At 34.8% G+C, this 144,179-nt stretch overlaps 2 protein-coding genes across 7 annotated transcripts; one reads left to right on the forward strand and one right to left on the reverse strand.

The window, feature by feature from the left end:
• Positions 1-1,578: 1,578 nt before the first annotated feature.
• LOC143222912 (galectin-8-like) lies at positions 1,579-57,548 on the reverse strand. 2 transcript variants are annotated; one of them, XM_076450080.1, is made up of 9 exons: positions 57,382-57,548; positions 29,573-29,664; positions 14,925-15,129; positions 14,147-14,275; positions 13,091-13,179; positions 8,217-8,538; positions 7,557-7,634; positions 7,121-7,209; positions 1,579-2,713 (listed from the first exon to the last, which is right to left on the reverse strand). In XM_076450080.1, exons 1-9 carry the CDS (start codon positions 57,448-57,450, stop codon positions 2,386-2,388), a joined length of 1,401 nt encoding a protein of 466 aa, XP_076306195.1. In that variant the 5' UTR covers positions 57,451-57,548; the 3' UTR covers positions 1,579-2,385. The 2 variants fall into 2 exon arrangements, with proteins under 2 accessions (XP_076306195.1, XP_076306196.1); XM_076450081.1 differs by lacking the exon at positions 57,382-57,548 and adding an exon at positions 30,355-30,805.
• A 13,070-nt stretch (positions 57,549-70,618) lies between these two features.
• On the forward strand, positions 70,619-108,929 carry LOC143222913 (3'(2'),5'-bisphosphate nucleotidase 1). 5 transcript variants are annotated; one of them, XM_076450084.1, is made up of 9 exons: positions 70,621-70,715; positions 71,393-71,584; positions 78,988-79,089; positions 79,486-79,596; positions 86,188-86,236; positions 91,234-91,325; positions 95,558-95,578; positions 102,165-102,365; positions 106,601-108,929. In XM_076450084.1, the coding sequence occupies exons 2-9, from the start codon at positions 71,456-71,458 to the stop codon at positions 106,859-106,861; spliced, it is 966 nt and encodes a 321-aa protein (XP_076306199.1). In that variant the 5' UTR covers positions 70,621-70,715; positions 71,393-71,455; the 3' UTR covers positions 106,862-108,929. The 5 variants fall into 5 exon arrangements, with proteins under 5 accessions (XP_076306202.1, XP_076306198.1, XP_076306201.1 ...); XM_076450085.1 differs by having other exon boundaries at positions 70,639-70,714; positions 71,408-71,584; XM_076450087.1 differs by lacking the exon at positions 95,558-95,578 and having other exon boundaries at positions 70,619-70,715.
• Positions 108,930-144,179: the final 35,250 nt, after the last annotated feature.

Here is a 144,179-nt window from a genome sequence, read left to right on the forward strand (position 1 = left end):
GACTGAATTTCGCGCCTTTTTGCCAGAATTTTATGGGAAATCTTTTCATTTCTGCTTTTTAATCGATCCTTGTCTGTTGTATTTCGCGTAAAAATGAGCAAAATGTGCAAAAAAAAGTAAAGAAAAGAAAACGAAAACTGTAGTTAAACGTGAGCTATAGTTGGTAGAGTTTTCACAGTGACAGAAACATCGAAACTTAAAGTAGTCACAGCTTTGGCTGTTAGTAAGTTCAAGGGCAGGATCGGCAGCGTGTATCGCGAGAGCACGAGATATATAATTTAAAATATTTTGAAACGGATATCTAGCTTATAATCTCAAACATTCAGAATAGTTTTAGGTAATATATATATGTATTTATTTGTACAAAATGCAAAATACCTAAATTAAAACCACACACATCTACTTACATACAACATAACTGCAAAAAACCAAGCCTTAATAGTTGTCCTCCAAAACGAATATCACTTTATAGTAAAAATGAAATCTATATTCTTAGAGAAATTCGCCTAAATTAAACTGTTATTCACAATAAAAAATGTACTTTATTCTGCTTTATTAAGCACAAAGCTGAATCGTGGGCTTACAGTGAAGTGCCCATAGTAAGAAACGAATAAAAATTTTTAGAGTTAGAAGCCTTCAAACTTACTGCTGCGATATTGTGGCCTGGTTTATTTTGGTAGTATCATGCTGTTGTTAAGTTAGTTTTCAACAGTATTGAATTTCTGTCTGAGAATTATACTTTTAGTACTAGTAAGCGTGACGTTTTTATAATAAACGTTGGTAACGAGATTAACTGGGTCCGTGGGTAAGAATTTCTTTGTTTAAAGTTAACCACAAAGCCACATAATCGGCTATCTGTGATCATTCCATCACACGCATAGAAATCTAGTTTCTAGCGTTGTGAGTATTCAAACGCACTACTGTGCTACTAGGTGACACTTGTGGCTAAGAAGGAAAGATTAAATTAAACCACTTTTGTTAACTAACATTTTAACAGAGCTTAATAGCAATTAAATCCTTATAGGTATTTTTAGGCATTTTATTTAAAGATAAATAATTCGTAATAGTAGCTGTTAAAAGATCCAGAATACCATCAGTGATTTATGTGGACTTACCAACTTCCTGAAGTACAATTCCGGGACTTACCTTTCGTCGACAGTAAAATGTGACCCGGGTAAGTATTATATTTCTTGTTTTGCATGTGTATTCTTTATTTATGATTATAAAAGCAACTAAATTCTAAAAATTAGAAGCTTATTAAGTTAGATTACGAAAATAATAGAAAATAGTAATGATAATAAAAAACGTCTTCAAATTGTATGCTTGCAAGCAGTTTGTGTGTTGCGTGATCCGATACAGTAACGTGTGCTACATGTTCGTCGAGTGCTTTTGATTTGTAAGCAGTAAAAATTTGAAGAAGTTTTGTTCTGTGTTTATTTATTAATTTCTTTGAGAGACTGGGAGATTTATCAAGCATTTCGGGAATTGGGAAAACATACGCGATTCGGAGAGACTCACCGTGAATTTGGGAGTGTTGACAAACGTAGGTTTTTGTTAAATTAATTCAACAATCGAAGGTTGGAGTGAGAAGCAAAACTTTATTAACCATTTCCATGTACAGATTAGATTAAGTATAAGTATCTTCATATCACACAGAAACCTAACTTTTTGTTTCAATTACGACTACATACGGAAGAATCATTCTTTAGTTCAGAGAGACTTGGGTATTGGAAAATTTAAATTGTTAAATGCTAATATCTTGAACCTCGTCACAACAACAAAATTAAAATCAAAACGCACCGCAACCTCTAATTGCATAAGCCATTCTAGGGTATTTTATGCTACCATTCTTAACTGACTAAATACAACAGATCAGAATATGATGTTTTACTATTTGAATTACATTGGTACTAAACACTCACAAAAAAAAACGTGAAGCACACTTCGTGATTTTATCTTGTTTACATTTTGATATATTAAGCACCAATTCAAGTAAGTTACAAAATATCATATTAATGATTAAATACTGTTATAATCTGAAACCCATGCATGTAATTTATAAACCATAAAGACTAGCGCCACCTTAGAAACGTTTTGGTAATGTTACCGAAAATTAAAGACATTTTAATAAACATGTTACACATACTTCTAAAATACAGCCAGTTCTAAGCGAGCTATTTAAAAGCATTTTTACTTCACCAATTTGAAGCTGCATTTTAGAATACCTGTGATACCTGCGAAAAAAATGAAGTTACGCAAAGAAAGAAAAAAAAAAAGGAAGGAAAATTAATTTTGATGGTTTGCTTTACACTTCAAATTTGAAAGCCATAGTATAAATAAAAATAATTAAAGGATGGCTGTAATTCCAATGATATCATAATATTTTTATAGCACTAGTATACGATAAATGGAAATGTCGCCATTCACCAAAATGTGGTCCACACGAGACAGCCCGAGACGGTATGGAAAATCAGCTTGGGATACTCCATTTACAGCTACACGGTACTTGTCAGCCTGGCAGAGAATTTGGATGTCAAAATGACTATTTCGGAAAAAAGGAAACTTCTCTATAATTCGAACCTCCTCTCCCCAGGATCCTTCGTCTCTAGAGTTCTGTACAACAACTTCTCCCTCAGGATCATCCCAGCGAGGATTGTAGTGAAACATGATATCAGCTTCATCGCAGTTGTCACATTGCAAATTTATGTAAAATCTGAAGGTAAAAAACATACAAAAACAGCAACATAAAACGAACTTCTTGTTCTATATTAAAACACATTTTCCACTTTTTCGTAAACGTTTTAATACAAAAGATATTCTGAGAAGCACTCAACTGAGCTAAGGCTACTCCAATGAACCCTACAACATACAATATTTTAAATTTTCAGAACAAGGTGAAGGTGTAAGTATAGGTGCTAACTTGTTGAAATAAGATATTTTAATATTGTTACAAGGTTTCAGATCAGTTTTAAATCATCAACTGAAAGTGTGATAGATCATTTGTTTAGAGATTTAAATGTAAAATCAGAAGCTGAAGTTCATTATTAATTCTGATCGTGTTGCAAATTCTTATATAGATTAATTTTCAAACAAATATTTTGTTAATTCTGTTGTATTGGCTTGTTTTGAATTTCGCGCAAAGCTACACGAGGGGTATCTGCGCTAGCCGTCCCTAATTTAGCAGTGTAAAACTAGAGGGAAGGCAGCTAGTTATCACCATCCACCGCCAACTCTTGAGCTATTCTTTTACCAACGAATAGTGGGATTGACTGTAACGAGTCGAGTGCCTTAACCACTTGGCCATGCCGGGCCAAAATTCTGCTCTAAATGTTGAAGATATGATTCTACCTATTATATATTCGAAAATGTAAACTTTGTTTTTAAAAAACACGAATGTAAATTAAATAATGTAACAAGTAAGCTCAGAAGCGAAAGTCGTTCCAAAAACTTTCTCAAGTTACATTACGACTGATGATTTAAAACAGTTTGTGAAATAACAGAGGTGCAAGTCATAATAATAATAATAGCTATTTCTAGGCATTGGAAACGTTTCTTAAAAATTGGCATATCACTATCTGAAAAATTATGAAAGTCATTGAATATGATATTGTTTTGATAGTCTTTCATTCTTCTTTGAAAATACTGCATCCTCAGTTGCCAATGCTCAACGATGCTGTTAAAATATGCGGGTAAAATATTCACAAAAAGCTCTAGTTTCTTCATCAAAATGCACACATCAGTTTAATAAATTACTGTTACAATAAAAACTTGCAAGCTGTTTTAGAGCTTAATAGGCTATAATTTTTAAATTATATTGAAATACATATCTTCATGAGTCGTTTTGAATTTGAACTTGTTAATGATAGGCTTTAATAATTTAAAGGAAAACGTGTAAATTTTTAATGTATAATGACAGTTCTAACACGTGAAACGTTTTGAGTCATTAAGTTTTTGAAGGGTAACTACCATGTATAACATCTGTTTCCTTGTTACCTCGCTGTTAATACATTAACCAGGATATCATCACACTTCATTCAAGTACAAAAATGTTTCCATATATTAAGAGGAAAAAAAAAGATTTAGACCTTAAAAATATACAGGCATAGCTCTCTCTTCGTAAGAATCTATAAAAAATATTCTAAAAATTTAAATAGCACCGAGATGTTCTCTGCATATTGTTTTTTACTTTGCTGTTTGACTAACTAAGGATTAAGGTAATTAATTTTTTTCCCCATACTTCAAATTAAATGTATCCAGATTTAAAAACCTTCAAATCTGTTCATGCAATTAATTAGTACCGTCTAGAACAGGCTATTCAGAAGCAAAACTCCGCACATAGATGTCGGTGTTGTCATGAAATGAATTCTTAGGTTTTTGATGCAATATATACCTACTGTATATAAATATTAAAAACACGGTAATATAAAAACATTTAATTGTGGACGTTTCGAAAATTCTTCTAATTCCATCAGAACAATGTGCATACGGATTTTGAAAAATGAATTTTTTCTCCAGCTAGTATTTTCTACAATTTGTTTATTTCATGATTATATTCATATAACGTCCGATAGCGACGATCTCCCAAGCGCGCCCTTCGTACTTTTGTTTAGTGATAACATGTGTTCACATGCATGAATAGTAACTTGAATTATTCAGTGGCACATTCTCTCTCTCTCTCTCTCATAGGTATTTGGGTATTGATGTTTACATACCCAAGAGGGTCAGGTTTCGTCGACCTCTTCCTCCTTCCTTTGTATTTGTTTCTGCATCTTTCAAGTGTATTTATACATTGTACACGAGGACCAGAGTAATCCGCACTTACTCGGGCCCCTTTTAGGCCCGGTACATGGTTTAATTGTTTGTTTTGAATTTCGCGTAAAGCTACTCAAGGGCTATCTGGGCTGGCCATCCTTAATTTAAAAGTATAAGACTAGAGGGAAGGCAGATAGTTATCACCATCCACCGTCAACTTTTGGGTTGCTCTTTTATCAACGCCCCAAAGCTGAAAGGGCGAACATGTTTAGTGTGACAGGGATTCGAACCCACGACCCTCAGAGATTACGAGTCGAACGCCTTAACCCACCTGGCCATGTTGGGCCACATGGTTTAATGATCTGCAATCCTAGTTTAGTCACAGAGACAGCAAGACATATCTGACACAATGTTCCCCTGTTGTAATCCCAGATGGTTTACTTCTTGATTTCTTGCTGATTCAATTCATCGATAGATTTAAACACAGGATTTAATTGACCCGACCAAGACAAAGATTTTACGACGGGGCGGAAATTTTCTCCAAATTGCATCCCTCTACTATTTCAGCTTTATCTTCCACCCGTGGAATTCCGTTCCAAATGTCACATGTTCTGCCCCAAGAAGAAAATCCAACATTTTTTTCCCGTGTTACTAAGTGGCGTCCACCCGATAATAACTAAAACAAAGTTAATCATCAAAACAAGAACTCCACACTAAGTTTCATGCAATCCACAAAATCCACTCCAAGCTTACTGGAAAGACGACCCAATTTATCAAAATCGTAACCGTGTCTAAAGAAACCGCAGACAATATGCCTGCAGATTTTTATTTTACCCATTTCATTACAAAGCCGAGAAACCATGTTGCAGAAGTATCCGACGTCCCATATCGCCAAGATCCCTTACCTTCCAACCAGTCATCAGCAACCTAACACAACTACTTCACAGCTTTTCACCAGCCGTTCCAAACCCAAGGATAAAACACAACTATACATCAAGCTATTCAGGCAGATATTCTACAAACACATAACTCAGCTATCATGTCAGCCAGCCAGCCAACTGAGATCTAGCTTTATAAAAGGAGAAAATCTACCCAGTCTTAGTCGCCTCTTAAGCCCACCAATGACCCCGTCCTTTCCTGCTATTCCTCCAACCATTTTTCATTTAACTCACCAAATGCCCTGCAGACCGACACCTTCGTCGATTATTCGCCGATGTTTAACAAAGTAATAGACGATCCCTGTGACAATTTATCCTTCCATCTGCTAATGAGGATAAAGACTCACACTAAGACAGACTATCCATGAGCTAACCCTTCTGTTGTTTCCTCACGAAAAAAAAATCCCGTTGCGCCAGTTTACTACCACGCCAACTATTACTTATTCTTTTACCAGCTTGCCTTATTAACATCTAGGTTTGACATCACTGGTCACGTAGTTTATTTGGCGCCTGAAAGTGAGTTTTCTTGGGGTACCCCTGTTTCCCTCCACACCACTGATGGTCCATAAGTCGGATAATGGCCGTTGGATAGCAGAAAAGTGATGCAAATAAAAGCTTCGAGCATATCACGAGCAGGCAATGAGAAACTGTTTTTCTGAGTGCCCTGGTAGCCTTTCGAGGTTTACCCTGGGAGATATTAAACCGAAACTACCATGTTAATTAAATAAGAAATACGAATAGATTGAATGGGGCCATCATTATTCAAGCAGTTAAGTAATCGCGAGTTATCAATCTTTTCCATCATTACTTTTGTTTTGTGGTATTGGTAAGAACGTGTAAATGCGTAAAATATTCCGGGCAAATGTATATTTAACAATGTTTGGCTTTTGAAGAACGAGTACAAACGGTATTATGTATTTACCTACTTGCAGAAGAGAGTTACTTTTCTACTATATGTTATTCCTGAGAATTTCAAACCGTCACAAATATACGATTTCATAACACAATTTATTTAAATGAACATAACTTCGAACTGAAAATCTCACGCAATCAATGGTCCTATAATTCAAATATTTCTGTATTTGGGGAACACACCGAGTTGATTTACATCATGTATTTCATTCAATACATATAACAACTTTCAAACCTATCTAGATAATTTAAAATTTCAAAGCAAAAACAAACGGAAATAAAAACTACTGCTAAACTTATTATTGTTTTTGAATAATTTTAGTCTCTTTTCAGCTGGTTTACACATGCATCTTGTGATATTTGATTAGTAAAATTAATACACCATTTAAACCATAACGAAGGGTCGGACATGCAGAAACACTTATTTTTGCAATAATAAATAGTGGTTTTAATTACGTATTTTATTAATCCCACTTTACGTAAAAAAAATCACGTGATAAAAGGAAACCAATAGTTACCGAGAAGGGTCTTTGTCACAAACTCCAGAAATAACCACGACTGAGCCAGGAATAAGTCCATAAGGGATGCGGGAAGCAACAGGACCAGTCTAAACAAGTAGTTTTGCATTAAAGACTACTAAACAAAGCAAATTATACCAAATTATAGATTGTATAAAATAAAATGTTAATTCCTTACTAACAAACTTGGTACGATTTACTTTATTAAAACAATTCTATTTCCAGTTTTATTTTTAACTTCCACTACTAGGGAGCGATATAAATTATCTGGTTTTCATTCGAATTTATTAATGTACATTATTTTTTGATATTTTTGCCAGTTTAAAAATTTTATTTGTCGGTTTCTGTGTTTTCTTAATATTTAAATAAACTTTACTCTGTTCAAAATTTTTGGAAATCTTATTCACGTGTGACTTCATATATCAGAAGAACGTACCGGAAGAACAAATCGCTGGAAAGTGCTAGTTTGAAGATCACGTGGTGTATCGTCACCAAAATCAGGAGGTAGATGGATCTAAGAAAATAAGTTATTTTAAGAGCAATTTTTGGGAGAATACATCGGTAATTTCTAGTAGGTTTGTATTACAGTGTGATTATTCAAATATAGCATACTTGCGATCATTTTTTTTTATTTCAACTTGAGGTTTTATGTTAGAATAAGACTTGTTTTTAACACAAGCATGACGTTTCAACTATTAGCGCGATCATTCTGAAGTACGTACTGTTAGGAGTTTAAATAATGATGACGTCAACTACTTACTGTTAACACATTTTGCACTGATGTATTTTTATTAAAAACAAACAAACACTAAACTACTTATAAAGACGAGTTAAAATGAACTAACATTAAAAAATTAAAATACTTTTACTGAAAAGTTCGTTCAATTGTAATATCTTGATTTTTTTTATAGTAATCCAACTATTAATAACTAAGGAACTTCAGTAACTCAAGTAAGGTTTCTACATATTGGAGGTTACATTCTTATACATTTAATTTTAAATAAAACAACACCAGGTGTAACGAAATAGGAACTTATTTAATTTTGAATCTAACATCGAAACATTTTTAACGTTTTATTATGATTAATATTCTTACGGGTGCGCTGTTAATCCACACATCTTTCACGTTGACATCTCCTTCAATGCTTAACGTACATGCTTTTTTCATATCCAGTCGGTGATCAAATTTCGAAAGATGCTTCCCGTTCACCCAAGAATGAAACCCTTCTTTATCCACACAAATGAATAATGCAAAATCCTTTTTTGCGATAAAGGGCATTTTTTCTTCGCGCTGTTCGTCTGCCCACGTTTCGTCACATAAAGTATTACAAACTACCAAACCTTCTGAAAGTCGCGGATTAAAGTGGAAAACAATGTCGTCGGCCTTTCTGGATCCACATTGAATATTAACAGTAAACCTGCCACAAGATCAAGCATTTTTCTTAAATAAATGTTACAATATCATAATATCTGTAACTGAGTGTAAACTCTACTTTAAAAATATGTAAAACACATGCATATTGGATACATCAAGTGGGGTACTGATGCAAGTTTTGAGATGGTTATTGTTCACTCAATTTCCACATTTGCGCCGCCTCTGGACGAAACACAAACTTACTAACAAAAACAAAATGTCGAGGAAAATGACAATAAACAACTGATCTTTTACTGTTGAAACAGTAAAGTGGAATTTAATGTGCAAAGTGGAATTTTATTCTAATTGAGAACTGATATTAGTTAAAATAAAAATAACAATTTAGAATATTAATTCGGCTTTAGTGAAGTTATAAAAACTTTTGAACAGTGGTATATTGAACAAAATATGTTACAATTACTACGACTTAAGATTTGTTTTACTAAATTGGACTCGCATCGTTAGCACTAATGCTATACACTTGTTAACCAACGAAATTAATGGTATTCTTTGTTTAAATTTTTATCATCGCCCTATAATGGTTTTAAAGGTTTGTCAGTACTTTCTTTATAGTGTTAAATGTATTGTTATGTATCTGTTATACTTACACTCTAAAAATTATTCTTTATAACAAAATTTTAGAAGCAATTGTGACACTGTTAAGCTAATATTTAATTTACGAATAATATTGTGGGTTGGTTTGAATTTCGCGCAAAGCTACACGAAAGCTATCTGCGCTAGCCGTCCCTAATTCAGCAGTCTAAGACTAGAGAGAAGACAGCTAGTCATCACCACCCACTGCCAACTCTTGAGCTATTCTTTTATCAACGAATAGTTGAATTGACTGTCACGTTATAACGCCCCCACAGTTGAAAAGGCGAACATGTTTGGTGTGACGGGGATTTGAACCAGCAATTCTGGGATTACGAATCGAGTGCCTTAACCAACTGGCCATGCCGGGCCCATAATAATGCGTATCCACACATTTCTATTTGGTGCACAATATTTCCTTACTATCCGCACTCCTCAAGATATCAAAAAGTTTTGAAGTAACATTTGTATTATAATTCTGTAAATAGCAAGCGAAAGACAGACAATTAATTTTATTCTATGTTTTGCGCACGCTACTTAACACGTGAGGTGAGACAACTTACTGAAGAGCTAACATAGCCAAGGTTACGCCGTGGGCGTCTAAGTTTATGTATGACCTAAGAGCTATGCGCTATAGAAATCATGTCTATATATATATATATAAAATAATTACTTAAATGAAACATTGGTTTAACGACAATTCTAAACATAATATATGAGTAAATTTTATTAATTAGAAAATATTTAATTTTCTTCCTTAATTATCTACAATTATTACCAATAAATGATAGAATGCAATAAACTATTTCTTTGGAGTGTATAAAGCTTTAAAATAATTCCTAATAACACATTCAATTTTTATGATGGAATGAGGGAAAAAAGAACTAACTATTTGTATGATCGAGGAATTGAATTTTTTTAAAATTCAAAAGTTAAAATATCTAATTAAATATACTGTTCTGTAAAAGATTACTTATGTTAGCACTTGGTTTATTTGTTTTTGAATTTCACACAAAGCTACTCGAGGGCTATTTGTGCTAGCCGTCCCTAATTTAGCAGTGTAAGACTAGAGGGAAGGCAGCTAGTCATCACCACCCACCGCCAACTCTTGGGCTACTCTTTTACCAACGAATAGTGGGATTGACCGTCACATTATACACCCCCACGGCTGGGAGGGCGAGCATGTTTAGCGCGACGCGGGCGCGAACCCGCGACCCTCGGATTACGAGTCGCACGTCTTACGCGCTTGGCCATGCCAGGCCTTGTTTGGTGCGACCGGGATTCGAGCCTGCGACCCTCGGATTACAAGTCGAGTGCCTTAATTACCTGGTTATGCCGGGCCGATAGCACCTGCTGTTAAAACTTCTACCTATATCAGCAGTTTTGGTATATAAGAAAAGTAAGCTGTTAGCTGAGTGTTTTTCAACTGTAAATCTAATATTGTTATGTTGCTTGTTAAGATAATTTTGAAATGATTGAATATCATATTTATTTTTAAAAACTACAAAAGTATCCTCAACATATCTTCATTATGTTTAAAATTATTCTGAACAATTTTTATCCACTTTTCTCCGTTATAACTTAAAAACAAATTAGCCAAAGATGGTGCAACACTCGAACCCATAGACACCTCATCAAGCTATCATAATGACAATTATTTAAAAAATAGACTCTTTGGTGACAAATTCTAATAATTTTATAAATACAAGTTTTGTTATACCTCTATAAACATAAAAAATTTGAAAAATTAAATTCCTACTTAACTCTGTTACTTCATTTAACGGTAATTTGTACACAAAACTGGCAGTATAGACAGGTTCGTAAAAAAACTACTTTAAAAAACATCACTAGAAAATTTAAAACTATTTTTATCGTAAATCTATTTGTTACACGAGATTAAAAAAACTCCTCAAAAACCTGCAAACTTATAAATGAAGGTACCTATACTTGACACTGTTGGTCTGATGGAACAATTTATGTAAACCATAAAATATTCCATATTAGAACCAACTGGTATAATTTCATTATAGATGACATCTGATAACAAACCTTCTTTCAAAATTAAAATATAATTATATAGGCGCCTTTCTTTTGCTACTGTAGGATCTGATTCTAATCTCATAATTTAGTGCTATCATTGTATTCGACCATTCACTGTTGATCATTCTATATAATTAAGGAAATAAAATGAAATCTATTCTGAATAATATAATTTATTTATATAATATATATCATTGTCTTTAAACCGATGTTTTAATTAAATAATTATTTTAAATATTAAAACAATAACCCCATAACACATCGTTCTTACGTCATATATAAGGGTATATTGGGAGACAAACTTCTCAGGGAAATACTCAAACATCAAGATGATATATGTTGAGATATGTGTAAAGTTGGTTATTCAGTAGCACTGCGGCAGTAAAACTTGGTTATCACCTCACTGGCCCAGGGATTATCGGCCCGCCGGGATTTTGCTCAGTGTCCCGGCTGTCCAATTTGCCCCCGATCATATATACACCTACATGTTTAAGGTGTAGCTTTGACGATGTGGGCTCTACAATACGTTATCTGAGCTTACTTAAGAGTATATGCAAAACACAGGATATAAACAGTTGTCCATTCTTCACTACTCTTTACAGGGCTTTGTGACACAAATATCATTTCAAAATATTTTAACATTTTGGGAGTGCTAACACAAAAGAAATGTTCTGCACTAAAAACATTTTTGGATACACAAAATATGTTCTTACATAAATGTAAATCAAACATAGTGAAGACATATATGTATTAAAACTTGTAATATTTGAGCTGAAATCATGAACTACCACACCCTTTAACAACCTTTGGTAGGAAGGCCATCTCATGGGTGGTTCAGCTGGGTTATTTTTATACGTTGTCTGCACAAAAGCGTGGATGATACTAGTTTTGAAGGATTTGTTTGTTTATTTTGAATTTCGCACAAAGGTACTCGAGGGCTATCTGTGCTAGCCGTCCCTAATTTAGCAGTGTAAGACTAGAGGGAAGGCAGCTAGTCATCACCACCCACCGCCAACTCTTGGGCTACTCTTTTACCAACGAATAGTGGGATTGACGGTAACATTATAGCGCCCCCACGGCTGGGAAGGCGAGCATGTTTGGTGCGACGGGGATGCGAATCCGAGACCCTCAGATTACGAGTCGCACGCTTTAACACACATGGTCATGCCGGGCCCGTTTTGAAGGAAGACTCTCGTGTATTTTAAGCTCTATAGAATGCATAATAATGCTAATATCAGAATGTCCAGAATCTTATTGGTGATTATTTTGGATAATTTCATCTGATCAGAAAGGATGAATAACGTTCGGTGAATTTCTCTGACACTTTTAGCCATTTAGTGTACATTACATGTACCTGTAACTTTCTTTGAAGTTAATACATTTTAAACGTTACTCTATCTTTTCTATTGTCTTAAGATTTAACCGAATGATTCATCTTAGTTTCAAATCACTGGAATTTGTCTTACTTTTGAAACACTAATATATCAATTTGTCTCTTGTCCTCTGTCTCAGTTTTGCGTGCTCTAACTAAATAATTGGACTTAAATTCCTGGACGTTTTGAATTTCGCGCAAAGCTACACGGGGGCTATCGACGCTACTCGTCCTTAATTTAGCAGTGTAAGACTAGAGGGAAGGCAGCTATTCATCACCACCCACCTCCAACTCTTGGGCTACTCTTACTAACGAATAGTGGGATTGACCGTTACATTATAACGCCCCCACAGCTGAAAGGGCGAGCATGTTTGGTGCGACGGGGATTCGAACCCGCGACCCTCAGATTACGAGTCGAACGCCTTAACCTACCTGGCTATGCCATGCTGTAATTCAAGCAAAAGATTTAAACTTAACACCCAAAATTCTTTTCTTCTAATAAACGCATGTGTTCAGTTATATATTTTTGTTTTGTTTTAACTGGGTTACTTACCTTTCTCCATTACTTGGAATATTTCCACGGATGAAAAATATATCCCCTATCTTCGTCTTTCCAGGTATGGAGCAACGGAGGTGCTTCGGCTATTGATAAATAGATGCAAGAATAAATGTCAAATTCACAAAACTCTCTTCACGTTAAACATTTGGAGAAGCACCAACACTTTGTGGTTAAAAAAAAGAAAGAAAAAATAACATCCAACAATTTCACAGTTTACGTCAAAGAAAACATTACCTGTTTTTTTCATGGGATTTATTTGTTGTTGAGAAAAAAGCTACATAATGGGCTCTTTGTGTTCTGCCCCAACAGGTATCGAAAACCGATTTTTGTGTTATAAGACCCGACGTACCGCTGAGCCACCGGGAGAGGGGAAGCAACAGGCGATTTACGCTCTGTCCAAGGAATTATAAGGATTTCGTTTCAATAAAAATAAAGCAATAAATTATAAAAATCGTAGAAGACGAAAAATATAATTCAGGCTGAACTCTTAATATAATAAACGATAATACAAACACCATCAATTCGGTGGTGTAATATTAATTATAATAATATTATTATGTACAAACTGTCAATAATGTGATAAGGCAAAATACATTTTTGAAACAGAAAGAAGAGCAAACATAAAACCGTATACATATTATAGATCTAGGCTTCTTTTTATATTTATTTGCCAATTTTTTCGTGTTCTATATGAATTAATAAAATAATACACTCTATAGAAGTTTTCATGTCATACATGTTAAATTACATAAGCCTTAATTGTTTGTTTTTTAATTTCGCGCATAGCTACACGAGGGCTATCTGCGCTATCCGTCCCTAATTTAGCAGTGTAAGACTTGAGGGAAGGTAGCTACTTATTATCACCCACAGCCAACTCTTGGGCTACTCTTTTACCATACATTATAACGCTCCCACGGCTGAAAGGGCGAGCATATTTGGTGTGACGGGGATTCGAACCCGTGACCCTAGGATTATGAAGGGAGTGTCTTAACCACCTGGCCTTGGCGGGCCATAAGCCTTTAACACAGCTCTGATTTAAAAAGTCCTTACTAGCGTTTCCACGGGGATTTGAATATTGTATATGATGACGTCACCGGTGAATGATAGGTGAGTGACGTTGGTGAGAGGAAGTCCGTCCCGATGGTTGAAATCAATGAACTTGTTACCGTCAACTTCAACCTAGAATTACAACAGGAGAATCAGTGGTATACGTTAATTATTATAATTAAATACACTACTTCAAAACTATTTTTAGATTAATGGGTGCTTCAACTGAAACTAATTCGTACAGATATAATAATACGCTTCGACAAAAGCCAGTAACTCTTCTATTCAAAGCTATTAATGTGAACAAGGTAATTTCTAGTATTAGGTGCGAGTCAAAACCTTCTTATTACATAGCACGTTAGTTGAAGATCGTTTCTGATTAAGGTACGAGTTGACAACCGAATATTTCGGTTATTTAAGAGAAGGAAACAAAATTAAAACATTTAAATACATTTTGTTTTACTATAATACAGAAAATACTCTTTATTCGGTAGTGTGTGTTAATTTTGTAAAACTCACTTACCGTCAAAAATTGGCATGGAAAAAATAGTTCAATTCTGTATATGTTAAAGGCAAAGTAAATAATAAGCTATTAGCCTAAATAATTCATTTCTGAGTTTTTCGAATAAATTTATGGTTTTGTTAGTGAAATATACATACTATTAGGCTCAAGAAAGTTCAGATAATTGAACAGTCTTCAAGGTAGAATTTGTTCCTAAAGAATCTTTTCAATTTTGAGATATGACATGTGCAAGTTTTATTAAGCTGAAAAATTTCTTACTTCGTATCCATCTGACTGGGCACTGATGACCACCAAGAAAGGCGTTGCGGGATGGAAAGGGGAGTCCCCAAATGTCTCCTCTTTACCCCACTCTCCAGCACGGGAGTTTCGTACCACTCTAAAGGTTTCCTGAAATCTCGGATTGAAGTGAAAGTAGATGTCCGAATATTCGGGATCATTTCCCCGCTGTAAGTTGATTGCAAACCTAGAAAACGAAGCTGGGTTAGTTTGTCTGTCAAATCTTGCAGGAGGAAGTAATTTGTTGTTTTATAACGCAAAGCCACAAATTGGACTTTCTTTTCTCTACTCACCCCGAGGTATGACATTCTGGCTCTTAGCGTTGCAAGTCCAAAATTTACAACTGAATCACCAGGTGGACTAAGGGAAAAATTACGCGGCAGAGTCAACTGTTTTTGGCTCCAATATCTAATGAACTCTATAAAGTACTGAAAAAGGAAATAGTAAGTGGCGATTTTGGTAATCCCAGTATCGCCTTTCCTTCCAGCAAATTAATATGAAAATTTGTATAATGTATTAATAGAAATAAAATGCATATTATGTATATTTTATCGATTTCTACTGAAACATCAATCACTTACGTTCAAACAGACTTGACATTAACATCAAACAGCTACATGTACCACCATATTTGTTACAACTGATACTTTAATATTTCATTATTCCATCATTTTCATGGATATCACTTAGGTTATGCTTTCTTACAGGCATTATGAGTTAGACCAATATTTGAAAAATGTTTACATGGTCAGAGAAATTTATGTAGACATTGATATTTAACAGAAACACACGTAAAGTAAACAATAAAGTAATTGTATTTATAATAGAGTACAGAGTATGATACAACTATGAGCAGTCAGTTTATGACAGTTTTATGAGTCGAAAAAAACAACTGAGATAAAACAAAGAATAACACTTATAGTAAAGAAAAACAACTAAAAGATGTTTATAAAGTCTATGAAACGAATCGAAACTAATTTTTTGCAAAATAAAGTAAATGTTCTAGTGAAGGCAAACTAAGCTGATTTTCAGAAACGTTTGGTTGTGGTTTGAACAAAGTGCACATGCGTGTTTCAAATCTTAAAAAAAAAGTGGAGAGAACCATAAGAAATTGTGTTTGGTATAATTTTCTTTTTTTTCTGTTTCGAGGATAACGTACACGGGTTAAGTGTTGTTTATGTGAAATATTTTGCTTATAAAAACTAAAGTTAAAATCGAAACCAGTCGTCATTGTGCCATCGTGTATCACATTCATTACATTGAAAATTTTGACTGAGCCAAAAACAGGGAATGTGATTATGAATTCAAAAGTCAATGTGCTAATTGGACTTCTAGAAGAAAAGTCATTCTAATGATATGAGATTTGTAACGTTTCATTGAGAAATTTACAAGAAATGGTTTGGACAGACAAATACAACCGCATTATTTAAATATATATAAAATGAACGCTCGGACTTTCATAACAATGTGCTATTTAACACTCAGTCTTTGTTTTTCAAGATTGACCAGTAGACATGTCTAAATAATGAAAGTATGACATCAGTCCACTGACACTCAAAGTTCTAAACATTTTCGGAGTCACATCTCTGACGTAGCAAGGTGGAACAGTAGTTTTGATAACACTGATGATTACATATCTTGCGATAGCATAACAAACATTGTGGATTTGAACATGTTCCGTCTCTACATACTCTGTTACGTATTATAATTTATTTCGGACGAGTCTCCTATTTATTATGTTACGTACGATATGTATTACTATTTCAAATAACCGGAAATTTCAAATTTCAGTTTAGAAGTTACCAAATGTTAACCATGCTACAATCAAGGGTTCGATTCCCATCGGTGGGTTCAGCAGATAACCCAATGTGGCTTTGCTATAAAAACACACATACACACACCAAATGTTAATATGTATTAAATTTAGGATATTTGTCAACAATATTCACATACACAATTTTATATCTTAACACAAATATATTTTATACAGTTTATAATAACGGTTATTACTAAAAGTTATTACAAATGAAGGTTTACATCGATTTTGTTTACGAACTTATAAACAATACTGAGGCTTATAATCGGGTCTGGAACTAAATATTTTATCCACAATCCAAGAGTAAATTAATTCTGAAATGATATTGTCACATCTTGCTTAAGATAGCTAGTTCGGTTGGCCTAACGCTGCTTATGAGCTGATTTTTACCAACGAAGGTATCCAATGTCCTCGTACAAATATTAACATCCAAAGTTAATTAAATGAAGTTAAACGGGTTTTAATGGTCAATATCTATAAAGGTTCCTGATCAAATTCTGTAATTTTCCGATTAATGGACGTTAATCAATTATAACGTACTGTGCTAGTTGGCGGTGGGTGGTGATGACTAGCTGCCTTCCCTCTAGTCTTACACTGCTAAATTAGGGACGGCTAGCACAGATTGCCCTCGAGTAGCTTTGTGCGAAATTCCAAAACAAACAAGCCATTGAATTATTTTCACCTAATAACTCAAAAAGATCTGTCACTGAAACAACGTTACTATAGTATACAGTTTTTCGGAATGTGTCCTATACTTATTGACACCACATTCTTATTCACAAAGCAAAGTACCCGTAAAAAAAACAACAAACTTTATGATTTCATTCCTGTAACGTAACACTGACCATAAGTACATTATCAAGTGAAAAAGGAAAACCTTCTGCAATATAGTAATACAACATATTGTCACTTAGTTAATTTTACATACCGCTGAGTTAACTTAGTGCTTATATATATAAAAAGGAAAACTTTCACGGAACCAACTAAATCTGTTTCGATAAATTGTATAAATTTCGGAAGATTTCCAAAATTTATTATTATTATTTTAATTTTCAAACATGAAACTGTGTGCACTTGATAGCAAAGTCACTGTTAACTAGGTTAATTTCGTTAAATAAATGGGAAATGTTAACTTTCCGAACTACGTAAATAGTCTTAGCAAATAAATGGAGATATTCGCAGATAAACACAGTGGTTCCAGCAGGACAGGTTATTATTCCTCATAGCCAGAGAAACAAAGTTCGTGCACTACTCTCGGACCCACTGATTTCTCTGAAGGATAAAATCCGCACTCATAATATTATTCGACGATAGTTTGTTGTAAATTATTCTTGCGCTAGTTGTACATTATCGTATTTTAACCCTTTACAGGAATGCAGATTACTTTCCCATGAAGTGTTGTAGCAGAATTGTATAGTTTGTATTAGTGCATCCTACAGTGCTGAAAGTAACACAACAGGCTCAGGGATACCTGGAGGTTGTACCCTTTGTTTTTGCTTATAGAATGATTAAGTACATCTTGGGAGAGTTGTTTCCGATGTAAAATAGATTTATGTATGAAGTGGTTGGTTCTTTCAGTCTACAAGAAAAAAATGTCAGATTTTTAAAGATGTACTTTAGCCTTTCTCCAGATTTCCTGCTATCTAAGATGGCAATGTCCTGGGCCTCAGTTCCTAGTGCACTTGTCACGTACACCGACATGTACTTTGCTGTTAAGTTGTTTTTTTTTTAAACTAAATTAAAATTCAGATTAAATCTTCTACAGCACATTTTCTACAGTATTTCCACTTATGCCGTATCTCTCTCTTCTATGAAAAATCAGCACACCTGAGAATAGTGCACTTTAACAACAGCTAGATTGGAATATTTGAACTCACTGCCCGAGAAAACTCGTAAATTTGTTCTGTAACATATTTACTGTTACACATTTATTTTAGTGCCTACACTTGTTTCTGTACAATTTTCTTTTGCATGTGACGTATTTTCTTGACTGTGTATTGCGTAAGTCCTGCCTGTTCTTGAAACTTGTAGAGAATTCTTGAAAGTAAAAAGCAACGCGCTAGAATATTGTTGCAAATGAACTTTGGTAAAGGTTTTAGCGATTCGCGTGATTTGTATAAAAGTAATGCGCAGAAAAGATAATATTAATCGACAGCCACAGTCACTATCTATAGGCCTTGGAAGCTAAAACTGTAATTAACGTCTATTAATCGGAAAATTACATAATTCGATTTGGGGTTTTGTAGCGTAATTTGACCAGAAACGTTATAAATTTCACGTCAGTGAATTACTTTGGACGTTAGAATTTCTACGAGAACATTAAATATATTCATCGGTAAGTGTTCGAGTTTCACCGTGTGGGTATTTGGGTATCGATGTTAAATACCCAGGAGGGTCAGGTACATCAGACCTTTTCCTCCCTCCCGAACGTTGATAGCGTCTGACGTAAGGATTTTTTTTTTTAAGCTTAGGACCTGAGCAAAAGTATAATATCGTACTCAGGCCCATTTCAGGGCACAGTCCATACATGGACGCACAAGTTTTGGTTTTTTTTGCATTTTTTTCTCCTTGTTGTTTTTCTCCATAGAGAAATGCTCTACTACTTGTAGTAACAATAATGGTAATAATAATAAAAAAAAATAAATTGTCTAGTGCAAGGTGGCCAGCTTGAATAACATTTCTTAAATACATGTTAAAAGGGGAGAGGTATTTAGGATTATTTACATCATGTACGTGGTATCTGTCGAGATCACACATTAAGTTATTCTTATGCCAATTCTTATTGAAATATTTTAGAGAATTATGCAAGAGTCTTTCAGATATTGTGTCTATGTTTGCATATTTGTGCATAAATGTGGATGAAGTGCTTTGTGGTACTTTATATGCCGAAGTTAGAACTGAATTTTGTATTCGTTGAAGATTCTGTAAATGTGTGGGCGCTATGTTAATTCAGGCAGGTGATGCATATTCTATTACGGGTCTAATGTACGTTTTGTAGATTTTGAGTATATTACCTGGAGATGTTCCTTGGTTTTTTACCTGAAAGACTTCTTGCATAGTTTGCTCTTTTCCAGATTCGTTTCATTATATTTTTAGTGTGCGGTAACCACGTTAATTTTGAGTCGTATGTTAGACCTAGAAATTTAGCAGATGTGACAGTCAGTAAAAGTGATCCATTCATGTAGAGCTTTGGTGGATCTTTTTTCAGCTTGTTCAGTCTGCTGAATAATATCACTTGGGTTTTCGGGATATTGATTTTGATTCTGTATTTCTGGCAGTATTCTTCGATGTTACTTAGAACTGGTTGTAGGTTCGTTGCTGCTATTGACGGAGTGGGGGCACTTTTCCAGACTGCCACATCGTCAGCGAACTGTAATGCAAAACCTAAATTTAGGTCCGACAGAGGCATATTACTCACATACATGATAAATAAAATAGGGCTAACAACCCCTCCCTGCGGGACTCCTGCTTCGGGTGAAAAGGGCCCTGAGTGGGCCCCATTCACATTTACTTTGCACATTGTTTTCCAGGACGTTGGACAGCCAGCAAATCGTTTCCTGGGGTAATGCCATTTCATGTAATCTGTGACGTAAACCATTATGCCACACTGTGTCAAAAGCTTTCTCAATGTCGAGAAAGCAAGCTACAGTACATTCGTTTTTGTTGAAGCTGTCGGTAATTGATTCTGCAAGTCGAATCAAGTGGTCTGTAGTTTGGCGGTTTTTTTCGAAATCCGTTTTGAATTTCTGGTAATTTTGAATTTTCTTCTGAGTATACTGACAGACGATTACTAATTATCCTTTCTAATACTTTGCCAATGCAACTGGTTAGGCTAATCGGGCGGTAGTTGTTTGGTTTATTCGCTGGCTTTCCTTCTTTCTGGAACATTAAAATTATTGCTTCCTTCCAAGAAAAGGGGATATATCCTGCTGATAGCGATAGATTAAATAAAGCTGTTAGGTGTTCATATAATCTCCGAGTGCCGTGTTTTAGGAGGATAGCTTAAATACCATCTTCACCAGGGGCTTTGTTTTTTGTGTTGTTAATAGCAGTTACGACTTCTGTTACAGTGATATGTTTAATCAGTTGATGAGTGCTCCAATCTTTTGTTTTTTCTTGGTGTATAATAGTGTTGACTGGAAATTTAGGTGTAAAAATGCTTCTGTTGTGATCAATAAAGCTGTTAACTGTATTAAAGAAGTATCTGTTCATGTCTGGTTCATGATGTGTCTTGAACGTGTTTTCTAGGTGTTTTTTAAATATCTCGGCTTTTTCTGTATTAGTGTATGCTGTTTCTCCATCCAGCTCAAGTGGTGGATATACTGTGTTTGTCGTTCCTGTATTTGTAAATCTTTTCAAGTGTGTCCAGAATTGTTTAGGATTAGTTTTGTGATTTAGATCGGAACAGAAGGTGTCCCAGTTTTCTTGTTTTTGTTGTCAAATTAAATGTCGTATTTTGTTCCTAATTGTGTTTATCTGTGTTTTAAGTGTAGGGTTGCGATTTTGAATGTACTGTCTGCGGAGTATACGTCTGTCTTTTATTAAGTGTATTATGTCTTTATGTGGTTGCCATGAATGGGTTGTTGTGAAGTGTTTTTGTTTCGGTATAGAACTGTTGGCTGCATGTTTTAGACACTCAGAGATGATATGATAGTATGCATCTATATCTGATGCGTCCGCGGCAATGTGTAGTACTTCGGGAGGTAAGGTTTCATTTAATATAGTTTGGAAAACTGGCCAATTAGCTTTGTTGTAGTTCAGTTGGTCTTTAACTATGATTTTATTTAAGTGGGGGGTGAGATTGAAAATACACCAAACTGGGAGGTGGTCACTATCCAAATCGTGATCAACATGAAAGTTTACGAATTTACGACTCATATTTGACGAACACAATTCATCGGTAAGTAGTTTTGGTTTGGTTTGGTTTGTTTTCTTCAAAACAAAACAAAAACCTTTTACACGTAGTTTGGATCATGTCTAGCCCCTTAGCATTTTAAAACTACATACTTGTACGAACTGGTTTGTATCCATTTGCTCAGGCTATGAAACAAATTACTTTTACACGTAGTTTGAATCATGTCTTACCTATTAGTGTTGGAAAAAAAAAACTACATACTTGTGCGTATTGTATTATATCCATGGGCTTAGGCTATGAAACTGTTACAATTTTTTTATAGTAGCTGACTCGCAGCTTATGATGACCTAGTGCTAGGAACAAAATAAAACTGAATGTGATATATTATTTTGTTAATGTTGTAAAAAGAAAGCTATTGAAAGTCGCACGCAGTTTACTGCATTGCACAATATACTTGTAAAACAACAATAAAATAAAAGTAGGAGACCAAGATGGCTTATCGTTGTTAATCCCCCTTGGATATGTGCCAAGCATGCGCTTTCTCATGTTACTGCAGCGTCCCGTGATCAAGGTCAAGGTGTAAGTGGTTCTGTGGCTGTAAGCCTGAAATTCAGAATGTTCTTCCCAAGCACCGTTTCTCTCTCAAAGGAATTTCACACTTAGCTGTTAATTAATGTTGCATGCACTTGAAAATCACCATAACACATACGAATATGAACGGATTTCGTTTGCCATTTGTTACTAACAATAGCCTAGCTCTTCTTATCGTTCCTCAAATTGCTACCGTTTTCACGTGTGTTTTATCACTGCGAGTTCCATGAGATTTCAAAATGTTTAGAATAACTTGCACTGCGTTACGTTAATAACAAAATTAACACCAGTTACTTAAGATATCTAAAACAATTTTAGTAGTTTCTAAAATTGTGCTACCTTGTTAAATTCTTTATTCTTTACAGATATCATTCCTAATACAAGAGCCTAATTATTTACATAAGTCACCCTTTCCCACTGTCTGAAGACTCACCGCTAAACACAGGTTTCGATATTCATGATGGGCACAGCGCACAACAGATACCTGTGTGAATTTTTTGCTTAGAAAATAGTTTACATAAAAATATTAAGCAAAAAAATCTTGATCTTAAACTAGTAAATTGAAGTATTTTGCTTGTACAGTATAATGTAACTTCCAATATTTGGAAATATACTAACAACTATATTGAGGAGCAATTACATAGGCAAACTCTTCGAAACAAAATTCGCTTAATCTCATAATTAAACTTTTCACCATTGAGGGTGCTGCTTTATAGTACACGAAATGACGTAATGAGTCCGGTATTTATAAACAGTAATTCTTCCCAATTGAATGATACCAACCTCATTCCTTAATCACCCCCCCCCCCAAAAAAAAAAGTCAAAATAAAAGAAAAACAAAAACCCCCTGCTAATTTCAATAATCTTTCACGAAAGGGAACGAAGAGGAACCACAACATTCCTGATCACCCCAGTTGGAGAGAATTCTTCAGATTTCTCTCTCTAAACTAAACCCCTGCCACCTTAGTTTGCATTTGTGTAATTGAATGATTGTCCTGTGTTGACTTTCATAAATAAAATTAGGCTTGGATAACAGGTTCTTATAAAACTATTTTCTTTATGTTGAACAATGACGATATGAAATAAATACATTACAGTTTATTTGTTTTTAATTATATTACGAAATTATTTTTTTATGGAAAAATAAAACAAAACGTAATACATAATCAAAATAGTTTGTTATTTTAATAAATGTGTTGCAGCACACGGATACACACAAGTTGTTTTGTTTTTGAATTTCGCACAAAGCTACTCGAGGGCTATCTGTGCTGGCCGTCCCTAATTTAATCAGTGATGACGAGAAACCCACTTGTTGAGAAAATTTATATGCAAAAACGGCTCGTTTGGGCTGAGAAAACACTTTTACATAGAAAAGCGAACAACGTTTCGACCTTCTTCGGTCATCGTCAGGTTCACAAAAAAAGAGGTAACTGACCGGTCAGTTGTAACAGTTGAACTTGGCGTTCCTGTTTTATTTTGATTCTCTCTTTGAGATCTTGTGAAAAATTTCTGCAGTAAGTTGTATTGCTTCATGACTGGGTGTTTGTGGAAATAGTTTTATGACATCAAAGCTAGACATAATGACATTACTGTCTAAACTATGGCCACACTATATATATATAAAACCTTTATTTTAGTCGCATACATTGCCATATTCATTTACTGGACATAACTTATTTTAGCCCCGTATTACCATTTGACAACTTGAACTTTTGTCACACCCTTCAAACTTTTAAAGGTATGCCAATTTCAAACTTCAGATAAGCAGTTAAATAGTAAAACATGCATGTTTTATTCTTTGATGCATATCAAACAAAAAACTTGCCGCTCGGAAAGTTTTCCATCTGTAGGCAGTGGAAGAGTTAATCAAGCAGAATAGTGTAATCTTCTACAGTTGTGTTTTAATAATATAATGGTTTAATTTTCTGAAAATCAGTATTTCCTCTGAAAATCATATATTCAAAACTAAAAACTATCATTACAAATCCATTAGTTCAGATGCCTCTTCCAATTGACTCTCCTGAAACACATCTAAACCATTACCGAGTTTTGCATTCTTTTGTCTCACGTATGTGAAAGGATACTGAAAACTGAAAATAAAGAAATTCAGCTAATGATCAATTTGTAAGCACATAACAAATGGAACTTTCATATATGTAATGAAACAAGTATTAAGTCACCCAGTGGCACACAAGTAAGTCGTGGACTTGTAATGCTAAAAACCGTGGGCTCTTGTGACTTCAGTGTCACAAAGGCCATACATTGGTGGATCAATTCCAGATAAAAGAAGGCGATAAGTTAAAAACTGTGACAAATTTGTAGCTTGGATAGGATAACATCTCCTTCAGATCCTTGGAGAAACAAGACGACCAAAGAACAAGAGAAGATTTGATATGGAAAAGCTTGTTACGATGTTATTCACTTCAAGTTGACTGCCAACTGCCGCGAAGTCGAGTCTTCAATACAGGACTATAGTCCATACACGAGGAGCATGCCCATTATGACACTAGAGTAGGCAGACTTAGTTGATTGTTAGCAAGCTTGTTACCGCGAATATCGACGTTACCAGGTACCAAGAAAAATTGATATAAACGGAAGACAAAGAGAAAATGGGCAAGCCATTTTAGAATATCGAAGAAAACAGGGTGAGAAGTAATGCTAAGCGGTTATAGGGCAAGATGAGAGCTAAGAGAATCAATGTGAATATTACTGGTGTACTGCATAGGTCCTATTGATCTAGGGCAAGAGAAATGGCATACAAATCGGCAATAAACAGAAATTGTAGAGGAGGTCCTTTGAGTACAAACAAATTATGACAGAGCTCATAGAGTCACCTGATTTCGAATCATCTGTATAAATAGAAAAGGAAGAATTGTTCAAAAGATGTTCGGCAAAGAGAAGATGGTACTTCCAATTGGGAGTATCCACCTTCCTCAAAGAAAAGTCACATGTGGAGATGATAATAAGCCATGTGGGATGGGCCAATCAGTGGAGGTAGCAACACACCCTACTTAGCCAGCTGCACCTGGATACAAAGGCCAAAGGGAAGAATGGCACACCATCTATTCCGAAAAAGAAGAGTTCAATGAGGAAGGAAGACACAACCACAGGGCGGATGCTGTGATAAGGATTGAAGTTTAATAGCTTACTGCAAAGAGAGTTAAAAATGTCAGAGGTGAAGAGGTTTGTAGGATTCAGTTACAAACTCTGAACTGGAGAAGTGTGTAAAGCTCCTGTGCAGAACCAAAGCCCCAGATGCCAAATGGAGCCTAGCATCCTCAAGACCTAGGTTTTGAGAGTACCAGAGATCAGAGACCCATAGTCAAATTTATAAAATGGAAGAGAGGACGCACAGGATGCCCAATGCCCTCTTACACTTAACACGTAGTTGTCTGATGTGAGGAATGAAAGTTAGTTTAGATCAAAGATAAGCCCCATGTCATTTGCTTTAGACACAACGGGAAGAAATATATCTCTAAAATAGCTTGAGATCAGGACATATACTCCATTGGTGGCAAAAGTGCATGGGAATGTTTTTTGAGAAAAAAACCGTTCACTGTGGTCTACTTCAACAAGCAATTGAGAATAGTCTCAAGCCGCCACTCAATAAACCTCAAGTTTGACGACTGACACGAGATGTGGAAGTCGTCAACATAGAGCCTGTTTGCAACAGAAGGAGGAAGTTGTGAATTGATGGCATTAATCTTGATACTGAAAAGTATGAGATTCAATACACAGCTCTGAGAGACTCCACGTTTTTGTGGAAAAGGATGGAAAAGTATCATACCCACACAGACTTGAAATTGCCTGTCCAGTAAAAACGTTCTGGATAAAAGTAGGTAAATGGCCATGCAACCCAAAGGAATGGAGGTCCCGCGAAATGCTGTTTCTTCATGTTGTGTCGTAAGCCTTTTCAAGGTTAAAGAACACGGAAACACGTTGTTCTCTCTTTAGGAAAGCTTCACTGACTGACTTTTCACGTTTAATCAGGTGTTCCACAATGGAGCACTGTCGACAGAACCCAAACTGGGTGGGTAAGAGAAGGAGGTTTGATTTAGGGAACAAAACAAAACTTTCGTTAACCATCCTCTCTAAGATCTTACGTAGACAGTAGCAACTGGACGTTAGTCAGAAAAAAGTTAGGACGATAGCCTGGCACCAAATATCAGGAAAAACATTCTCCTGCCAGATATGAGTAAAACAACCAGAAACACAGCAAGAAAGACAGGAGGGAGATGGTTTAACACCTCATAGCGAACATCACAGGCCAGACCAATATGCTGCCAGATCGACGAAAAGCAAGATTGAGCGCCACCTGTATAAAGAAGCGACTATAGTCAATGAAACGATTGGCCTGAAAAGTAAGAAGTAATTGATCTGACAAATATTGATGACCAGGTAGGTGGGAAAAGAAACAGAAGTGTTAGGTGCATGACAAAAACTCTCTCCAGGCGCATCGATGATGCAATGAACATCAATAACTTTCTAGACGCTAAAGATCAAGATGGAAAGGAGGTGGTAAGTATGCTTGCACTGATCTTTCGAATATTGTCCCATATGATTTTGATACTTTTGGTTGAAGAAATTATAATTGTGAACGTAATGGAAGATTCCTTTTGCATAGACATGGACCTGCTGGAAAGAGTGGGATACCTGCAAAAGGTATTCCAGGCCCGTTTCTTGAACATTCTATGCCTTTTGACAGGCATAATTCCACCATGAATGAGGAGACCATGGAAAACATGTCAAGGTTTTGGGAATAGATTGAGCAGTTGCCTGGACAATACATTCAGTCACTGTTACTACACAGTTGTCTATCAATGGCAGGATTACGTTTAGAGAAAGCAGTGAAAGAAGGCCAGTTGGCTTGACCCATCTTCCACTGAAGTACATGGGTCATGTAACATTGGCCATGGTGAATCTTCCTCAAAATGACGGAAGATCACTGCCCTATGGATCACTGTCAACCCTGCAAGAAAGGTGAGAGAAACGTAAAGGAAAGCAGATAGAAAGGTCAATGGCAGTAAAAGTCTGACTAGGTGCACGAAAATAAGTGTAAGAACCAGTACCAAAGAGAGAAAGGTTGTAATCCAAGAGCCTATGCTTTATGGAATGACCCCTTCAATCAATATTAGCACTACGCTGAAAAGGATTGTGTCCATTAAAGTCTCTCGTGATTAAAAAGGAAGATAACTTTTCAATGAGAGCATCGAGGTCTAATTCATCATAAGTCTCTCCAGGTGACAGAGAGAACAAACAGTGATGGTATGACTAAGAAAAACTAGGATGACCACTAGCTCAAAGGGTGTATTGAGTGACAAAGACAAGATGGGCACATGCTGGTCGACCCGCAGTACCACCCGTCCATCACACAACCTGCCATTTGCCATTTCTGTTCTAACAAAAACTACTGAAACGTGACTGTATCGTCAGATTTCAGAAATATTTCCTGTCAGGGAAGACATACAGGATGACAGGAATCAGTTAAGGCCTTAATGTCATCCTTTTTAGAATGCATCAAAGTGGCCATTTTTATTTATAGAGAAGAACTGGGTGAATAACTCTTTAATTTACGACCACGTCATTTCTATTTATTAGAAAGGTCTATAGGCCTCCATAGATTTTATCCTGGGTTGAGTCGGCAGATCTTTGTCAATAGATAGATTCCAGTGACTAAGACTGTGAAAGAATAATCGTTTTACATCTAATCTCTTCTGAATAAAAAGAGAGAGGCATTTGCCTTAAAGCTTTGTCTGCCAAGGAATGTAAGATCGAAAAATTAGGTGCAGGTTTAGAATGGGTTTTAATACTGCTTATCAGAGTCTTCAAGATATGGTCGTTTACGAATTTGCCGTTCTTTTTTCTATTTTATTTTTTAAGATTGGGTGGATCCATAAAAAAGGAAAATGGTTTAGTGCTCACTGACCCAACCCACCATGGAGTCCTATAAAGGAATGTACTACAATGCCAAGTAAGGACACTATAGCAATGTCAGGGCTTTATGAGCACTATATCCAAACACCGGCATCAGACAATGTCCACAACACGGGTTGAAAACGTCCAACACTATTCATTTGACCCTAACTCAAGAGACCAACTGATTGACCCAGGGGGAGCCAATCGAAGTCACCCGTCTACAGGAATTCAAGGCAAAAGTGACATTTCCAGTGTCATAGACACCACTAAACTACAAGTATTTTCTTCTCCCCTTCACGGGTCGCCACGAAAAGAAAACCATCGGTGAACATTCATTTCCCAGAGGAGGTAAACTGAAAAGACAGAACCTACTCTGGGAGGTCCCCTCCCACGTAAATACATTCAGATCGAGGGGGATACTCATGGTTGGACAGCACAGATAACCCATTGTGTAGCTGTGTGTTTAATTACAAAGAAGTGTACACCGTACTAGTACTATCACATTTTAAACATACTGTGAATTTAATTAACTTTAGTAGTTACTAATTAAGATTAAATATTAAGAGAAAACTAAAAACCAGTTTAAAATATGGGAAACTGTTTGTAGCTGTACACACTTACTTTCATCGAAGCTAAGCCAGACAGTGGAGTCTCAATCTCGAAATATTTCTCCACGTATGATTTCGTTTGTATTTTGCTTTTTATGGAAAAGCTGTTAAAGCCATCTATTATCGTCCCTAGTTTTAAACAACTTATCATAGGAAGACAGCCAGTCAGCATCACCCTTCTCTTCACCGTTCACGTTAAGAGATCGACTGTTACTATCATAATTCACTTACAAATCCAGCTAGACAGCGATATCCAGAGCTTCTACCACAGGGCCAACTGACGCTCTCATAATTTTCTTAAGAAGGGGTATAAAATTATTTATTTAACGGTGAGGTGGTGTTCCTTTTCATTCCTCTACAATTGAGATACAAAAACTTCCATTTATTGTATACATTGAGAAATGAATACAATCACATAGCCGGGAGATGTTCATTTTAATAATGATGTAACTAAGATGGCAGAACTAAATAACCTGAACATGGAGACAACCACAATACATGCAGACTTGAAACCTTAACTAACTATGCTGAACTGGGTATCAAAGAACAATGTCATTTAAAAATAATTTGCATTCCTAATAATTTGAAAATACTCCTAAAACATCACCGTTTATCCATTTCTCATATAGGTCTGAATTTTATATTGGAATTTTAATTCCAATTATAGAATATTTATATTAAACATTATATAAAACGTGTACAATTGTAACGGTATCAAAAATCTTCTTTTCTCTTTACAAGTTCTCGGTTTCAGTATTGGTTATCCATCAAAAATAAGACACGATATGAACAACCACATTTATTGAATTCTGTAGTTTACTGTCAAAGAGCAAAATAGCCTTACCTATCGGGGTTCTTGCTGGGTACCATTCCCTGTATGAAGATTTTAGAGCCAACGGATAGCCCATCGGGTATAGAGCAGACATAAGGAACGCTCTGAAAGCATATAATTTTGCTTATAAGTTAAATTTTAACACTTTTTTCAGATATTAACTACTGTACATGAACAAAGTTTTAAATGGTAACATTACAGTATTTGAAATGCGATTCCAAAAGAAACAGTAAACCTAGTTTATTAAGGTAACTTAAAATGAAGTAAAGTAGATATGAGATTTTTATAGAATGACAAGTTTGCAGCAAGAATATCACAGAATATTACTGGGCTTCACAAAAAAAAAGTATTAGTGAAGGTCGGAGTGAAACATTTCAAGGATGGCCAGGTTAACATCTAAATAAACTGTCAATGTTAATTATAGAGCAATACTTTACAAATAAAATCAAGGTTAGAAAGTTACTTAAGAGTTTAAAGCGTAATGAGACAATGTTTTACATTTCCCTCTGGGCATCTTATTAAAGCCCATAAATATACATAAAAATGTATAAATTATATGCTTCCAATATATTAAAATCAACCACAATTAACACCACATAGATTTATAATTCTGATAATTAATGTTTTAAACAATTCTGATAGAGCTAACGTAAAGACAAACGTTATCACTGGTTTTAATTACTACGTTCATTACCTTTAAACAATAAGAAGTCTCATATTCTTTCTATGTGATTAAAGAAAACTGTTCTGATTAATTTCTAATTACACCTATGTAAAAATAAGTGCAATATTACCTTTATTTTCGATTCCGAAATTAGGAAGAAAGCAAGTCGATCGTTAACCACGTTCAAAGCTGTTGTTATGATCAGTTTTTCACTGTTAAGAAGTTGTTCTAAACCAAATCTTAAAAAGCTATAACACTTTTGATGGAAGTCAAAATATTCAGATACAATAAATCTTGGCAAAAGCTACTAAACCTCAAATATGACGAGTTCGGTCGGAATTATAGTACAAAAGAAAAAGAGGGGTAGAGAATGCTGTTACTCTGTTTCTTATGATGTATTGGACGTGTACACCTCATAGACCAGCGGAACAGTTGGACACGTTCTCCCTGAGTCGCAAGTATCGTGAGGCTGATACGGTCTCTTCACGTACACCTACTCAACTCTTCTGGATGGCACGTTTCTCCTTATAGGGGAGGAGAAGTTGCGACTGCTTTGAAATTAGATTTCTGGCCAAAAAGTTCTGTAAATAGGGCGACACGCTCATGTCTTGCGTATTTGAGGGATGGAGAGGGCCTAGCTATGTAATTCTGTTAGTATTTTGTTTTAAAATTCTATATATTTTCATAATTAAACAAAGTTTGTTAAGCAAGGCGAGGCTGTGTTATAACTGAACCTAAATATTTTATTACTCATTTTTACAGTTTTTTAACACAAGTGAGTTATAACTAAACCTAAATATTTTATTACTCATTTTTACAGTTTTTTAACACAAGTGAGAATGTTTAATAAATCAATGCTTTGATTTTATTATTATGTATTTTTACTCTTTTTATCCAAATCAAAATGTTTAATATATCAGTGCTCTCATTTTATTAGTATATATTTTTAATCTTATTTACCAGATTATTGTATAACATACCAAGGCTTAATATAATTATATTATGAATTTTACGGTTTCTCTTTTCCCAAGTTACCGTTTAACATACCTAATGCTTGGTCCAGCATGGCCACGTGGTTAAGGCATTAAGGTAATTCGAGGATCGCGGGTTTGAATCCCCATCACACCAAACATGCTCGCCTTTCAATCACACTATTCGTTAGTAAAAGAGTAGCCCAAGACTTGCCGGTGAGTGGGGATGACTAACTGCCTTCCCTTAGCCTTACACTGCTAAATTAGGGACAACTAGCGTGTAGCTTTGCGCGAAATTCAAAAACGAACAAAATCTAATGTTCAATACATTTTTTTCATCTTATTTGTAATTGCACTCGAATATAATTCGGGAACAATTACGAGCAAATGCTGCTCTTTTGTTTCCAGTGGGCTATGTAAAAACATTACTTGACCAGTCAAATAAATAAAGGATTGCGTTAAAAACAGCACGCCAAAAACTTGTGATGAAAGTATCTTAATTATCTGAACAAGTCACCGGGGAATAGTTTATATAGAATGTAAAATGTGCCCCGAGGTTTGGAGGTGATTGTAAAAGTAGAACTCACATCATGGAGATATACGGTCTGAGACTTAATTTTTCTTTCCATTATAAGGCCTGCCATTTTCTAACAGTAGTATGTTTGTAAAAATTAAACCAAAGGATATTTTCCTTTAATTTGAATAAGTATTTAATTAAGTGATAGAAAACGAAATAATACACAAATGTGCTACGTGTATCTTGTTTCAGCCTATTAAGCTGAGATATAAGACTGTCTCTGAACGATGTGTGGATTTAGGATAATCTTTAACGTCTGGTTAAATATCAAACATGATAAAACATTATAGCACTTAAGTATTTATACAGTACGTAAATGTGTTTGACTGTGACATCTCTGAAATTTTACTTTCTTAGAAAACGCTTATGTGACGAACATTCTACTACTTTATGTATATTTATACAGGGAATTATGAAACAGTCACTTCATCCCGAGCTAACTAAAATGTACAAACAAATGTAATTTTGTCATTAAGCTAATTAGTTCGAAAGCAAAATGCTAAACTTGTAGGATATTTTCTTTCTAGTAGAAATTCAATTTTTTTTTGTATTATTACATTAAGAGTTTGATGTAATTTAAAATACAGATTGTCTTGTTTGGTTGAATTTCGCTCAAAGCTACAAGAGAGTTATTTTTGGCAGTCCTTCCTAATTCTGAAGTGAAAGACTTAAAAGAAGGTGACCAGTCATCACCACCCACCATCAAGACTTGGGACACTCTTATCATCGAACAGTAGGAGTGGCAGAAATACTATAATGCCTCCATGGATGTTGGGACGGAGATTCAAACACGCAACTCTCAGAGTACGTGTCAAACGCCCTAACCACCTGGCCCTACTGGACTCTAAACCATTATTTGGAAAACTTCTGTATGTACTTGTAACTAGAGAACTGCTGGACTAACTGTCACCAAACATATGTGGTACTCTTAGGGACTTTGGTGAATGACATAATGGACCAATACTCTTATCTAATTCATTATGACACTTCCTGGGAGCCCATGTGTTTCCCGTGCTTAAAGATGAGAAACAAAACAAATACAAATAGTGAAATCTAAGAATGTTGCAGTGTGTAAAAATGACAGTAAACGTGTTGCTTTCTGCGATATTGCCTTTCTTTGTTGATGTTACTCTGATAAAACAAATACTATTAGTATCAAAAATCCAGAAATATATTGACACCAGTGCAACATCAATAATTTTTGCGGGTCATTTTGTGTATAATGTAATCGATATATGTATACACAAAGCAAACATGTGTGTCTGTTCGTTATCTAACTACTCGTATGTTGCTGGGCCAATCAGTGGCCGACTTAAAGTTGTGTGGGCCCAAGGGCTAATAATTTTTGTAGGTCCTACATCCTATTTAATTTTACCAATGGGCTCCATCAAGACCATGGGCCAAGAGGCTGAGCATCCTCTGTTCCCTACCTGAACACAATACTGGGGTCAATCTAAATCAGATTTTGTGAAATGATAGTTTCTAATCAGGGTTTTCAACTTTACTCCACCTTCATTATTTCTGTCATTGAGCATTTATTGTCTTTGACGAGAGTTAACGTTAACATTATTGCTAGATGGCGCTACTGACGCCTTTGCAATTTTTTTTTTTTTTTATAAAATATACATACTATGGGTGAAAAGGCATGCATACAACTATTGCACGGACAAATGCAACAAAAAAATGAACACTATTATTCTAATAATACTAGACTCAGTTGAAGTTTCTATTTATTCAGCGACTACAATACTAACATGAAGAGTCACTATTTTGTCCTGTGAACTATCAACTTAGGCCCATAAGAAACTTGTGGCTAATGACCTTGAATAAATTACTTGAAACACTGAAAGAACAATGAACTGGGTGCTGAAAGCAGACAGCAGAAAGGATAACTACTGCCACAACTTTTTTCGCTGCCTCTTCCTACAAAGTTGCCTTGACCATCACGTTGCATATACCATACTCTAAATATATACATACTGAGTTTTTAAAGCTTATACAAAACGTTTGGTGAAGTAATAATGAATATTGTAATATGTTCTTGTATAAATAAGTTGTGTGAAAGATAGGCGTTGTGTTATTTAGTTATTTATCATAGCATTCACCTCCATATACATAAATTTTAAAGTTCGTAACAAACTTTTAAGAGGGTTTGCCAAGCTTGTATAGTTTAAACAATAGTTGATATTACTGTGCATTATTATTATTTCTGTAAACCTGCTCGAAACATGGCTTTTTTCCTTTCATTCAATCCGTGGACCCTTAGAGGTTTGTGCCCTTTCTTCGGCCAATAAACGTAATGAGACTAAGAATTGATAGTGCGTAATAGACAGGTAAGACTACCGACCAATACACGAAGACAGAAGTGTTAACATTGTTAGAACTTGGAAATGAAATTTATTTCTGTGCCAAGAACAGAACAACTGGAGAAAGGTAGAATAAAAACATCGTTCAACTATCTGGATAAACTTAACTGCACAAATCTGGGAGATTTACTTGATTAGGATCATTAACTGGTAGCAAGTTTCCTCGGAGGATAAACATTCTGACTGAAGATACCAGGAAATTCTACATTTTAAGAGTAAGAAAACATTTGAAAACTCCTTGTATAAATATAGGATGAAAAGTGACTACCTTACAATTTTTTTTGTACGACCAAAAAATTTAATGTTGAAACTTATTCGTAATACACGTTATTCCTAAACTAGAAGACGGGTACAAATGGAAGGATAAGCAAAGCAACAACAGTATGAGTTTTTGTGGTTTATACTCCTTGAAATTTTTGTTAGGCAGCATAAGAGATTAAGATGTTGAATGACTTTGTGACTAAGAACCATCATCTGGGCTTTCCAGCTAAATATTTATCAAAGATGTCACCTAGATACTTAACAGTATCAAAGAGTTAGACTGGAATGTTGTTGATGCTGACGTTAAAGAGTTGCGACACTGGCGAAATTTTCTCCTTTAATATTCAAAAAGCACCGTTCTTGTTTTCGTGGCATTACGTGTAAAAGGCTTAGTTTATGCTTTACTAGTATTGTTGGCGTCACATTATTGGAATATTTCGTATGTTTTTCGTTCTGTTAACTGCGTATTGTTCAATTATCGCGTTACGTAGTTTATAAAAAAGCTCGAGTTCTCAGTGAACAAGGTATACATGTGACTGAGTGAACGCAAGCATAACAAGAGTAATTAAAGTTCAGTCAGATAAAAGTTCAAAAACGTGAAGTTAACCAGCTTTTGAGCGATTAACCATGACAGGCGAAATTAAAAATGAATTTCGGAGAATACGCTGTCTTGTCAAAGGTATTATAAAGTAACTGAACCAGTTTGTGCGGACTTTGATGAAAAGAAGACAACTTTTTGTAGTTCAGGATACAACTGTGGCAATCCACGGTTTAGCAAGTGAATTATTCACTGATACTCTTGTCAAATAGATTATAAAACAACTGAATAACTTAAGTGAACTTTTATCAAGAATATAATTTACTTTTAGATAGAACTACGATATATTCTATAGTGTAAAGAATTTTTGTACGTGTTTGATTTGTTTCGAATATATACTAACTTAAAACAAGTAAATTGTGTACTGTCCGTTTATTTTTAGAATTTTTGTCAATAAGTCGAAGACATCTGCTGCACAAGAATCTCAGCACACATACATAAACATATGACAGGTCTATTTTTCAGGTTTACTGTATGGGCTGGATTCTTAACAGTAGGTGTTTGACTTGTTGGCAATAAATTTCAACAATAAACAAATAACAATTGCTTACTTATTTTAAAATTATATATTAAAACAAGTTAAACGTATATACAGGTTTTCCTTACACCATTGGTTATCACAGTTTTAGAAGACAGTTTGACAAAACAAAATATTCTTCCTCTGTTATTACAATATATTCTATAACTTCATTTTAAAACTGTCACTATGTGATCTTTACGGCTAAACTCACAATCACTCAGTATCTATCGAGCTAAATTTCCGACGCGTATTTATACAGATCTAGTACATTTTATATACTTTTAGATACTGTGATGCGTTAATACTCAATTAAAACAAGAGAAACTCCTAAGGTTTTAAAAACTTGATGCTATATAAAAATTACCAATTCATAACTACTGAAGTACACAATTCATAAACAGTTACATAAATAAATTTGCAATAAACGCTTCTAAAATAACTAAATTTAACACTTTTCTATACAAACTATCTAAACCATAACACTCCCATTAAACTTAAACAGTCATATATATCTAATAATAAGCCTCTTTTCAGGAAAAATTTACTATATTGTTTTATACAAAGACTGTTTTCACTTCATACACAAAATATACTCCTACAGTCTATACCAATATCTACAGTTCCTTTGATGGTTCCAGTGTAGAAATAGTAATTCTAGAGATATAATGCTCATCTCATGGTCCTTGCACTGTCGATTTTGAACTTATGGAAGTATACAAGGTGCTGATAATGTCTGAATTATTAACTCATTTTTGCAGAGGTAATTCTGGAATTTCCAAATGATAAATATGATGGCCAACCACCTTTATTCAATTGTGGAGTAGTTCTCACTAATCAACATCTTTTTACTGACGTATCTGTCTTCGTGTTCTTACAGAAGTAAAGCTCCAATTCCAATGACTGATGTACTGACTTGAACAGTTTGTTGAAATATGTGAGTCTAAGGATTGGAAAACGTCTTAACATATTATTCAACTGTGGTTGTTCCCATCTCACCTTGTTGGGTTGATCTTTCTTCGTCGGGTTTGTCAGTGGTGCATCAATTTCAACACAGTTTGGGGGTGAATTTACTATAGTACACTGCTAATGTCAGAATAGATCTGACTTACTGCTTGGTCATAAAAACTGGTGCATCTTGTATGCGGATTAGCTTTTTTTCCATGGCTTTCTCTCAGTCACTCACCTTGTGTCAAACAAAGTATAGTACAGAATAACTGATGGGGTACTTAGTCTAATGGTCAAACCTGGTGCCCTCACTTCCCCAAATAACGAGTTTTTTCAGGTGGTATTCCTATTTGGCTGTGTTAGTCAAGATGTTCGATGTTGGTGGTTTTGTACAACATCTTGTTCATCACGTGGCTGAATGTTACTGCTAAAATGACTAACTCAAATGACATTCTCTTGATTTGGTAACCTCTTTCTTGCGTCGCAAACGCTCTCATATATTTAAATTCTGTCTTCATCAGGACCTGCCAATAACCCTTAGAGATTGATATTGGTAAAAACCCCTGCTCTGCCTCTGGGTTGCCCAAAGGTTTAGAGTTGAATCTCGTCACGAGGTTTAACTTTCGACAACCTGTGCAAAAGCAATTTAAGCCATCCCTCTTCTTCACGATTACAACTGGTGAACAACAGTTTGACTTCAAAGGTGCAGTGATTCCAGCTTCAAACATGTCGACTTTTTGCTTCTCACATAGGGTATTTGGTACAGATTTACCTTGAGTGAATTCCTGATTGTGGCTTTGTGTTGTACAAAACCTGTATTCCCTGTCTATCTGTGTAGACATCTGCATACTAGCACGGTAGATTGTGTAGCACTTTCTTGTCAGTCAGTTTTTCATTGATTTTGAAGTATCTGTGCATATAATCTCCACTTACTGGTCCTAGATCTAATAAGTCTTCATCTATGACAAATTCACTGGTTCGGTATTTATGACAGCCACACTTTCAACATCCATCTTTATCTACATAACCGAACCAATGAAGTCTTCTTCCCATCCACTTTTCCCGCACAGTCCGTTCTGTTGTCCACTTTCCACATTTTCAAAAGTACTTTCCATCGCAAAATAAATTTGTTGTTTTCTCTGGTTAGTAAAACAGACTGTCTATTTTTGAAATGTTGGTTATTGACCTTATTGTCATAGAAGTACTTCTGACTGCCTTGGGCTGCAAACAGTTTTTTTTAGTGAGTTGACAGGCCTCTTTCATTTGGTTCCTGAGATGTAATACGTGCTGATATGTATTCCTCACTTCTGAATCTTAATTTTCTGCTCATTGTTCTTTTAATATCTCCGTGTGTGTTTTTCTTATAGCAAAGCCACACCAGACTATTTGCTTTTTCAATATCTGCATTGTACCTTGTACATACAGTAACTTAAAGAGTGAAAATATTGTATTCGCTTGTGAAGTTTTTGAGTAAGCAAATAATACTGCCTGCATTACCTGTCCCATTCATGATATTTCTTTTAGCACATCTTCAGCATGTACTTTAAGTATTCATTGACTCTTTCAGAAAGTTCATTACATCTGGGGTTGTATGGAATGACAAAAAGCTGTCTCATGCTGATGAGTCTCCACACGTATTACATCAGTTTTGAGGTTAGCTGAATCCTTCTATCACTATGACAGAAAACATACTCTGTGTAACACTTCCAAGAGAGCTTCTGCTACATTCTTCTTCTCTATCTTTAGCTTTTGGGTAACATGCTGCACAGTCAACTACTTTCAACACATCCCCATTACCCTCACTAGACACAGGTACGAATCTCTCTTATGTAAGACATTTTACCCTGTGGAACCTTAGCTATCTTCTCTCTAGGTAATACCCTTTGACAGATGTCACATGACTTAAAGAATCTCGTCACATCACAAGGTTGTAGGTGAGTACTTTCATGCACATAGCCTCAAAATATCCCACGTCGTATAGAATGTCAACTCTTTTTTCTGTGGATAAACTTTCTTACTGTGCCATCAATCAGCATATGTAAATGTATCTTTCCCATCATCTGGATATAAGACACCAAACTGTTCTTATTTTTGCAACAATTGTATCAGAATTTTCACTTTCGTTTCTCTGACATAGCCTTTACCTATAGGCGTGTTGAGGTTTGTTGGCACCTGTCAATATTTGTCACATGCTCCGATCACCTCTAGCATCACTGACCATCAACAATACACTGTTTAATCATGGTGATACCACCTCATTCATGTGGTGAATCTGATGAGGTGAGTCTCCATTGTTTCTTCTGGCAGCAGCATCCATGATAGAACTCTTTTCTTGTTTATTGCTTACACAATCTTCGTGGGTAGCTCCAGTTGCTTTGTTTTGAGATTTGGTTGTAATCTATAACCAATAGGTTAAAACAAAATCTCAAAATAAAGCAACTGGAGCTACCCACGAAGATGGTGTAGGCAATAAACAAGAAAAGAAAGTTTTATCATGGATGCTGTAAGAAGAAACAATGAAGATTCACCTCATCAGATTCACCACATGAATGAGGTGAAATAGTTTAGATGGATTGGCAAATCTACTAATATGTTAACAGTCCATCTAAACTATTTTTACACCTGGCCATGTCAGGCCACTCTGTGAAGTGTTGCTGTAAATATGCTATAAACTGTTTGTCCCAGTTCTTATACTGAATAAATATTTTGTATCTCACCAAAAGCAGCATCCATATGGCCCTTCTGTTCATCAAATTTGAGCAGCTTTGGTCAGCTGGTCCTGACTTCGCTGTCATTCTTAGGTCCTCTATCTTTCTCTTAGAGAAGCTTGATGATCTCAATTTGTGCTCTTATTTTCTCCCTATTTCTAGTTTCTTCTCTCTTTCTTATTTCTTCTTTCTCTTCTTTACTCCCCTTTCAGTTGACACTCTTCTCTCACAAGGTCTTGTTGTTATTTATTAACAAACTATCGTACATTGCAGTCTTTGGGCCCAAGTCGCTTGTTCTTCTCTATCCACTTAAAGTCACTCGACATGGTTACATAGTATGGCTGTAACCTCTACAATATTTTCGCCACCATGACAGCTGTACGTATGTAGGCCTATTTGCCACTATTGTTTTTGTCTATTTCTGTTGTTGTTTACCACTGTAGATCGTGGCCGGCTCATCAATAACAGGTTTTTATGAATTATTCAAATTCTTTACAGTAGATGTTAGCGACTTGATGGCGATAAATTTAAACAATAAACAAACAGAACATGGTTCACTTGTTTTAAACGAATTTAAGACAAATCAAACCCATACATAAAGGTTATTTACACTGTTTGTTATGATACTTTATCCAGAGTTTCAAATAATATGTCGGTCAGTCTCACTAATCGTTGGTAAAAAAAGTAGCCCAAGAGTTGGCGGTGGGTGATGATGACTAGTTGCTTTCCTTCTAGTCTTTCACTGCTAAATTAGGAACGACTAGCGTCGATAGCCCTTATGTAGCTTTGCGCGGAATTCAAAACAAAACCAAAACGTATTACACAAAGTCTCACGTAATGAAACCTATTTTTATCTTTCCCAATTTTACTGGTTAACTACACGAACTTCATTGACATCGTAGTTGAGAAATTAAACTAACGAATTCAAGTTGATCTTGAAAGTACAAATGTTTTTGGATTCAAACTTTCAAAGTTGGGTTTTTTGGTTGTTAACGAAATTTACAAAGTGCACTTGACCAAAATTCAGTGTGAACATTTTCCTGTTTGCTTGTTTTAAATACACAACATTTTAGTTATGTTGAAGAAGAATAACTTTTTAAAGTAAAGAGGGTAAAGCAAAAGATAATGTTTACACAGTATCAAAGATGTTGAAAAACTAAGAAATTTTTTAAAATGAGTAACAAATTAGTGATTTCTTTTGCTCAAGTGTCTCTTTACTTGTGTTACTTTTAAAATATTTAACAACCTGAATGATATCCGTTTGTAATTATGCTCAAAAAACAGAACATATATTTATATCTAACTTTTTGCCTAAACTTTAAACATTTCTGTAGTATCTTCGGCTTAGCTTATAAGATAAACGATGTTTTATATTCACTCAAAGTTCTATTTCCTTTAGATCGTGTACTTCACAGACCCTAGTAAGGAAAACAGACATATTGGACATTACAGACCTTTATATAATTTGTTAAAGCACCAACACTGTGTGGAAGTGTGCAGATAGAAAGAGGGATGGAACATGAGAACTGAAAAGCAACATCTAATAATTGTTTACTTTTACGAATTATGCCGGATACACAAGCTAATGTAAAACGTCAAATCATAGCAGCTTTCACCAAAATATACCCATTAAAAGCCAAGTCAAATATACAAAACTCAAACCCTAGTCCTCTCTTTTCTGAGAAATTTCAAGCACACTTAAACCCCAACACGATAAAAAAAAATAAATTCATACTCGAGTACTCGAACTTAAATATTTCTCGGTTTCACGGGGCGACTTACGATTTATGATATATAAGATCATCCCATTAGTAATGTCCAGTTTTAGGTTTAGAAAAAGATAAATCCTTTAAAACGCTTTTAATGTTATTTAATCAATGATGCATGTTACATTATTATTAATTACTTCCTGCCAACGATTCACAAGCTTCTGAATGCCACTTCTATAAAATTCTTGGGGTTTGAAGGTTTGTTTGTTTGTTATTTTTAAATTTCCCGCAAAGCTACTCGAGGGCTATCTGCGCTAGCCGTCCCTAATTTAGTGATGTAAGACTAAAGGGAAGGCAGCTAGTCATCACCATCCACCGCCAACTCTTGGGCTACTCTTTTACCAATGAATAGTGTGATTGAACAACACATTATAACGCCACCATGGCTGAAAGGGCGAGCATGTTTGGTGCGACCGGGATTCGAACCCGCGACCCTCGGATTACGAGTCGAACGCCTTAACACACTTGACCATGCCAGGCCGGGTGTGAAGGAAAAGAATGTAGAGAAGGTAGTTTTGACATATTCACATGTTCCAAGCTCTTTTCCATCAAGATAGTTCTGCAACAAGTTTCGGAGTAGATGATAATTAGATGGGGCAAGGTCTGCAGAATGAGGATGCGGAGGTTTATCACAGTCTAGCTATTTAGTCTTTGCATATGTAATCCTTGATATACGAGGTCTGTTCAAAAAATACGCGGACTGTTTGAATTGCGCGGCTCCAGTTGGTTCCAGGGGAATCCGCTTGGTGTCGCTAGGTTCGCACAGATCAGCTGATTACGACGCCATTTCCCGATTGCAGATATCTTTATTTGTGTATTAGCTACGCGGTTTTATGTGAAGTGCGAATTTTTCGTTTGGCGGATTTCAGAATGAATGACCTGAAGGAGCAAGGACTTGCTGTGAAATTTTGTGTTAAACTTGGAAAATTTGCGACTGAAACCTTTGCTATGCTTAACACGGCTTACGATGATGTTGCTATGAATCGTACGGCATGTTTCAAATGGCATGAACGTTTTAAGGATGGTCGACAGTCCATTGAAGATGATGAGCGTCCTGGACGTCCTTCCACGTCAACTGACCACCCACACGTCGACAAAATCAACACCCTGGTGCGGGCAAATCGACGTCTGACTGTCAGGGAACTTGCTGAAGAGTGTGGGATATCAGTTGGATCTTGTTACGAGATTTTGACCGAAAAATTGAAGATGCACCGCATTGCTGCGAAATTTGTGCCTCAGAACTCGTGCGTTTTTGGCCAAACACTCGATCACTGTCCTTCCCCACCCCCCTACTCACCTGACCTTGCTCCTTGCGATTTTTTCTTGTTCCCCAAACTCAAAAGACCCTTGAAAGGAAGAAGATTTGAGACGATTCCCGAGATTAAGGCAAATGCGACGAAGGAGCTGGAGGACATTACAAAAGAAGCGTACCAGGACTGTTTCAACAAGTGGAAACACCGTTGGGATAAGTGTGTGCGTTGGAGAGGAGAGTACTTTGAAGGGGTCCCAGACCTGTAACTTCTAAATAAAGTACATTTTGTTTTATGACGTCAGTCCGCGTATTTTTTGAACAGCCCTCGTATGAGGCTGTGAATTATCCTGGTGCAACACAACACCTTTACGATTGATCAAAGCAGGCAATTTTTTCTTTCTCTGCAACATTCAAACATTCTACTGTTGACAATAGAAGTCTGATGTAATCGTTACATTGAGTGACAGCAACTCAAAGTGGATCACACCAACAGTATCCCACTAAACGCTTAACAAGACTTTTCCAGGATGGAGGTCCATTTTAGGCTGTGCTTTAGCCAGTTTACCCGTGCTGAGACATTGTCTGCGGCGCTTAACGTTTTTATAGAATATCTATTTTTCATCTCCAGTCACTAACTTGTCCGAAAAAGGTGATTTACGTTCACGAGAATGCAGAGAAGTACAAATGCCCACTCTTGCTTTAAGGTTGGCTTCTATCAAATAATAGAAGATCCAATATCCAAGTTGTGACACCTTTCCAAGCTGTGGAAAAAGTGGAGTTGGGCTAGTTTATTTTATCTGTCTGAACATTTTTATACATGTCCTACTCTATATTTTAGTCATTAAAGCCTTCTACAAAGACAGAAATGATGATGCACTTTCTGTATTAAATTTTTGGACATTACTTATGGGATGACCTGATACTTTGTAAATTGTTGTACGTTATACATGTTTTCATGTATTAACAGTTTTATTTATTAATGTACTATTACAAATTTTTTTGTTGATCTTTACGTATTCAGAGCATGTAAAAAATCTTGAAAATTCCTGGTTTGATGCCGTGTATAGTTTCCTGTAAATTTCAGTTTTATTTTAGCATGTCACAGATGAAATTATACTTTTAGTGCGATGGAATATTTTTTTTTATTGCAGAGTTTGTGTCAATTGCACATTTCAGTTTTCTTCTAGATATTTCTATATACCATTTGAATTTGTAATTCATTGAGATGGAAAGATAAATTCAAACTTATAAAGGGTACATGGTGGAGAGAATGAAATGGCAACTAAAATGATACCATGACCTGAGGATGTAATACAGTTTATATCTTATCCAGAACAAAAGTCTTTTACACAGATGTAAAAAAGCTATTTATGCACTCTTGATTTAACATTAAGACCTAAGTGTTCAACCATAACTATGACCTAACATGTTTATTTATCTCTTTTTCTCAGGGTAATCTCCAGCGTCCAGAAAAAGTTGCCCATCAAATCCGTTCACTATAGCAACTGGGGTAGTGTCTGTAAGATTCCAAGATGGTTACCAACGACAGCTGAATACACTCACTAGATGGAGGTAGATTTAAATGCTTATTAGAGAAGAAATCAGCCTGAAAGAGTTGCTTTACTGTTACGTACAACCCCGAGAGACTTATCAAGAGTCCATTCAGTGATCGTTAGTACAATCAAAACGAGCCAACCCTGATGCTGTAAGGAACTGTAAGGACTAATTATGGTGCAGGTCTATGAGTCGATGTTTAGATATGGCAGCTAAAAATAATTCCTTGCTATTCTTTGACAAGAGCACCAAATTAAAGATTCTAATGATCTGAACTACTAAGACAAAATAATGTGACGCCATTTTAATTTCCATCATTTGCTTTCATCCATTTGTTTTAAAATAATATATTAAAACAAGTTAAATTATACAAATATTTATTGGACTGTTGGTTACTACAGTAATATCCGGAGCTTTAAATATTCCACCCAAGTTGGTTCATTTACCTTAGAACATATACTGACAATACAATGAAGGCGAAAGTTAGTTAAATAGATCTGGCCTGTGTGATTGTGAATTTAGACAAAGAACTTACAGTGACGTATTTTTTTACGTAAAGTGATCACAGATTGTATTGTTACAACAGAGTAAAGAAGAATAATTAATCTTGTTAGTTGTGTTCTGAAGTAACTGAACCAACTTGTGTGGAATTTTACTAAAGAGTATTATTTAAAGTTCTGGAGACAACTATGGTAACCAAATGTTATAGAGGTGATTTTGAAATGAAATTATCACAGACTGTATTCTAATAAAAGAGCAGGAAAATTAATTCGTCTTGTCAAATTGTGTTCTATATTATCTGGTTTAGCATGTGTGGACTTAAACGAAAAGAAACAATTATTTGGATACAAATGCTCTGAAACACTTTCATGAGGAGATGTTCCCTCATATTCTATTAGCAGATTATGGAGATATTTTCTGAGAGCGACTCACAAGCAAACCCATACAGCACTAAATGGATATCAGAACAATCTTGTCCTTGAAAAAGCCATTTCTAATGGCACTAGAGTTTGAAGAGGTGGTATCAAGAAAATCAGTAGAACGAAGTGACAGTGGCTTTTATGGATAAGAGTCTTCCATTCAAGTTTCAGAAGTAGCAACATCTTTTCAAGCTTAAAAATGCTTTATTATTAACTCAGTTAGTGAAAGCGCACGTGATATTATGGTATAGATGGACTTTTTACAGTGGATATACACGCTTTCTCATATCTTGTTATCATGGCAAAACCATTATTGCAGTGGTCAAACACCAAGGAAGCAATATTTACAAGAGCCTCAAAGTTGTCAGGGAACTGCAAGATGTGGGATAATAAGTTATGGCTACCACTACTTCAAATGGTATTAAATCATTCGGATATGAATGTGGTGTGATACATAACTGTGAAGATGGATAGATGTAATGCTATGTTTTAGGTGAATAGTAATGTTTTGAGAACTCTGTTTGAATTTGTAGAACATAATATGCTAGAAGTGAAATAACTACTTTGATGAGCTATTAATGGCTTCATAATGGATATCTAAGATAAGCTCAAAGTAGTGAAGAACGACATTTTTCATCTTGCTTTCAGTACTGTCTCTTGTAGGACAACAGTCATTGTCTCTGAAATAGGTTTCAGTACTGATCTCTTACGGATCAACTGCAGCATGACCTGTGGACACATTTAGCTCTGTATTAAGACCATTCAATTGTGCCATACAAGAGTTCAGATCAAAAAGTGTGTGTTGCCATTATCTGATGCAAAAGAGGAAGTAAGTTTTAAAGAACCCTATTTTTTGTCTAGAAGCAAAGCTGCAGCCTGAATAATTGTCATTTGTGCTTTGAGTTCTGGCTTCTACCACTCCTGATTATAGTCAGAAAGCTATTTAGCTTCCAGTTGGAATAGTTATCAGCTTCATCAGGCGGTTGACAGGATAAACTCACAATTGACTACCTTCACATAAATACGAAATACAAGTAAACAACAAAAACTACCATACAGGGTTCCATGGAGTACAAATATTGAAATAATAGAGGAAGTAATAAATGACTTTTACCCCCTTTCTGAGCCAAAAAGCGGCACTGATATACTCAGTTTATTTTGTTTTCAAACTTTAACGGTTAACCAAATTCGTTGAAAAAAATTGAGTAATTTGATTTAGTACGTGTACAAGTTTAGGTTGTAATCTTCAAACTATTTTATCGTGAAATACATTTTTAAAATATAAAAAATCTTTTCCGTCTTAGAGTATTTTTCTGTGCTTAATAAATGTATCCAGTACTCTTATCTTTTCTATAAAATAATAATTCTTGTGTCTGTTTTGTTGTAAACACACTCATCAGCTCATCCGTTAACAATTAATTCTCTAACTGCTTAACATAGAATGAAAGTTACAACTGGAATAAAAATAAAACATGATTTCTTAGTATGTTTATTGAGTTCTTACTTTTATGCACTGAAACAGTTGCGTAGCCATGAAAACTGAAGAAAACAATGATGAACAGTAAAAAATATTGACCAGTAGATGAGCAACTTGCAATCGCATCCTAGGACTACAATGATAGGTGATATTTTTCCACTATATTTTTGGTAAAGTGCAAGTTCTCTGTAATTATTATTCTTTGTTTTAAGTAAAGAACTGACGGTATGAAACATTTTTTTTGTTGTGGCACTTTGCATTTGAATGCACAATGTTTATGAAAAGTAAAAGTAGTACGGTGAATTTAAAGTAATAACAAAGTGACCAGAATTCTCACGTGTGAGGTTATGTACATAGAGTTCTATCATTAGAAGTCGATTCCAGTCACTGATTGCTTGAAGGAATAATCTTTCTGTATCTCGGGGCTGAAGAAAATGGATTCGTGTAGGCACTAGAAACTGGGGCCAAAAGAAGTAGATATGGATAATTACTGGAAAGAATAATGGGGACAGAGACAGGAGTAGATGTTGACTTGTCAACTTCTTTATCCATAGAGGGGAAAAGACTCAAATGGTTTGAGAATGACTCTGTTGAAGGTGTGAAAATATTTGTCTACATTCCCATTGTGGCAGTGGAACGTAGTACAGCAACATATGTTTGAAATGGAGTGAGGTTGGTTGGTGTTTTATGGCGCAAAGCAACCAGACTATCTACGCCAAACATCCGGTAAAAGTTAAAGTAAAATTATTAAAATTCATAAAAGGAAATTAAGGTAAAACAAAAAGTTTAATTTTTGAATTAAAAACAAATAGCATTAAATCCATTTTTTATATCTAGTCTACAGCAGTAAAAGAAAAACTACAGTAATACAAGTTGTGAAGAGCTTTCTGTAGCATAACAGTAATTATCACAACTCGCCAGGATGACTAACGGGCCAATCAATGCAAAAGACACTTGAAGTGGGCCTTTGCATTCCTGGTTTCGAGTTATTTGACGTTATGGCCGGTTTCAGAAAGAAGTAATAAAAGTTTTAAAAGACTTGCAGGAAAATTCTTATTATAACTTGCCAGAATGACTAACGGGCAGTTCAAACAGCAGCATAAGTCACCTGAAGTTCACCTTTCCAATCCTGGTTTCGATTTCTTTGACGTTACGGCCATTTTCCAATTCCAAATCGAATTAAATGTACTTTAATTTTTAAAAAGGAATTACATTAAAAAAGGTCTAATCTATAAATTAAAAACTTAAATAGCATTAAAAAGATTAATGGCCTTTAAAAACTAAAAAGATTTGTAAGTTGGACAGTGTCACCAATGCCATAACACTGTTTAACGTCTTGCATAAATCTTGGGACAAAACATGTGTAAAATGGTACCGTCGTTGAGAGTCGTAACGACGGCAAGACAGTAAAATGTGGCTTATTGTGACCTGAGTGCCACACAGTCAAAACATTGGTGCATCAGTCTCAGATAAAAGAAAACAATGAGTTAAAAAACTGACCAAAGAGTAGTCTAGTTAGGACAACTTCCTCTTTCCGATTCTTAACGAAGCAAGACAGCTAAAGTCCAATAAAGGGTTTTATTTGGAAAAGCTTGTTTTCATGTTGCTCAATCCAGGTCGACTGCCAACTGGCACAGAGCCGAGCCTTCAATACAGGACCATAGTCCATGTATGGAACAGGCACAGCAGTGACAGGGCCAGAGCAGACAGATTTAGCTGAGGTGTCCCAAAGTTATTTCCCGCAAACGTCAACATGGCCCAGTATCCAGAAAAACTGGATAGAAATAAATGTTAAGGATAAATGAGCCACTCGGTTTTGAATATCAGCGAGAATAGGGTGAGAACAAACGTGAAGAGATTCCAGGGCCAGTGAAGAACTAAGCGAGTTAGTATAAATAGTGCAATTTGAATACTGCTTAGCTTCTATGTGATCCAGGGCAAAATAACCTGCATACAGTTCAGCAGTGAACAAAGAAACTGTAGAGGAGATTCTGCATGCAACAACCGAACCACAGCAAACTATGGCACAGTCATCTGATTTTGAACCATCTCTATAAATAGGAATGGAAGGATGGTTTAAAATTGTTCAGTAAATAACAGACGGAACATCCAATCGGAAGTATCTGATTTTCTCAGAAGACTTGAAGAAAGGTCACGTTTAGGGGTTGTAATAAGCCATGGTGGGATGGGCTGACCAGTGGATACAGTAATATTATCAAAGGAGAGACCCAATTCATCCGACTGCGCCTGGATACGAAGACCAAAAGGAGCAATGGCAAATCGTCTGTTCTGAAAAGGTATGGCCTACGAAAACACAACCCCAAGTGGGATGCTGTTGTAACGATCGAAGTTTTGAAGCATACAGTAAAGACAGTTGCAAAGGGCGGAGGTGTAGAGAAGGTTCATAAAACTGTGTACAAGAACTGAACTGGAGAAGTGCAAAAAGCTCTGGTGCAGAGCCGAAGTCCTTGATGATGAATGGGTCCAGCATCTTCAAGGTCAAGGTCCTGGCAGAGCCATAGACTAGTGATCCATATTCTTGTTTGATCGAATAAGAGCACGATATAGCTTTAGCATAGAACATTGATCTGCTCCCCAAATGGTGGAAGAGAGGACGCTGAGAATGTTCGGTGCTCTTGTACATTTGGCTCGTAGCTGCTTGATGTATGGTATAAAGGTCAGCTTACGGTGAAAGATAAGCCCCAAGAACTTTATCTCATGGACCACAGGTGGTACAACTTCACTGATATTGAGTTCAGGATCAGGGTGAATACCCCATTGGCAGCAAAAGTGCATGCAAACGGTTTTAGAGAGAGAGAGAGAGAAGTTAAAGACGTTTGTTGTGATCCACTTCAGTAAACCATTGAGTGCAGTCTGTAGCTGCCACTCAATATACCTCATGTTCGACGATTGACATGAAATGTGAAAGTCGTCAGCAAAGGACCCGGTTACAACAGTGAGAGGGAGTTGTTCAGTGATGGTATTAATTTTTATACTGAAATGTGTGACACTCAGAACAACCTTGAGGGACTCCAAATTCCTGTAGAAAAGAATTTTTAATAAAAATGGGCAAATGACCACGTAACCCATATAAATTCCATACCTCCATGTAATATCATAAACCTTCTCAAGGTAAAAAAAAATATTGATACAAAGTGTCGTTTTTGATGAAGGATTCTCTGATTGATTTTTCAAGTCGAATAAGGTGGTCCATGATGGAGTGCTGTCGTCAGAACCCACACTGGATAGGCAAGAGGAGGTTGTTTGATTCGAAGGACCAAACAAGACGAGCATTAACCATCCTCTATGAGGTCTTACAGAGACATCTCGTCAAAGCAATTGGAGGGTAGTGGGAGGGAATCTTGGGATCCAAGGCTTAGAGAGTGGTAGGAGAATAACCCGGCGCTAGACATCAAGAAAAATATTTTCCTGCCAGATCCGTTTAAAACAATCAGAAGAATAGCAAGAGAAGCAGTATCTCTTAGTGTAATAATCATGTCCGACTTATGTGCTGCCGGAACAATGAAAGGCTAGTTTGAGTTCCATCACTGTAAAAGGGGTGATTATAGTCAAAGACAATCAGCTCGAAATGGAAAGAGGTGATGCTCTGCCCGAGTCTTGATGGTTAAGAAGATGGAGGAAAGAGCAGAAGTGCTAGATACTTGGCAAAAACTTTCACTTACTTCCTGGCCGTCAGAGAGCAAGATCGAGAGGAGGATAGAATTATATTGCCCACTGACCTTTAGAATCTTGTCTCATATGATTTTGGAACTGGTTGTAGAAGATATGCGAGTTGTGAACTTAATCCAAGATTCCTTCTGGCTTTTACGTCTTACCTGCTGAGCATGTGCACAGGCCTGCTGGAAAGCAATGCGGTTAGAGAGCGTGGGATACCTACGAAAACTATCCCAGGCCAGTTTTTGAGTCTTCTGTGCCATGTGGCAGGCAGCATTTCACCATGGACGAGAATATCGTGGAAAACGTGTCGAGGTTTTAGGAATACATTGAGCAATGGCCTGTATAATACAGTCAGTTACTGCTGCCACGCAATCGTCTGTTGATGGTTTGCAGACGATGTCAAACAAGGACACTACAGGAACACCAGGGTTTTATGAGCACTAAACCTAAACACCAGCATCATACACAATCTCCACAATAACCATTGAAAACGTTCAATACTGGTACTTTGTTGACTCTAGCCCAAGTGAACTAGACAACTGACCGTGGGGGGAGCCATCCCAAGGCTGCGAGTCTACATTAATTCAAGGCCAAAATGATATGTTAGGATTGGAACCCTCAGTCCCCAGGAACCTCTCCCTCCACTTCACGGATCGCCACGGCAAATACGTGGATGGATGTTTAGATCGCAGATGAGGTAAACTAAAAGAACAGAACCTTTTCTGGGTAGTCCCATCACCACATAAAGGAATCCACACCGAGGAGAAGAAGGGTGGTAAACACCACTATTAACACAGTGAAGGTCCAGTTTGCACTCGTAGGTGTCGTAGTCTTTGCCACCATTACGAGCACACGTCACAGAACCACATGATGCCTTCAAACAACCAAGCCGTTGATACTGAAAACGTCTGAGGGGGCTGGAATATATAGCCACATTTTAAAATTCAGATAACCTGCTTTGATAGAAGTAGGTGGATGTGATGATATAAGCATTAAAATATTAACAGGAATTCAAGGCCAAAGTGACGTTTGCAGTGTGGTAATCACCACTAAACTACCAGTATTTTCTTCTTCCCCTCATTGGTCGCCACGCACAAAAAACACATTGGTGGACATTCATTTCTCAGAGAAGTTAAATGAAAAGACAGAACCTTCTCTGGGAGGTCCCTTCACCTCGTAAAGACATTCACATCGAAGGGGATACGCATAGTTGGAAGCACGGATCACCCATTGTGTAGCTATGTTCTTAATTAGAAACAAATAAATGTAGACTGTATTAGTACTATTACAGTTTAAACGCACCATGAAATTAATTAAGTCATTTAGTAGTTACTAAGTAAGACTAAATTTTTTTTAGATAAAATTAAGAGAAAATTAAAAACCAATTTAAAAAATAGGAGACATTGTAGCTGTACACACGTACTTTTATTGAAGCTAAGCCAGACAGTGGAGTCTCAGTCTCGAAATATTTCTCCATGTATGATTTTGTTTGCATTTTGTTTTTTTATGGTAAAGCTGCTAAGGCTATCTAAAGAAAGAATATTTCGGTACCCATTAACCTTGCTCCACTATGGAGCACTACAATGCCAAATAAAGACACTGAAGCAATGCCAGGGTTTCATGAACACTATACCCAAACACCAGCAAACAATGTCCACAACATGCGTCAAGAACACCAAATAGTGACACTAAGTAGATCCTAGCCCAAAAGGACAAGTCGATTGACCCTGGGGGGAGCCAACCAAATTCCACCTGTTTACAGGAACTCAAGAACATTTCGACGTTGTTTGCTCCGCTACATAGTGCTTTCTCTATCCATACCAGCCGTTTATTACATACATAACTTTCTCTACAAGTGGGTTTTCTTGTCATCAAAGAAACACGGTGGATGTTTAGATCCCAGAGGAGATAAACTGAAAATACAGAATCTTTCCTTGGAGGTCCCCTCACGTGCAGGAATCCTTTTTGAGGGGAGACAATTAGACGAAAGTAATCGTAGAATATAGATAGGTAATAACTGCTTGGAGTTTTTATGCACTAACAAGCCAAAATATTTGCAATCCTTGTTTTCTGAGCACTCATGTGGAATTTATGATGAACAATTACAGACGTTTTAGACTTATGTTTATGTGGATTTAATGTTAATATATTTAGACACAACCACACCCTTAAGTTTAACACATCTGCACTCTTGTTCTAGGTCTAAAGTAAGGAAGTTAAACAGTTAACACTGTTTGTTTGATATTAAACACAAGGCTATCTATTGAGCTGTCTTTGTTCTTCTAACTACAGGTATCGAAGCAGGGGTTCTAGTGTTGTAAGTCTGCAGTTACGGCGCTGTGTCACTGGGTGACACTATGCTTTTAAATAGCATGAGAAAGGACTTGTACACTGACGAATTTCGTGTTCGACTGCACTTTGTTCGAGTCATTTATTGTGATGGTAAGTGTAATGAGTTCTTCATTTTGTATTTGATGACACCGTATTAGATAGTATTAAGATCGGATTTAAGAAAGCAGGCAAATGTGCGCAATTGCTTCAATATCACAATAATTCACTCCCATCACTGAATGGGCGAACATGTTCTGTTACGGGCTTCGATACCCTGAACCGCAGCTTCTGAGTCAAGTGCCATAGCCGCCATGTTAGGCCGGTTACACAGGAGTTTTTTGAGAAACCTGTAATATCAGCACAGCTACTAGTTCCAAGAAATCATTTTCTGGTATCGATATATACATGTAGCAAGGTAGGAGAAAAGATAATATATATTATACTATATCAGAATGCTTTCCTTGAGAGGATTGAAGAGAACAAATTACATCATTTTTAACAATATATTCTACTGAACTTGTGACTTCTCAGATTCCCGATTTATTTAGTATTTTCAATCGAGATTTTTACTTTCTAGACATATGAAAAAAAAGTGTAGATATATTGCTCGGACATTGCTTTACTGCTGTTAGAATAGAGGGCATTTTTTAAAAAAAATCAATTAATACGGTAAGTTTGTTCATAAGTTACCTCTGACACTTTGTTTCGATTTAAAATGACGAAGGTTTTAAGTGAAGATGTTATTACAATGGATTCCTGAGCTACTCAAACCAGTAGTATTTGCAATTACAGCCTGAGTTATCAAAAGAAAACAAAATTCCATGTCTCCTTGAGAAAGATGTAGACTTACATTCAATGATATAAGAGCATAGATAACTAGAAAGTGTCCCCTTGATTAGGAAAGGATAATCGAAAAATGTTATATCTTTAAGGAAGTCTGTATCCACCACATCTACCACTATTGCTACAACTTCACCCGATACAAGTTCAGTTGTAATCACCACTGCTCCTTGATCAGTACCGAGAATCTGAGTTTAATTAATACTATTAATAAGATAAAAAGGCAGAAGCAGTAATCAACCCAGCTAATGAAAATATACTTTTCTTTTAGCAAACTAAGGATAAAAATATACAATGAATAGCAGGAAATCGATTGATTACGACGCGACGAGACATTTAGAAATCCAAATAAACGGAGATTTTGAGCAGCTTGTTATTACACTTGTATGTAATAAAACGTAAGAAACATTACTGTGCATTCTTCTTTGTTCATTCATTTTCAAACTTATTATTAAATGGAAAGAACTTGCAACTGACAACCTATAAAACTTTAGAAATGTGGTATTAAAGTTAATAATTACTCAAACGAAAGGTGGTGAAAAGTCGGTGCAAAAATCAGAGACGTGGACAAGTCTAAAAACAAAGGGAGTTTAAAACTTGAACCTGATTATCATTTTATTTTAGCTGATGTTACTCTAGAATTTCTAAATTTTTCGTCAATGAAATATCTTAACTTGTTTTTCTAATTCAATATTTAATCGTAATTCGGGATTCTTCCTTGATCTGGTTCAACACTATTGCATTGTTCTTTTAATCCGGGTATAAAGATCACTTTTGTCTTCTGTATACCATGTTAATCTTAAAAAAATAAACTGTTTAGAATTTTCACACAAAGCTATCTGTGCAAAGCTGTTCCTAATTTTGAACTGATATATTAGAAAATGGTTAACACTACTTATTACCAAGTCTTGTCTAACCAAACAACAAATCCAGACCTTGAAGTGCGTGAACGAACCATGAACCTATTGATTGAAAGACAGCGCACACAACTCAACGAGTTTCATCCCTCTTCCAAAAGTAAAATTGTAAATACTAGAACAAAATTCTACACAAACTCGTTATGTTGTCCATGTATTTTTATAAGCAGTAGCACAAACACATGCTCATATTTCAAAGTCTTAATACGCTAAGTTAATTCAAACTGAGTTTCATCATTATTTTGCTGTTTGTTATCGACTGGGAGCTTTAAAACTGTCTCGTTATCTCCAAGCAAAAAATCGTCTAAATAATTTTATGAAACTCTCTTAGTAATGCCAGATTACGTTCTGGAAATTTGTCAGTTGTTAAGCGTAAAGCTGCACAATAGGCTATCTGTGTTCTGCCCACCACAGGTATAGAAATCCAGTGTTTAGCGATACCGTATGAGCCTCCAGACTTTCAACTGCGCCAGTAGAGGGCATCTCCTACAAGCAAGATATCTTAACGTACTGTATTTCTTTTGCTCTGCTTTTGAAACATTAATTTGGTTTGCCTCTTTTAGACTTATGATTTTGTTTAGTGATAATATTAGATTTTATTTCGTTCTGATGTTTTTTGTTTTTTTCTGCTTCTATTAAAACATGAACTTGTAAATAAATTTTCCTTCCAACGAGTTGTTTCCTTTATAATAATTTCCTACGCGTATTATTTTAAGTATGGCATTAACTTTTTTATTAAATAGTCGAGAATAACATTTTTGGTCAGCTCTGGAATCATACACTACGTGGTCCTGCTTAACGAAACAAATAAACCACAATCAAGTTCATTCGAACGCAGGATGGTCTTTCTTCATCTCCTTTTTAGAATAATTTTTTCCAAGTTTCTGACACGAAACACATGACTACTAAACCATACACTAACAGTTATTTAGGAATAGTCCAAATTAAGTGTAGTCATTTGAGGATCACTTTGACATTTTTGACTGATATATTTTGGAATTATATTATAATTTTACAGTAAGTTGTTTGGTAGCGGATGTACCTGTGAAGATCAGAATTAGAAATGAAGTACACAAATCTTTTATATGTGGTGCCAGAATGTACGTCACAGTTATCAGGTGTTTCATAAAGTAATAGCAACGTACTGTGTACTACAACTGCTCAGACATTCTAGCCCTACCACATTCTTGTCTCGTGATGAATATGGCCTGATAAATTCTAAAAGCCATATGTAAAACTTTCGGGTAACGCCCAACAGTTGTTTATGTGTAGGCGTAAGGAATGTACACGCACAATGAAGTTAGTTTGAGTCTTGACTTTTGCACATTGTTTACCACCAACTATAACATTTCTAGTTCCCAACAGGTTTACGTGTAATCTTATTTCAGTACTAGAGGAAAATCATATCTTTCGAGAATGTTTTGTGTTTTTAGTCTTTTTAGACGCTTTTCTGGTCTTGTGCATTTTCCTTTGTAGCGCAGCAGATCATAGAACGGCTTTATTACAAGTAAGAATATTTGGATCGTAGCTTTATCTCGTGACAGATTTCAGATATAACAATAGCCGAGGCTATTATGAATTCGCTTTAACCTTGGTTGTCATCTGCTGTGAAGTTCAATTTCTCTTCAATAATCTCAAGGCTGAATTTGTAACATTTGAACAATTTATATAATTGTATGTATAATGTTTTTAGATGTTTCTAAATTTTTGTGTAGGTTTTGTGCTCGTTGTTAATTAGGACGTTATAAACCGAAGGTCAAAAGGTTGTAAACGCATACTAATATTTTTACTGTAATGGTCATATACTGCAACACCTATCGCACAAAAGCTTATATCATTTTGACTGCTGTCTGTGTATTTGAAAGGATAGAACACGTACTTATACAAATTAGTAAAAATTGTGGTTGATCTCCATTAAAAATGTAGTTTTGAGCATTCGTTAATGTAGAAATCCTATGGATTATAGAATACTGTATTAGGATCCCTTATCTTAACTAGGTGTTTTTCATTATTTTTCCTATACTTGTCTTGTGCAACTGAGTAAACAATTTGGAAATATTCTTTACACCATTAGTTAGCTGAAGTCACAATAGAAAGTACAAAGTCAGCCAGATTTGTTAAACTTTATACAGTTTTTTTAGTTGTTCACCTGTGTTTGCTTTTTTTTTGCTGTTTTCGTTACAATTTCTTCATAACATTTCATGAATATGTCTTGCATAAATGCTTCCCACCTGTAGGCTATCACGTGAATACCACGTGTCGTGTGCTTTTACTGCGATCTTAAATTTTCTCAGGCTATTTTTTCGAATATCACTGACGTAAAACAGAAACGGTACCTCATGACAAAACAAGTTACTTCAGGAGTTTAGAGCTCATGTAACGTTTCTCAAACAAAACCGTTTAGTAAATGGCACCAACATCTACATACTTTGAAAACGTTAGTGATGTCGCGTGGGCGTATTAATAACTGTCCTTCAGACCTTGCATACAAAATTATCTTCGACTCAAATTAAAATAATTAATTATTTCTTTGTAGTTAAGCACAAAGCTTCACAACGGACTATTTCTGCTCTGCTCACAATTGATATTGAAGCCTGGTTTCTGGCGTTGTAAATCCGCACATGCCACATAAAATAGTTAATATGCAAATCAAAATGACATTTTAAAAATTTTTAGTGTTCTTAATTTCTGCATCAAAAGATCCGCGCTATTATATTGTTTTTTGTTTTTTTTATATTTCCCGCAAAGCTACACTAGTTATTATATTGAAAAAGAAAAGTTGTAGCAAAGAGTTCTTTCAAAATATGATCTTTTCTTCCCCACGATATACTATTTGTAGTTTATAATAATTAACTGTAACTAACTGTAAATAATTTTAGTGATTTGTTGTGTTATCGTCTTTCAAAACAAGACGCTGTTTTATAATAACTTTGTAGTGATTTAGTGTTCTACCTTCCTTCAAAATGATTGAGTCTTTTATAATCACTTTGTAACGATTTGCGGTATACTGTTATGGTACTTAAAAATGGATATCTTTAACAGTTATGTCGCTCACTGATATATTTATACCTTCTACTCATTAATGTATTGAAACCAAACTTATCCAGAAACCTATAGAAATTCTGCATTAATGTTATCATATTCGGACACTAATGTCCCCGCTGGGACAGCGGTACTTCTACGTATTTACAAAGCTAAATTCAGAGGATTGATGCCCTTCGATGGACACAGCAGATACCCCGATGTGGCTTTGCTCTAAGAAAAACACGGATACTTGGCGCATTACCTAATTTAATAATTATTTTTATCACTTTACAATAGATAAGTAAGTGCAAACGTTTTAGGAGAAATTAAAATTTAGTTTTAATCTCGAGTTAGAATTGTAATTTTATACTTTAAATTGTTATTTTTAATTCAAAATTTAAGTTAAAATTGCTGCAATTAATCGCAAATGTTACAACAAATAAACTTACCGGGTTACGATAATGCAGCCCTGGTTCTTTTTCAGCTTTGTGGATAATTTTCTTAATGGTGAGCGACATAACTTGTTGTTAGTTGTAAATGTCAACACAAAACTTACACCAGACTCTACGAAGACAACCTAAGAGATCAAGTAGATTCAGTATGTACGAATGCGACAAATTTTGTCAGATTGCAGAAACCTGTTTATTATAGCGCCCCTGTACGTGAGAATATAAACTGTAAATTATGTTATTTTTATATATTTTTTGAGTCACGAGAACAACTTAAGAACTGATGCATCATTGGAGATTTACCTAAGATTCACCTGGTAGTGCCCATCTCCTTTCCAGGTAAACGTCCCTAAATCTGTAGTGTTCATACGCTCCAAAAAAATCAAACTATAAATAAAAATATATGAATCTGAAACAAACCAGTATTCATCTTCATATGAATAACCACAATAAAATAAACAGAGACAAAGAGAGTCACTAAATGAAATATCTTACATCTTCCTAGTTGGAACTTTTTCAAGGACTCTACTTGTTATTTGGATAGTAATATGGATGTGAACTTGACGTGTTTAGACTTTCAAAAAGGTTTTGGTATGATGCTTCACAAATATTTAGCTAACAAAACTACATCGTCATAAGTCGGGTAAATAGTAGAAAGTGGACTGTGGAATGGCTCAATGAGAGATTGTTTGTTTGTTTTGGAATTTCGCACAAAGCTACTCGAGAACTATCTGCACTAGCCGTTCCTAATATAGCAGTGTAAGACTAGAGGGAAGGCACCTAGATATCACCACCCACCGCCAACTCTTGGACGACTCTTTTACCAACAAATAGTGGAATTGATGGTCACATTATAACGGGCCCCCACAGCTGATAGGGCGAATATGTTGGGTGTGGCGGGAACTCGAACACGCGACCCTTGGATTACGAGTCGAGTGCTTTAACCACCTGGCCATGCCGGGCCTCAATGAGAGAAAGCGAAAAGATTCTGAAGTTTAGGCAAACTGGACCCTTACTATTAATGGAGTGTCTTGGGAACCAGGTTTTATAATTTTTTCCTTATTTATATCATTGGTATGTGCATAATTAGTAGCTTAGTAAAGTTTGCTAACCCTTGGATATTTCTCTCTGTAAATTTCAATATGTTGAGGTATTACAGAATGATTTAGATCAGTTGGTAAATTGGGAAATTACCTTTATGTTTATGTTTATATTTATCTCGTCAGTTACAAAATGACTACTGCAATATTAAAAAGTTGATACTTTAAAATTTGACATTATTTCATGTGCACGTCATAAGTTCAAAATGAATTTTAATAGTAATTTATTCGTAAGAAATTTAAAATATATCAGAATATAATATAAAGGAGTGACTTATCGACTCAGAGTATCTGCCATGTCCTAATCGAATCACTTTCTACTATGGGAAAGAAAATACGGTATGAAAAAAGGTACAGGTACTTCAACTTGAAGAATATCCTTATTTGTGAATAGGTTGAAGAGTAATATCTGAATTTGTTTGTTAATCTCCGTTTGTCATCCATCAATACTTTCATACTAAGATATTGGTCTCTGCTAACAATCTGCTGAACCACTTTATTACTAGTATCAGTCTTCTTGGAAGTTCGGTAATTTTACAACCGTCTTTTACCTCTTCACGGGCCTTCTCCCAGACACTGAGCTCACTGGAAAATATCTTTACCATTTATCATTTTCATTAAAAAATTTATAGAGTTATTATTTGCGAAAGCAGATTGAAACTTCTGTTGAGTTGACAACCATTGGCTTAGACCCGATCACGCAGAATGAGAACTAAAAGTTTACATAACTTTGTTATAATCATACACAAAGTTCTCAAAATGAAATATGTATGTATTCTTATATTAAGTCCTTCTTTTAATATTCTAAAGAATAACCAAAATAACTGCTGATTTTTTGCATCATAAAGCTACGTAAGGAATTATTTGAACTCTGTCCATAGCAGAATCGAACGCCAAACTTTAACATTATAAGTCCATAATATCATCGCCGACTCCCAAATAACTGTTTGTTTATCATTAAGCACAAACTCGCACAATGAGCTATCAGTGCTTTCAAACTTCAGGTATTGAAACCTGACTTATAGTGGCATAAGTCTTCAGACTTACTATGGTGTCCAAAATAATAGAAATCTCACTAGGGTATATTTGTATTTTCAACCTGAAGAACATTTTATACAATACATAGGTTAATGCAGGTTAGTTAGTGACTTCAAGGTTGAGGAAATAGTTATTCCTAAATAGAACTTCAAACTAGAGGGAGGACAACTAGTCACTATCACTTCCACCACCAACACGATCACTCTTTATTGAATATGGGAATTTACTGTAACAGTTATAGCACCTCCATAGCCGAAAGTGCGGAGTGTATTAAGTGGCATATCATGTCTCCAGCCTTGTGTATACAGATACATGGATTTAGAATTATACACTTGTTTGTTTGTTTTGGAATTTCGCACAAAGCTACTCGAGTGCTATCTGTGCTATCCATCCGTAATTTAGCAGTGTAAGACTAGAGGGAAGGCAGCTAGTCATCACCACCCACCCCCAACTCTTGGGCTACTCTTTTACCAACGAATAGTGGTATTGACCGTCACATTATAACGCCCCCACGGCTGAAAGGGCGAGCATGTTTGGCGCGACCGGGATGCGAACCCGCGACCCTCAGATTACGAGTCTCACGCCTTAACACGCTTGGCCATGCCGGGCCGCAGAATTATACACACTAAACTTCCTTCAGCTTACGTATAATACTTATAACCTAAATTACGGAAAACATATCAGTATTTCTAACGAAAGTAAAAATTCTACGTTGAAACTTAACGTTTAGTATTCTCACTTTAAATATTTTATAAAATGACGAGTTCACTACAGAAGTGTTCAAGAACATGTACTTGATCATAACAAAAAACAGATTCATGAAATGGTTACATAATAATTAATATTCCCAAGTTTACTATTATAAAACCTTCTGAGTAAAAACAAGTATATAATAATATATCAACCACACTATATCTACTATATCCAGTACTCACTGGAATACGATAAACACAGTTGTGGTACAAACGTTATTCATAGCATAAATTAATTAAACAATAACTGTTTCATTGTAAACTAGAATATGATATTAAAGCATGGGTGAAACCTTTGTTTCAAAAATGTGTTTGTGGGCCAAATTCCGTAAGACTGGGGTATAAAACAGAGTATTGTCTAATTTTTTTTCGATGGTATATCAACACTTAAACTTTTTAAAACTTTCGAAGATCTAGACACAGACTTCCAACATAACCAATTTGCCGTATTACACTTTGCATAATACCGATCATGAATACCGATGATTTAACAGTAATAACACACTAGTTATGTCTAGAATGACTTGAGGGGAACAAAATAAATAAAACTGCCGATTAAATAACTCACATAGTATAAACTTTAGTTGAATATGTTATCCAGTTAAAATGCCTTTGAAAAACAAAAGCAGGAATGAAAGTGTGTTACTGTCATCTGTGTAAAATAAGTTTATATGTATATATATATACACCTTTCTGTTGTGGTATAAATCTCGTCTGTTGCAGCAAGTGACATTTCTGTTTATTGATTCTTTATTCTCTGCAACTTATTTTTTGACCTGGTTTTGAACAGTATGACAATATCAAGAATGGTCTCCTTGTTATGAAAATTTCTGTTTTGGTATACAACAAAATAACAATAACCGAAACATTTGGAAGGACAACTCTAATTGTCTTCAACATAAAACACATTACAATGCAATTCTGACAAGGACTCTCTTTCTTTCTTTCGCTGTAGCTTAACCTACTTTCAAATTACCTTATCAACTGAGTAGGTAACAAGACCAATCTTGTTAATCTAAATAAAAAAAAACCCTAAAATATTCTTGCACTGTTCATCTTTAGAAATAAATTACTGGTTGAGTATTTTTCTTTCCAAGTGATCAAACTGTTCTTGATGAATGTATCAAACGACTACATTTTAAGAGCGCTAAACTCCTCTTAGTTTCAGTAAATGAAAAATAACCTCACAAAGGCCTCAGTGTGATAAAAAAGGTCAAGGACATCAGGCAGCATGTTTTTCAAGGTTTTAAAAGTTTCAGTGATAGAAATGTTGATGTATTTTGAAATGAACATTACTAACTGCACATTTAATGACTTTCTAATCAATTTTGCATATTGGGCCACAATAATACTAGTCTATTCAGTGAGAAGTACTTCATCCAATATTTCAAGTCCTCAGGCCTTTCTTGTCGAAACACTATCTGAACTGAATATCTACAATGTTTAGCACCTTGTATTACTTAGCTTTATAGTGTTCAAAAAAGTATGTTGATGCATTCATACCTATGCGTTAGTTTTCTTAATTCATGTGTAGGAGTTCACTTGCCATAAGTGTTGTACCTGAAAATGCCAGTTTCATCTAGTACAACATTTTAGCTATAAATATTATACTCTCTATATTCGACAGTCAGCAAGTTTTACACTTTACGAAACAAGATATATTGTATTTCCTTTAATTATTTAAAATTCCAAATTATGGCTAGAATGGCATTGTTATCTTAAAATAATAAGAAAACAAACATTTATTAAATAAAACTGTAATTTGGCTTCTACTATGGGTTTTCTAATTAGTTTTCAAAATGTCCTTAATTCATTGTTTTACTCTAATAGTACAGACAACTACTTTTAACAATACCATCTTCTTGTCCATACAAATATCATTTAAGATTTAAAGTAGTGAAAACAGAATTACTTTACTGATATTTCAAAATAGATTCTTACTTCTCCTTCCTTAGCTGCCAGTGTTTCAAACACTCCATGCAAGATGTGACAGGAGTGAGGAAGCTGCAATGGTGCTTGAATGTCTGCATGGTTCTAGTGCAGACTTTATTGTCGTGAAATAATTGAGAAAATAGCTCAATCGAAAAATAACATGTTCCCGTCTTTGAAAACATGGGGGTTATGATTTGCTGAACAAGTTGGTGGGACGTCCTTCTCTGTAAATTACGTATGTGTATTGAAGTATAATTTTTATCAATTTTGTTTAATTCACTAAACTTCATAATTAAAACCAAATTATATATGTGAATTATTTATTTTATTTGAATTAATCAGTTTTTTCAATCAAAAAATTAGAGAAGTAGCAATCTGATCTACTTGATTCTGAAGCGAATATAATATCAACAGGAAAAGACTAATACAGTATTGTAGAGACGATTACTTACCTTGAATAATTTTATTACACGTGAAAATCTTATAACTCTGTACCTTTCCATTAATAAATATCTATTGTAACGTTCTAGCTAAAATAATTTTTACGTATTATAATTCATTTCGGACGAGCCTCCAATTTATTAGGTTACGCAATAAGATTTTAAACAGCCTAAACTTGTGTTAAATTTTAATTTATAACTTCATCAAATGCCGAGATGTATCAAATGATACTTGTTAACAAAATTGATGCATACAGATGTAACACAAATTTTGTTCCCGGATAGTATGTGCTATTTCTTAATTGCTTATGTTGTAAAAGTACAGAAAATGGCCATTATTCCCTTCAAACTTTGCTTTTGTGACATGGATAATGAAACTTAGAAATTAACCAATTTTCTATGTAAAAACGGACAAATTTGCACATTTTCATTTACACAAGGTCTGAATACAACAACATATGAATCAAGATTTACATGTATTTATACTAAAGTTATAAAAAATTGTTTAGAAGTGAGTAGTTTTTCAAGAGTTGCGACTGTAATGTAAATCACTTTCATGTATCAGCCCCCAAATATAGTTTCCCATCATGTTTTCGTTATACGCTCCTTGGTAGCGGCGTTGAAAGTCTAGTATATCTTGGTGGAAACACTCGCCTTGCTCCTCTGATAATGCTTCCATGTTCTCCTTGACTTTTATCAAGATGAGTGTCAAGGATATGGACCTTCAGAGACATCCTGCAGCCCATTTTGCCGTAGTTCTTCACCAGAGCCTCAACCAGTTCCACATAATTTTCGGCCTTGTGATTGCCCAAGAAGCCCGGAACCACTGCGACAAAGCTGTTCCAAGCTTTTTTTCCCTTCCCACTGAGCTTCTTGGGGAATTCTGTGCACTCCAGGATCTTCTTTATTTGTGGTCCAACGAAGACACCAGCTTTGACCTTTGCCTCGGACAGCTTAGGAAAGAAGTCTTGAAGGTACTTGAAGGCTGCAGACTCCTTATCAAGAGCTGTGACAAATTGTTTCATAAGACCGAAATTTACGTGCAATGGTGGTGGAGGTCCACTAATGTCTCACACTCGACATTGTGCCTCCCCACAGAGAACTCGGTCCGTTGTGGCTAGTGCTTCCTGTTGTAGTACGCTGCAGTGTCCCTCTGTCTCCTTGGAGACCCATCAGGAATGTCACCATTTTGAACTATCCGATAACCTCTCAGCCATACTCACATACTTCAAGACAGATGGTGTCACAAAGTACTTTTTCGCTCTTGTCTTGATAAATTAACCACACACATAGCAGAACGCGTCTGGAGAATGCTTGTAGCTTCTTGATGCCATCTCTGATAAAATGAGATAGGTATATGTGCTCACTTAGGCAGCTAGAACTAAATTGAAATAGTGAATGGTGAGCCTCTGTATATATATATTACTATGGAAAATTCTAGAACATTTTAAAAGGTTCTTGAAAATTTTCGTAAGTTCTACAACATTCTCGAAAGTTCTTGAAAATTCTTGTAAGTTCGAGAAAATTCTCTATCAGCTATTCAGCACTGAATCTACCTGAAATGTTCTGGAAAATGGGTAAATTTAAAAATTTCATTACCCAGGTCACAAAAGCAAAGTTTAAAGAGAGAAAAAAAAGATATTTTTTCCATTTACTTAGGCATAAGCAATTGGGAAATAACACTTTCTGCCTAGGAACAGGAACTGATTGTGATATATACGGACGTTACTATTGTAACAACTTATGTTTTAATCAAATGTGTATGAAGTAGTTTTGCCCATGGATATGGTTATAAATAGCCATGTAATATAAAATTATACCTGACTCTAGTCCATTTTTTCTCCACTGGCTACAATGGCTGTACTCTCCTTATAACCATGAGCTTAAACCATATATTATCAAGGGAGAAGGAAATCAGTTGCTTATTGTGGATATTAAGTGAAGCCATTCAAGGGTTGTTTGTATTAAATGGTCCCTCATTTTCAGTTAATATTCTAGTGGGTAGGTAGTTAATAAATAACACATAAATTAAATTCACTATAATTTAATAGAGAGATTGTAAAGCTACTTTTATAACTCATCTACTCACAGCCCTAAAGGGCAAAAGTGATTTTTGGAAAATGGGGCACAAGCCATAAACCCTTAGATACGCTATCCAACATAATAAGTACTAGGCCACACATCTGACTTAGAATTGGTTAAACTTGCTCCTGACTCTCCTAGGTCACTCAACTCCTTGATATACTCAGCACTCGCATAAAAAGCCAATAAATGTTTTCTATAGTATAGTTAGGAAATTTTTATAAATTTTACATAGATAACAATACTGCCTGGAAGAAGAATTTATCTCTTGGAAATTAAGGTTAAACGTTGGCTTTATAAAAAGCTTGTATAAATAGACAGAAATAAAACAAAGAACAGAGGGTAGCTTTATTTTCATAAGCTCCATTAGGAAATTAAAAGGAAAGGTCTATTTCGTGCTATTAAAACATTCACCAAGTTCAATTATTAGGATCAAATAATACAGAGCTATAGAACTGTTTTGGAGCTTTGTCATATCATTACACTCCATGTCACCATTTCTGCTCCTATTCTATCTAAAAGCTATACATTTTGACAATGAGTCATGTGTAAAGCACACACACATCTTTCTTGTTGGCTTTCCATAATCCATCTAGTGTGGGGCATATTGATTCTATGTGGCTATATCTACAGTCTAATTAAAATAAATCCGTAGGTTCTGTATCTAGCGATTTGAATGGAATAGCATAAATACCTGTTTCATTCTCCAGCCCTTTGAGGTATACAAAATTTGAACAAATATGTTGTGGAAGCAACTTGTATGCACGTGACTTGTGCTGCTTTTCTAGACAGAGATCCTTAATTATTTTATGTACTGTTGCCTGGGGCGTGTGGATGACTTTTGCAACTAAACTTTATGTTTGTTGATTTTCATCCGTTACAAAATACCACACTCTGCTTAACACAGTTGGGGTAGGATTTATTTAAGGTCTCTTTCTAGACGGCCCTGTGTCCAAGACGATCTACGTTCTTTTTTTTTTTTTTTAATATAATTAAGTACAAGTGATATCTCCCTTTTGTAAATTATAATGTTCCAATCTTAACATAACTTTAGGAGAATATTAATATATTGAATTAGAAAAGGCTGTTACACATCCTTCCCAAAAGCAATTGATTCTTGGTGGTATCATAATACCTATATTTGAGATGGCAAACAATGTCACAATGAATGTAGTTCTAATACACTTTATTCCATTACAACTTTATGTCGACTAATTAGCATATTCAAAATATTTTAATATAACATGCTCAATTCTCCACATAGTATTAAATGTTTGGCCTAAACGTAGTTCATTTACCTAAAGCTTTGTTTGACAAAGCTGCCCAATGGGTTAGTTATAATATGCCTATTACAGAGAAATAACCTTAAATTTTACAGTTGTAGGTCCTAAATTTTTAAAATAAACCACAGTGTGCTACTTGAAAAATAGCTTTAAAAACCTTTTAAAGAGATCAAGGTTTTATTTTTGAGGTGCACTGAAAATAACGCATATTATGTATAAACTGAATATAAAGAGAAAATTTCGAGATCTTTCAACTTGACTGAATTTGATGCAAAATTAAGACTGGATACAATGTATTGCCCAGCGTTTTTTCTTTCTTTTCTTTGTTATTCAGTACAAAGGTACACAATAATGAGATATTTGTGTTGTACCCACTAGTATTTCACTATTGTGTGACAAGAAGCACTGTATTTTATTATAAAATGTAAAGTGATACCTTCTACAATCCCAAGTTACTGAAATGCTAGCTTAAAACTAGTACTTTTATATGTCAGTTTTTTAACTCTTGACCTATCACAGAAACAAATGAGTAATGCTTTTGGTGTTTGTTCTTTATTTATTGTCTTTTACCATTTTAATATTATAATTGTTTCACGATTGTATATGTACTTATTTTCACTTTTAAATTGTAAGTTGACTGTTTGTTACTTACATTCAGGATAAAGACAATATAACTATAAGACTACTTCATAGCATAACTCTTGAAAGACAACTAAGGTTGTTTTGGTCTATGTAGACTATCCCATTCACTATTTTAAACACCTCAAAGCCAGCCCTTATTATTTGGATATTTATCAGTTTCCCTTCTAAATCTTTAAGTCAGGTGGTTAAGGCACTCGACTCGTAATCTGAAGGTTGCGGGTTCGAATCCACGTCACACCAAACATACTCGCCATTTCAACCGCGAGAGCGTTATAATGTGACGGTCAATCACACTCTTCAAAAGAAACAAAGATAAGAATTATTTAGCGTTTTAGATAAAGCTGTGATTTCCTACATTGTAATTAATTTTTGTACGTACATTTGACTTCTTTTAAACATATACTATTTTAAGATAGTTGGATTGTGTGCAGTCCAGTTATTATTCGAACTTATAGTCAACAAGTCACAAACACCGACTCTAAAAATCTATCCCACTCATATACATACAGCTTTAAATAACCTATTTTTGTTTTGTTTTGAATTTTGCGCAAAGCTACTTAAGGGCTATCTGCGCTAGCTGTCCCTAATTTAGCAGTGTAAGATTAGAGGGAAGGTAGCTATTCATTGTTGATACGTGTTTATTCATTGAGAGCACATGTACAGAAAAAATATTCCTAACTACAGGTGACAGCACGTATCTCAATATTCTTAACACTCCCACTTAATTTTAAATTTTACATAAACTTACAGTTACTGTCAATGATTTAATCATACACAGCCATCCTTTCCATCCTGAACAACACTGAGTCCAAGGATGTAATGGAGCTTTCCAAGGTCTTTCATGCGGAATTTTTCCTTCAGTGCTTCCTTTATAGTGATTATTTCATCATCACTATCAGCAACCAAAATAATATCATCCACATATACTGCAACTATTGCTAGATTTTCACTCTTCCGTATGTAAACACATGGATCTGCTGAACTCTGAACAAATTTCAGTTCCATCATCTGTTCATGAAACGATTTGTTCTAACAGCGTGGTAACTGTTTTAATCCATTTCTTCAGTGTTGTGGATTTACATCTGGAATGTCAGTTTTAAATATTTTAAGAAGCCTGATATCTCGCTTGCTCTTATTTTCTTGAGCTCTTGTAGTGCTTGTAAATGCTTCATTTATTTGCCTTCTGTCTGGTTTTTCCAAATTACTACTATCTGGAATGTTTCCAGCTACTAAGTAATTGTCGATTTGTCGCTGTCCTATCAATTTGCACACACAGGCATATCTTGCCTGTCATTTGGTTACCAGATAGTAGACTGGACATCACTGATGCACAACTACATCCAGTGATTTGAAGGATTTTCACTTTCTTGTCCCTGACATAGACTTCGCCCATTGGTATATTGTGATTTTATGTCACCTTTCGGTATTTGTAACATGCTTCAAACACTAATTGTACTGTTGAACCATTTGCTAAGTTGAGCCAAACAACTCAGCCATGCACTGATCTATCGTGAAAATGGCACTTCTTTCTTGGGGTAAATGTAACGTGTTCTTTAAATTTGTTTTTTCTGTCACCAGCATCCATGATGACAGTCACTCTTTACTTGTTTCTTACAAACACTGTCTTTGTAGGTAGCTCCATCTGCTTTATGAGATTTCTTCTGTTGCTTGTTGGTGATGAATCTTTTCTCCTTTGTGATGTGTCCTATTTTTAACAAATGCAGCATTTTCGTGCCCATTTCATAACAAATAGAGCATATCTTCTCCCTTCTGTCTATTAACCACCTATTGTTGGTAAACTCGTACGCCAGTCACCATTATTTTTTACGTTATCTGAATATTCTTGGACTTACCCATCATGCATGGTGTTTTCTAATTTAGGAACAGTGATGTGTTAGTTGAGTACGTGATCATGGACTGTTTACATTTCAGTAGATCTCTCAGTCCCCTAAAACTATTGTCACCCTTGGTCATATTAGTCTATGTTGTGAAGCACTGATGTAGAAGTACCACACACTGAAATACTGTTTCCTCAGTGTTACGTTTAACTTCACTGCACTTTGGACAAAAGCCTTTCTCAGTAAGCTCGTAGCATTAGAGCAAAACAATTTTTAACTTGTCATAGTCCATGGCATCTTCTGAAGTAATGTCTACATAGTTTGGTAGGCCTTTTCCTGTGAGTAGTGGGCTGAGACAGACTACCCAGTCTCTTCTGCTCCATTTCGGATTTAGGGCGAATTGTTCATATCTCTCTGGAAAGGCACTCATGTCATCTTAATTAAATATGATCTGCTTGGCAGGTTGGACCTGATCCAATTCCTATTCTTGGATCCTTTATCATTCTGTTGGGTGATCTTGGCAATTTCAGTTAGTGTTCTTATTATTTTCATTCATAGTTTCTCCTCTCTCTTTCTCATTTTCTTTCTTCTTTTAGTCTTTTTTCATATATTTCTTGTAGTCACTCCTTTCGATCTAGATCTTGTTGTTGTTTACCAAACTCTCGTAGTTCACTATCTTTGAGCCTATTCATTTATCAAAATCAGCTGAAATGGTTATGTGATATGATCGTAATCTCTGTAGTTTCTCCACCACTACCATAGTGTAAATATAGTCCTACTTATTTCTGCTGGTGGGTTAAGGCGTTCGACTCGTAATCTGAGGGTCACGGGTTCGAGTCTCCATCGCACCAAACATGCTCGCCCTTTCGGCAGTGGGGACGTTATAATGTGACAGTCAATCCCACTATTCTTTGGTAAAAGAGTAGCCCAAGAGTTGGCGATAGGTGGTGATGACTAGTTTCCTTCCATTTAGTCTTACACTGCTAAATTAGGGACGGTTGGCACAGATAGCCCTCGTGTAGCTTTTCGCGAAATAAAAAAAAACAACCTCCTTTTACCACCGTTTACCATTACATAATGCTAAATAAACCAAGTAATAACTATTAAGCTAAACAGTTTTGTACATTCAACAAATCAACCCAGTAAAAAATAAATAAAATAAAGCTCTCTTAGCGGAATATGACCCGTATCTTGCCAATATTTATATTTGTGTCTCCTAGCTTTACCATTGTTACCATTAAATACGACAAAAGTTGAAGCATCATTTTTATCAAATTTCTTAACAGTCCTATACACCTTAGTCAGATCTCCTTTTACTTTTATTTTTTTGCAAGAGAAAACAGATTCAGAGATCTTAATTTTTCTTCGTATGACAAAATTTTCATTCCAGGTATCATCTGAACCTTTTCCAACAATTCAAGGCGCTTTCTGGGGTAAGGAGCCCATAATGGAACAAATTATTTTAAATGTGGCCTGACGGATGATCTATATAACAATATTATAATTTATTTAGACTTATTTTTTTAATTGTAGATATATCCTAAAATCCTGTTTGCTGTTCCACTCCTAAAAACCGCAATATATGGATGGTTTATGAGACTGATCAATCATAAAAACATAACGTCAGCTTTGCATGACAAACGGATTACAAATGGTATGTTTTGTAATAAAAAATGAAAATAAATAAGTATCATAAACATTTATTCTTCTTTACCTGGCCCGGTATGGCCAAGCGTGTTAAGGCGTTCGACTCGTAATCCGAGGGTCGCGGGTTCGAATCCCGGTCGCACCAAACATACTCGCCCTTTCAGCCGTGGAGACGTTATAATGTGACAGTCAATCCCATTATTCTTTGGTAAAAGAGTAGCCCAAGAGTTGGTGGTGGGTGGTGATGACTAGCTGCCCTCCCTGTTGTCTTACACTGCTAAATTAGGGACGGCTAGCGCAGATAGCCCTGGAGTAGCTTTACGCGAAATTTAAAACAAACTTCTTCCCCTTTTTGATTAGTTAGATTACGTTAACAGTTAGATTACGACTTTGAAAATGATCAGGGACTGGTGTGAATTCTTTTTTGAATTTGAGAAATGTCAGATTTTGTGAAACAACAGAAAGAGAAGAATGTATATCTATCATTTCTGGATAGTAGAGGGCGCTGTTGCAATCTAAAGTGAAGTTGCATGACTTTACAAATATTAAATTAATGGATGTCCGGAGGCAGCTTTAATAGGTAAAGAAGAAAGCTTTATTATGAATTTATTTAATATCGTATAAGTGTACAATGTTTCGAGAAGGTTTTTGTCATCATTAGGTACAAATAATTTGCCTAAAACATGAACAAGTATATAGTATTCAACAAAGAGGTCACATGACGGGAGATTAACAATAACAGATTTAAGATTTGGTGTCCTTGTCAGTGTAGGAGTGTTTTATTCTGTTATTAGCCTGATAACAATAACTTCTTTGATTTTGCATTTATTGACGTTTTGTCTAAAACTTCAGTGTTTTTAATAAATGTACTGCTTTTTGAGTTGTAATGGTATTACATATTGGAAGGTTTTTATGTGTTCGATGAATTTGGTTTCAAATTTTCTTACGGTTTCCCCGAACGTCAACAAACGCAAGAAAGTAATCGTGATTGAAAATTTACCAAGGAAAGTAGAAATACCTTCAGCAAGCTGTTAGTAATCTCTAATCTTGTGACCTTACTTTCGTTTTCTTTCTTTTTTTTTTCTGTGCTGTTTCAAAGTAAATTTCGAACTACCTGCACTTGATAACAAAACCCTGTCGAAACGTTGTACATGTGTACTTTGTTCAACTTGAAATAAAGTTTTCTTCATTACTCATTTAAGTCGTCTTCAAATTATTCGTTACAAAGTGGGTACTTCTCATTAAATATTTACGTAGGTCTTAAATTATTCGGTTGTGCTTTTGTTAAGAAGAGAGATCTTGTAGTGGAGAAGGATTTCAATGGCTGCCTCAAGCTCTGCTGCCCCTGTTCTGCTTCGAATTTTGTCAGCCTCTGTCAGTGTTGTTAATCGTGCTGGCAAAATAATTAAAGATGTTATGAAAAAAGGAGATTTGGGAATTGTTGATAAGGTAATAGTAATACTAGTATTGTAAATTATAGTACTAGAGTAGAAAGTAGTAAACAAAACTTTAAGAATCCTTGCTTTACTAATACTTATGCTATACTTAACAGTTAACATAAAACTAGGACAACTAGTGATCTGTTGATTCATCTAAGTTGTCCCATCTAGTAAACTAAACGAGAAATACAATTAAAATCAGTTCTTATCATTAGAATATTTATCAAGCTTTTTCTTCAACTTACTTAAATTTACAGCACCAACTGTACATGAAGACAACCCATTTAAAATGTCAACCACCCTGTTAGAAAAATAAAACTTCAAACTGAAGATAAGCCCTAGTCCTACCCTGCTAAAGTTTATACTTAAGCTCCCTAGTCCTACCATTCTCGGGCCTGGCATGGCCAAGCGCGTAAGGCGTGCGACTCGTAATCCAAGGGTCGCAGGTTCGCGCCTGCGTCGTGCTAAACATGCTCACCCTCCCAGCCGTGGGGGCATTATAATGTGACGGTCAATCCCACTATTCGTTGGTAAAAGAGTAGCCCAAGAGTTGGCGGTGGGTGGTGATGACTAGCTGCCTTCCCTCTAGTCTTACACTGCTAAATTAGGGACGGCTAGCACAGATAGCCATAGAGTAGCTTTGTGCGAAATTCCAAAACAAACAAACAAACCTACCATTCTCATTATTAAAATACATAAAAGGATGATGCATTGATAATATCAATTCCCTTAACATTTTTTAGAAGTCTTGATCAGATACCCTCTCACTTCTCTTTTCAAGAGCAATATTATAGATATTCTGTCCTGGTATCACAACCTTTCCTTCCTAGGTATCAATCTAGTAGTCTGCCCTCCTTTGAATGTCCCTAAGTAAGGAACTCGAGACTGAACAAGTGCTCGAACTGTGGTGTATTCAGTGACCTATAAAGTAACCATATAACCTCGTTAGATGTATACAATATTACAATTCAACCAAAAATTTTCCTTACCCCTTGTAACAACTCGCTTCTTAGATGACCTAAGAGACCGATTAGTCAGAACACCAAGAACCTTTTCTTTTATAAGTTATTCCCATTAGAATTATACTTTTAATTCATATTATGATATCAACATTATTAAAAGTTATCTGTCAGTTATTTGACTAACTCACTAAACAAGGTTAATAATTTTCTAATGAAGTAGCAGCATCCTCACAGCAAGTGACACATACAAACTTAATATCATCAGCAAATTTAAGTAACTCATTAACAAATCCTTCATTGACATCTGATAAAAAAAGCACAGGTTCTAAAACTGAATTCAGAAATACTCTACTTGTGACATTAATCTAGTTTGACTGAATTTTATTTGTAACAAATCAAAATTTTTTTCCAGCAACTCACTTTTCTATCTAACACATCAACATACCCCATACACCTTTAGAGATAGTTGTAACATAACAAGCCTTTTATGTGGTATTTTGTAAGAAATTTTCTGAAAATACAGATAAACAAAATTCACACTTGTACCTTCAGCAGTAAAATCCTTAAAGAGGGCAAAAGGTTAGTGAAACATGATTTTCTCATAGAGAAACTCTATTAAAAATTCATCAGACTTTAAAAAACAAAACATTTCTCATCACTAGTGTATATATAATATAGACATTATGAAGAAAGTCACACAGTTCTAATAATTTAGAATAAACTACTGGTAGGTATGACTAGTACTAGCATGGGCTATGCTAAGCACTAGCCTAAAGGATGCATACCCTGAAAATATGTTCTAAGCTTTTACATAAACTATAATATATTGCAATTTTAATTATTTTGAATAGGAACTACTTCTTGGAGCATAAGTCCCAAATACTTTTAATAGCTAGGGATTTCTCCAATTATTATTACTACTAAAAGCAACATAAAAAATGCTGAATGATATTTTGATTGAGGTGAGTATATGTAAGCCAATCAAGAGCATCTCTTCTATTGGGGAAAAAAAACAATGAAATCTACTTGCTGTTCTTCAGGAGTTTGACTACATCTTTGATGCAAGAAAAATTGATTCTTGTATCCTTTTGTGTGCTGTTGTGATACTGTAGACAGTAAAAACACTTTTAGATATTCACTGATAAGTGGATAAACTTCGTTTTGTGTACTTACACAAATGTTATACAAAACAGACTATTCTGTATTGAATTAGTTCCCCTATATTTATAATTAGTTAACTTATATAATTTATAATGCACAGAACATTTGGAATAAAATAAAAATGGCACAAATATAACTCCCAGAATTCTTTAATATATACTGTATGTATAATTATGTGTAGTACACTACCTAGATATATTAAAATTTTAAGTTAAACAGTACCTTATAAGTGTAATATAGTTAAGTTTAAGTTTCACAGTTCTATTTTAGATCTTCTGATTGTTATATAAATTGCCCATTGTTCATGGACAATGAAAGACCATTTAGTTCTTCAAGGCTGTCTTTACATGTTCAACCTCTGAGAAAATTAAGATTTTAAACACAACCTTTGTATTACATGAAATTTTCAACTGATCTTAAACTTTGGTGAAGTGCTGGCCTCTACTACTCATGCTAACTCATTCTATAATACAATCACTTTGTTAGAAAAATAAAACTTATAACTGGAACCTAGATATGTTTCTATGTCTTAACATTGTGAAGAATTGAAGATTTTTTTATCCTATGATTCCTTATGAAATCTTATAAACTTCAGTAAGATCATCTCTTATCCAACTTTTTTCAAGACAAAATAAGTTAAGAGAACCTATTCCTTCTTTAGGTAATATATCCATCTCAGGAATCATCATAGTAATTCTCCTCTGAAATCTTTTCTAACAAGTCAGTATTTTTTCATAGATAAGGAGGGCAACTATGTTTACATTGATTTATATATACCAAGAGTACCTAGTGATTTATAATCAGTTGATATTTTATCAGTACACACTTAAGTTCTATTAGCTTTACTAGTAGCAAAAAAGCACTGTTTTGATAGCTTGGGTGACTATCATTATTTAGGCCAAGATCATTTTCCTCAGTCACTACTGAATAGTTTTCATTTGTACTAGATGTGCAAATAACCCATATGTTTTACCTTTTACTCATTGTTATAATAACGAGTTCCTTTGCCAAATAAGGTTCAAGCTGTGACCTCTGATGCATTCTTATAATAAGAAAGATCAAGTTTAACAGAACTATTATTAATAATAACCTTTTACTCTCTTTCATCCAATCACCCTACAGTCCATTTAACTAGTCTTTTTTCAATCCTTATCAAGGTATTTTTATAACTAATGTTTTGTGTGGCATCTCACCAAAATTGCATTGAAAATCTAAATTCACTTAAGTTCACATCCTTTTTACTTCATTCAGATAATGAGTAACATATTTGAGGAAAGACTTATTGGCGGATTTCAGGAAAAAATTAGCAGGTTCTAATTATCAAGTATCAATACACCTGTGATGCATGCATTTATATTGCAAGAATCTGAGCATAAAAAGATTTATTTGTGCTAATTTGTTAAGTGATGTCTAGAATACCTTAACATCCAGGTATGAAAAGAGTAGCTTTTCGAGGTGTCTGGTTGCTTCTTAATAGATGATGAATACATGCAGTAGAAGTTTCTCCAATAGAATTTTGCAATACATATGTATAAAAGTGAGGAGTACTACCCCTTATTTTCAGTTTCTCTTTGTTAACCTGGAGGAAGGGACAGGTGTTGCTTGATTTTTTTTTTTTTTTCACATGCCAATGCCAAACTGAATTTATGGTCTCCATTTTAGCTGCATGGCATATGTATGGTGTGTATCACAAATAAGAATACTATATGCTCAAGTAATGTGATTGGTTATTAAAGTAATTAGTAGCTAAAGTTACACCATTCAGACTCTGCTGTACAGTTTTGCTGCTAAGATGGTTAGAAAAAACACTGTTCAAGTGATTCTTATTGGAGAGAATAAGAAGATAGAAAGCATGCAAACTACAGCTTTTTTCTTCTCATTTCCATTAGTTTGTCCACAATTAACATAAATGTTAGACTTGTTGGCTTCTAGTAGTTCCACAGCTTTTGGAAGTTAAACCATAACTTCTAAAAATAAAATAGTTTTTAACATAAGTTGTAGCTTCAAAGACTTTGTTGATGTGTGGACTAAATATATCACTTTTAATCCAAGTCAAGTATCTTAACTTTTATGAAACATTTAAAAACTGTTACATGTAATTAAAATTAATTTTATATTTGAAATAAAACATGATATACAAGGTTTGTACATATATAGAGTATGTATACACATATTTATAAACTTTTAGTACACATATGTATATCAATTAATTGCAATAAAAATTCAAAACCAAGGCCTATGAAGAATTTCTTTTAAAAATTCAGCCATATTATACTTTACAACACTCAAATTGACCATGTAGGCTTTTAAAGCTGAGAATAAAGAGGTTTGTCAAGGCTCAACTGAAAACCAAACATTTTTCTATATGAAAGTTTGTATTCTAGAAAATAAACATTTCTGTTGTAGAGACCAAAACTAAACTAACAAAACTTTGTAAAAGAGATTGAACAAGATGTCACTATAAAGTGCCAGCTACAAGTTATCAATTTGTAATAAAAAAAAAGTATACAAATTCTGTAGCTTTAAACTACAGAAATCTGAATTGTGTCTAACTTATGGAGAGAAGATCTTAAGTTTTTTGTATTAAAATTGATCATTTCTCTTTGAGGTACATTTTGAAAGTACAGTTCATAAGAGATCTTATCAGAAGTATTATCTTAAGTGTGGATCACTACATTTATTTAAATATAGATGCCAACTAAAAGGTAAATGTGTGGCTTTTATTGTTTAAACTAGGGAGTGTTAAGTTTTACAGTATCTCTAGTGCAAGCCAATGCTTTAACCTTCAAGTCTGTTTGAAAGTGATGAGATCTTTTTATAAAAATGCTATTTTAGGTAGTTGGTTCTATGGATTGAGCCTAACCAAGCTTATACCACCAGCAATAGGTTGTTTTATTTTAAAAAGGAAGGGTGATGGTAGCTACTTATGTTAAAGTTAAACCAAAAGAGCTGGAGGATATTAATCCTAGTATTACTGATGGGGTCCATATAAATCTCATTGACATTTTACAAATATTCTAATCTCACATTAATCATGATTGTTGCACATAATTGGTCTTGAGCTCATGTTGACATGCATAAGTATGAAAACATTATTCAAAGCCAGAGGAATTAAAATTTTCTCATTTAGAAAATGTAGTCAATTATGATGGAGCCTGATATTACCATTAATTTTTAAAGTTCATGGATTAGGGAGGTAGCTTATGCTCATTGTGTCTCAAAATGCACTATATTTTCCTATTTTTTATCATTTACAGAAACCTGCTCCAAGATCTTCCTTAGATTAGTTCAAGATCTTAGACAAGTGGCTTATCTTTGGGGTAGTGGTAAATAAGCATCCAACTCAGCTTGATTAACATTTGTATTTTTAGGTACATTTTACCAAACTGTTTATAAACTGAATTGCTTGAGGGTTCATGACTTTGTTGGTTGCAGGCTTAAAGTATTGTTTTTTTCAAGGTTTTACAGGAGTTGGCAGATCACATATATCAGCCTCTTTTTTTAAATTTTTGATAAATTAGTATATATACAATAGGCAGGTGTCTTGAGATCTGAAGAATTACTTAGTTACTTGATTTTATTAAGGAATGGTGTTTACCTGGAAATATACTTCTGTTGAGAGAAAAATTATAGTGTAACAAAATATTTCCAAAATCAGTTGGTGAAATATGACGTAATGAAATTGAGCCATGATGAATTCAATAAAAGGAACTCTTGCTAATTGGTTATTGATTTTTGAGGATGGTTTCTATTATATGGATGATGGATACTGTGTGGATTTGGTGTATTTACATTTTTGAAGGCTTTTAAAAAATTTGTTAAGAAAATTACATTGGTGGAGATTGGTGGAAAATTGGTTGTAGGATAAGTAGAGGAGAAGGTAAATATTTTTTTTTTAATGTAGTTTTGTCAAATTGAAACTTTGGTATTGATGTTCTTCCCAGTGATTTACCTGTTATTAAGTTCCATAAGTTGCTTAACTTTAGTACTGAGAAGGTTGAGGTGCTACAGAATGACTTGGATCAATTAATAGGTTGATGAAATAGTTGAAAAATTATGATAATTGTCTAGAGTAGGTGCAAGGTAATGCATTTTGTTTATTATTTGGATTATTCGTTTAATATATATGGAAATCTGCTCAGTAGAATAATTAATTAAAGAAAAAGGATCTTAATGTGGTGGTAATCTGATACATAATGTAAGTCATTTGAACTATTGAGGTTCTTTTGTTAGTAGGAACCTAATAGAATTTTAGGATGAATTTAATAAACTACTTAAAAACAGAACATCCAAGTGATATCATAAAATATTCCCTACACTTTAAGCTGTTGGTATGTTATAAGAGTAGAGGAATGGCAGCAACAGCCTTACTAGCTTAACCATAAATACAACAAATTGGAACAAGTAATTATTTACTTCATGTGTGTACAAATATATAGTTTAGCATCACTTGGAATATTATCTATGGTTTTGGTTTCCATGTCTAAGAAAGGATTTTGGCTTGTTGAAAAGTATTGAGAAGGATCTTCTAGGATAATTCTGAGGATGACAGGATTATCTCATGGAGGATAGATTTAAGTACACAATTATATCTTGAGAAAAAAAGGATAAAAGAGTAACTCTCATAAGCAGGTATCACACAGTTCAAGTATATTTATTCTCTTTCATTTTACTGTTTTTCATTTATCTTTGTCATTAAAGATTCTATCTTTTCTGGATCTGAGTTGTGTTTTCATGTTCCTTAGTCTGCTTTATAGCTGCTCATTGTTTTAACTGCTTGGAATATCACATTCATAAACCTTAATAAAATCCATTTGCTTCTGGTATGTGGACCTGTTTGCTTGGAAGTACTGATTTAGTAATCCAGTTTTAGTAGTTCCTACATTTGGGATCAAACCTGGGGTCTCTCACTTGTGAGGTAGTGTTCCATCAATAATATTAATCCACTAATTATTGTTAGCAACAACTAATCAAACTACCTCATGTATTCCCTTTTCAAAAATTAAGATCATTCTTCTCAAGGTTGTGGGATGCACCATACTGTGTGGTAGTTTTTCTATTGTAATCCAGTTTTCCTATGAACATTGTATTTAAGATTTAACAACTCTACCTGAATCAAGTTGCCTTTAAATTAGTTAGAATACTGAAAGGGTTAATGGGTTGAATTATGTCTCAGCCATAGAACAATAAGAAAAAGAATTTTGCTTGTATTGGCATTGGTCTTACATGTTTAGTGAATAAAATATAAGCTGTTTATTTATGCTTGTTCTGAGAATGTTACTATCTACAGGGAATCGATGACCTTCAGACAGAAGCTGACAGATCTGTACAACATTGCATTGTAACATCTCTTTCTAGACAGTTTCCAAAAATAGCTATTATTGGTGAAGAGGTAAGTTAATGAATACAGTATTCTTACTTTTTGTGATGATTTTGTTTATTGTGGAGGAATAAAAAATTTGAAAAATTGTACATAAGGTGTGCAAAAATCAGTTTCAATGGATATTTATTGTTTATAACATTTTATCTAACTTATTTTAAATGTAATTATGTGGATTAGAAAGTTAAGAAAATGCCATTTTAATGAAAGAAATACAAAGTTGAAACTTTGAAATAAGAATCAATTTTGAGACAGATACAGTTATAACTTGTCTTGTGCAGTCTTGTTAGCTTTTATATTTACATACAAGTAAGACCTATGACAGAACAATATTAATAAAAGTTTTTGACACTTCATTTGTATTTTGTTATATATATTATATTCAAGACTAAAGCATTTTTCCTTTAGGAATTAGATTCAGAGGAAAAAGTTTTGGACGAGTGGATAGTCACAAGTTTGGATAGTGATGTACTTGCAAAAAAATGTCCTGCAGACCTGGCTTCTGTACCAGAAGAAAAGGTTAGACTTTGTGACTTTAGAAAGGACTTTTATCCATGGGCAAAGTTGTTTAAAAGTTAGCATTTGAGTTAAATATTAGTTTGTGATGATGTTTACTATCACCGAAAATTATTTTTCAAGCTCATCATTTCATAATTTATCACAAGTATTAAATCTGTATTCAAAGTTGTGTTGTTTTGTTTTTATCTGCAGGCCTCCAGTGACACAGCACAAATAGTCTACTGTATAGCTTTATGCTCAACTATAAACAAACATTTCACTAACAGTAATTTAACATACATTTGATGTTTTAGATGCAACAAAAAAACATAAGTCAGAGTGTACATGCAAGGATCAAAATTGCTGAGAAAAGGAATAACCTGGACTTTTATCCCAGGGCCTGGTAATTTCTCAGGGGCTTCCTGAAAGTGTTTGATGGCATTAGACTGATGAAAAGACACAAAAGGTTGCTGCTGAGACTTCTATTTTGATATATCTTTGAACTTCCAAATCACTCTTTACAGCTCTGTCAAGGATTTATTTGAACTTGAAACAACCAGTATTATGTACAGGATGTTTCTAAGCATGAGCAGACTAAATATTTAATTTTTTTTACATAATTATGTAACTAATTATATTATCATTTTAAGCATTAAAATATTTTGTTACAAAAAGATAGAGCTGCTTTGTGGATTTTCCAGATGTCATTTTTAACAGGTAAAACTGTTATAATGTTTTGTGATTTTTAATTGTAGTACTTACAAAAATCCGTATTGACATTGTGCTTCATTGAATCTTTTTTTTGACAGTTTTAATTCTGAAATTATGGTGTCAAAGAGCCACATGTTCATTTCCCAAACAGTTGCCATTTACTTATGTCTTTTCTGCATACTATGACTCCATGCCTTTTTTAATTAAACAGTGGTTTTAACAGTATTGCAACCAGATGTAGCTTAGTGGTTAGTGTGATCTTACTGTGATTAATGGTTAATGGTGCAATATTAGAATGATAGCCAAATCCCATTATTTCATTAGACAAGAACTGCCCAAAATTTGGCAGTGGGTGCTGTTGACCAGTTGCCTTCTCACTATTCAAGCCAATTAAAAATTAAAAGATGGCTATGCCTAGGTAGCCCTTGTATAGCTTTGCATAAAAAACTAAAATTGAAAGTGTCAACTTTACCCAGCATCTTCATCTCATTACGTAATTTGATAACTTATTATCCTGATGTGTATTTAAATGAGTAATGAATAACAAAGGTTGTTTAAACAGGTCTTAATGGATTTTACTTGTGGCAGCCAGTCAGGTTAATTTATTACCACCATTTGCTTTTGTCATGAAACTAATTCTCTAGCATTTACTAAGTCACAGCAATAAATTTCTAATTTCTCTGAATGTTAACATAAAATGTTTTCAAACAAGACTGAGGAGAGTAGATGCCACCATCAGTTTTTTACAATAGAAGTCAAATTAATTGACCTGAAATTTTTGGTTGCAGTGTAGCAGCTCATAGAATGTCTTTGAGTTTTTCAAGTACAAACAATTAGTTCAAAGATTTGTCATGTCTTGACTAATTTGAGATTTAATTACACTTTTGAACTCAGAAGGCCATACTCTTTCAACTGATGTATTTGACAAGATCTTGTAAATTACTTTACTCTAATTCTGCCCAAAAGAATATTAATTTGAGGAGAGATTAATAGAGATCCTGATGAGAAATAAAAGGAAATCTGATATACACATTGCTGTATTGCTGTTACACATTAATGTGGCTAATAAAAAGGAAAAAAGTTTCATAGATTAACATACTCTAATCCCACCTTAAAAATTTCAAGTGCTATAGCTGTTGAGGACTCCATCTTATTTTAAAACTCTCTTGACCCTTCTTTCTGTAAAAGAAGTACCTCATCAGAACATCTGCTCATGTGTGACATCCATAAAAGGGAGGAGAGGATCGTGGTGATTGAGGGGTTTCATTTATGGGTCTGTTTATATTGGTGGTACTTTAACCCTGGCTATCCTTTACTGTGCGTGTCAAGTGGGTTTAATGGCTTACATTCAAACTGTTATTAATCTACTTTTTGTTTATCTTATACCAATAAATATAGTGTAAACTCTTAGCTAATAACCGTGAGTTAATAGTGTGCAAGTTAAATTTATAAGGCAATATTTTAAAAAATCTTGAATTTCCCTGAGTGTATCACATTTTCTCTTGGCATGCCCTCTTCTCTATTTTATCTGCCATGCCTCCAATAAACACAAAATTAAACATAAGTCATTAATTATAAAATATCACTGCTTAGACAAACCATAATTTTTGTAGCCTTCAATTTTGTTTGGTTACAGAGCTATCAAATGCAAAATCAGACCCCTCTTGCCACACCCACTTGTCAAATCCTCTCTTTCAGGATTTTTTAATAGCTTTTTTTTATGTTTAATTCTATATTATTTATAGCCAATAGAAGGATACAGTTTTCATTTATCAAATGATGTTTTATAATGGAGAATTTTGAATTCCTGTGTTAATACAAGCTTTGTTCCTAATGGGAAAGGTAATGACTAGCATGGATGAATTTGTAACGGCTTTTGTTACATAGTTAGAAAGCTAGAGAAATTGTGTTAGATGATAGAAATTGTTTTTTTTTCCATGTTATTATTCTATATTCTTTGGTGCATTATTTAAATAAATAAATATTTAGTGCATTATTACTATTAGTATAAAAAAGTAAGGCTAAGTGAAATAAATTGCAGCAGAATATATCCAAGATTGAAAAGACTTACTTTTAGTCTTGCTCTAAGTGGTTGGAGGAAAAAAAAGAGGTACAGAACTTAAGGACTGTAAAACAACATTTCTTACTTAAAGGCTTGGAAGTTGTTCTCAGCCTTTTCAATCTTGGATATATTCTGCTGCAATTTATTTCACTACCACAGTGGGAGTGCAAACAAATCTTTTCATGTCTCTATCAGTCTTTTTCACACCATGTAAAATATTTTTTCTTCTGTGAGTCCAAGAGTTGATAAAACTCTGCCTGATTAATGATGATGGAAACCCACTTGAAGTAAAAATGTATTCTCAGAACAGCTGATATGTATAATAAAACTTTAGTTACATAAAATACAGAAAAATGTTTCAGCTTTCTTAGGTCATCTTCAGGTTAACCTGTGCCTACTCGTGTCACTGTCTCCATTATAGTTTCCAGTAATTGCTCGGGTCCATCTTTTTTGGCTCTGAGCTGAAAAATCGTTGATTGGTTGTGCACCCTCAGTCATTTGATTTTCCTTCTTTCAACAGAGATCTGCCCAATTGTCTGAGGACAGGTTCTATAGGGGTTGAAACATCTTTCTATTAAAGACAAACAGAAGTGTTCTCTGCCCTGTTGCTCACCACCAAAATAAAAATGGCCATTTTGATACAATGGAACTGTCAAAATTTCATTCTAATTTGGTTGACATTAGGGCATTTGGCAGTGATGAAATCTTACAATCCTGTGTGTCATTCCTTGCTCGAAACATTTCTTCAGTTTCAGCAGTTTGTCTTGTATAGGAATGACAGGTTGTATAATGATTGAGTTGTTAAAGGTGTGGAACTGCTTGTTGATTAAGAAGTATCCACTTTGCCTATGCTTCTCAATACTTATCATAAATTAGACTTTGGTGACCTTACTAATCAGCTGCCTCTTCCTCCTTCATCTTGGGGGGCCTTAATTGACACAGTCCCCTTTAGGGTGGTGCTGATATTGATGGGAAGAGTTCTATGGAGCATATGCTCTAAGATTACAACTTTTCTGTCTTCAATACTGGTTCATTCACCCAGTTAGCCTTTTTACTCTAAGGTGTTATCATTTTGTCATCTTTTGATGCCACCTTACCTGTGTGTGACTGTGGAAGTTGGAGCAAGTTGATTGGCTTTTCTTTATCACTGTCTCAGAACTTGATCCTACTGTTGTTAGTCTTCTATTTACTAAAGAGTGCAGGAATGTAGTAACTGATTGTACTATTGAAGCAGCTGTTAATTGTATGCCTCAAACCTCAATATATTTCCCATGATATCTGTGTATTCCATGGTTGCTTTCCAGTTCGACGGTCAGATATCGAACCCAGAAGGAAGCTTGGATTAAGTTCACCACCAGTTCTAAAATTGGATGGGACAAGATTTGGAATGTCTAAAGGGAAGTATGCTTCCCATTCCCTTTCCATCTTATTCTCCAATAGTCAGGAAGTTGGTGATGTATATAACATCAACTACACTCTTGGGGTGTGCTTTTCCCTCCATTCTAGCACTGCCATCTCTTCTTTTGCCTTCTTGGTCATCAAGTCTCATGCTGAGAGATTGCCTCTTTTCTATTAGGAAGATCATCTCTATTATTATAGCCATCAATTTGCACTGGCATTACATCAGTTGGATGTGATGATGTTTTCTATGAGATGCTACATCATCTCTCTCCTGCTTGTTTTGCTCTTCTCCTGGGTGTTTTTAACTGGATTTGGCAGAAGAATGTGTTTCTTGATGCTTGGTGCAAGGCAATTGTTATACCCACTTTCAAAGCCTGGGAGGATCCAAAGGTTCCTTCTAATTATTGTCTAATTGCTTTGATTAGCTGTTTCTATAAGTTTTTGAAGAGGATAGTTAATGTGTATCTTGTTTGATTCATTGAATCAAACAACCTCCTCTAGCCCACCTATGTGATTCATTATGAAAGTCTTCCTCAAGAGAAAGCAGCTAGTTTCTGTCTTTGGTCTTGAGAAGGCTTGTGACACTACATGGAGGTTTGTCATTTTGCCCATTTTCATTTATACCATTTTACTCGACAGATAATTCCAAGTCCATGTGGGTTCAACTCTGGCCTGTTCTTTCTTGTCTTGAGTGTAACCCTTTTTAGCATCAAAATCAATGCTATCACCAAATAATTTCTTCCTTCTGTTGCATACAGCCTCAATGTCAATGACTTGCACATTTCTTGTCAATCATTGAACATGAGGTTTAATGAGCAGCAGCTTCAGACTTTTATCACTCACTTTTTGAGGTGGAACACAGGAAATAGTTTCACTTTCTCTTCTTTAAAAAACATTTCTGTCCATTTTTGCCATGAGCAGGGTTTACACCCTGATCCTGAGCTCCATCTTGGTGGTAATGTTATTTCCCTTGGTTTTTGAGACAAGGTTCTTGAGGCTTATCTTTGACTAGAAGTCTACATTTTTCATATTAAGTAGCTTTGTATAAAGTGTACAGGGGCACTGAACATCCTGCATCCTCTCTTTCATATGTTTGGTGTCAAATAGATGTTTCATGCTCAAGATCTGTTGTGCCCTTGTAAGGTCTAACTGGACTATAGGTTTATGGTTCTGCTGGGCATTCTCCTGTGGGGGTGTTGGACTCAGTTCACCATCTAGGGCTTCAACTTTATAGAGGGACTTTCTGCATTTCACTCATTCAGAGTTTCTATACTGAGTTATCCTTCATTTCAGACATTTGCAACTTTCCTTGGTTTATGCTACCAAGCATTGATTCTTACCACAGTATTTCACCTGTGGTTATGTTTTCTTTACTTGGTGGACTTTGCTCTTTTGGAATTAATGGTCAGCTATTCCTCTGTTTGACCTTTTTTTCTTGGCAGAATTTGATGGTATTGCTCAATCCAATGACCAGACTGTTCTTTCATGACTTATTATTATTCCCATCTATGACCTTTCTGTGAATCATGTGAGGAAGGTGGATACGCCTAATTGTAAGTATCATCTTCTCTTTGCCAAACATATTTTAAACCGTTCTCAAATTAATGTCTGGTTCAAAATCAGGTGACTTTACAACCTTTGACATGGTTTGTAGTGGTTCATTGGTTGTTCATAGGATTCCCTGTATGGTTTTTATATTCAATGTTGAGTTGTATGCCATTTCTCTTGTTTTGGATCATGAAGAAGCTAAGCAGTACACTAACTGTACTATATACATTGACTCTACAGGTGCAAATAACTTGTTTTAGAATATTTATGATCAAGTTGAGATGTAACAAGATCTTTGTTTCTATATGTTTTTTATTTTTAGATATGTAAACTACAATTGCACTTAACTTTTTAAGAACTTTTAAATTGCAAGGTGGCTTTTAATTATAATGCTTAATAACTTCTAACTTGTATCAAAGAATTGAAACTTATAATAATGGTTGTATATTGATTTATTTAGCAATTGGAAATTTGTAACTTTTAATGATTCCAGTGGAAAGAATAAAAGTCTTGGGTTTCACAGTATTTGCTAATTAAATTTTGAAAAGGAACAGATCTTTGTGTTTTGTTTGTGTTGTTTTATTATTTTAAAAAAGTAACAAGCCTTGGGATAGTAAGGTATTATAGTCACTATTCTACAGGTGACTTCAAAGGTTAACATAAAGCCCTGTCTAGAATATCTCCTATCAACTTATATAAAGGGACAGAGAGAGTACATTGAATTTTTTTGTTATGATTGACATGAAAACGTCCTGTACCAGAGATAACAGTAAAGTAGGTAAATCACAAAAATAAAACTGCTAATCAAAATATCACTACTCACTCAATTCTCTTTTTATTAATATGCTTGAAAGGATTCACCAAAAATACTGATGCTTTTTTTCTTTTAGGTTGTTGTCTGGGTAGATCCTCTGGATGGTACTTCTGAATATACTCAAGGTCAGTACTGTACTAATTAAATTATTCTGTGCACAATTTCTCACAAACACAATAGGATTTGTGGTTATAATTGATATTAAAGTAGTGTTTATGACGTTTTTGTTTTATTACAGAAAAGCTAGTTAATTGATCAGAATTACTCTTTAGTAAATTTATAGAAAGTAATTACAGAAAATATATCTTGGAATTACTTAGCTTAAGTTACAACAGTGTGTACCATTGGAAGATTGCATGATGCATGCAACCAGTCTATCTATAAATCTCTCAAACAATTCACATTATATTTCTGACATTTACATTTGTATAACTTCAGTTATGTTATGCTAGAAAAACTAAGAAAAACTGTTAAACAGTTTTGAAATTCATGAAAATAGTTTGGAAAATGTAGAAACTGTTCTTAATGTTTTTCAGTTGAAATTAAGGGAATCGTGAGACATACAAGTATTTGATAGGTGTTCCAATTAGTAGACCAATTTTTATCATTCGTGTTTTATCCAGAGTTTGATGACTAGAACTACTGATATCTTCCCCTTTCAGTTCTTAGGCATAATCGATAGGGAAAAGGGTAGAGACTAACTCAGTGACTTTAACGATTGATTTTAACAATCGTATGAGATAACTAAAAACTTCCTTGATGATCAACTTAAAACTGTGTTTTCTGACAGATGGCTAGTGCCCTGTAATAGACCTTTACGTAAATAACATTACAGTCTACTGTATGCTTATCCATGCCCACAAGATACACATAGCTGATCATATCTGGTTAAATACCACATAAAATTTATGTTCAGCTTATTAACCATAGAAAATTTAGTGACTAGAACAGTAAACAATGAAGGTACAAATTAAAGTATAATATGTGTGAGAGTTACAATGCATCTATAGTCTTATTCCAGGCTGTACTTTATGGGCATTTTGCATTTGTTATAGTTTTCGTACTATAAGTTTTAAATTAGTAATAATATCTTCATGAAATTTGCATATTATGTGTAAACATTACGAGGCTTTTGTACAGAAAATCTTTTTTTTATAAAGTTTCAAGATTTCTTAAGTAATGTTTTTCTTGTGCCTTTTTGAATGTTGACTATCCAACATGCAATGTAATTTTATTTAAGATTAAAAATAACTGTATGCATAAGAAAAATTTTAAGTTTCAAATGCAAAATTTTGCTAATCTCTTGATAATTATCAATTTTTTTTTAAGGAAAAACTTTACCATTTTTGTCTGTTATTTTCACTACTGTATCTGTATGGATTGGGTTGATTTGGCTGACCTTGTAACCACAATAAAAAAATTAGGAAATAATTATAAATTATGTTTATTTTTGTTTTAGAATGACAACAACTTGCAACATGGAAACATAAATTAGTCTAAATAGCTTAATTCTCATAATATTATATGTACATATATATTTATTATATAGACCTTTCAACCATGCCTGGCTAATGTTACAGAAGTTGCAGTGAAATGATGCACGTGCACTCATGTTACAGTATCCAAGAATATAAAATATCCTTTACAAAGTGACTTGTGTTTTAGCTGTGTTTTAATGGTCTCCTATTTTGTAAAAATAGTCAAATTTCAGTTATAATACATTACATCTGTATATACATTATTACTATTCACAAATAAATTCTTAAAACTGAATTTTCTTAAAGCATAGAACAATAAACACAGAGATATGACAAACAATTTTTTTGTTATGAACTTTGTAACTTTTACACATTTGCTGCTTGTCATAAGCTGCTAAGCCTTATCAAACTTCATACATTGAGGTTTTGAAACAAAATATTTTTGTTTGGGTTTCATATAGACATTTTGAAATAACCAAAAATCGTAAGTTACTATATTAATACCATAGAATTCCACTATAATTTATAAAGCTTAGTAATTAAGCTGTATCCGAGTCTAAAAAATATGAAATTTTAAACTCACTAATGTGTTACTTTATCACTTGGAAGATAGCATGAAAAGAAAGTTCGCTGCACAAATACATTGCAGAAGCTCAGTATACCACTAGAGGACATTTTTAGCTTTTGATTGGTTATAGATACATCACCAGGTGAAGTAGGTGTATGTAAACAGGTATTTTCAGAAATTGAAGAGGTTGATTCAATAAATATATTGATATCTTAGAAATGAGAAAAGATATGAGGTTCTAATTTTACATTATAAATTGTAAGTATTGGTATCTAATTTGTAATAAACTATACTCTTCAAAACAAGAAATGCAAAAGGGATATTTTTGTTATTTTAAAGAGAAATATATGTAATAATGTTACATGCTCAGAGTATGTGATGTTACATGTGTTAAGGCACTGATTGTCAGACCAAAATGACAATAAAAGTTGTGCACTTTGAAAACGGAGGAAAACATCGGATTTTTCGCCAAAATGCATGTGTGTCCAATAAATTCGTTTGAGAGATCTGCATGTTCAGCAAATGTAACATGTGCAAAATCCCTATAAAAGTGATGGGTTCTCGGTTTCCATAGCTCAGTGTTAAGCCACCGACACGCAATACAGTTATGCCAAGATTGACTGAAGCACAACGCAACAATGTCATTGGTCGCTTGGAAGCAGGCGAATCTCGATCAGATGTTGCCAGAGCTGTGAATGTCCACCCAAGCACCATCACAAGGCTATGGAATCATCACCAACAACATGGATCAACTCCTGACCGTCCACGATCTGGCAGACCTCGTGTGACCACGCCTGCACAAGATCGCAACATCCAGTTACGTCACCTTCGGGATAGGACCACCACTGCAACACCTACTGCCTCAACCATACCAGGGCTGCGTAGGATTTCTGATCAGACCGTACGCAACCGTCTACGAGATGCAGGAACCCGACCTCGACGTCCAGTCAGAGGCGTCATCCTCACCCAGCAACATCGTCAAGCACGGCTACAGTGGACTCGGACACATCGGGTATGGCTTCATCAACAATGGAGGCATGTTTGGTTCAGCAATGAATCATGTTTCATGCTTTGTAGACAGGATGGAAGGACCCGTGTTTACTGTCGCCGAGGTGAACGTTTTGGAGCAAACTGTGTGCAGGATGTTGACAGATTTGGTGGTGGCAGCATCATGATGTGGGCTGCCATCGCCTACAATGCCAGAACAGACCTTTTGCACAAATCGAGGGAATCTTACTGCTCAACGATATGTCGACGAGATTTTTAGGCCCCATGTACAACCCATCATGGTGAATGTCAACGACGTTTTTCAACATGACAATGCCCGTCTTCACACAGCCCGACTCACCACTGTCCTCTTGAGACACCTCAACATCAACGTTCTTCCCTGGGCCCCCAGATCACCAGATTTAAACTCCATCGAACATCTTTGGGACGAGTTGCACCGACATCTGCAACAGCAACAACCTCAACCACAGACTCTACCTCAGCTTGCAGCAGCTTTGCAGGCTGAGTGGACAGCCATTCCACAGGATGTGATTCATCATTTCATCACTTCCATGGGCAGGAGATGCCAAGCAGTTATTGACTCACAGGGGGCATACTTGTTATTGACGTTGAGTGAGCGTGGACTTCGCCTTTGCAGACTTTGGATGTTCAGCAGTGAATGTGCAAAGTTTCACACATGTCATACAGAACTACCCGGAATAAACTTGTTAACAATTTGTCTCATATTTTGCCTTTTACGTTTCTTTTTTTGAAGAGTATATATTTATATTTGGACATCCCAAACATCTAATTTGAACCACTGCTGTATTAAACATACCACATGACACAAAAATTGATATTTAGGTTATTTTTTTAATATTTACTTTTAAATTAAGAAACTAACTACTGTATAATACCAAAGTTTGGAGTATTCACAATTTGATACCATACTTATTTACATACCTTCAAGAAATAGTGATTCAATAAAGTTTTGAATGGGAGTCAACAAGTGTGATGATATGACCTTTGACCTGTATTGGTAGGCTTAACATATAGTTGCTTATTAAATATTTTACTTGTTGTAAGCATATTAAATTTTTTCTTTGTTTGGATAACAAATATTTTATTATATTAGGTAATAAATGAATAAAACTAGTGTATTAGCTACATTCAGTGTTAACAAAACAAATTAGAATATCTACTTGACACTGTTTTTCAGTTGATTGGGAACAAAAGTGGTATGATAGCTTCATTCATTGTTAATAAAACACATTGGGTTTTATGCTTGTCACTGTGTTTCAGTTGATTGGTAAACAAATGAAGATGATGTTATAGTTTCATTCAGTGTTAACAAAACACTTTTGGATTTATGAACAGTAAACTGTTTATTAGAAAAATTTATAATGAAATGATTATTTATGAAGCTCATTATCTTTCTTTACATTTGAATAGTTGAAGATATGGTAACATTATGCTCATGGTTTGGTTAAGGAGCTTGTTTTCATATCTTTATGGCAAGAGATTTTAGCATTTCAAGTTACAATTAATTCAGGAAATAGAGGATGATGTTGAGAAAAGTGTAGGCATGCAGAAAACTGCCTTTATTTAGGTTGTAATTGATAAAACTACTGGTGTTGTAGGTTTTAGCATTACAGTATTTTTTTATTTGACTGCAGAATGTTCTAGTGATTTATGCAATATATCTGTTGTTGTACCTCTGGTACAAGAACGTGTACTATTAACAAGGTATTCAGTAGGTGTTTTTGTCTTTAAAGTTGAAGGCTTCTTTTAAGCTAGACACATTGAATTTGTGAAGGTGACTACACTGTCACTATAGAAAAGAACAACAACAAAAACACAATTTGATTATTGAATATGAGGTACACCTAAAGGATGGTTAAATTCTAAATTATGTGAATCTGATGCATGTAGAACAGATACTGCTATGAATATCACCTTTGAGTGAAAACCTTCGCAGATCAGGTGGCAGTTTTTTGTCAGCTGTTCTTAATAATGTTTTATTACCTTAGTTTTTTTAAGAAAACACTTGATTCCTAATATTTTTCTAAGTATGGCTTATGGTTTTTAGGGCTTCTGGACCATGTTACTGTGCTTGTTGGGATAGCTGTGAATGGAAAGGCTATAGGAGGAGTAATACATCAACCTTACTATAACTATCAGGTAAGAATAAAGAAAGGTCACTGGTATGCGTCACTGTTGTGTGGTTGTCATATATTATTACTATTTCATTATTTCTTGCTGTTTGTTCTACACACTTAGTGTGAACTGAGTAGTGTTATTAATTATCAATAGCTATCACATATATTAGAGGCCATTTGATAATAAACCAAATTCCCAAAGTTTATAATATCACATGTAAAGCTGAGTTATTAGTTGTAGCTATCAGTTGCTTAACTGATTAGTACAGTGCTCCTCAAACTATGGTACATACAAGCAAATATGAAACAGGTGGCACTGGTGCTGCTATATACTTGCTTTCTCTTCAGTCAGTAATTCGAAGTTAATGTGGGGGATAGCCTTAGTATCTGTCAAAAACAAAGACAAGACTAGCAAGCAATATTTAGATTAGTTGGAATAGTTAAAAATAGTAGTAATTGGAAACTTTAATTTCAATTAATCTAATCATAATTTTAATTCATTAATTAGTTTTTGTGTTGCTAACTGGTGTAATCATTGCTCATACAGTTACGACAGAAAGTGTTCGTACCCCTGTGTCATGAGTAGTTTTTTCCTCATAACTTAAAAAGTATCAAGATTAGGATAATGAAAGTATAGTATATTATACATATCATACTAACACATATCTACATAAATTTTTGTATAAATGGAAGGACAAATAAACTGTTTATAAACAAATAACCAAACATAGGACAGGTGACTGTGTGGGATCTGCCATGGTTCGGTGATTGTGTGCATAATCCTCTCTACAGCTTCTGTGTTCACTGCTGAATTGTACACCATTTCTCTTGCCCTGGATCACATAGAAACTAAGCAGCACTCAAATTGCACTATTTATACTAACTTGCTTAGTTCTCTATTGACCCTGAAATTGCTTCATGTTAGTTCACACTCTTTTCTCATTGATATTCACAACTGACTGGCCCATTTCTCTTTAACATTCAGTTTTTCTGGATACCACTCTACGTTAGTATTCATGATAACAAGCTCACTGACACTGCAGCTAAATATACCTGTTCTGGCCTGTTCCATACATGGACTATGGTCCTGTATTCAAGGCTTGGCTCTGTCCCGGTTGGCAGTCGACTTGGAGTGAGCAACATGAAAACAAATTTTTCTAAATAAAACCTTCCATTGAACTTTGGCTGTCTTGCTACTGTGAGTATCAGAAAGAGGAAGTTGTTCTAACTAAACTATGCATTAGTCACAGTTTTTTAACTCATCTCTTTCTTTTATCTGGACTGATGCACCAGTGTGTTGTCTGTGTAACACTCAGGTCACAATAAGTCACATTTTACTCTTACTGTCAATATGACTCAATGACAGCACCATTTTAAACATGTTCTGTCTCAAGGTTTATCCATAACGTTAGACAGTGTTATTGCTGATGGTGACACTGTCCACCTTGGAAATGTTTTTAATTTTTTAAATGCCATTAAACTTTTTTTTGCTACTTAAGTTTTATGATTTATACATTAGACCCTTTTTTTAATGTGATTCCCTTTTTAAGAATCACAGTCCATCTAGTTTGATGTGAAATTAGAAAATGGCTACAATGTCAAATAACTCAAACCATGACTGAAAAAGCCAACTTCAGGTGACTAACGGTGGTTTTTTGAACTTAACTGTTGGTCTTCCTGGAGAGTTATGAAAATTTCAATTATGCTACAGAAAGTCCTTTACAACTTGTATTGCTGCAGTTTTTCTCTTAATATTGTAAACTCAATGTAAAAATTGAATTTAACACTATGTTTTTAATTTAAAAATTAAACTTTGTTTTGTTTTTACCTTCATTTCCTTTTATGAATTTTACTAATTTTACTTTAATTTTAACTTTTTACTGGATGTATGGTGCAGATAGCCAAGTTGCTTTGTGCCATAAAACACCAAACCAACCAACCAACCAAATTTAATAACTTGAAAATTTAATCAGTCACAATAAACCTAAAAACATTATATTGAGAATACTAAAAAACACAAAATTTAAATATCCCTTTTATTAAAATATAAGTTTTATGTGTTTTACAAACCAATTAAAATACCACAACCTGCCTTCTTTGTGTGTACAAGTACTATATAGGTGAGTGATAAAGTCCATATTTTACAGTAAAGTAGTGAGATTCATTTGAAATAATTCTACTAATTCTGAAAAACAAACAATTATATAAGTAAACAATGAAAATACATGAGAACTGCCAACATTTTGAATCTATACTAATGTTTTTATTCTCCAATGTTTAGATCTAGGTCCTACTTGGCCACCCTTTTTTTTTTGTTCTTTATTCATCTTTGCACTCAACAATGTGGTCTTGATGAGGCTACTGGATGTACTAACAGGAGTTTGGTATTTTCTCTTATCTTTCCCATCTTAGAGTTTACTGGTCAAAAAATGTAGACATTGTTAACCTTGGCTCCATTCTGATCGGATATAATAGTGGTAAATGTGACATAAATGTATTATAGTTATTTGTTTTACTTTTGAAGTAAGAAACAAAAGGCAAGAAGTTATGAAATAGTGTTTATGAATATATACATAACTTTATATATTTTTAGGTCATCTACATTTGTTGGAAGCCTTCACTCAGTAGTGTAACAGTAATGTATATTTTAAAACAGATTTGATCCTTTTGAACTCTGATATATCTCCAAGTTTAAAATAAAAGGAAAAGTGCAGAACATAAATAAATTTTACTTCAAAAGTGCAATCTTAAATAGGTTTTCTCATAGTATTGCAAGTCACCTGCATAAATGTAAGATATAATGCCATAATCGAGTTAAATATATTTATTTTATTATCATGCAGAGTTCTCATTTACCACATACAAACAAAATCTAAATGTAAAGAAAACTACGTAAAGGGCATCATTGATAAAGTTTCACATAAATTGTACATGCAATTTTTGATAAGTATTTAATGTTATGGTAAACCCTCTGGTTTCTACACACCTACATACTTACATATAGAAGTATGTATATCCTTTTTACTTTTTCTAAATGTATTTTTACTATTGGGTTGGACATTTTTTAATAATGAACAAACTTTGTTAATGAATACTGTTGATCTGACTCGAACATTTTTTTTTAAATAAACAATCACAACAGATGTTTATTTGAGCTACAAAATTCAGGACAATAAAACTGAAAAGTGAAATTATTCTTTCATATTTTTATTGTATATAATTTTTTATTTAACAATAAGAATTATCATACAATATGTCACTAATCACAACATGCAACTACAATCATATTTTATTTTCTAATTTCATTCTTTACTTTGTGGATGAAGCCTTGTATTACTGACTTAAAGGTTCTGTTAGGTGAGTTTATCCAGGGAGATTAGTGATGTCTGTTTCAAAGTGTTGTTTTTAGCTCTGTATAATTTAACAATCTTGTTCTGTTTATGCAATTTTCTATAAAAAAAACAAACAAAAAACCTCAACATCAGATATCATTTCAACCATAAATCTAACCCTTACAGCATTAAATGGTTATAAAATCACCCTCAACCATATAGTTATGCTGAGCATGTCACCACTGTTTGAGCCTAAACTAGTAATCTATATTAGGTGGGATTAATAATCTACACAAAAACATTATTATTATTATTTACGTATCCTTTTTTGTATTAATAGCAGATTGAGAGTCATTTAAGATTGACTGTTTTTAATTGTTTTTATCTCTGAAAATATGATATTAAAGACTAGAAAATATAGTAAAGGGCATTAAAACTTTTAAACTTTTTTTTACTATTTTTTTCTACTTTAAAGGAAAACTTGATGCAAACTATTATCTTCCTTTACCAAAGTTTGAGCTTTTTATTTCAACAAGCTGTAACAGTTGTATCTAAATAGTAATTCTACCCACATATTTAGAGTTTGAGAAAGATATGTGAAACCAGTATATTCTGACATCTTTTACTTTTAATGTATTTTTTGTAATTATGGAAAATTTCACTGCTGTATACATACAAACTTTCATTTTTAGGCAAAGTATGTAATTGTAAAAAAAAAAAAGTACACTTTTATGAAACATTATGGACCATTTAAAGTTTTACTGTCTGTGACCTGATAGTATAATTAACAAATGTATATTATAATTTACTTAAATTGATCAATCTACTTGTTGCTGATAGCTGCAGTAGTAGGTTTCAAATATAAGGTTACTAAAATAGTTTACATGTAAAAATTGATGATGATGTTTGCATTTTATTCAAGCCTACTAGGGAAAACTACTACGTAAGTGTCTTTCGTTTTATTTATCAAGATTTTACCTGGACTATGTTATTACAAAGTGTCAAATTTCAATTTTATAGGATCATGTGAGGTATGTACCTTGAAAATGAAATATAGCATACTTGTAGCTTCATATTTTTAAATGTACCAACAAAATTTGCCGTAATAGGTTTTGAAGTTATTAAAAGTTATGTGGATGTTATTGAAAATAATAATATTACATTTTGAGATTATCGTTTGGAGTTGGAACTTCAAACTGTGTGAGGTTTGATACATGTTGTAAAACACTTCTAGTTTAATATTTCATAATTATTTTAGGAAAAGTGTATCATAACTTAAATCGACATTTTGTTATCTTAAAGATAATTTGTCAGTTTTGTTTTCCGTAAAGTGGATTCTGCTTGTATAAATGATAGTAATGATTGTGCTTTTCATTGTTAGTTATTGTTCTTTAACTTAGATTTTGTATGTGTGTATATAAAAATTAAGTTTCAAGATGATCTATTTATGTCTGAATTTGCATTAATTGCTAAATAATCAGTAAAACTCTAACCACAACCCTGGAAACTGATGATGCTTTCATCATCTAACTATAGAAAGACAACACCATTGAGAATTTTCTTGGACTTGTAACCCCCAAAATAAAACATATTTAATTTATTGTCCAGAATGAAATAAATTTACATTCTTAAACATCCTAATACAATGCCAGGGACAAACTCTTTCCATAAAGTTCATTAGAAATTAACCCATATTTTTCAGATCCAGTAATCTGCCATTATATTAAAAAGGAAATTTATAAATGGGAGTACTGGAACTCTGCAGTGCCCAAAGTATGAAACAAGAAATATGTTACCAATAAAACCTTTCAAACTAATAATTACCCCAAGCAGTCCCTTCAAACAGTGATCAGAACTTGATATATTGTCACTAATGCCTCAGAAGAACCTTTAATTACTTTTACCCTGTCATTTATATTAACTGTAAGCTACAAATGAGATTATTTACAAGAAGTAAATTTAAAATCAGTTGTTAGAAATACTGAGACAAGAACAAGCTAACCTAGCAGTCCTAAGAAATAAAGACTGTAATTTATAGTGCCTTCTCTAGTTGTACAGTGTAATGACATTTTTGTTGGAGTTACAGGAAAACAAACAGTTGGAGACTTATTAAAATAATATGCTCATGCAACATGGTTTCTAGACCAGAAATGCCCACTGTAATTGATCACTAACACAGGACTCTGTAAAAAGTTGACAAAAAATATACATAATTTAAGGACAACAAGGAACTATTAATCCATCTAGGCCATCTCTTCCACTATACTAAACTCTAAAATAAACTACTCGAAGTCAACCCTTAATATTCAAATACTTTTTAAGGTTTCCCTTGCACTCTTGTGTATTAAATGCATCTAAACATGTGAAGGCAACCAATTCAAAAGGCCAACCAACCTGTTAGGAAAGTAAAGCTGTCTTGGCTGAATATAACTCCAACCCTTCCAAAATTTGTTTTTGTACATTAATCTTATCATTCTCACCATTAAGTATGAACATATATGATGCATTAGTACTATCCTTTCCATTATCATTTATAAACTCTATCTTATTTTTCTAACTTTTTCAAGAGAAAAAAATTCAGAAATGTTAATCTGTTCTTATATTAAAAACCTTTACACCGTAATTAACATGTTCTAAATTTTCACCAACAATTTGGTGCTTTTTCTGAGGTCAGGAGCCCAAGACTGAACATTTTTACAGATGCTGCATAACTAATGACATTGTAACCTCTTAGACTTGTTTTCAGCATATCTAAAGAAATTATATTTTTGCCCTACAACTGGTTGCATTACATTAGTTTAAGACTAATTAACCAGAACATCGAGATCTTTTTTCTTTCCTATAACATTGTTAAAGTTACTCCCATTAATATTATACTCATAATTCTGTTATTTCACATGTCTTTCCTTGTATGCACTTTAATTAAAAGCCAGCTGTCATTTATTTACCCAACTCAGTAAGTAAAGTAATGAGTTCTCCCTTGCTGTAAACAACACCCCAACATTTTAATATCATCAGCAAATTTAAATAAATTATTGACCTTTCCTTCATTTATATCACCAATGTACTTTATGTTACAGCATATAGGGCACATAGGCTTGTAAGACACACCAGTATTTTAGCAAAGAATGCTTAGGAGAAAATATTTCTTTTACTTCACTTACTCGACATAGGATGATTTTTAGAGGCTTTTTTCCTGAAAAAAATTACATCTTATATGTCATAAGATACGGCAAATAAAAAGGTATCCCTCTTCAGTGAAAAAACCTCTGCATTCTTCCATCTAGTCTCTTTATCTATTCAATGAGCCAATCTATCTTCCACACCTTCAGTGATAACTTTTTTCTTCATACTTTAATCCAAATTAGTTGGACATCAATCAGTAATGTTGTAAGCCAAAAAATTCTACAGCTGGGGGGCTGGCCCAGTTAACAACCATAAAGAACAAGTACCTTCAGCAATGTGGATTTAACCTCTTGATTGTAAGTTGAGTGCCCAAATCACCAGGACATGCTTTTAACAAGCCTTTTATGTGGCACCTTGTCAAATACTTTTCAATATTCAAATACATCAAATCCACACCCGTACCCCCACATAAATAAGCAGCACCTTCTTCAAAACATGTCAAAAGATTACTAAGACAAAACTCTTCCCTGTTGAAACCATGATGACTATCCAATATAATTTTGAACTTTCTTAAAGAATGTAGCAAAGTGTCTTTTATCAGACTTTCAAAAACTTCTCTCATCAATAATATGACTAATATGCCTACAATTATGTGGACAGTTTTTATCCCCTTTTTTGCAAAGTAAAGTAACATGAACCAACTTCCAACCTCTTGGTACCTGCCCACCCTTCCATAACTCAGAAGAAATAGTAACAAGTAGTTCTAATCTGTAATCTGTTTCAAAGCCTTTTTGTGATTATTATAATGTCTAGGTGCTTTATCTCTCTTCAAACTTCCCATTTTTTATAAAATTCAAATCTTACTTCTGTTCAGCAAGTGCTCACTAGAAATTGAAAGAAAACAAAATAGAATTTAATAGCCCAGCCAACCAATAATTATCATTTCTAAAAGATCCTACCTCCATGTTGCTTACACTTGATATGTTTAAAGAAATCCTTTATTAATTTTTTCAGAGTTTTTTACTTCTCTATTTCTTTTGACTAACTCTCTTGACCTATAACCTTCCAAATCTCTCATCATTGCAGTCAATTTAAAATTCTTAAATTTTTAAAGCTTTTTTTTTCATCCTTTTGGTCACCAAGTCTTTTTTTTACTTACTTACAGCCACTCTTTTTTTAAATAAAGAATGTGCTTCTGTTGAATAATTAATAATTTGTTTTTAAGATCTTTTCACCTTTTATGTGTATCTCCCATTAATGCAGTTTTTCAATTCACAGCAAAACTTTTTTTGAAATTTGGAACCGAAATATTATTATTATCTTATCTCCATATGCAGTAAAACATCAAATTTAATTCAGCAGTGATTACGTGCATCCAGATGTTCCCCAATCTCTATCCAGTCAACCATATATATATTAGAAGTTAATAATATATTTAAAATAACATTGTTCTTAGTAATTTCTTGAATTAAATAGTGAAGAAAGTCATTCCGAACAGTCTCTAAATGTTATCTACCTCATGATTTGACTCTAACATGCCCCAAACTATATGTCTAAAATTAATATCTCCATTAGTTATAACTTTATTATAGGCTGAATAAAGCCAAGCATATTTAGGTGGTTAAGGAGCTCAATTTATAATCTGAGGGTTGCAGGTTTGAATTTCCATTACATCAATGTAATTACAATGTTATGGCCTATCCCTCTATTCATTGGTAAAAGAATAGCCCAAGAGTTGGCAGTGGATGGTGATGAATAGCTGCCTTCCCTCAAGTTTTACACTACTAAATTAGGACACCTAGTGCAGATAACTCTTATGTTGCCTTGCACGAAATTAAAAACAAACAGCTAAATATTATATAGCACTTTAAAGTTTTGTATTAATTTCATCATTTTGTGTGGTGGTCTGTAACAAATTACAACTAAAATCCATCTTTCCTTAAACTGCTAACAGAAACCCAAACATATTCAATCTAATTGCTGTTAGTTTTGATATCTTCAATTTGAAAAGTCTGTAACTCAATTTTACTTATACAGCCATTTCTCCCTCATTTTCATTTTATATTCCTGTTAATCAACCCATAACTCTGTATTTCAAAGAAATTTGTTGCTAAAATGTGTCTTTAATCAGGTTTAAGTTATTTCTATCACCTCAAAATCCTCTGTTCTAAACCAGTGTTGTAAAATCATCCATTTTATTTCTTATACTTTTAGCACTACTGTAATACGAGTTTAACCTACCATTAAAACTACTTTTGTATTTTGTTCTTACACAATGTTTTTCTCTAAATCTTAGTCTTTCCTCATTACTCTGGTCCTCACCAGTGACTGGTCCTAATGTAAAGCTGCTCTTACAGTTAACTTAATAGCCTTTACAAACAAGCTGGTCCCTACTCTATTTAAACATAAATTATCCCTTCTATTTTTCTAGTGAACTAATCTCACAAATCTAACTTGTTTGACGTACATATTAACTTAAGACTAATATTTGCCCATAGTGATCTACTTGTAATTTAATACCCACAATTAAATCTTGGCAGCATCCTGACAGAATTAAGTTGTTATAGTCCTTTCCTTTTAATGTCTTGTTTGTATCATTGCCTTATACTTTCAGTTAGCTTGTCTGACCTACCCTTCCCTACATTATTAGAACCTATATGTACTACAAAGCTGTATTCATTGCTGGGTCTTTACTATTTTACTTGCTGTCAGTTATATTCTCCACTCTTTCCCCTTGATAGAATTATCAATTTTTTCCCTTCCTATTTACTTCATGTCTCTTACTAACAAATCACATAATAAGAAACCTGTCACATTCCCATTTCTAGCTGTCTCATTTTACCTTTCCCTACACTAGTCCTCATCTGTACAGACTAAAGGCTGATGTCTATAACATAATGTTTCTTGATATAACCTGCTCATTATAGTTAAATCCAGTACTACCAGCCATGTTAATAATATTTCTAAATTTCTGGAAGTCATTATTAGAAACTGTATCCTTTTCTTGCAAAAGCTTAAGTTTGCCTTTAAATTCTGCTACCATTTACCATAGCTTACCCCATTTTTTATTTATTGCTTCTACCCTGTGCAGGATATTCCCGAGTTTCTCCTCTACAAACACTACATATACATTGTACAACTTCACTATTAGCTTCCTTAAATGTGCATGCCAGTCAGAAGTTTCTAAATGAAATCCATTCCTTCCACTTCTTGCACCTTACAAACTGCAAGTGCTTAACACTTGCACTTTACACTTAGCCACTTGGAATAAAAAATCAGTGCTAAATACAAGTACTTGAAGTAGCCTATTGATGGCACTGTTTTGCCTAACATTAGATTTAAATATACAATTTAAAGAAAAAATTAATTACTTGAGTGAGGTGATGATACAATGTATTTAACTTGTTATATAACTTACCAATAAACCTAAATTGTAGCTGAAGTCATGTTACAGGAGTTATTTTACTGTTGCTTGCTGGGTGAGGGTGGGGAGTATTCAGTGTTTTGTGTGTAACCCTTTCAGCACTTTTCTTTATTTTTTATTTCAGCATTTTTTCAAATGGTTCTTGCTTTTTTTAGAGGGCCTTAAAACATCCATCTTGATATTTAAACTAACATTTTTCTTTGCTTCTTGTGAAATGAATATATACCACTTTTTAGATGTTTAGAATTCATTTTGCTTGGGGTTTTTGCTTCACTCTAATGGCATGTTTGGTTACAGTTCATGCACATGTCAGCAGCATTTGTTTTCTCAAGAGCAATATCACTGTGATTACTTTTGCACGCATTTGCTTTTCTTTTGTATTTTTTGTAATAATATACTGATGATAAATTGATCATTTAACTGCATTGTTATTAGTTATTTTCTATGACTCCTGGCGTGTAGAGCATGTGCATTTCCACGCTTATTGCCAATACTTTATATAGGTGTATGTATTTTATTTTTATTATTTGTTATCTCTTTTGTATTTGAAATTTGTGAATGGATTCAAGTCTAACCCAGATCTCCTAAGAGAGGTAAGCCTCATTAGTTGTTACTGGGATTACAACCAAAAAATATTGATAACAGCAGGGAGATGCACAACTGATGAATTAATGTTATCTAATTATCATGTATTTTTTTAATCTACATAATTGTTATGTGTATAACTTAATTACTGATTTTGTTCTAGATAAGTAAGTATTTTTTGATCAAATCTTTTAATGGTAAGAGTGTTAGTCAATTAAAATTTAAATTACCCTCTAGTAATGAACTTTCTATCCTTAGCACAATCATCTGATGTTCATCAGCTTTTTAAAAGACTACTTTATTTGAACAAAGCATCTTTACTTTAGTAAGATCTTCATAGTCATTCCTCTAAGAATATAATCTGATCATAATGATAAATATTTTCATTCATTAGATTGAAAAAGATGTCTACAAACAAGGCCGTACATTGTGGGGAATGAATGGGTTAGGAGTTTTTGGAATAGAAAAAAAGGCCCCATGTGAAGGGAAACGCATAATAACCACAACACGTTCCCATTCAAACAAGAATGTTAACTTAACCATTGATGCTATGAAGCCTGATGAAGTACTGCGTGTTGGAGGAGCTGGACACAAGGCAAGAAAGTGTTTAATTTGATTTCAAAAAACAACTTAAAAATTGTCTAATAGATATAGCAAGCTTCTAAAATAATGTAACATTTAAAAATAGTCTTACTAATATTATCTATCTGAGCATTAGAAGGTACTATGTTAAGTTTAGATTGAATATTTGTTTACATAATTTTCATGCATTATCTAAAATCAAAGATTTATTTCGTTTCATGAAAGAGTAATGCAGCTAGTTTAAGTGATTAAAGGTAATAGTCCAGGTTCATCCTTCTGCTAATTGGGTAGTTTAATTAGTTGGGCTATCACCCTGGCACTACTGGTAAACAAAACTAGTAACCACTTGTGTTTGAAAGAAGTAATTTTTTTGTAATGAAACTTTGCAGATTGGATGGCAACTGCCTGTTGTGGAGACACAAGTGTAGAGGACGATGTTTCGAAAGTTTTCCACCTTTCATCTTCAAATCACTGTGTGTGCGTGCAGGTATTGTTGGGTCTTTTATAGTGTTCTGATTGGTTGGATAATCACTGTTTCTGATTGGAGAAGAGATATCATGTAGATTCAACCAATGGCAGCCACAGGTTACTTACCTCTAATCCAGAGTCTCTGTTTAGTGAAGGTTTAATAGTGTTAATATAAAATGATTCTTTGATTTTTCTTGTCTCCCAAACCCCTCGGTGTGGATTCTGGTACGTGGTGAGGGGACCTCCCAGGGAAGGTCCTGTTCTTTCAGTTTACCTCCTCAGGGATCTAAACATCCACCCACGTGTTTGCCATGCGTGGTGACCCATGAAAGGGAGGAGAGGATCCTGGTGGTTGAGGGGTCCAACCCTAACACACGACTTTGGCCTTGAATTCCTGTAGACGGGCAGCCTTTGGATGGCCCCCCTTGGGTCAATCGGCTGGTCCATTTGGGCTAGAGTCAACCAAGTACCAGTGTTGGAAGTTCTCAATAGGAGTTGGGGACATTGTGTCTGATGCTGGTGTTTGGGTATAGTGCTCACAAAACCCTGGCATTGCTGCAATGTCCTTGCATGACATTGTAGTGCATCCCCTCTTATGGCTTCATGGTGGGTGGGGTCAGTGGGTACCAAAATTTTCCTTTTTTCCTATGGATCCTCCAATAAAAAATTTTAAATAAAATAGTGAAAAAACAGTCAATAGGTAAACGACCACGTCTTGAAGACTCTGAGCAGCAATCTTCAACATCTGTAACACCTGTACCCCATTTTCTTATATTACATTCTCTTTCAGAAAAACCTTTAGGGCAAATGTCCCCCTTTTTTATTCAGAAGGGACTAGAGGGACTTGCTGGCTCACCAAAGTCAGTAAAGAAGCTTCGATCTGGAGACGTATTGGTTGAAACATCCACATCCCAACACAGTGAACTCCTCTTGAATTCAAAGGCAATTGGGAATGTACCTATTGAGGTTATCCGTCATGCTACCTTGAATTCATCACAAGGAGTTATTGTTGAGAGGGACTTGAGGAATGTCCTCAAGTCAGAGATTCTCACTGGTCTCACCACTCAAGGAGTTTCTGCAGTGAGGCGCATCTCCACTTGCAAAGATGGAGTTACATTGCCGACAGATATCCTCATTTTGACATTACATCACCACGTGCACCTGCCACCATCAAGGCAGGTTATCTAATTTGCAGGGTATGGCTGTACATTCCAAACCCTCTTCGATGTTTTCAATGTTAGAGGTTTGGCCACTCAAAGATGTCCTGTCGCGGTTCCCTGACATGTGCTCGTTGTGGTGGCAAGGACCGTGATGCCTCTGCGTGTCACACGGACCCACATTGTGTCAACTGCAATGGTTCCCACCCTTCCTACTTTCATTCTTGCCCAAAATAGCTGGAGGAAAAAGAGGTGCAGCATTTGTAAACGACCCATAACATCAGTTATTCTGAGGCTCGGAAATTGCTGTCTGCCACTCCATCTCGGACATATGCTGCTGCACTTCATTCCAAAACTACAGTGGGAGTGCAGACAGATCATCTGTACATCCGAGAGAATCATTTTCAAAACAAATGAAAAGCCTTTTGACCTCCATGGTTAAAAAGGTTAATGAAACGACTTCTACACCCATCTCTGTTCCTCCCATACAGTCTAACAAATATCAAGATTCACATCCTTCGGTTTCAAATACAGGCATTTCTTCTGATACATCTTTTTCTCCAACCCACAATGCAAAACAATCATTCATTCTAGTCCTCAGTCACAGGAATCCTCTTCCAACAACAAAGACCTGCCCCATTGACCCAGGGCAGGATCTATGGAGGTTGATAGACCTCCTCTGATTAAGGACAGTGATGAAAAAAGACGTGGTCGTAAACAGAAAGGTTCTCCAGCCACTTCGCCTACCCATCATTAAAAATGGCCACCTTGATACAATGGAACTGTCAAGGTTTACGTTCTGATCTGGATGATATCAAAACACTGATTGCTTCCTACCATCCTGTATGTCTTTCCTTACAAGAAACATTTCTAAAACCTGCAGATACAGTCACCATTCGGCAGTTTTCTCTGTACAGAAATGACAAGCTGTGTGATGGACGAGTATATGGAGGGGTGGCACTATTGGTTGATCAGCATGTGCCCACCTTGTCTTTGTCACGCAACATACCCTAGGAGGCCGTAGCCATCCATGTTTCCTTGGGTCATACCATCACTGTTTGTTCTCTCTACCTGTTTCCTGGAGAGACATATGATCAATCAGACCTTGATGCTCTCATTGAACAGTTGCTGTCTCCATTTTTAATCCTGGGGGACTTTAATGAACATCATCCCCTCTGGGGAAGTGCTGTTATTGATAGGAGGGGTCGCTCTGTAGAGCGTATGCTCTCTGATCACAATCTTTCTCTTTTCAATACTGGTTTTTCCACTTATTTTCACACACCTAGTTAGTCCTTTACTGCTATTGATCTCTCGGTTTGTTCCCCTTCATTATTTTCCCATTTTTCATGGAGTGTTGACAATAATCCACGAGGCAGTGATCATTTTCCTATACTTTTGAGAGAGACTAGCCATGGTCGATGCCACCTACCCTAAGGTTTGTGTACCTTAGGTAGCCAGTAAAACTGAGGGAAATTTTCCTTGTTTCTTAAGTCTTTGGCTAGTTTTTCGTTGGTTAAATCTTGTTTCTTTAGTTTGTTCAGCATTCTATTGATGAGACTTTCTCTCTTTTCTGTAGGATCATTGGTGATCTTTTTATATTGGTGTTTGTCTAGTAACTGTTGATCTTTGTGTCATAATCGTTGACATCAAGGATGACTATACTGTTTCCTTTGTCTGCTGGTAGAATTTTGATGTTGTTGTCTCGTTTTAGATGGTTCAGTGTGATTTTTGGTTTCTTGGCCTTCCTGAGGATGGTGTAAGTTTAAGGTCGGAATTGTTCTGCCATAGGGTACAGGAGGCTTTGTGCTGCAGATTCTAACGTTGCAACTATGTCAACAGTTGGAACTGTGTGAGGTTGGATGGCAAAGTTTACACCTAGGTTAAGGACAATGCCTGCGCATACACTGACTTGAAGACGAAAGGCAAAAGACTTTCGAAACATCATTTTCTACACTTGTGTCTCCACAACAGGCAGTTGTCATCTACAAAGTTTCATTATGAATTTTCTGCCTAAACAATCCATCAAAGAATAAATTTTTGTACATCAGATTGGAGAATAATTATTCTTTAGTAAAATAAAATGACATGATAAACAATTTTTGATGTTTTAATTATTTTAATGTCTTTGTAAAAAAAATATATATAAATAAAAAATATTTAGAGAAATTTAATTAATATTAGTATTAACTGTCTGAACATTAAAGTGTGATGCATTAATCCATTAATCAAAGAAATATTTTTGAAGTGTTTTTTTTCAAGTTTCATCTTTAGAAAATCTACAAATCAATCAACACAGATAAGAATTTGAATATTTCTTTAATTAGTCATGCTTTAGATAGTTTTTTGTACAACTAAGTCTTACCCTTTACCACAATTTTTAAATATTTTCCCTGCATATAAACTAATAAGATTTGGAATTTATATTGTTTGTTATATAGGTAAACCGAAGTGAAATATGTTTTAAAGGGAGAAATTTACTTCATTCTACATTGGTTTAATTACTCTTTTTGTTTTTTTGGTGTACAGTAAAACCATATAATAAACAATCTTTGTTGTTTCAACACATTAGTTAGCATATACAAGTTTCTGTAATAAAAGGATTTAGATAATTCTGTCTTCTTAGGTTCTTCTACTTATTGAAGGAAGGGCTCATGCTTATGTTTTTGCCAGCAAAGGATGCAAGAAATGGGATACTTGTGCTCCTGAAGCTTTACTGCATATACTAGGTGGGAAACTGACCGATATGCATGGAAATAGTTTGGAATATCATAAAGACATACAGCACTTAAACTCTGGTGGAGTTCTAGCCACTTATGATGCTGCTGTTCATGAATGGTATAGAGAAAGAGTTCCAGAAGAAGTTAAGAAGTCATTACCTCCTTGACTAGTTTCATATTTATAAAGTTGTCTCTTGATGAAAGAGAAAGATTAGCAGGTGATAGAATCAGCCTAAAAATATTTGTATGTCAATTGCAAATACAAATTTGTATTTAACAGCATTATAATAATTTAAATTGTGATATCATAGTTTTAAAATTAATAACTTGTTTGTATTAAACTTTTTAATATAAGTATTTGATGAATTGTTAAATTACCTGGAGAGAAAAATATGTATAAGGTTAATAAACAAAACTGATGTTTACAGTATCTGATTCGTTGTGATGAAGGTTGCAGTCAGAGATACATTTTTTTCTGACTACTATGTAATACTTGGTGTAACAGTTCATTAAAATGCATAATATGGCAAGTAAACTACTTTACTTCCCCATTTATAGACTAGCTTGTTCATTATAATAACAGTCAGTTACATGCAACCTGCTAACACTACTGTGAGTAATCTTTTTCTGGGATTAATCACAGGCATGGAATTTAAAAAAAAATAATTTTCATTTCAAATAGGCACGAACTGTACTGTTAAAATATTCTGCACTGAAGTGGAAAGTATTTCTTCGAATTTTTTGTTACTCTTACAAAAGAACTATACAGTAAATTAATCATAATCATTTGAAGATTAGAAAATATGTGATTAGACAAAATAATTGGAAAATAGTAAAGGTACACAACTGATGAAAAAATTCATATCATTCTGTATAAGTGAGAATAAAAGTATATTACATTAACTATATTCAGTACTTAATTAATATTTAGTTTTGATCTAAGTTGGTAGTTTACTCTAATTGGAAGTTAATATTATACACATTTGTATGTTCTGTATCACTGTCATTGTGGATGGAGAATCTTAGCTGGCAGACTTATAACATTTTGTAGTAATATTATTTAGTCATCTTCCTGATAAGCCTATTGGGCCAGTTAGAAACAATGTGAATAAAAGAATTATAAGCTTTCTTGTGGTGTAATACCACACCTACATAACATGACTGAATGTCATCACTTTACCAGATAAGTAGTTGTACATCCTAAGATTTCTCTTGTAAATGACTGATATGAACTTGGATGTTACATCTCATCCAGCCTGATTAGTGTTAGTATTGAGCAAAATGAGTAGTTGAAGTGCTCTTTATTTACTGTTTGTAAACCCACATTAGACCAGTAAAGGACAATGTGAATAGAATTATTAGTTTCTTACTGTGATGAAACCAAGCATGGCCCAGTAGTTAATGTGCTTGACTATGGAGTTGTAGTTCCAAGGTTTATTTTCTATTACTATATTCTATGGTCAAGAATATCTTATAAGAGTCATGCAAAAAAAATATTATTTGGTCTGACAAGGGCAGTCCAAGAGTTGGAAGTGGTGTGGTGCTAATCTAATACTTCAAAATTAGAGATAACTAGCAAAGATAACCCTCAAGTATCTTTGTGTGAAATTCAACAAACAAGTGTGATGAAATATTACACGTACATATATTACTGTTGTACTGTCATTTTGTTTTATTGATTTATTAACTTTGTTCTGATTTGTATATTATATGATTTTATCACCAAGAACTTGTTTATGGTAATAGTATTTTAAAATAGTTGAGAATCGATAAACACCTAATTACTCAATATGTTTTTAACACCACTAAAATAAAATTTCTTGTTATTATGACCATTATATCAGAAATTCATAAGGTTATAACATATATTTAATCATGATGACCAAAAAACCTTTCTGTTAATTAAAGCATTAAGAAGTATCCACTTTGTAAAATATCAATAACAAGATTTGGTGAGAGGCATGAATGCTTTAAGAAAGTTTAAATTCTAAAGCATATTTAAGTATATGCTAAAAAAAAGAATCAGTTGTTGTAGTCTGCATTTTAGTTCAGAATTCCTTTTGAGAGAAATGTTATTTGCCCTAATATCAAATGTAGTTACTTATTTTAAAATATTTGATACTTATGATGTAATCAGCTGCGTTTACAATGGATGTGATGTTTTGCTTAGTATTCATTGTATCTTGTTTGCAGTAGTATCCTTGGTGATGGGAAATAAATTCTAATTTACTTCCATTTTGTGTGTAGAGTGAATATTTTATTCTTTTATTTCTGATTTCATTACTAATCACAAGAGGGATGTAATGTAAAATTAATTTTTATATAAGATTTTGGGATGCAGAATAAATGTTCTTGCTATGGCTCTGATGTTTTATTTAAAAAAACAATAGTAATATATATTTATTTTTCTTTAACAGAAGTTTATAGGTAAATATACTTTTGTCAAAGCTTATGAGTTATTAAAGTATATCATATCACCAGATGAACTTATTGTTATGACACTTAGTATATTTACAAATATTGTGTGCTATAATCTCAGACTTTTATCTTTAAAATTGAACTGATTTCATTTATAGGCATACCATGTATTTTATATTATCTTTATTAAAATTACTTGTATTAATAAGTTTTTCTTTATAGGTATTTGAAAATTTTGATTCAATTTAATTGTTGAATGAATATTGCTTTTGCAGTGTTTCACATTGTGTCCTGTATTTTTCTCACAACTCTGTCAGATCTAAGAGATTTACAATACACTTTCTGTTCAAACCCCTCCTTGAGGTGATTCTTGTACATGGTGAGGGGACCTCCCAGGGAAGGTACTGCAATTTCACTTTATCTCCTCTTGGATCTGAATATCCACCTACATGTTTGCTGTGTATAGTAACATGTGAAGGAGAGGATCTTGGTTGTTGAGAGGTACAATCCAACCCCAACACATAACATCAGCCTTGAATTTCTGTAGATGATTGGCCCCCTTAGTATCAGTCAGCTGATTCTGTTGGGCTATCAATATCAGAGTTGGGTATTGTCAATGGGTGTTGTGGACATTGTCTGATGCTGGTATTTGAGTATAGTGTTCACAAAACCCTGGTATTGCTGCAGTGTCTTTGTTTGGCAATGTAATGCATTCTCTCATAGGAGTCTATGGTGGATGGGGTCAGTTGGCACTGAATCTTCCATTATTTATTATGGATAACCCAATCCTTGAATAAAATAAAATATTAAAACAATAACTTATAGGTAAACAATCATGCATGGATGACTCTGTTACACAGTCACAACCACCATCAGATCCCAATAACTCAATTTTTAATCCTTCATTCTTTATCTGACAAATCCTTGGGGCAAATGTCTCCTTTTTTCATTCCGATGAGATTAGAGGGACTTGCTGGCTCTCTGAAGTCTGTCTAGGAGCTACATCTGTGGGACATCTTGGTGGAAACATTTACAGCAAAACACACCAAATTCCTCCTGAATTCTAAGGCCATTAGGGACATGCAAATTGTAGTTGTCTCCCATGATACTCTGAATTCCTCCTGAGAAGTGATTGTGGAGAAGGATCTGAAGAACATCTCCTAGTTGGAGATCCTTGCCAGTTTCTCGATCCTAGGGGTTTCTGCTGCATGCCATATGTCCACTCAAGGACAGGATTATGCTGCCAACCAGTGTATTAATTTTGATGTTTACATAATAACATTTTTCTCTCTCTGTTAAGGCAGGTTATATGAACTGTAAGTTATGGCCATGCATTCTTAACCCTCTCTGATGTTTTCAGTGCCAGCAGTTTAGATATTCAAAGGTATCATGTCTTGGTTCTTTGAAAGGTGCTCATTGTGGTAACATGAACAATGACTCCAATGAGTGCAAACTGGTACCTCACTGCATTAATTGTTGTTTTCACCCCTCTTACTTTCGTTCTTGCCCTAAGTTGGTGGAGAAGAAAGGGGTTTAGTATTCAAAAACCATTAACATTTCTTATCCTGAGGCTCTGAAGTTATTGTCTCCAACTTTATCTCGAACATATGCTGCTGCAGTGCATGCCACTGCTACAGTGGGAATGCAGACAAATCTTGCCATGCTTCCATCACAGTTCTCTGATCACGTAAAGTCTTTTGTCCTCTTTGGGTAAACGAATTGACAAGACAATGCCTTCTCCTGTCTCGGTCTCCAACATTTCTTCCAGTGACTGTGTGGGTCCACTTCCTTTTACCCTAACTTTTGGCATCTGTTTGGGTTCACCCTCTTCATTATAAAGGTGTAGAATGATTATTCATTTATGCTCTCAGTCACTGGAATCTACATTTACCAACAGAGACCTGCCCACTCGGTCCAGGGTGAATCTATGGTGATTGACAGGCCTCCTCCTAATTAAGAAAAGGACATAGTTGTAAACCCAATAGTTTTCCTCCACCTCAGTAAAAATGATACAGTGAAACTTTTGAGGTTTTCATTCTAATATAACATTTCTTGATTGATTCCTAATATATACAGTGAAACTTTTGAGGTTTTCATTCTAATATAACATTTCTTGATTGATTCCTAATATGATACAGTGAAACTTTTGAGGTTTTCATTCTAATATAACATTTCTTAATTGATTCCTAATATCCTGTGTCTTTCCTTACAGGAAACATTTCTGAAACCTACCAATACAGTCACTTTTCAGCAGTTTATTTTAATACCAGAATGAGAGATTGTGTGATGGACAAGTGCATGGAGGGGTGCACTGCTAGTAGACTAGCATGTACCCACCCTGTTTTTGCAGTTCAATACATGCTTGGAGATCACAACCAACACATTTCCTTGGGCTGTATCATCACCAGTTTTTCTCTCTACTTGTCTCCTAGAGATCATTATGATCATTTATACCTTGATGTTCTCGTTGAACAGTTTCCATCTCCCTCTTTAATTCTTGGGGACTTAAATGGACACAATCCCCTCTGAAATGGTGCTTATATTGATGGTAGTGACATTCTTTAGAGTATATGTTCTCGGATCGCAAATTTTTTTTCAATATAGGATCTTATATTTATTTTCATGTGTCTATTCAGTCTTTTACTGCCATTGATGTCTATTTCCTGTCCTTTATTTTTCTCTGGCTTTTCTTGGAGGGTTGATAGTCATCTACAGGGTAGTGATCATTTTCCTATTGTTATGAGGGACAGTGATCATGGTCAATGCCAATCTACAGAACGTTACTTAACTCTTGTGTCTTGGTAGAAGTTGGACCAGACCAACTGGTCCTCTTTCACTACTATTTTGGAACTTGATCGTGCCATTATCTGTCTGCCATTAAGAATGCAGTAGAAAGAGGGATACCATCAAAAGTTTTTAGGCAGTATCTCTTTCTACTGCATCCTTTATTAGTAGGTTCATGTCCATGCTCAGCAGGTAAGATATCAAAGCTAAAGGCCATAATTAGCATATTTTCTACCACCAGTTCTAAAATCATCTGGACAAGATTCGAAAGTTCAGTGGAAGGTATGCCTCTCATCTGCTTTCCATCTTGTTCTCCAATGGCCAGGAAGTTGCTTATCCACAGAACATTACTGATACCTCCAGGGAGAGCTTTTATCATGTATCCAGCACTTCTGTTTCTTTCACCACCTTTCAAGTATTAGATGGAGCAATTGCCTCTTTCCTTTCAGGTCAATTACCTCTGTGACTATAAATGCCCCTTAACATTGGTGGGTTGTTTGTTTGTTTAGAATTGAAAACAAAGCTACGTAATGGATTGTCTGTGCTTTACCCACCACAGTTATCGAAACCCAATTTTGAAGTGTGAGTTCATAAACATACTGCTGTGCCACTGGAGGGCAACCCTGGTAGAACTCTTGGGCTTCATTGGTCTGAAAATACATTAGTTGAAGTTGATAATGTTCACTATGAAATGCTGTGCCATCTCTCTCCTGCCTTTCTTGACATTCTTCTGGTTGTTTATAAGTGGATTTGGTAGGATAATGCTTTTTCTGGTGCTTGGTGCTAGGCTCTTGTTCTTTCTTTCTCTAAGCCTGGAAAGGATCTCAAGATTTATTCTAACGTTCCATTGCTTTGAATAGCTGTTTCTGTAAGGTCTTAGAGAGGATGGTTTATGTTCATCTTGTTTGGTTTCTCGAATCAAACATCCTTCTCTCACTCACCTAGTTTGGATTCTGTCGACAGTGTTCCATTGTAGACCACCTGATTCAACTTGAAACGTCAATTATAGAAGGCTTTCTCAAGAGAGAACATCGTATTTCCGTGTTCATTGACCTTGAGAAGGTGTAAGGCATTGCATGGGGAAACAGCATTTCGTGGAGCCTCCATTCCTATAGGTTGCACGACCGTTTACCCATTTCTATCCAGAACTCTTTACTGAACAGGTGATTCTAAGTCTGTGTGGGTTTGACACTTTCCTGTTTCTTCCACTGGAATTTGGAGTCCTTTATGGCTGTGTATTATGTGTCACAATTTTCACAATCAAGATTAATGTTATCATTACACAAGTTCCTCCTACTGTTGTAAATATGCCCTATGTTGATGACTTCAGAATCTAACACGAAAATTATGGAGTGGCAGCTTTAGACTGTCTTGTTGAAGTGGACTACAGCAAATGGGTTATACCTTTTCTTCCTCTAAAACCGTTTGCATATACTTCTGCCACCAGCAAGATATACACACTGATTCCAAACTTTATCTCAGTGATGTTCTTTCCGTGATCCTTGAGGCAAATTTCTTGGGCTTATCTTAGACCATAGGCTAGATTTCGTATCTCACATCAAGCAGTTATGTGTCAAGTGTGTGAAGGTACTGCCCATCCTCTGTGTCATCTCTTCCACCTCTTTGGAAGTGGGTTTATGTTTTTTGCTCAGAAAATATTGTATCTTCAATTTATCCATATTGGACTATAGGCCTCTGATCTGTGGTTCTGCCAGGACTTTGGCCTTGAAGATGCTAAACTCCATTCACCCTCTGGGGCTTCGGCTCTGCACTTGGACTTTTCACACTTCTTTAATCCAGAGTTTGTACACTGAGTTTCACAGATCTCTTCACCTCTGCCATTTGCAACTTTCTTTGCATTATTCCATTGAACTTCGATTCTTAACACAGCATCCCAACTGAGGCTGTGTCTTCCTTCTTCAATGGGCTGTGCTTTTTCAGAATAGATGGCCTGTCATTCTTTTCTTTGGCCTTCATATCCAGGTGCAACTGGCTAAGTTGGGTGTGTCACTAGATGAAGTTACTATCTCCACATTGCTGCATGGTTTTTACCATTCCCAACTGTAACCATTCTTTGAGGATGATGGATGCTTCCTATTGGAAATACCATTTTCTCTTTGTTGAAGATCTTTTGAACCATTCAAAGTCCTGTGACTGTGCGATCTCCCATGGTTTGTTGTGACTCTGTGGTTGCTCAAAGGATCGCTTCTACAGTTTCTGTGTTCACTGCCGAGTTGTATGCCATTTCTGATTGTACTATTTACAGTAACTGTCTTAGCTATCTGCTGGCTCTGGTATCACTTAACGTTAATTATCACTCTGTTCTCGTCAATATTCGACAATGGGTGGCCCATTTTCTCTATATTTTACTAGTATCCATTTTTTTCTAGATACCTGACCACGTCAGTGTTTACGAGAACGAGCTTGCCAGATACTCTGGTGCTGTCACAGCCATGCCTATCCCGTACATGTCCTGTATTGAAGGTTCAGCTTCGTGCCATTTGTTAGTCGACTTGGAATGATCAACATTATAACATTTATTTTTCCAGGCCAAACCTTCTGTTGTTTTTTGGCCATCTTATTTCTCTAAGGACAGTAAGGAGGAAAATGTTTTAACTCGGCTATGCATTGGTCAAAGCACAGTTTTATCTTTTATTTAGGACTGATACACCATGTGTGGCTATTGTGACATCAAGCCACAATTTCCCACGTTTTATCGTCGTTCCGTAGTTACAATCATGAGCGATGGCATCATTTTAGACACGTCTTTTCTATAGGTGTTTCCCTGATTTTGCACAGCGTCATTGGCAGTGATGATACTTTTCAACTTCCTTGTGTTTTAACCTTTAATAAACTATTGGCATTTTAAATTGTATTCATTTTTATCTGACTTTTGGACAGTTATTCGTTTTAAATAGATTTATTTTTACATTTTATAATAATTTTACATTTTTTACCGGTGTTTGGCGTAAATAATCTATTTGATTTGCACAATAAACGTCAAACATCTTGTTTAATCCTTCTCTCACCTTGTGACTACTCAAGTCCTCTTCTGGTACAGCAAAAAGTACGGATTTACAACGCTAAAAGCAGGGGTTTGATTTCCCTCGGTGGACTTAGCAAATAGCCCGATGTGGCTTTGCTATAAGAAAAAACACACACCCCACTACTCAAAGAGAAATTGATGAAAATGATTAACCAGAGGATTTGATATTATAGTTTTCTATATTTTAAGAACTATCTTAGGTATAAATGCAGATAAGGTAAACATCGTAACAGTTTTAAGAAATTGCAAATAATCAATACCTATATTCAAAGTGTTATTCAAATGCCAATATTATTGTTTCATTGTCAATATTGATTGCTGTATTACCTATGCATGAATAATCTTATAGCACACAGTCACCAACACATTTCTTTTCATGTGATGCAAAGCATAAATTTTATTTGACATGAGGCCAGCATTCTAATGACATTCTTCATTCAGTCAATTTGCCATATCCATGGCAGAATGTTGGTGACTATGATCTTCCGCAGATCTCTTCTTGAGGCACGAAGTATTTCCAATGTCGATATATTCATGCATTCATTTAGATAGACTCTTAACATAACCACTGTCTTCCATGGTCTCTCCTTCCTTCAATCTTTCCAGTTATGACTAGATTTCTAATTTATTCTTTTCTCTTAATATTCTTAAGGAACTCTGTCTTTTTCTGTTATTAGTCAGCAGCTTCCTCCTGCAACCATCGTAACATCTTCATTTGAGGTGTAATTGGTCCAAAATACTTTAAAGATGCATCTTAAGAACCACAATTGAATTGTTTTATTATCTTTTCCATACTTAACAATATTGTCCAGTATTCTGATTATACATTATACTTGGCATACCCTATCAATTCACCATTCTTAACTTTGTCCCTATAGAAATTTTGCTATTTATCAGTATCTTTTTCATTTTCAGAAATGCTCGTTTGCCATCCCTAGCTTCAATTTTATTTCATGATTACATTTGCCATCTGATGTTACCTAGCTTCCAAAAAAAAAAAAAATAGTGACCTGCCTTATCTTTTCCTTATCAATTTTGACAATGCATACAGGAACGAGCTTCTTTGTGATTACCATACATTCTGTTTCCCTACAGTTAGTACTTAAACCCTTCCACAGACTTTCACCTTTAAAATGTGTGCAGCTATTTATAAAAACTGTATCATCAGCATAATTATTGTTCTTCAAATTATACTTGCCAATGACCAACCTTGCAAAAATCTTAAATCTTCCTCAAAATGTTTTTACTCTACATCTTAAACAAGTTAGATGAAAATACACAACCTTACCTGATGCCTATCTTAATTTGAATGAAATCACATAATTCATTCTCTATATTCTCTGCTACAGTTTGGTCCCATAGAAGTGTCTTAACATTCTCAAGTCTTTACCATCAAGATCCAGCTCTTCCAGCATTTACATTAACTTCACATGCTTCACTCTACCAAAGCTTTAGTATAATAAATAGAACACAAAAATTGTTCATATTTATTGCCACTCCTTTGTCTGAAAGCATTCGTATCATGAAGATATTTCTTGTATCACGATCTTAAATAAAACCACATTGAACTTTTGAAATCTCCATTCTTATATTGCTTCTAGCTCTTATCATCAACACCTTTAATATAATTTTTGTCACGTGGTTCATTTCACAGATTATTTGTTGGTCTTCCCATTCAATGGCTCCAGGTCTTTTGTGAGGCACAATAAAGGTATTTCATTTCTTTTAATAAATCTCATTGATCCACAACCCATGCAGTCAATCCTGACTGATTCTACGCCATTTCAGACTGCAGGAAGGATCGGTAAACAGTTGCGTTATGTTTTGTCTTACATGTAAAATAAGTATTTTTATTTCATGTAAAGAAATTTTATTTTTTTCTTTCAATGTTTGCATTATTTTTGATTTACTTTTACAGGTTTTCTCATATATATTTCTTCGTTTTATTACTCCCAGTGATTAATAGTAAATTGCATGTCTTTTTATATCACTTCCTGCATTTTCGTTTCTATATAATAATTATTAACACGTTCTCTTTATGATGTGTATTGTCATTAAATGGTTATTTTATACTTAAGTTAGATTAAATGTATGTTAACGGGTATTTTATTGTGAATAATGAAGAGTACTCATTTTGTCATTTATTTTTTGTTAGAGTTTCTTTTTATTGAGAATTATGCTTCTCATCTCGTAGAAGCGATTTGATATTATTTTATCCATCAGTTTACCAAGACAACCTAACAGGCTGATCAGGAAGTTGTCAGGATTAGTCCTGTTTGTTTGTTTCTTGGGTATAGTAGTAACGATAGTTTTTTTTCCAAGTGCCAGTGTAATAACCTGTTGTTAGTGAGAGATTCATGATGTTTGTGAGATGTTGTATTAGGAGATTGGAGCCTTTTTTAGAATAATATTAGGTATCATGTTCTGGGGACGTGTTTTTCAAGTATTTAAGGTTAATTTTTAGTTCAGTTGTGTTGATTTTTCTATGAATTGAAATGGAATGGCTATTTAGAATGTTACCGGGGAATTGTGATGTGAAGGAAGATTGATTTATATGTATGTAGTTGTTAACATGTTGGTGTTTTGTGTCAAAGTCAGGAGAGTTTAGGTCGCTAAAGGAGGAATCATAATATTCAGGTTTCTCTGAGTTCGTCCTCGCGATTGTGTTGTTGTGTGTGATGTGTTAGAGTAAGTAATTTGTGTTTTTATCTGAGGAAATGGTCTTAAATTTTTCCAAAATTATTTTGGGTTATTCTTAGTGTTTTCTAAGTTTTTACAAAAATTAAGCCAACTTATTTTTTTGCTGATTAAACTTGTTTAATTTTTGCGTTTGTTCTGTTGATCTGTGCTTTGATTGTTGGGTCGCGTGTTAAATAGTGTACTGAGTTCGTCTTAGCTGTCTGCGTTTGATTATTAGAGTGTGAATTTCTGGTGTTAAAGTTCATTGATTGTGGGATTGTTTTTCTTGTTTGTGGAATTATGTTTTTAATGGCTTTATGTACGACTTCAGTAACTTGTTCGACGTAGTTGTCTAATTCCGTTTTATTATTGACGTTTGACTAACTGTGGTGGATGGGATTCGAGTGTAGCGTTAAACGTGAGCCAGTAATCTTTAGTGTACATGTACACTGAGGAAGTCACGTGCCAGCAGACAAAGGAAACAGTATAGTCATCCTAAACGTCAACGATTATGACATGCAGATCAAACAATTACTAGACAAACACCAATATAATAAGATCACCAATGATCCTACAGAAAAGAGAGAAAGAATCATCAATAGAATGCTGAACAAACTGAAGAAACAAGACTTAATCAAAGAAAAACTAGCCAAAGATGAAAGATCCAAGGAAAAATTTCCTCTTCAGTTCTACGGACTACCAAAGGTACACAAACCTAATACACCTCTAAGGCCTATCGTCAATGCTCAATACTCACCTTGCTATCAACTGGCTACTTCCCTAGTACCTATATATATCTTATCTCCACTACAAGGGAACACTGAACATCACATTCAAAATTCGACAGATTTCATAGGACAACTCAGAAAGCTACACATCAAATCCCAGGATATTATGATCAGTTTTAACGTCACAGATCTATTTACCAATGTTCCAACCTCAGAAATTTTTCACACCACTAGACAATGACTGCTGAATGACAGCTCTCTACCACACAGAAAAGATATGAAAATAGATTCCATAATGGAACTAACAACCATTTGTCTACAATTGACCTATTTCCAATAAAACGAGAAACTCTACAAATAAATAGGTGGTCTAGCCAAAGGATCACCACTCTTTCTAATCATAGCAGACTTTGCATGGAAGACTGAAGAAAAGAGCCCTTTCATCCACACCGATAAAACCAAGTTTCTACAGACCTTATGTCGATGACACCTTCCTTAGGTGGCCCCACAGTCGTGAAAACTTACCAGCCTTCTTAGAAAATTTCAATTACATAGACAAAAGAATCCACTTCACTATGGAAACAGAGGAACAAAACAGTTTATCGTTTCTTGACATATTCATCAGCAAACATGCAAGACAAATAACCACAACTGTATACAGAAACCTCATACACACGGACGGATACCTACACTTCCAGTCCTATCATCCAACCTCGATAAAACGTGGTATAATCCAGTGTCTAAACAAGAGAGCAGAAAACACTTGCGATAAGACATCTATTGAAGCAGAACGTCAAAAGATCGTAGAGTTTTAACCAGAATGGTTACACCTCCTCCTTCATCAAAAACTCCTTGAAGAAGACCATGACAGAAAGAAAAGATCAGAGAGTTACCATCACTACCATCATTTACTTACCTTACCTACAACATTTCAGTGAAAAACGCATAGCCAAAAAATTTGACATAGAAGTCCAATGGAAATCCTACAATACCTTAAAGTCCATTCTGGTAAAAAACAAACAGCAACCTACCAAAGATAATCTCAAAAACATCATCTATGAAATTCCGTTTTCCTGCAACGATACTTACATTGGAGAAACGGGAAGAAAACTCGCGACAAAAATGAAATAACATAAATGTAGTATAAGGCTCATGAAAACACAAAATTCAGCCATTGCAGAGCACGCTACGTCAACTGGACACAGAATAAACTGGGAGAAAATTACAATCAATGACACTGACAAATTCTGGAAGACAAGACGCAAACGCAAACTAACGTGGCAGGGGTTTAGTTTAGAGAGAGAGAAATCAGAAGAGTTCTCTCTCCAACTGGGGTGTTCAGGAACGTTGTGGTTCCTCTTCGTCCCCTTTCGTGAATTGTTATTAGGTTTAGTTTTATTATTTATTTATTAAATAATTTTTGGCTTTTTTTTTTTTTGTGAAGGATGTCACTCTAAATGTTATCTTGGACGGAGGCAAAGGCAGCAACGGAGAGAATGGCCAGGTCCCTTCCCGAAAGGAAGAAGTCAAGCAAATATGAACATGAATTCAATTCAAACGATCCGATTCAGGGTTTGGCAATAAAGTTGCCTGGGCTGGGATCTAAAAATCCAATGCCTAAGTTTTTGCTGTGGGGGGAAACGGGAATGCCCCGAGAAAACCCACTTTCACAGGACAGGCGCCGAAAGTTTTGCCTATCGTGTGCCTGATAGGAAGACAAGATAAATCAAAGAATCATTTTATATCAACACTATTAAACCTTCACTAAACATAGATTCTAGACTAGAGGTAAGTAACCTGTGGCTGTCATTGGTTGAAGCTACAGGAAATCCTCCTCTAATCAGGAACAGTGATAATCCAACCAATCATAACACACTCTCCACAATCCACCAGGACGCTATAAAAGACCAACAACACCTACACATACACGGATGAATAAGATGTATATATGTTTATATATGTTGTTTTTTTCAGCTCTGGTCACAAGACAGGTAGAATATTCGGCTCCTGTCTTGTGAAAGTGGGTTTTCTCGGGGCACTCTTGTTTCCCCCAATTCAAATTCTAAGCACTTGGATTTATTGATCCCAACGTTCCACTGATTATCGCGGAGTTGGTCTGCAGCTTGTTTCTTTATGCCGGCGGGCTCCGGACTTGTCCACTTCCCTTTTGCCGCCTTTGTCTCGCTTATCGTTCTCACTCGACATTTTCATACTGCCCCACTTCACTTCATTGCCTTAAACAAGCCAAATTAAATTACACGAAACTTCCACGTACAGATAAGTAATCTTCCACGAGTGGGGACGAAGAGGATCTACAACGTTCGTGAACACCCCTGTAGGGGAGAAAATTCCTCAGACTTTTCTCTCTCTAAACTATACCCCTGACAAGGTTTCATTCGTACACACACTGACCTGAAGACGAAAGGTTTGTTTGTTTGTTTTTTGGAATTTTGCACAAAGGTATTCGAGGGCTATCTATGCTAGCCGTCCCTAATTTAGCAGTGTAAGACTAGAGGGAAGGCAGCTAGTCATCACCACCCACCGCCAACTCTTGGGCTACTTTTATACCAACGAATAGTGGGATTGACCGTAACATTATACGCCCCCACAGCTGGGAGGGCGAGCATGTTTAGCGCGACACGGGCGCGAACCTGCGACCCTCGGATTACGAGTCGCACGCCTTACGCGCTTGGCCATGCCAGGCCTTAAGACGAAAGGCGGAAGACTTTCAAAACGTCCTCCTCTACACTTTATTTATTACTTTTATTTTCTAAATAATGTTTATCAATTAAATCAGTTTTATTAACTACTTCCGATGGTAATTTATTTTTTTTAGATCAAATAATCTAATCCAGCAACCCAAAACGTTTCGTGTATTTTGTTTTTGATAGGTGTTAATACCAAGTGAGGTTTGAATTGTCGTATTGTAATGCTATGACTCACATCTTCCAATGCTTTAAATACTCTTTTTTCTTGAACTTCTTCTTGAGGAATAGCTTGAGAATCTAATTTTTAATCTCCTGGTTTATAAAACTCTGTTATTGATTTTTTGTATCTAACTTAACCTAAAGCTCATGCTTAGTTTCGATTATCGTTTTATCGAATTTATAAACTATTTTACTTCTTCATTGATCAAATGCTTATGTTCAACTAACAGTTAAAAGTATACTTACTTTTCGGCCTGGCATGGCCAGGTGGGTTAAGGCGTTCGATTCGTAATCCGAGGGTCGCGGGTCCGAATCCCACTCGCACCAAACATGCTCGCCCTTTCAGCCGTGGAGGCGTTATAATGTAACGATCAATTCCACTATTCGTTGGTAAAAGAGTAGCCCAAGAGTTGTGGTGGGTGGTGATGACTAGCTGCCTTTCCTCTTGTCTTACACTGCTAAATTAGAGACGACTAGCGCAGATAGCCATTGAGTAGTTTTGCGCGAAATTTAAAAAACAACAACTTATCTTTGAATATAAGGTTAAAAGTAACTAACTTGTTTTTAATTAAATGAAAGAGCTTAACGATTACATAAAACCACAAGAGTTTGTTTATTATAATCAAAAGCTTTTACAACTTAAATATCCATTTATACCTTTAACCTTTTGTCCATTTGTTTGCGGAAAACCCTGATCTATAATCAATCAATCTTTTATGATAATCTATAATTAAGCACAAAAAATTTGGAAGAATACAAGTCAGTAAAATCAGAAGAAACGTTTATAATACAGGGTGATATAGATGATGATGATATAAAGTTGTTAAACCTAAGATACGAATAAGTACAAAATCTAAAAGTATATATAAAATATGCAAAAGAACCTAAATTTGACAAATTACTAAATGTTTACATTCTTATAAGATGGCACACAATATATCAGTAACAAACATAAGAAAAATGAATTTATAGAATTATATAAACGATTACGAAAGAAACATTATTTTTAATAGTCTAGAAAATATAATAGATATTGATAGCTCAGATTTGGTGGACGAAAAATCTTGCATTCGACGATAGCATTACTGAAAAGAAACATGGTATAACTTTTTTCATCTGAGGAAGACAGAAAAATGCATCAATATTTTTTCATCACAATATTACTACTCAACTCCAATTTATCTCAGAAAAAAACAATTATTCTATCTTTTTCAAACTTCAAGATAGAGAAATAAAATAGATCGTAAGAGGAATCAGTAGATCTAAGAGTGTTGAATAATTTAATGAAATATATAAAAACTGATTTTTTATTATTAGATCTTTATATTCCTGAAGTGAGAAATACGAAGGATTTTTCTCCCGTTATAAATGATGGAAGATTGTTTGTTGAAGAAAGTATTCGTATATTAGAGAAGTTAAAATTCTATTATGATATTAATATAATTATGATTAGTTTTAAAATTCTCTCCAGTATTTCTGATGGAGCAGAGCTAGCTATTGTTCTCTTAGCATTATTACGTTTAGAGCCATTTAGCATTTTCAAAAGCATCTAGCTATAGATTATCCTGTTATTAAATTTGTGTATAAAGCATATAAAGAAACATGATATTATTTATTGTAAATCAAAAGTCAAAGTTGACAGATGTAATGCAGATCAAAATTTTTTATAAGTTGTGAATGCTATTCAACATCCTTCTTTAGGAGAAATAATTGCTAGAAAAATCATAAAAACAATCATTAAAGCTAAGAAGATGTTTAGCCTTGGCATTTTATTAGTTATGTACTTTTTAAAGTGTAAAACAAGAATCGAAAGACAATATTCAAGAATAGAAGATCTGTAATTAAAGGTTGTTGTTTTGAATTAAGCACAAAGCTACACAATGGGCTATCTCTGCTCTGCCCACTACGGGTATCGAAACCCGGTTTTTAGCGTTGTAAGTCCGCAGACATACCGCTGAGCTACTGGGGGGAGGCATAATTAAAGGAATACGATGTTTGTCACACAAAAAATCTCTCTTTCTTTTTAAAAACAAGCAAATGAGGTATATTATGATTTAGAAAGAGATTATAGTGTTATATAACAATTAAGAAGAAGAACTCAGCTACCTCAAAAAAGAAATAATAAAATTGTTACATCAATGAATATACAGTTCCACAATCCCTTTTACGAAACCCTTGGGGCCAGTTGTGTTTCGGAATTTTTCGGATTTTATAAACAAATGTATCACCTCAGTAGGGTCCAGGGCAGCACCTCTTAATTATATACAGTGGTAGTTCCGACACCATGTTCTTTAGTAAGATGCCGCACAGACACATCATAATCAAGCTTCTGCAGTAACTCCACTTTCTACGTTATTGATAACGTCAGATGCTTTCTTTTCCTTTTCCCACTGTTACCTATAGGGGTATCTACATCTCCTTTTGACAGTGAAATTAAACACAAAGTTACAAAATAGAAAGCAAGAAAAATTATCAGCGAACAGAAGACACTCGTGTGACTAGTAGGAACGCTGAGACACAACTGACGCGCCTGTCAGACTACTGGGCGGCTGGGCCACGCCGCCACTTCACAACTGAGTGGCGTGGTTGAAGTGAGTGTGGAGTTGGGTCAGCTGTTATACTGACGCTTCAAATCGATGAAAAAAACTTTCGTTTTTGGAGCTTTTCGAATTTCGGAACTTTGGATTCGGGATTGTGGACCTTTAGTTGACATAAACCAATTAGACGTAAATTGAAAATAAGTTTTCGTAGCACGTACTGACAGTCATTGGGAAGAAGATTTAGTCAGTGTGAGCCAATTTAAAATTTACAATAATAATACAAATTATACTTTAACAGTTATAGCTGTTTCTAATAAATATGACTGGGTTTTTCCCAATCAAAGTGAAAACGGGAGAAGAAATAAAGCCATTCAAAGAAATTTTTAAAGATAGGAAGTCATAAAAATTCTAAACTGATAAAAGAACAGAATTCATTAGTAAACAAGCAAAGAAATTGTTTAGGGATCAGAATGTCGTAACGGATTTATTATAATATACGTAGTCTGATATCGATATTTGTTTCAATTAAATATATAGTTACAAATGCATATAGATTATATTTTTAAATCTGTATTGTGCAATTTCCGCATATTTACTGAAGTTGCAGAGGATTCTCCAGGATAGAAATCAATAATCTACCATATGTATATGTAAATAACAATGATTGACGGTACTGTTGGGCTAACTGAAATTCCTAGAATCTCGCTCGTCTAACTTTTTTATAAACCAACGTCCAAGAGACATTATATATTGTTGGTTTGATGCAGTTGGTATACTATAAACTTCGGAAGCTATTATTGAGGTTAACACTTATTAATTAATCGGGAAACAACAGCTACATGACTAGCAACATTCATAGATTTCAAATTTTACAAATTGCTTTACTTCAGCGGATTAACTTCGGACGTTAGTATTTCTATGAAGACATTGTATAACTTCAGCTTTGAAAAAAATTACAGTTAAGTGAATTGTACCTGTATCAACTAAAAATTAATTTACTCCTCGTAAACCCTCGATAAGATATCGAGGAAACTACGGATCAGATAGGAGATTCAAATTTTATATATACATAATTATTTGTAATAACCGTTATTATAAATTGTACTATTGTTTATATATTAAAATATATTTGTATTAAGAAAGAATATTGTGTGCATCAATCTTGTTAACAAACATCATAAATGTAATACATTTCAACATTTACTTAACTTCTAAGTTTATATTACATTTTAACTCCGTTTCGAGCCATTTCAAATTATGATACGTAACATAATAAATTGGGGGCTCCTTCAAGATCTGAATAAGAGCCAAAATTCGACCTAAATTTAAATTCAAATCTTAATTCAATTTATCTTTATCAGTATCAATATAATTGATATTGTATAATTATTAAAGTTTTCTTGAATCACCACTCTTGAACAACTAGAAAGGTATAATAAAAATGAATTGCTCCAAATTGCCACATTTTTAAAATGAGATGGTTAGAACACAGTGAGACAAAATGAGCTAAAAATCGTATTATCGAAATACTAGTCGGTATTGATTTGTTGTCTGAGGAAGCATAAGGTGAATACCCTAATGTTTTCATTAGCCAATCAGAGTTGAGTGATGAAGATAAGTTAGAAATCCAGCTTGAACAAGCCCGTATCGAAGTCGAGAAAGAAATTAAGCTGAAAGAAATGGAAATTAGACTCAACTTTGATCGATTAAGACAAAATAACAACTTTGAACTCAATCGATATACTTAATGAAAATGAAGTTGATTAATATTTCCAACATTTTGAGAAAGTTGCCCGAAAATTGGCCAATATTATCACAGAATGTTTTAACTGGTAAAGGCCAAGAATCTTATGCTGCTCTCTCTGCAGAAGACTGTACTAATTATCATAAGGTTAAAGCAGCTATCATCAAAGTATACGAGTTAATGTCTGAGGCTTATCGTCAAAGGTTTCGAGATTGTCATAATCAAGATAAAGAAGCGTATGGACTGGGGATGGCCAGATGATTAGGGCGTTCGATTCGTAATCTGAGGGTCGCGGGTTCGCATCCTGGTCGTGCCAAACATGCTCGCCCTTTCAGCCGTGGGGACGTTATAATGTGACGGTCAGTCTCACTATTCGTTGGTAAAAGAGTAGCCCAAGAGTTAGCGGTGGGTGGTGATGATTAGCTGCCTTTCCTCTAGTTTTACATGACTAAATTAGAGATGGCTATCACGAATAGCCTTCGTGTAGCTGTGCGCGAAATTAAAAAACAAAACAAACAAACCAAACGCATATGAAGTTTGCCCAGGAAAAAGAGGTTTATTTTTATTTTTGGCAACAGTTTCGACAAAACCAAAACGAGACAATTATGTTTAACTGAGAAATTTAAATACTGTAGAAGTGACAATATCAAAACTTATTTGGATGAAAAGAAAGTTAAAATAATACAGGAAGCAGTTGCTCTTCCCGATCATTACACTTTAATTCATAAAACCACTTTTCACAAAAAAATTCCTGCTGGCCCAGCAGAAACCTATATCTGTTCAAATAATCACTAATGAAGTTGAGGATTCTTTTAAAGAATCCAACTTCTCTAGTTCGAAGTTTTCAGACGTTAAGGATAAATCTTCATCTAAATCATTAAGGCCTATCTTTCATTTCTATAAAAGGCTTGGTCATGTTATGTCCGATTGTTGGAGCATGAAAAATCAAAATGTAAAGGAGGCAACACTTATTGCGTTATTGTCAACATATGGACGTAGTTTCACCAGATCACCAGATGTTTTGATATGTCGACTAAAGGTTGATGTAGTTAGGGTGGAATTTAGACATTTTATGTCTGTTGGTTCTGTGTCTTTAACAAGTAACACTGCTAGTTCCATACCCATACATATTTTACGTGGTAATGGGCGAGTCAGTTAGAAGGTTTATTGCCTTTATATTCGAGTTCTGCTGCTGGTGAGTTTGTGGTTTTAAGGTCGTCGTCAAGCGGAGCAGACGTGCAAGTCGAGAGCTGCGAGAGACGTACTTTAAAGACAAGGAATATTTTGCTTAAGTGCATAATTTTCAAGTTTTACTTTAAAAGGTTTACCCTTAGTCCTTATCAGGACTAGTAAAACAAATAGGATGAAGAGGAGAAAGATCGCAACACGATTTAATGGAAAAGCTTTAACAAACGAGGAAATAATAGAAATGCTAAATGAGGTGATCGAAGGACCAGCCTCAGAATCCCTGAGCAGTTCGACAGAGAGTGACTACTCAGGAGCAGAAGATATAACAAGACAAGAACAACAAGAAGCAAAAGCTACCACGAACAAAAGGAGGCTGAAGAAGAAGGATAAGGTAAATATAGTTTCGGACAATACTACTAACCTTAACCCTAATAACACTACTAACCATGGTACTAACAATACTAAAAATTCAAGTGTCAATAACTCAACTAATGTAAGTAATGTCAAAGCCACTAATTCTAATGATAACAATGCCGCTAGTTCTAGCAAAAATAACGCAACTAACAAGGATACTAATAACACCGCCAACGCCACTAACTCTAAGAACACAACCACTGTCATACAATCACACGATTCTCCTCAATACAGAATCCCAACTCTGTTCATTGAAGGAATAAACAACACAACACGTATCCCTCAGATAGTCAAACAACTGAGGGCCTATTACCCGGGCATCTTGTTTAAGGACATTAAACGTCTTCCCAACGGAAGAATTATGTTAAAATGCACAGAACCACAAGAGTTTGCACATATTTTGGCCCATGGCCCAAGGATGCCTTCGAGGTTCAAGCCACCATCAGTACACCAAAAAACAACACGCCAAAGTTAACTGTCATTATCAGAGATGTCGATTTCGACATCGAAGATAATGAAATCACAGAGGAGTTAAAAACACAAGGCTACGACATTGTAAAATCAGACCGAATCATCTCCTTTAGAACAAAACAAGAAACGCCACTGATCAAGGTGACCGTCAACAATAAAGACGATCAAGATAAATTATTAAAAAACGGTTGCTTCCTATTTTTCAAGAGACACACGACCGAACCGGAAAAAACACACCCAAAACCCATTATTCAATGCTACAAATGTCAAAGGTTCGGACACACGAAAATTAATTGCATAGCCAAGGACAGATGTGTGAGATGTGGCGGACCTCACGAGGTTGCTCAGTGTCCTAATAAGCGTAACCAAGTGAGATGCGCAAACTGTCAGGGCCCTCACGGAGCCAGTTACAAAGGCTGCCCCAAATACACTCAGATACGAAACAAATTTATTTTCAAAACCACGAACAATAACAATCAAACCCACGAAACCCTCATCACCAAACAACCATTACTACAAACTCCAACAGACACACAAATCAAAAACTCTCAACCAACACGTACTTACGCAGACGTCACACGCTCGAAAACAACACAAGCATTCAACCCCACAGAATTCACCACAAATTTATTAGCAATGCTAATAGAATTGAGTGATCTCCCCACATTCGAATCAAGGCACGAGTCACTCAAGGCTGTGTGTAGCCTTGCAAGTTATTACTTTCACCTTCCCCACCTCAAACCACACCATCTTTCACTCAAAATTCATGCAAGGGAAATAAAACAACACAATGATACAACACATTAAAATTTTACACATCAACTGCCAAGGAAATCTCAAAGACAAAAGGATAGAAATATACAACATAAACAAACATATAAACGCCAACATGATCATCGTATCAGAAACACTTTGCACAGAGAAACAAAACACCACAATCCCGGGATTCATCACGCACAGCATACCTCACTTAGAAAACAACAGAGGTACAATAGCCTACTTTAGTACAGAAATATCGCATTTAACTTAATAGAAGATTCCTTTATATCTAACACCAATGAAACCATTTTTTGTAATATACACTTTAACAACCGGCTAACTATTCCGATTCTAGCCATATATTGCTCACCAACTAAAGATATCGATATTAACTTCCTTCAAAAATGTGTTAATCGCAAACCCAAACCAATTATCATTGGGGATTTTAATTCTTCGCATACAGAACTAAGGGGAAACAGAAACACACGCAGAGGATTGTGCATAAAAATTTTTCTTTTTAATAATAAAATGCACCTAATTAATGACCATACACCTACACACTTTTCAGCCGCCAACGGCTCATACGATGTGGCCTGGCATGGCCTAGCGCGTTAAGGCGTGCGCTTCGTAATTTGAGGGTCGCGGGTTCGCGCCCGAATCGCGCCAAAACATGTTCGCCCTTTCAGCCGTGGAGACGTTATAATGTTATGGTCAATCCCACTATTCGTTGGTAAAAGAGTAGCCTAAGAGTTGGCGGTGGGTGGTGACGACTAGCTGCCTTCCCTCTAGTCTTACACTACTAAATTAGGGACGGCGAGCACAGATAGCCCTCGAGTAGCTTTGTGCGAAATTCCAAAACAAACAAACTCATACGATGTACTCGATTTCATCATCGTACCCAAGGACATGGTACACAGAATCTCTAACTTTAAAGTACATGATAAAATCGCTGGTGACCACTTCCCCATGTCATGTATGATTCACCCGCGCCACCCTGCCGTGGCGTACGTGACTCCCTCCGCATACACCTACACCAAAACAGACTGGCTCACTTTTAATGCTACACTGGACTCATACCTACCCCACCCAATTGACAATGCTAACAACAAAACAGAACTAGACAATTATGTAAATCAAGTTACAGAAGCCATAAAGAAAGCCATAAAAAACACAATTCCTGAAACAAGAAGAAAGCAATCACTTATTCAATGGACTCTAACACCAGAAATTCACGCACTAATAATAAAACGCAGACAATTAAGACGAACACACTATGTTACACGTGATCCACACATTAAAACAGAAATCAATAGAACAAATTCAAAAATTAAACAAGAAATTAAAAAAGCAAAAGAAACTAATTGGCAAAACTTCTGTAAAAACTTAGAAAAAACCAAGAACAATCCAAAAGAATTTTGGAAAAAATTCAAGAGTATTGCTTCAGACAAAAACACAAATCACATGCTACAACATATCACACACAACAATAAAATCGCAAGGACGAACGTAGAGAAAGCCGACTTAAACTCAGAAGACTTTGACACACAACACCAACATCATGTCAACAAGTTCATAGATACTAGATACAAACCAAGCTTCATTCTTACCACGATTCCCTGGCGAGACACTAGAAGCATACTCAAGTTCAATCAATAGAAAAATAACCAAAACCGAGCTAAAAATTAATATCAAGAACTTGAAGAATACTTCCTCCGGACATGACCAAATACCAAACATTATTCTGAAAAATAGCTCTACTCTCCTGTTACAACACCTCACAAACATCATGAACATTTCACTAGCGACTGGATATTACCCTGACACTTGGAAAAAAGCCATCATAACCACGATCCTAAAGAAACAAACCAACAGAACCAATCCAGATAATTTCCACCCCATCAGTCTGTTAAGCTGCCTTGGCAAACTGATGGAGAGAATTATCTCCAACCGTCTCCTCCATTTTTGCGAATCGAATAACATCCTACCAGAATCTCAAAATGCCTCCAGGAAAAATAGGCAAACAACAGATCACCTCACACGACTCACCGAATCAATCTATAAAGCTTTCAACAACAATCAAGTAACCATCGGGGTATTCCTAGATGTCAAAAAAGCATTCGACAGCGTATGGCACAATGCCATAAAATACAAACTAAAACACCTGCAAATAAATCCCACGATAGTTAAATGGATTTCAAATTTCTTGACAGATAGAACAGCACAAGTAAAAGTCAATAAAACTATATCTAAATCATTTAATATAACCGCAGGAGTGCCCCAAGGATCAGTCCTCTCTCCACTTCTATACATAATTTTCGTCAGTGACATACCTTTCCCAAATCTAACATACACGCATAATTCACAATACGCAGATGACATCGCTATCTGGAGCACCTCCAGAAACCCAGTGATGGCCATGTCTCGCGTACAAGAATCACTAAACAACGTCTCAACATGGAGCAACAAGTGGAGAGTTGTATTAAATCCAACCAAAACACAAGCAATTACCTTCTACAGGAAATTAAAAAAGCAAAGGAAAAATCTAGAAAAAATAAAATTATCTCTCGGAAATACAACCATTAACATGAGCAAAAACATCACATTCCTTGGCATCACTTTCGACACAAAACTAACATGGAAAAAACATGTAAACAATATACACTCATCAATTAGAAAAAGGATTTCACACCTAATGACTCTAACCAGTAGACAATCGAAATGTTCACCAAACACCATTATCCAAATATACAAGGCTTACATCCGTCCACTAATAGAGTACGGATGTCAAGTAACATACAATATGTCAAATAACACACTCCAGAAAATCCAAGTTCAACAGAACAGAATACTAAGATCTGCATTCAGTCTACCGTCATTCACGCCAGTAAATTATATACATCAAATTAGCAATTTACCAACACTAAGAGATAGACTAACGGAAATATCACACAAATATTATCTAAAAGCAGAAAACAGAAACAAACTAACAGCATCACTATACAAATTAACTAGTGCACCAACAAAATACATTTCACCTTACAACGTATTTCAAGAATCACAAATTACACAACAAAGTATCTAAAGAAATAAATTCATGTCAATAATATGTATTCCTTTTTTTCAGATATCAGGCACACGATAGGCAAAACTTTCGGCGCCTGTCCTGTGAAAGTGGGTTTTCTCGGGGCACTCCCGTTTCCCACCACAGCAAAAACTTAGGCATTGGATTTTTAGATCCCATCCCAGGCAACTTTATTGCCAGACCCTGAGTCGGGTCGTTTGAATTGAATTCATGTTCATATTTGCTTGACTTCTTCCTTTCGGGAAGGGACCTGGCCATTCTCTCCGTTGCTACCTTTGCCTCCGTCCAAGATAACATTTAGAGTGACATCCTCCACCCCAAAAAGAGCCAAAATTATTTAATAAATAAATAATAAAACTAAACCTAATAACAATTCACGAAAGGGGACGAAGAGGAACCACAACGTTCCTGAACACCCCAGTTGGAGAGAGAACTCTTCTGATTTCTCTCTCTCTAAACTAAACCCCTGCCACGTTAGTTTGCGTTTGCGTTTGGTGAGTCTGTTGTTGCTCAGGGTATTGAAGGTGGCTTTGTTAATATTCCTCTTCATAACATTTATTTAACATCAAACCTAGTTTCGGATTCAGTTATGTTTGAACTAAGATCTACTCTGCCAATTAAGTAATCATTATTGATTGGAAACGATCTGGCTGTAGAAGAAGTTGTTACTGAACCCAAGATAGTTAGTGAGCCGATCGCTGTTTCATCTAAGGATGATGTTGTTGTTTGGAAAAGTCCAGACATGTTTCCTTCGTATGCTATGACTGGAGCTCAGGCTAAGAAATTAAGCCAAAAATGATAGACACGTGTTTAAAAGACGATATTGTACATTTGTCTCACATTTTTCTAACATGACGAGAATATTTTGAATAATTGTCCTACTGAAAATTCATTGGTGAATGAAAATGATTAACGTGACTGGTTTGGCTCACTTGCTGAAGCTTCGTTGGTTGGAAGTAAACCGATAGCCGAGCAAGAAAAGGATCTGCAGATCTGTTAACTATTTAAATATGCACTCCCGAAAGATGAAATGGAAAAGTTCCAGATGGTTACTTTTTCAAAAATGGTGTACTCATGAGAAAACAGACTGCGAAACGTTCCAGCTTTGGAGGGCTGGACTATAATTTATCAGATTGTTGTTTTATAAGCATATTTTTCTGAAATATTGAAAGTTGCTCATGAACTTCCCATTAATGGACAACTGAGAGTCAAGAAGACATGTGACAAAATTATGAAATGTTTCTTTTGGCCGAAATTTAGACAAAATGTTTTTCAGTTGTATAAAACTTGTCATATATGTTAACAGGCTGGAAAATTTAATAAGAACATTTCTCTTACTTCTTTAAAACCTGCCCCCAACTTTCAAAGAACATCTAAGTCATGTGATTATTGATAGTGTTAAGCCAAAAAGATAATATTTGTGTTCAAGAGCTTTTACTTGCTATGTAATTTCATTATCATACGGTTAATTGTGTTATATATTGTTATGATTTTTGAAATAATATAATTCTCTGAAATTTTTTAAATCTAATGTATTGTTATCTATGTGTGTATATATATAATATTTTAGTTACAAATTGGCGTTAAGCAATTTTTAATTTTCTAAAGAGGAAGTTGTAACAGATTTACTGTTGTACCTTTATTTTAGTGGCCATATTTGTTTCAGTATATTTTTATGCATGTCATGTATATTGTTGGATGTGTTTATTGGAAAACTACATATATTTTACCAGAAACGTTTATAGATTTCGAACATTGTAAGCCGTTCAACTTCAGTGAAGTAACTTTGGACGTTAGTATTTCTATGAGAACATTAAATAGCAGTGTGAGGCCAACTAAGTAGCTTAAGCGAGGTGTGACAGTATCAACTTAAAATTATTTTGGTCGTCGCGGACCTTTCAGTTCTAGTATTATCTATAGCTTTGTAAAACTATTGTATATAAATTATTATTTGTAACAGATATTTATAATAATAGTTATTATAAACAGTATAGTTATTTATATATATTTGTGTTAAGAAAGAAACTTTTGTGTATAAATATTGTTGACAAGTATCATTAATATTTCAAATTTCAAGTTATTTGAAATAGTAATAAGTTACATAGGTAACATAATAAACTGGAGACTCGTCCGAAACAAATTATACATAACAATATTCACCAGAAGAAAGGAAAGGAGTAATGCATTGGAGAGTCCAGAGGACTGCATCACTGGAGACAATGAAATCGTTGACCACGATACTCTATTCTGTAAAAAGAGTTACCATGTTGACACATTCAATCAACCAACAGCTAGAGACATCTGTAGTTGTATAACAGGGCTATGGTAGGAAAAGTCTCATTGTTACAGAGCATCTGAGATTGTCAACAATTCATGTTTGCCCATGAGTGTATGGTATCGGATGAGCATATTTATGAAACAAAATACCATTAGATAGAACAAATAACAGTCTTACTAACACCCCATCTTTATGATGTGCATAACCTAACTCTGCAGCATAATTGTTTAGGCATAGATAATAATTCAATGGAGAAACCAATGAACACCTGTCAATAACTGAAATTTTACATCAGGTCTTTGTTAGGATTAGCTGCAATGTAATTGGCATGGAGCTTAGTTACGGGATAGACAATGTAGATTCCAAAATAAAGTACATTTGGTCAGGTACCACTCGCCACAGATTGGGATTCACAATACACTAGCAAAAAGGCCCTTGTAAATAAAGAAATAACAAAAACCTGGTACTGAAACAATCATAACAACACTACAGTGTGTAAGATGGTGAATGTAGGTGAATGAAAACACATCAAGCAAGAAATGACCATGTGATGAAGTAATATGAAACAAAGATGCAAAGTGTAGTCCACATACTGTCCCAGATGATAACCTCCAGTATGGATCAAAATGGGCTGCCAGAAAGAAAGTGTGGTAACAGTTTTGATGGAATGATACCTAGCAAAGTGACCAGCAGTGGCAAGTATCCCATTGATGAAAAAAATCGCCAAAGAAGAAGAATATAAAGCTTGGGAAACCAATGAGGCAACATGCCTGGAAAATTTGGACTGCATGGCAAGGGACCAGACAAAAGCTATATGTGAAGCCATTGGGTTAGAATGAACAGATGACACATGCCTGATTTAGGTTTACAGAGTAGTGTGGTAGGCAATAACAAAGGAATGGAGGGAGCACCTAAAGCTTGCAAAGAAGTAGAAAGTATGGCTGAGCAGACCAAAATGTAGCCAATAGGAGCACACGATATGAAACTATCTGAATCAATGAAAGAGCCCTAGCTCTTTCGACCGTGCTCGCCCCTGTAGTGCATGTGTCACAACGTTTCGAGAATTATTTTCAAGCTCTTTATTAAATAATACTTTTACTATTTATTTCAATGCGATTGGCATAAAAACATATATTATAATTTAGGTTTTAAAATAATATATGTTTTATTCTTTTTAATTTAAAAGGAAATGTAAAAAAAGAGAGTTAAACATCGGTTTTGTATGTCACATAACACGTCCAGTTTTATTGGTCAATTCCTACTTTATTATGACAACCATACAACTTATACAAATATGTAACGATTTAGATACTCGAATTTGAGATATAGACAAGATAAATATAAAATAAAAGCCTCCCACCTCCATGATTTAATGAGATAGCAATATATTTAGCAAATCAATCATTTGAAAGTTCTTAACTAGTACCATCTACTACTAAGTAGCTTAAGTTTATAACTAACAGAAATAGAATTTTTCTCTCTACGTAATTATGACAGTTGTTTATAAGTGACTTGAAGGTGAAAGAAAGAATTTTGCCCGAACTGTAGGTGTGTGATCAGTAAATCGTTCCTCTGAATAGGAATGGTTTTTTTCAACCCACATATACTTTACTTAGAGACTCTACTAAATCATAGGGATTTTGAGGATACTAATGCTGCAATTTCATATTTTTTTATTTTTCAAAAGTTAATGTTTGAAGCCTACAAATATTATCTCTACACACCCCGCCCGTAGGTCTAAACAAGGCTTAGGATAGTAGTACATATGCACGAGTTGGTTTGTTTTGTTTTGAATTTTGCATAAAGCTACACGAGGGCTATCTGCACTAGCCGTCCATAATTTAGCAGTGTAAGACTAGAGGGAAGGCAGCTAGTCATAACCGCCAACGAATAGTGGAATTGACTGTCCCATTATAACGCCCTCACGGCTGATAGGAAGAGCATGTTTGGTGTGATGGAGATCCGAAATATGCCTTTATGATACCCATCATAAACACTACAGTGTGTAAGATGGTGAATGGAGGTGAATGAAAACACATCAAACAAGAAATGACCATGTGATGAAAGTAATATGAAACAAAGATGCAAAGTGTTGTTGATGTATTTCTATTTACTTTCTATGTTTTAACAAATATAATTAAGATTTAAGCATTAATGAGTAAATAGCAATATGTATATTTAAACACATATGTAATGTACAGTTGCCGATATGATATACTTTTGTAGGCCAATACGTAGTCACGCCTACTACACTTATGTTATTCTAATTGTCTAACCTGAGGTAAATTTAAAACCACATTATGTCACATTCAAAACTTGATAAATTTAGAAAAGAGGGTAGTGTATTTTATAAGTATGTGCCAAAATAACACCATACACATATGCTGCGAAATTCGACAGACATCAAATAAATTAGCAGTAGTACAGAAACACCTCCTATGTACATGGATCAGTGAGGCTCAGAACATAAAATGTTTATTGGACCAGGGCAACTTTTAACCATACAATAAACGTCTTCGCACATTCTAATTGCAAGTTTATTACCCTTGAACGTTTGTTCTGTAAGTGACGTAAGAATTATAAGACGTTTAGTTCATTATTGTATTTTTGGAGCAAGTGCATGTATGAATGACACTTTTCTGTTTTACACGTGCGTTCGTTCTCTAATCTAGGATGTCGTATTGTGTCGTGCCGTGCGCAAAGATGGGCTAAAATGCGTGCTCAGACTGTTAGTGATTTCAACTTTATTTACATCGTGTTTAACTTCGGATGGTGAAAAGAAAACAAGCATAGACAGTTTATGGGATATGTTTAACAGTTGAAACTCCCAGGGTAAGTACTTTAAAACCTCTTGATTAATAAAGAAGAAAAAAGGATACAGCTACTCATTTTAATTCTGATTTTACAATTTTTCTTTTCATTATATTTGATGAGTTTTCTTTTATAGTCTGGAGAATCAAGTAATAAACGTAATAATAGATAAAATACAGAGTTCTACTGACAAAAAGTTATATATATTAATTTAAGAAGTTCTAGAGGTTAAAGTGAAATATGAGATTTTTGAGACAAAGAAAAGTATTTTTAATCTCAAAATCAAAATCACTTTGCTCTCTTCCTGGTTAAAAAATGTCAATTTCATGAACAAATATTAATAAAAATTACTTCATTAAAAACCCCGATTTGTCGTGTGTAAAACCTTGTAATGTATACTAAAAGTCTACCAAAGGTTGTGAAAATACACTTAGTATATTATAAGTTACTAGTATGTAAACTTTAACGAGTACAAATGGTTATGAGTTTGGTCCGATGGGCCTAGGCAGTGTTCATATATCTAGGAGGAAGACAAATAGGAGTATATGCATACATGTAATATTGCTTCCAGTTTTGAATGCTTCTGCCAAAGGATGAGGAATGGGAAACCAAAACCAGGGAAGTTGGATATTGAAATGTGTGGCAAAAACATCCACATTCAGAATACCCCAGTGAAAACACAACTCTCTATACACTTGCAGATCTAATTACCACTCTGTAAGGAGAATCTTGTTGGTCTGCGACCAGATTAAGGGCAGCCATAATATGACATCATAAAAAGTTGATGTGACTGTTGTAGGCCCAGTAGAAGAGATTTCATATTTGGAAACACAGATCAAGTGATGGGGCACCCCTAGCCTGATGATATAAGACATTACCGTGGAATTGTTGAATTGGACTATCACCAGTCACTCCTGAACATCTCAAATGTTTGTTTATTTGTTTGTTTTTTTATTTAGTGTGCAGTTACACGAGGGCCACCTGCATTAGCCATCCCTAATTTAGCAATGTAAGAATATATTGAAGGCAGGTAGTCATAACTACCCACTACCAACTCTTAGGCTACTCTTTTACCAAGAAATAGTAGAACTGACTGTAACATTATGATGCCCCCACGTCTGAAAGAATAAGCATGTTCGGTGAGATGGGTATTCAAACCTGTGACCCTCAGATTGTAAGTCAAGTACCCCAATCACCTGGCCATGCTAGGCACATCTGAAAAGAAGTGAGGCAAAGCATAATGCCAGCAACCCCAAGAGTTTGATATGTAGAGATGATTTTGTCAATGTCTAATGACATCAACCCTAAGAGAAAACATCTTTAAAAAGATAACAATCCAGGCATGGAAGTGGAAGAATAATATGGTCCAATCCAAACACTATGCATAGTCAGCTGTAAGTGATGAGACAGAGTAATAGGATCATCCAAGAAGCTCAGTTGGTTGAGTAATGAACCGTGAAGGTGAAGCATGTGGGTGTAGTAAAAGGAAATGAGAGATTTGAGGGAAGCCCATTTCCTTGAAGAAGATAGGGTCTCTCATGCGGTAGGAGAGGAAGAGGCCAAAAGACTGTGAGTGAGACATTCCATATCCCGAAAATGAAGGGGAGAAAGATAGACCCAACTGATGAGGGAATTATGCACCCCAGATGAACCAGATATTGTGTGGTTATGAGGAATGACTTCTTCGCTTTGATAAGCCAACTTATTCTGACAATCTCTCGAACAAAAAACGTGAACAGCAGATTTGACCTGAGAGGAAGCCAGAAATAGTCAGTCATCCATGTGATGGCGGAAACGAAGACTTCTGGTATCAGACAGTTGATTGGAAACCTGGATTCTTGGCAGAAAGCAGAATGAGTTCCTGATAAACAAAATGGAGGAAATGCAGGATGCTTGGGAGATGGAAATGTTTAGATAAGCATACATCACGTCGACCATCATCATACACAATGTAAGAATGCAAAACTCACCAAAGGATTCACTAAGGCTCCATTGTGAATTTGGGTACAACCAAAAAATGGTGCAAGGATGATAAATCTATAACCAATCACTAATCTCCCAACTGTTTAGGTAGAAGGACAAATGCGAATAAAACTGCAATTTAGAAGGTTAGGAATTTCTATAGCTTCTATCCAAAAGGTAAGTTCCAAGTCACTCCTGTAGATGCTGGCAGGGAACAGAATTCCTTGGTGGGGTGAAGAAAATTGGATGAGGAGACAACAGGGAGGGGAATGGAAGTGAAGGGCTAGATCCTCTGTAAGAACCTGTACGACCCATAAATGTATTATATATAGTGTCTACGTATGGTAAAAATGCATAAGCCTAACTCACTGGTTCAAATTCTGGGGTCAAGTTACCATTTAAATACCTTTGAGTAAAAATCCAACTGTAAATGAATGGAAACAAGAAACCAGGACAAGCAAAGGGTTAGGTGGCAGAGAAGTACACAGAAACAATAAAAGTAGGTTGGAATAAAGGGGAAACTAAGGATAATAATCAATTATGCAGACAAGAAGATATAACTTTCACCTACAATGAGTCAGAAAACTTTCAAATACATTTTTACGTAAAACTTGTGCCATTCAGATGTTGCACAGGGAAATGGCAAGTTATCGTACTCGAGAAAAAATGGCATCTTCACCAAGAATGACTAAATATAGCATGCAAGCCCCGTCTGAAGAGCCAGAACCAAAGATTAAAGCCATACCATTGTAGTGCTAAGAAGACCATGAACATTATTTGAAAATCCTTCAAGAGACAAGAGAATTGCACAGTCAATAATGCATGCAGAATTGTGGACAACATCTTTGTAATACGGAAAAAAATCGATATTATGAGAAATTCACTGATTCATTAGGGTTTGAATATCACATTGTAATAAGAAATTCCAGATACTGGAAATAAAGATAAAGGGAGGAAGATCTATGAAATGCATAAGCATGATCTTCAGATGTAAAAGGCAGATGAAGCCTACTAAACTCTGGCTGAAGTCAATCACCACAATGCTGGACATGAACCTCAATCTCAGATAAAGGAGGTGCAACATAAAACGAAATATTGGCCCATAGATTCTTCCCCAAGAAGGGCAGGCTAAGAATCATAGCGAACATGAGATAATGATAAGACTGCACAAATCTGATTAATTAATCCCATAATGGGTGAAAGAGGTCTGGGTAAAAACCTCAATATTACTGTGCTGTGTAGCATATTCATAGGAGGCCTGTCCATATCACAGTAGCAGATATATTACTACAGCTACTGTGCATATAAATTTAAATTAAAATAAAAAATAACTATTCACCAGTAACCTCAAACTTCTTGTAGGTCTAATATACTAATAAAGTACGGCAATGTGCAAAAGTGTTAGGAAAATAGAATATTTTGTCATTCTTTCCATTTTGTATAGATAATTCTTCCATGCCATTACACAATGTAAATCTCGGCATCATGATAATGCTTCACTGATCCCTGTTGAGAAGTGAATGAGTCAAGGTGAGAGTACTTATAATTTTTTTCTGATTCTCATATAAGTGTATCAAGAGTATGACAAAAGAGTTTTGCTTGAATGAACATGCTAATTAACATCCGCATCTTCACCAAGTGAAGAACAATGAGGAAAAAATGACAAAAGAGTTTTGCTTGAATGAACATGCTGATTAACTTTAAGGTCTTAAATAACTGTAATTTCACCCCATGCAGTGTCTTAACTATATATAGTAAGAAGCTAGCAATGAGCTAGCATACGGTACCAGTATATGTTAGAATAAATCATTTAAATAACACTTAACAACTAAATTTTGTTCAAAACAATGTTTCACATTATATATTAGAATCTGCTGTCACGGCACGGCACAAAAAGCGTATAGAATCGTCAGCAGAGCACAGAGTTTGCATAAAAGCTTTATGTGATATTAGTTGAAACCTGGGACAAATTATTTCAGACTTGAAATGCTTCCCCAACACTGTTAAGTACACACTAGATCATGAAACTAAGACAGGGAAATTTTAAAATAGGAAAAGAAGAGGCAGAACATCTAAACTCAAAGCAAACGATGTTAAGTATCTTCGTTTATGCAGCTTTTATGAGAGAAGGAAGACTGCCACTGATATGAGGTATGAGATAAAGGAGCAAGTGCTAAATGACAGAAAAATATCCAGACGTACAGTGTAGAAGAAAGACTCAAGAAGAATGGAATATTTGATTACGTATCAGTTAAAAAATATTTGCTTCCATCTCCAAATATTATCGAGAGACTGGAATTTGCTAAAGAAGTACAAAAACTGCACTCTTAATGATTGGAAAAGAGTGTTGTGGACAGATGAATCCAAGTTTAAAATATTTGGTTTAAAACATAAGTTGTACATCTGGTGGAAAAAAGGTGAATCATACTTAATTTAATTTATAGCAGCGACCATGAAGAATGGGAGAGGCAATGTGTTGGATTGGTTGTTTTTTTCCAAGACAACAGGAGGTATTTGTAAATAGATGGAACAATGGGCAAGCACAAGTACCATCAGATATTGATCTGACATGGTATACCCAGAGGTTTGTATATTATTGGTAAAGGATTCCACTACCAAAACATAATGACCCTAAACACTCATCCATCTTATGCAGAAATTACTTAGCTGATGGAGTCATTCAAATCTCAACCCAATTGAGTACATGTGGGATTTGATAGATCAAAAACTTAACAAATCAAAAGTTACTTTCAAAAAAACTTTACGGGAGAGTATCATAGATATTTGGAGTATAATCCCAAAGGACACTTTAATTAAATATATAACAGCAACACCTGACAGACTGTCTCGAAAGGGGAACACAGAAAATATTAACTGTTTGCTGAACTCAAGCACTTCCACTTACTTTCTGTTGTACTAAATATGAAGATCAATAATATTTTGATGTTTCATATGTGATTTACCTTTGAAAGTATCCTGAAATCTAATTTGTGACTTTGCTCTAACAATTTTTTACAGTACTGTAGTTTAACAAAAAATTTCTTGATTGGTGACAATCTGACTAACATGTGGATTAACTGAGAGAAGCACTAATTCTTAGTGAAATGAATAATTTTATTTGATAAATAAATCTTTCCTTGATCATCCACTACTCTAACATCAATTCTTGTGTTTCTTCTAAACTCTTATTTCTACCAAGTATGAAAAATTTCTAAATTATGGAACAACTTTTTATCTTTCTAGATTTAATGTCATCATCATAACTTGTAGCTCTTTCTAGCAAACAAGTAAATTATAACATTGAAGAATTTAGCTGACAACAATAAGTAAGAGCACTTTTCTGTTGTAGCACTAAACCATGTGATTGTCTACGAGTATGACCCACTTCTTGTTAGCATAGGGTGGTCCTCAGTCACGTTCAACTAGGAAAACAAAACGTTTTTCGTAATAAAACGCTTTCCTTTGTTTCTAAGTCTAAATTCAGACTTTAAATTTACTAGGATTTTCTGTTTTGGTTTCTTTGTTTTTGGAATTTCGCACAAAGCTACTCGAGGGTTATCTGTGTTAGCCGTCCCTAATTTAGCAGTGTAAGACTAGAGGGAAGGCAGCTAGTCATCACCACCCACCGCCAACTCTTGGGCTACTCTTTTTACCAACTAGGATTTTTTGAGATTTCAGAGATGACATTTTGAGTTTTTCCACTCTCAGACACGATGAATTGATCATAGTTTCAAATACAGTGATGCAGCTAGTTAACTATTCAGTAAAGGTTGCAGGTTATGAATCAAAACTGCTTTCTTTTTCTTAGCGTCCATTCATCTTTTGATGAGTATATTATTTTGAAGTGCTCGTGGTTTAGCTTTACATTACAGTCTTTGCTTAAATGGTTATAAAATGTAAATCCCAGAGTTAATGAATAGCTGTTATGTGCATGTTCCTTGGGTCTAGTAGTTAAAGTTTGAGTCATTTACCCAAAATAGACTGCAGCAAAGACACAAGTGTTTTTATACTACCAGAGATTTTTTTGAAGGAAGTATTTCGTCTTTATATAGGAAAAAATATCATGTATGCATTTGTTTGGTTTGAAAATTACTCTTAAGCTAACTTTGAAATAAGTACTGATAGCAGAATGCTTTTGAAGTTACTCTTTAATTTGAGCCATGCAAACCAGTGAAAAGTAATACCGAGGAGACAGGACATTTAGAAACACTGAGATAAGAAATTTAGGGTTGTAAATTTATTGATACATTAAAAATAGTTTTGTTTATGAGTATTAAGGTGAAGGCACTTTATTCAAGTTTTTTTTTATATTGATAAATTTATCGTGAAAATATCCATAAAACCTGGTAAGTTTATGCACTCTCTGAACTAAAATATTTGTTAAATTAGTTTTGTAACTGTTAGGTATAAATGTGTTGAAATGGCAGTAAAGGTTAGAATAGGCAAAATAAGCAAAAATTAATGCACTGTAAACTAACCAAATTAAACAAAGCTGCAAAGCTAAAAATACACAAGTACCCTATAACCATGTTTATTAACCTATCTGAATCTATACACAACCTTTCTGATCATGTTTTAACCGACTTTGAGAAACATATTTTGTCACGTGGTTTAAATTTTGATGTCACTTCTGAGAAAGGCCCGGCATGGTGGAGTGTTAGGGTGATCGATTTGTAATCTGAGAGTCGCGGGTTCAAATCCTCGTCAAACCAAACGTGCTCGTCCTTTCAGCCGTGAGGGCGTTGTATTTAGCGGTCTATCACATTATTCATTGATGCAAGAGTAGCCCAAGAGTTGGTAGTGGGTGGTGATTACTACCTGCCTTCCCCATGGTTTTGCTTACACTTCTAAATTAGGGCCTGCTAGCGCAGATAGCCCTTGTGTAGCTTTGCGCGAAATTCAAAACAAACTAACAAACACTCATGAGAAAACGAAAGTGTACTTATTTCTTTGCAAATTTTGAAAAATTACTAACTAGTGTTAAAACACTACCCATTTGAACTGAAAATGGGTACACCTTTTATAACTTTGTTACAGAAATATCCAGAATAGCTTTATTTAGATTCCATGCTTATCAGTTAAAAAACAATGTAATAGTAACCTGTCTAACGAGGAAACTACTGCTTTGAATAATCTGAAACAATTAAATAATGTAGTGCTCGCAAATGTGGAAAAAGGAATCCATGCTGTCATTCTCATTATAACTGAAACAAATATCAATATTAAAGTAAATATATAATAGTAAATTCATCACATAGCCCATACAGTGTATCGTCTGTAAAGAGATGCGCTTTTGGTAATGGTCTTCAGTTCTCAGTAGTTAGCTGTCCTGCTTCCCAGTGCAATGTTCACAGAAGCAGCATATAAGGTAGAAGTGACTAAAGTTATTAGTAATGTTAAGGGAATGTCTGTCATATCTTATCCATGAACAAGTACACAGTTACAGCTACATATGAAGTTACGGTTCGCTGAAGCAATCTACATTCATTTCAGTAGCTAGTGTTCAGTGATCTGTTATTATATATTGTGATATATTTGTTGTAGCAGATGGTCAAATAGGTCAAATAAACAATAATTAGCCATCACTTAGATATAGGCCATCTGAACAAACAATTAATATAAAAGCTTTCTTATACTATTAGTGATATAACCAG

The sequence above is a fragment of the Tachypleus tridentatus genome, chromosome 8, assembly GCF_004210375.1.
Source record: "Tachypleus tridentatus isolate NWPU-2018 chromosome 8, ASM421037v1, whole genome shotgun sequence".
Lineage (NCBI taxonomy): Eukaryota > Metazoa > Arthropoda > Merostomata > Xiphosura > Limulidae > Tachypleus > Tachypleus tridentatus.

Coding starts and splice junctions, on each gene's coding strand:
- LOC143222913 (XM_076450083.1), top strand. CDS start 71,456: ATGGCTGCCTCAAGCTCTGCTGCCCCTGTTCTGCTTCGAATTTTGTCA. Junction 71,585..78,987: donor ATTTGGGAATTGTTGATAAG/GTAATAGTAATA, acceptor TACTATCTACAG/GGAATCGATGACCTTCAGAC. Junction 79,597..86,187: donor CTTCTGTACCAGAAGAAAAG/GTTAGACTTTGT, acceptor TTTTTCTTTTAG/GTTGTTGTCTGGGTAGATCC.
- LOC143222912 (XM_076450080.1), bottom strand. CDS start 57,450: ATGTCGCTCACCATTAAGAAAATTATCCACAAAGCTGAAAAAGAACCA. Junction 29,665..57,381: donor GGCTGCATTATCGTAACCCG/GTAAGTTTATTT, acceptor ATATGCTTTCAG/AGCGTTCCTTATGTCTGCTC. Junction 7,635..8,216: donor TGTGGATTAACAGCGCACCC/GTAAGAATATTA, acceptor TTATTTTCTTAG/ATCCATCTACCTCCTGATTT.